Source organism: Sylvia atricapilla, chromosome 2, assembly GCF_009819655.1.
Source record: "Sylvia atricapilla isolate bSylAtr1 chromosome 2, bSylAtr1.pri, whole genome shotgun sequence".
Taxonomy (NCBI): domain Eukaryota; kingdom Metazoa; phylum Chordata; class Aves; order Passeriformes; family Sylviidae; genus Sylvia; species Sylvia atricapilla.
In genome coordinates, this window is record NC_089141.1 from 75,666,561 (window position 1) to 75,778,394 (window position 111,834).

Below are 111,834 nucleotides of genomic sequence, written 5' to 3' on the forward strand. Positions count from 1 at the left end.
ATGAAATACCTTTTGAGGTAGGTGTTCCTAAACCCACTTCCACAGATGAACAAAAGCATGAAGCACTTAGGGCATAGGAGAAAAAACGGGTCTGCCTCTTACAGCATTATGAGTCCACTGTATAGAAATGTACAATTTTTTTCCTCTGTAAGGAAAAGAATTTTAAACAACCAGAAATTTTGTTTCGGAAACATAGAGAAAGTAGAGTATATCCAGCATTTCACTGCCCAGATGAGCTGCTTTAGAAAAATCCTTTGATGAGTAATGGCAACATATGTGTTTCATGCTGTGCTACAGAAAAATGACAGTAAACCTTATGTCATGAGGAAAAGATGATTTCTACTGTCATGTGATGAAAGGTTTTGAAGACTTCCTAATACTAACTGTTCTGGTGAACAACAACCTGTAGGTACAGTAACATGGTACTAGAGCCAAATGTGAGGGACTCAAAACTGATGTCTTAACTAATAATTTAATTCCCTTTATACACAGGAATATGAAATAAGATCTACCAGTGTCTGCATCTCATATGCAGGATGCATAAAGCTATTTTTTTAAATAGAGCTTTCATTTTGCCCAAATGTCAGATATGAATCTAAAACAAAAAACCACAGCACACAGTGAGAAAAGTAACTACTTTTTTCCTTTTAATATAGATGTAGTACAGAATGTTTAATTACAGCAGGACAGTGCTTCCAGTTAAATAAAATTAAAACCCTTTATTTTCCCCAAATATAAAATTACTAAATTAACGTCTTAAAAGAATAAGAATATGGAAAAAGCTTTAAATTATACCACCATTTACCACAGTAACCATGATTACCAATTACATACTCCATTGCTTTGGCAAAAAAGGTTTTTCTTTTAATAACTGCATATAAACCTAACATAACAAAGACTGTATACATCTTTATATTGCACTTATTTATATACAGGGATAAATGAACTGTAAAGTCTGCATATACTTGGAATGAGCAAATTTTCAAAATAAACTGAAAGCGGAATGGTAAGAGCTGGTATGAATATTAAAAAATGCTTAGAAATGTAATACATTTATGTACAGACTGTACGGACTGTATTAACAAACAATATGTACATAACAATTTACTACTATTGATATTTTAGTATAACTCAGTGTTCATCAATACAGACCTTTGGTTGTATTTAGTTGTTTAGTAAGACCTAAGCTTGCATACCTCCAAAATGCAACAAGGTATAAAATAAAGCACAACAATTTGCCGAATGGTACAAAAACTACTATTGTCAGTTGCATTAAACCCCAAAAACTAGTGTCTCTGTCTAGCCCCAAAATAGTTCTTGTACTCGGAATCTCTATGTGCCATACACAAAAAGAACACCTGAATGTTACATATCTGCAAAATTACATCCCACAACACTTTTTTTTTTGTAATGTGCAATTCATTTTAATAATACTTTCTAACGAAAAACAGAAGCTAACTTCAACTTCATAATTTTCCAACACGCACTTCTGCAATGACATTGTGAACACTTTTAAATTTTACCAGCAAGATTAAAAAATATATATGTGCGCCTCCCTTACTCTAAAAGACTATCACCAGGAACTGCTATTTGCTAAGTGTGCTCAGACATTCGTATGAACTACGCAGTTTGCATGTGCCCAACATTTAGCTTCAAGGTCATCCTGAGTTTGCACACAATGAAACAAATCCACAAACTTGAAAAGAAACAAACATACTTTCCTTTACAAAACAATCATGCAACTGAAGAAGAACTGGGAATCCCATGAACTGTTGTGCTTGTCGGAGTTCCACTTATGGCGTTGAAAATGTGTAGTGAGTTAGGCATGACACTGGCCTTTTCTTCCACCGGAGTAATCTTAAAATGAAAGATTTACAAAAATGTTACAAAATGGCACAGGCATGTCTAAAACAGATAACCAATTTCTTGACGTGCTGCTTATTGACTCAGCCTCCCAGTACTTTTTCAACTGCACAAAACTTTCTGGAAATGGTTACTCTTTTTAGCCATCTTCTCATAAATTTAGGAGAAGTTACTTCTCCAATATCAGTTCTCCTAACTCAGGTATTATGCTGTCCTCTGCAGAGGATGCTTGGACAGTTTCTATCATTCCTCCTGTTAACTTTCAGGAGTTTCATAGCGACAAGAAACTCACTTTTTGTCTTTTTTCGCTTTTCATGTTTTGACTTAGAGGTATGATTTGAGCATTTTTTTTACAAAAACCTATCAAAGCACCAAAAAGATTTCATTCTTAACAGCTATAAACAAATTGGTGCTAAAATTAGAAATAACATAAAAAGGAGTTATATAAAGATTAGACAAAGTAGTAGAACAAAAGTAGAGAAAACTAATTACCATCCCATCTGATCATATTGGCAAGCAGCAGAGGAGAAAAAAAAAACTTGTTAAGATTCTTTTATGCATTTTTATAACAAATTTTTTGCAGTTGTTAAGACCTTGCAGTGTTACATTACAGCTAATAGTTTATTCAGTGACGCAAAGCTCTTTTTCCCAAAACAGCAATAGGCAAGTACATAAAGGAGACATTTTTAAAGATTTAAGTGAAGACCTTCATGTTTCTAAGCCTTCAGGGGAATTATCAGTCTAACTGGAAAAACAAAAATCAACCCTAAAGCAAAACAAAGCAAAACCACCACCAACATTGCACTTTTTAATTATGTAAAGCTAATTACATTTGTATAAGAACACAGTGGTAGGCTAATAGTACATTATTACTGCAGTCAGCGCTGTGCTTTCATATTCTGTTCACAGTATCTAATGGATATCAGTACTTTGTCTAAATGTAAACCAAAAGAAGAAAGGGCAATATGATTTACTCCTGATGTTTCATGACCTGCTTCTTCTTATCAGCAATCTTTGGACACTCATATACTTCAGCATTTTTTAACATCTACATCTTGCACTGAGTTCAAAGTACTTTTTCTTGTGTACAAATTTTCATTATATCCTTATACTTTTTTCTGCACCAGGAGAATGCTAATCTTGCATTTATCATTAAATTCTTCGACCAAAACACTTGCCTCTCCTCTCCAAAGGGGTATTCTCTATCGCTGTCTAATTCTCTCATGTACCTTGTTCATCTCAATCAACTTTTTATTCAGTTATCCTGCATTCCAAACCCTCCTCTGCTGATCAATAAATCACATTGAAATACAGTCAAACTGTCCTATTTCTGTTAGCTAAGCAAGCTCTTTTTCTGTTCCACAAATCTTTCAAAACTGTTTTCTTCTGCTACTGTGTTTTATTTTAAAAAATCCAACCACATAATTCTGGAAAAATGGTATCACTTCCTATAACCTTTGGTTCACAATGTTCTCTGTTGATGATACTTAAAAAGTTAGTTGTGTCATAAACTCTTCTCTGTAACAGGATATCAAAATAGGTGAAGGAAAATAAAGGTAAAGTGCTTCATCATAATTATCATCATACCACAGAGCTACTCAGAATACCATACCTGACAAACCACACTGGGAAATAGTGGAAAGCAAGGAAGCGTGAGAAGTGAACTTTAGACAAGTGGCACATTTTTAAATAGAAAAAAGTTGCCATAAAAGTTTTGGGTACCATCTAAGCAAAGGTGGAATAAAGGCAAAATTCTCTTAAGAATTAAAAACCTTTCTGTGGTTCTGGAAAAAGATTATAAAAGTAACAGTGGATGAAAAAAAAGGGGACTGAAGTGATGAATATGATGAATAAAAATGTCAAGAAGGCAGGGATCGAGCATTGAACTTCAGCTCTTCCTGTCCTCCTGGAAATAATATCTTTGCCTTTGAAGTCATGAGACATTTCTACCATGGAACCCAGATGCAAAGGTTGAGTGGTACATCTCACTCCACAAAAGTTCTGGGTTTACTTCTCTCCTATTTCTAGCTTGTCAGTATCGAACTTCTCTCAAGAAAATGTATTGGAATACCTTTTGAAAGGCATTAAGCTCTTTGTTGCAAAAGCAATTATTTATACCTCCAAAATCAAACAAGAAAGGGCTAAGCTTGCAGATCATATATATTAATTTCATTACATTTGTTTTATCTTTATTGTAATCTTCATTGCCTACTAAAAAACAGGCTGGTGCCAAGGAAATGCACAAGCAAAAAAAAATGAAGGTCTGCAGTTTCTTGATGGGCTTATACTCCAATAGAAAAAAAGAAATAATCCTTTCATGTAAAGCATTACATACATTTCCCTTATTCTTTTCACATTATAGTTACATTCTGAATGATAGTATATGTATAACAATTTCAGCACATACTTGTTCATGCATTATTTCAGAAAGCTCTTTTGCCATTTCTCTGTAGTTTGCCTTCATTTCTTCTTGATATTCCAACTGATCTTCCTTTATCAGTCGTTCATTTACACCCAGAGCATGCCCACACGCTTCAACAAATTGCCTGATTTAGAGAAAATAAGGAAGTTCTCAAATAGAAATCCAAAAGATTGATTTAAAATGTCAGCTTAAAGTATGTTTTTAATGAATCAGAACGCTTAAAAAGTTGAAAGTTTCAAGAATAATTTTTATGAGTCTTAGAAAAAAGGTCCATTTTTTTCTTCTCTCTCCCCCATCCCAAAGAAATCCCAAACCTTCCATGCCATACCTAAAAACTTCTTTTAGGAGCTTTACTTTATTGTCTGGATATCTTTTGGTGTTAGTGTCATCTAAGAAAGCTCTTGCATATGCTAATGGACCAGCATTAACCTAAAAAGAACAAGAATTAAAAACCAGTCAGAGATCTGACCATACTGTCTTAGCAATAACAGATGCTACAGGTGTCTATTGGATTTGATTTTCTTATGAGAATACAAAAAAGCTGGACTTAGAAAACAAGAAAACTGTTAGAGTTGGAGCATTAGAGCAAGAGAGGTTTCTCCAGTGCTATAAATGTGTCCTGGCACAAAGAAACCACTTCGACGATGTGGCAAAGTAACTGCAGATATTGCAAATGTGTCAGCTCTGTTTATGAAATTAGGGTGGGAAAATGAGCTAAACCTACTACTGTTTGGTCTGTGTATCTACTGAAAACATGCTTTTTTCCATGCTGAGAATTCTGCAAAACCTGCAGAAGTTTAATTGTGCTCTTATGGCAGCTACAGGAGAAGTGGTTTCAGTAACTTCTGACTCATCCTTATTATTCCTTCATATCACCAACAGGAGCCTCTCCCTTCTCACCCCAAATACCAGCTTGACAACTTACTGATTCTGGAACCTTGGTTAAGTTTTGTTCCCTTTTCTGCTGAATATGACAGCTGGTCATATCAGATAACTGTGTTAACAGTTCCTTTGTTTCCTATCAGTTTAAAATAACAGAGCAGCACTTTTGCCACTGCATTTTTTGAAGATCCTTTCCATATTGACTTCTATATGCTACACCTGCTTCAGGTACCCTATTTTGGTGAATCCGATGGCTTCTTTATACATTCCAGTTCCTGCCTGCCTTAGGCAAAAAGGCATGCACAATGAGATTTTCTGTGATTATCTCCTTCCTATATATATTATCACTCACTCTTTATCTCCATAGAGTTCTTGCAAAAATATGCTAGACCTACTGTGGGCAAACCTATAGCTGGGCAAAATACTCTAATTTATGTTCAAGTTCATCTATCATCTTCTAGCAGTTTCAGCTTTACATAAAAGTCTGGTGTGGCTTGGAATGCAATATATTCCAGAGATGGATCTGGAATCCATCCAGATTTAGTGTAACTGTCTCTGATCAGTTGTTTACATGAAATACTTTTATTGCTTTTCCTGTTAAGAAATAACTGTAGACAGTAAGCAGTGAGGACACTCTTGAATGTGCAGAATAGAAACCAATTATAAAATGATACTTCCGTAATTTTTCAAGGATAGAAGCAAATTAAACAGCTGCATGGCAAAGGTCTTACCTGAACACTGACACTTCCCTGCAGCTTCAGCTGCAATTTGATCATATCTACTTCAGCTGAAGAGCAAAGCTGCCTAAGCTCTGCAACTTTTTTACTCATTTCATCAATGGCTACTTCAATAGGGTTTAAATCAGTGTGGTGCTGGTACATCACTGGAATGCGCTTTTTCACATACGGGAAACAATGTATAGCTGTGGAGAGAAACAAGTTCAACATAATCAGGAAAAGGTTTTTTAATAAGGTGTGCTTTGAGAGACTCTCATGCTAAAATCTCATTTTGATGTAATTAGCTGCCCAATTTAATAACTTCTATAACTAGAAATACTACCAAATGGACAGGGAAACAAGACATTGAAATGTAAATATGCACAGCATTACATGCATTACAGCACAGAAAGATCACTGTCATTATTGCTACTAACATCAACCAAGAAATAAACCACTGGAACTTAATTTATATGAAAAGAATTGCTTAGAATTCACAAATCTCAAAGAGAAGAATCAAAAATAGTGAAGCTGTATTTTCTATTTCCTCACAAGTACTGGCTATGGACAGCTATAAAGTCTCTTACTATTATAAAGTCACTTCCTTATTATAAAGTCACTTACTTGTTTTTACAACTATAATAATACAGAAACTCAGACTTAACAGAGAGAAAACACAAAATAGTCTTTTTCTAAGAAAAAGAAAGCCAGACTCTAGATTCAGAATTCTGGAAACTTAAGGAAAAAGAGATAATAATTTTGAGGATTCCTCACTGAAGAAATCAATCTGAAAAACGTGGCTGTGGCCAAAAATATGAGAAGGATTTTAGCTGATAGCTACAAAGGATTTGGTTAAGTGAAATGAAAAAACCCACACAGAACAAAATGAGACCACTTGAACTAATGCTTCCAGTGAAAGCATTCCATTCCATCAGTACCTGTCAGAATAGTCCGTCGCTTACACTGTTCTTCCACCCCTCCTTGTCTTTTACCACCTTGAGTAAACGGCATCTCAAACATAAAGCGACGAATGTTGTGAGTCCTTTCAAAATCTGTTTTTCTTTCCTGCAGTTCCTTTTCTTCGAAGTATGGAACTACATGTGTAACTTGAATATATGCATATTTTGAATCTAAATCCTTAGGATTTACCTTAAAAATAGGACAAAAAAAAATTGAATAGCTACATTGTGAATAAAGTGGATCTAATAGTAGTTACACAACTTCCAGAAATTAAATTTGGTCTCTTGACCTCAATATTATTGAAAACCTGGGAGATTTTCATCCTTTCAGAGGTGTTTCCTGTATTCAGTTTTTTAAGAATTCAGAAGAAAGACAGCCAGATGCATTACAGCATGTTGTGGATTTTTTTTTGTTTGGTTTGTTTTGCTTGGGTTTTGGGGTTTTTTAACCACTTTGATCATGAAACCCAGTGCTTTCATCAAGTCCTCCTCTCCTTTTAAAGTTCCAGTATAGAAATGTCCACCATTGCTGCACTTTAAGGCAAAAAACTGCAGAAATTTTTGAATCAAGGATTCAAAAGAAACCTTATGAAGGAACAAAAAGAGCCATGAAATTATGCTAAGAGGAAATCACCATAAAGTCTAAGGAAATCACCATACATTTCTTCTAAGATACAATTATTATTTTGAGAGGTAACATTACAGAAATGAAGCTTTTTGGGCGTTCTAAAAGGCATATTTAGTAGGAGACAATATTCCTCTCATGCCTTTCTAACAGCACAGTTTTTAGATGAAGATGCTTGTGTGCCAAATGAGTAACAGACAGTGATCCCACAGTATTTCAAGTAAACTAGTGAAAGCAATATATTACAATTTTTAGAGAGAATGAAAACATACTTTGCCAGAATCCTGAATCATTTTGACATTTTCAGCTCCAAATTTGTCAGAGTAGAGTTTTTGGAGTCTTTGGGAAATTTCTGAAAGAGGTGTGAGTTTAGGCTCTTTATAAATATATTCCTTTCCATCTTCATCCTCAAAGAAACCCTGTAAGAAATGAAGTAATCAAAATCTTGGGGAATAAAACACATACGGCAATAGCTAAGATGGACATAATGTGTGTGTTTCAAAGGAAATAGAAACATTTAACATTAGTATTCAAGCAAACATAAATAGACAGAAATTAAAATCTAAGTAAAAAGGTTTCCTAAGAGAATAAAAAACAACAGAAAAATGTAATTCTGTACTACAACATGAGTGAAAGATAATGGAAACACAGAGTTTAAATTTTAAAAGTTTGTAGCAGGTCTATGGTGTGCCAAGCCTTTGAGATAAGTTTCCTTCACTTTTATTTAAAAGTGAACTTGCAGCACTGTTTCACTTGCCAAAACTGGTAGTCTTGCCCAACAGGACTATCTGATTCACAAGTGAATATTTTGGCAAAAGTTTACATAAAAATAATATTAAAAATTTCCTTAGGTAATAATAAAAAATTAATTCCATAAAATGAAACTTAATTATTCAAAGATTTTGATTTTATGATGTACTATTGGTATATACTTCTTTATTTTATTATACATACCACTGTTTTTAGAACTACAACTAAATGCACAATACATGGGAAGTGAAACAGTTTGTTGGTTTAAAACAACAAGCCATGTTGAGTTCATGTTTGAAACCAGAAAATAAATATTTTTATCATAAACGAAACAGACAAAATAGAAAAGCACAACATATCATGTATAAACACAGGCTAGATTGACAAAAATACCCACACCAAGCTAAGGTGAAATGCAGTATTTGATACTGCATTGCTTGCTTTGTAAGCAGTCACTGTAATTACCTCAACATCTGTTTCACTGTCTGTAAACTGGTATTGCTATAAAGTCATAAAAGACAACAGAATACATGTGAAGTTATACTGCTCAGAGGATTTTACAATTCTCCATGCTCAGCTGGACAATTAAGCAACTGGGCTATATGCATGTAGAGAGTGTATTACTCGATACTGCGTGATACCATAGGGATACAGAGGCATTCTAGACACGTACCAGAGGATGTGAAGCTGCCCAATACACAGCCAGAACTTTGGTTTGAAGCATGCAGTACTGATGCATAGAAAAGAGTGATCCATTCTCTAAATGGAGCTTGATGTTACTTTTTGACTTGCAATGGCTATTAATGCATACCAATCTAAGAAGCAGCCTTGCAAACCACACCGTAGCACTACAGACATTAAGTCAATACATCGCTAAAAACTGACATTACAGAAAACTTACCGCTGCCTTAAGGTAGTAAACAAAAGAAGAAAAAAGGAAAAAAGGCAAAAAATTTACTGAGGAAAATTATAAGAATTTTACTGGAATTGATAAATGTTTTAGAAGTAAATACTGATGGTGTTTCTTTATTTCACATGGAACACATTCCTTGGGCTTTTTATGTCACGGTATCAATACAGATGATGAAAGAGTAAACCTTCTAACATAAATTCAGATTTTTCTTACTGCATAGGGCAGACCAGTGAAAATAACACTCACTTGTCCAAAGAATGCTACCCTGAAATAAGTTCCCAGCAGCCTCTTGCCTGTATGCATAACTTCTGTAACTTTACTGTATGCTCGATGAAGGGTGTCATATAAGTGAGCAAGCCGCTAAAAGTAAAAGAAAACAGTAATGAGATAGAAGAACAAAGAACTTTCCTGTCTTAAAATAATAAATTATGTCCTTGTAGCGAGTAATGACTGAAAACATTCTTTTATTGAATGATAGTATTGTGTTTAGCACTTGTATCAGGATGGCAATAAGCAAGACTATTTTTAAATTATTTAAATATTTAATTAAAAAAATTAAAATTAAATATTTCAACATATTCAAATTATTATGTGATGTCCAATGTGTCATGCAGTTAGTCTTGAAAATTCAGGATTATTTTTCTTGCTCAAATTTACTTTTGATGAATTAAGTACCTCAAAATCTCTCCGTTTTTCATAAATGGGAATTATTAGTTTATATATATCAGCAATGAGTTCATAGCGTTCCGCCTTCCAGAGTCCATCAGCACATTGCTCCAACAATTCCATCAGCACATCCTAGATTTGGATACACATTTGAAAGTGTGAAACAACTCAGTACTCATCAAAAGCACAGCAAATAATCATACCAATGTTCTTCCCAGTGAAAAGGGAAATCTTGCTTCAAAACAGAATTATCTACACTTAGTAATTTAAGTTATTGTGGCAATCAAAAATTGCTAAAAGGAAACAAAATAAGATAGAATGGTCTGAGTGCACACACATACTCCTTGTATTTACAAACAGTATGTTTGTTTTAGATATTCTTGAAACTGCTTTGGACCTCCTATCATTCTTGCATCGCAGTGATGAAGCCAGAAGCTGGAAAAAACTCCTTCCATGCTTAGAAGCTACTCTATTCCACCTCCTTCTTCTCTTTGGTAGAGGACTAAGTGAGCTTAAGGATATCACTAAGAAAAACAATTTTTAATACTGTGAGCAAAGAGACTAAAAAATGGTACCCTTATCTGGGTGCTGCAACAGAACCTAAAACATTTCCTCCTTTCCCCCAGTCATTATGGGGCTGTACAGACTCCCCACTGTCTCCATTCTCAGTACCCAAGTGGTGACAAGTGACAGACCAGCATCACTGCTGGACCACAAGGGCTGTACACAGATACTGGTTCATGACACAACTCTTAATTCAGACACCAGAGGGCATCCAGATGTAGCAATGAAGAAAAAAAACTGTTTACAAAAGAAAAAGAACATAAAGAGCACAAGCTTCAAGTGGGAAAGCTGATAGGAAGGGGCAAAAGAGCACAACATTTCGGAGCAACATGTCTCAATGTTCATCCATTCCCATGGGATAAGTTATTTCCCATATATGCAATCTGTTTCCCTTGACACCTGCAAGAACAGCCTCCTGCTCTTTAATGGCACCCTTCCTGGGAAAGTCTGATTCTTCTACTAACCACTTTAGGAGCTGGACTTTTTCCAGTTTGTTGATACCTCTCTTGACTTTTGAGGGTCAGTGCTGGACACAAGGTTAGAGATGGGGTTCTACAAATGCCAGGATAAAGGGGAAAAAACTCACTTCCCTCTGCTTCTTGAGTAAATCTTCTCAAACATAACACAGCCTGCATTGGCTTTTGTTTCCACAGAGCCACACTGATTATTCCCATTCAATAGGCTGTCCACTAGGACTTCCTTCCAGATCTTTCTGCAGAGCTGCTGTTTAGCCTGAACTGAGATTTTTTTTTCTTTGTAAAGCCTTGAGAGGACACTGTGTTCCCTCAAGGCTCTTTCATTTACCCATGTGCAAGTCCGGATAATGCCTCTCACGGAATGTCACAGGCAAACAACTGTTCTGATGAAATGCACACAGCAGTCTCATTAAAAAGGAAAATTCCAAACTAAATTTTTTTTTTTTTTAAATCAGACAGAATTTTTTTAAAATGAGAAATAAATTGAGAATCCCCAAATTTAATTTTTTTAAATGAGAAACTATATAAAGTCTTAAGAAAAATTTCGCTTAATTAGGAACATTTTTTATAAACTGGAGAATATGAAAGATATTTTGTCCCCTTTGGAAACATGAAGGAATTCTCTCTGATTCTCCATACTTGTAAATCCTCCTTTGGAGATTTAACTCTAAAATAACTAATAAAAAGAGAAATCTCAAGTTTTTAAGGGAAGAAATTCAACATGGCTTGTTACCATGCATAGGAAGAACTCTCATCAAAGCATCATTTTGCTAAGTAGTTGCAAAATACAGCTTGAAAGATGTTTCTGCCTTTTGACTTCTGTACCAAATTGATCTCATTTTTTTTCTCAGACAATACAGCTCTGCTTACTTATGAACACACTGAGGAAGAAATCCATTTATGAATATGTTCCTGTTCCTGAAGGAACTGGACTACCTGTTCTGAAGCACTTCTAAAATGATTTTTAGTCTACTAAAGCCAAACACTTCTTCCCTACTGCTACTCTTGTTGTTATTATTATTATTATTACTTCTCACCTATTATTATTTTCCCCATATTTCAGATAACTTTCTGAAGTCATCTGAAAAATAGTAACTTTTTTCAATATTTCATCAGTTAGAGTACTACATGGTTAAGTTTAGAAAGGGTTGCATGCAGGGAAAAATGAAATTTGGCTTGGTTTGATCCTTCTGCAAGCTGTACAGGCTTATAATTTCACTCTTGGCTTACTTCCGTTCCACGGAAATACTGAGAGATGGAAATAAATTTGTGTAGGGTTCAATGACCCAGAAAAAGCAGTATATTCCTTTTGCAGGGAGTGACTAATGAGAAAAAGAATAAAGACATTCCAATTTAAAAAAAAAAAAAGCATAACAATTTAACTCTGACAAATGGTCTGGCAGGAAAATAGTCACAGAAATTTCCAACAAAACTTTCCATCAGCAGTAGTCACTAGAATCCCTGATCTTCAATAACTTAGAGCAACTTGCATTTTGCTTTGGGTAGCATGCTATATTTCATGCTGGATCAGAAGAATCAATGATTAAAAAAAAAAAAAAAAGGCACAAAAATTGAAAAAAAACTCAACCACAAAACAATTTGCACAGTCAAATAATATCGTCATACAGCTTTACCATACACTAATTAAAACACCAAAGAAAAATACTTTTGTTGTACAATTACACTTACAAACCAGGGGGTTTTCCAATATGACTGCTGCCAGTAACACAACTGCACCAGCACATACATAGTGCAGCTTTTCATAAGCAAGATTATTCATAATATTTTCATATAGGCTGCTTACTAGTAAAATTAACTGTAGAGCCAGCACAGATGCGTCAGCAAAGACACAAGGAGTCAAACTTCAGCCAGAAAAAACACATGGACACAAGTCTGGTCTCAGTAAAACTACTTTCACTGTTATGGCATATTTGCTTAGGGAAACTGTAAACAGCAAAAACCATTGAACACATTTTGATGATTTCTGGTGCAGTAATACTCTAAATCCAAGTCAGTTTCACGAAACAATAGATTTTGCTCACTCCAATAAGTAACTCACATTAGTGTTCATCCTGTCAAGTAGCATAAAACCCCATTTTGCTTTTATTCTGAAAGTGGTGTTGAGTTGATATGCTAGCACTGTAATACATGTATAGAGTAAATTCTCTAAATCTGGGACATCTTACAGATTTTTTTTATTTCAGCTTTAGAGTATGAATGGCAGATCAGAAAACAATTATTATATCCCTTATATCAGTAATATATCCCTTATAGATGTTATATCCCTTCTATCAGTAATTGTCCAGACTGAAACATAAAATTTGCAAAAACCCCCAGCCCTTCCAGTATGTAAATGTAAATTTTATGTTTACTTACTTCATTGAAGTGAACATCTTGCATTCCAACATCCTCCATCATTGAAGCCTCCTCATCTATATTCGGTGTGATTACTCTGAAAGCAGTACAACCTTGCCTAAACATCCCTGTCATTGAAAAAGAAATACAGACAAATTTAATTTTCTCCAGCAGGATAATATTGAGCCATTTTGTTATTCTGGATAAAGCAGAAGCCATGTTTAAATATACCTACCACCAAATAAATAAAGAAATAGATCAGCTTCCCATTGCATGATTAAAATACAAGACCTTACATTACTGTGAATATACAAATGGGTTTTAAAAAACCCCAAAAACGTTAATATCTGGACCCTTACCTACCAAACTAAGTACTGTCTGAATCTTCACACTTTGTCTTAAATTTGTGTCTAATCTACTCTACCCTAAGTCTAAGCTACTCAAGGTAACTTTTATAGGATTTAATTGAAATGCCATGAAGTCATGCTGGAACTGCATACAGGGGCAGGACCTGGCACATCATTCTTTCCACTCTGAACAATATGAATGACATTAACCATAAAAAATGGTCAAGGGATGGCAAACCAGATTATTCAAACACAGAAAACTAGGAAAAAAACTAATTAAATACCAATCTAACTTCCTTTACTGAAAAAAAACCCCACTTAAAATGGAGTATAGAATGTTCCAACATGTCTTTTACTCATACTGTTTAGCTCTTTTTTGATTACATCAGACTGCTGAATTAAGGAAACAGGATTTTCTGTATCAATTAAAACCTCAAGGGCCATCAGTAAATATTATGGAAGCATAAGGATTTGCACATATTTATTTTACAATTCATTCCTACAAAGATTCTTTCTGCTCAGTTAGGAGTTCTGACCACCAGAGGTTTTACTGAATGATTGCCTCAAATCCAAGGGGCCTTTCTGTTCCTGGAACTACCACAGGTAGAAGTCTGACCCTTGGTATTATTGAGAGGAAATAACTTTTATATGACAGTATACAAAAACAGCAGAACACCCAAAGGACTCACAAATTAATAGCGACTATCACTAGTTCCCAGGTATCATCAGGCTTCCAACTGGACACAGCACCTTATTTCAGATTTGGTCTCAGAGAAGGTTTTGAGACCACCAGGACAAAGAAAATAGCCTATACATGACAAAAGCATTTGGCAAGAAGCACAACAAGAACAGAGACAAGGCATCTTTCAGACTCATGATTTTGCTTTATTTTGAGCTGTCATGCAAAGGCAAAGATAAAAAGCTGCAAACATGAATTTGCCCACAAATCCAAAACACTGTCTCAATATCGAAATCAGTTTTAACACATTCCTGAAATTTTCTTCAAGAGAGCTCTTTTTGTTAATATAAGCCACATCTCCAATCCCTGACTGAGAACTCTTCTGATTCTATAGATGAAAGGTAGTGCTCTACCCAATCTCAAGGGTCATCAGAATCTACTATTACAAATAGCTGCTGGCACAGAAGATACCATGAAGTGAAACATCCTGAGCACTATTATTACTGACTGAACATCGGAAAATTTGTGCAGATTTATTTTGACTCCTCTGGCAATGCCAGGTTTCCCAAGAGGCAGTGAGAGACTGACTACTTGTAGAAGAAGAATATTCACGGATAACTTTGCTTTAGAAAGGATCTGATTTGAGCTATTAGCAGCTCTGGTATAAAATTAAAATTTTTACTTTCCAAAAATTTTACTTTGCCTTCATCTGAAATGCTGTCCCTTAGATATGCAAGTATACTCTTAAGTACATGAGTATGCTACCTGGTTAGGTCAGATTTTTTTCACTGGTGAACACTGAAATACCTACAACTTCTTCAAGGAAATGACTGATTTTCCCAAACTCTAATAAAAATTATATTTGAATACATTAAATAAGGTTTTGAAATCATACCTTTTCGTGTGAGATATTCTGCAACCAGTGCTGCTACATGGACATAGCACATTGCTGCCTAAAACAGAAACAGTAACCATCTTTTAAAATACAATGAAAATGGGACTATTAAAACCAAGGTAAAAGGCAAGCAACAGTACAAGACAATTTCTTCAGTTTTCCTTTTTGCTGCTTTGTAGGATATATTCTATGACTCGTGCAAGAATTCTCCACCTCATTTATATAAAACAGTAACAGTGCAAGTGCACTCACTCCTTAACCAGAGCACTGAGTGGCATGGACAGCAGTTCACAATCTAAGAGTGACCCTGGGTCACAAATCACAAGGCACAAACATCATGCTGTAATAAAAACAAGAGAATCTCATTTTTTGAAGGAAGGTATTTTAATGATTCTACTCAACATTTGGTAGCCCTACTGCTAACCTGTTTTGTCTGCTTTTTGGCTCCAGACCAAGAAATTTGCAGAAGAAACTGGTGACAAGCCATTTGAAAGCAGCAAGAGAGATCTGACCTATGAATGGAATTTGAAGTAATTTGGTTGTTACAGTTTGGAAAACAGAAAAAAAAAAGGGACAATAATTTTCAGATATCTGAGATTTTTTAATGGATTTGACACCAACCACTTTTCTCCACAGAAAGCACAAAAAAAAAGAAAAAGGATTTGAGAGTCATTTTATTAAAAAGGCTTAGGCTTCCAGCAAAGTGTTACTCTAACTGTAACTATCAGGTAAGAATCTGACAGAAATTCTAACTTATGTTTTTTATCAAGTTGAACTTGATGATTTGCAGACATCCTCATCTAGTTGCATAGTCAAAGATTCTAAGATTTTAATAAAAAAATTAACAACATAACTGAAAAGGATTAAAAGACCTTGTCTTCTCAGCTAGCTGAAGCTGTTCAGTTCAAAAGACAAGCTAGTAACAGAGTAATGTGTATGCCTTCTGTGCTGCCACCACATAGAAGAAGAGAATTCTAGTACTAAGAATTGAGCTAGGAACATGGCATCCTCCATATCTTGGAGATCTTTACTTGCTTACATGATGCTCTTTCTAACAGATGTTTATGAAATGCAAAGATTTTACACAAATCAATTTACTTGCAGATGAAAAAAACCTTCCAGAAAGAGACAAAATTAATCTGTATCCAGTTAAAATGTCAATGTCTCATTAAGACATGTAACAATCCCCACACCCAATTCTCCTTTTTCCTAGAACTGGATATTTTAAGAGCACAGTAAAATCAAAAAGCTTTCTTGTTTTTTCAAACAATGCAAGAAATTATTTGTCAGTTTTAAGAACAGTAGGAGTTGTTTTAGTAAGTAATCTGGAATAAAATCAAGCTAATTCTGAAAGGACAACTGGAGGGGAATTCAAGGAGTGGCTTCAAGTGTTTAAGCAAGTAATAAAAAAGATATTTTTAAGCAAAAGGCCTCTCTTCCATGGCTTGCACTGTGCATTCCATTCTTAGTAGTGTGCCAGCTATAGCAGTTAAACATGTTCCTTACATTAATAACCCAAAATTACTTACAGATGTACTTGGGTAGGACAAAAACTTATCAGCTATTGAAACCAATCCAGTAACAATTCAAAAATTATTAAAATTACTTATTATGTTACATGCTAACAACTACATATAGTACATTCTCTTTCTATAAAGATAAACTTAAACTTATTACAGAGCTAAAACTGATTTATTTGTTCTCTTACCTCTGAAAGATCTCCATTTTTAACATGAATCCTTGCCATGCTGTCTAACCACGTCTTCCTCAGCTCAGGTGTACTGGCATAAGACTTTGCCAAGCTGTACTGGAGGTCTACAAGCATTTCTGGATCATTCTCATGTTCCTTCATCTGAGCCGTAGCCATCAGCACTGTACGAATCCGTTTGGTTAAATCTTTAACATCAGAAGGGAATGTAGTGTGCTAAAACATGGAAAAGTCAGGTTAACCACTATGTTTTCCTAGTCCTTCCACAACAAAAGGATAAAACATAACTGGAAAAGATGCTATGGAAGAGTCTTCAAGCATCCTACAGTATGAAAACAAGAATAAAAACAGACCTTAATATTTCTGTCGTTATTGGCACAATTGTTGATGATGGAAAGGGACTGCTGAAATCTAGTTCCTCCAATTCCAACCACATCAGCAATTAACTGGCTTACTGAAATAATAACCTTGACAGGAACAGAAAACTTGTTAGTGCATATTTATTTCATTAAATACTCTTGAGATGTACCTATGAGGCAATTACAAAGGAAGTTTCATTCTTTTTAATTGAAAAATTATTCTCCTAAATAAAATAATATTTGGGGTTTTCCTCCAATTACTTGTACAATAACATAGGCAAGATAAAACAAGGTTGTGTAAATTCGAGACACATGACTGACTGCTAGGTGAATTAGGCAGAGGTCATTAAACCGTCAAACTACTGTTCCCAGCTTTGTCAGGACACATAATTTTCTAATGATTTGTTTTATTTTAGACTTTTATGTGCTTGTTGCTGCATTCTTTTCCTTCTTCAGATGTAACAGGGTACACCCATTTAACAAACAAAATAACATCTACAAAAAAGAACGTTTGCACTGACAAATAAAATTTATTTCCTACAAAACACAGGGTCATCCAACTGTATCTAAGTATTTCCTTGTACTGAATATATTTTTATGACCATCTCCTTACTCTTATTACCAGCCTTGCTTGAACTCCAAATAAATTCTTTTAGGTCTTTATCTGACAAGGCTTTGCACACTGGTATGCAACTGTGTATCTACGATATTAAAAAAAAAAAAAGAAAACACAAAGAAAATACACTTACTTGCAGATGTGTTCGAACAAAAGATTTCTTCCCTGTGTAGTCAAAATTGTTTCTCATCAAAAAGTACAGTAACTGTGAAGCTTCATTACGAATTGAACTCAGCTTGGAATTACAGTACTTCAGAATTTCATAGCACAGTGCAGAACACATATCAGCTCTACCTTCATAAAATGTAGAAGGAAACTGAGGAAAAAGAAGAAAACAAAGAATTTATTCATCAAAGCTAGAGTCAGATCTTGATAAAATAAGCATGTCAAGAAAAACACAAATATATTCATATCCTCAAATTGTGGAAAAACCAAGAGTTAAGAGTAGTTCATGACACAAAGCAATTTTTACAGCAAATCAAAGGACAAGCATTCCACACTGCTGAGATCAGATCAGTCCTTATTCACCAATTTTATTTTGGGATTTATATTTCGGGAAGTATATTGTTAACTAAAGAATCAGATAAGTACTTGAGGGTGAAATTCTTAAAACTTCTTACCTTGTAAATAAGTGCCCTTAAAGCACTGAACACATTTTTCAATGCTGTTTCAGACTGATTCTTTTGAAGGAAGCAGAGGTATACATCAAATACTTTCTTCATCAGTGGATTATGTCCGTGATCAGTCAGTAGCTGATTCTTTAAAATGATAGCAAGAACTTAGGAGTTTTGTACAGCATACATTTATACTACTCTAAGAACATACGCAGATCATCAAAAAGCAGGACATTTAAAAAATATAACCTCTATGGTATTACCAAGATGTTTAATAGCACATACACACCTGAATTAGGTATTTATAACACTTCATTAATTTTGCTTACAAAGGAAGTGTCCTCTGAATAGACTTATAGAATACAATTGTTTTTATCAGCTGTTAATTAAATCCATTACTATTAATAGCTTTTTGAGGGGCACACTCAAAATATTCACAGACTTTGCTTACAGTGGCTTTAGCAGCTCAGATGGGAATTTTCTCATGGCAGTATCTCCTACTACAACCTGATTCCACAAGGTCTTGCCCCTTCTGCAACTCACCTCGGTGCCCTCCACTCTTCCTTGTCATTACTGTACACAAGCCTCCAAAGGAGTGGAAGAGGGTGGGTTCAGACTGGACATCAGGAGCACACTTACTAGAGCGAGGGTGCTGAGACAATGGGACAATTGCCTGGGAAGTAGAGGATGCCCACTTCCTTGGAAGGTTTTTTCAAGGCCAAGTTGGATGGGACTTGGAGCAACCTGGCCTAGTGGAAGCTGTCTCTACCCATGAAGAAGGGTTGAACTAGATGATCTCTTGAAAGCCCCTTACTACCCAAAACATCATGTGACTCTGATTTTATGTATTTTAGTGCAGTTTATTGAATAGAAGCCCCTGATTCTCCTGCCTGTTTTGTTTGGATCTTTGAGACTATTCTGGCATACTCTTGCCTACTTTCTCAATATACAACACACAGATAACCTTGAAGGATTGCCATTCCAAGCGTGATGGGTTGATAACTAAAGGATTAGTGTTCATTTCTCTTTAAATCTTTATAGCTAGGTATCTTGATTTTCAATTCTGTCACTGGGTCTGTGGACAGAACTGACTCTAAACTCTATTAATTATGTTACCAGAAAAAGGAATATCATTGTAAACAAGCTCATGTTTTCATAACTACATTAAAGATAAGACACTAAGTTTGAATCTTCAAGCAAGAATCTGGATACATTGCCTAATTAGAGGAGAAACAAGCTAGAGTTATCATCTCTCCTTTTTATGGCTTCGATTTTAAAGACTGGAAAACCTCAGAAACACAGCCAAGTGGGGTAAGTAAGTGGGCATGCCATATAAAGATTCCCCAGGTGAGCTACAGCAACAGATACAACTAAAAGAAGTCTTATTTGTGGACAAATGGAAAAAAGCTACAGAAGAGGAACACACAAATCACTATTAAGGAATGCATTACTGTAACAAGCAACCAAGTTCAATATGAAAGTCTGAGAGTGTCCAATTATGGTTTTGCCATAGATCTTTCATCTCACATGGCCTTTAAAAGCCACTTTTACCACTAATAATAGGTAGACACCAAAGCTTCTAGAACAATTTTTAAGTTAGGCTGAGGAAGGAGCTTTTCCCACAGATTACTGCAGGTGTATGATGTGTAGCTGAAGCCAAAGCATTTTGCCGTGAGATATTATCAGTTTTACATGAAAATAATAAAAGACAAAGCCAGAGAAGCTAAAAACAGCAATGCTATTTAACTAGACTGTAAAAATACAATTAAAAAATAGTTTTCAAAAGTATTTCTTCTCAAATATATTTATAGGAAAAGTTAACACCAAATCATGAACAAACCTTAAAAGCCATGGTGAATAATGACAGAGTGTCCAGAATTGTAATGCAAACTTCGGTGGCAATATTTGCTTCAAGTAAAGACTGGTGAAGGACATCTGCATCTGAATGGCCATAGCCTATAGAAATTCCAAATGAAGTGTAAGTGCTGGATACACTCATTTAAATGTTTCTTATTTCCAAAAGACTTGCTGAACTAGGAAAAGATTAACAAGTAAAAAGCCTGACAGAAGTTAGTATTCAATACAGGAAAATAATTCATATGCATTTAAATAGTTTCAAATACAGCCAGATAATTATTCAAACATAATTTGCACAGGATCATAAAATACATTAAGTAAGAATTTCAACAATAGAAGCGTTAAACAGCAGTTAAAAACTATGTGATATTTCATATATATGTGCATGTATACACACACGTGTATATATATATAAAGCTACACAGTTACATATATATACACACACATATATTGATAAGTACTGCAGCAGGATGAAGTTACAGCTGAAAGTATGAAATTTTGGCAATTTAGTGATGTTGCTATGGTCTCACAGTTAGTCACAAGTCAACCAGAACAAAAATACAAAAAAGTTAAGAGTTGAAGGAATACCATCCTGTACTTATATGCAGTTTAATAGCATCACTAAATCAATGACAAGGATGACAAACTTGTTGAGATCATGTAAAGAACAGAAGAAATGCCATACTCTTATAATGGCACTTGTCCACTTCTTTCTGCACCTTCTTGCTTCCCTGTCTGAACTACACATGTATACCCATAACCACCAGTTTCTTTAGATTTATACGTTCTTTCTTGAAGCACAGAACTATACTGAAATTTCTCAGAGATGAAAGGTATTACTTATTTCAGTATTTCAGTTCTATTTCTAGCTTATGTGGTTAGAAAGGGAGAAAATATGTTTATAATTTACACTAATAGACAACTACCTTGCCAAAGAATCTTGATTTTAGAAACAAGTAAAGCAACTACTTCCACCAGACAGTTCCTCTCTTTTTCCACCAGACACTTCTTTTCTTTATGTATCCCACACAAAATATTTTCAAGATTATTCAAGCTCTGAATGCTACTTTGGATACATGATAGAAGCAGACTGACAGCTAAATGAAACTAGAAGTTAACAACAACAAGACCAAAGATATAAAAACCAATTTCACACTTGACGTGGTTTTTACAGCAACACATTTTCAATTTGTAAAACCTTGGTTAACACAATGTGTAATATCCTGACACTTATTAACTGTCCATTTAAAAAACCATCTATCATCAGTTTAGACAAAGTTATCTGAATAAGACACCTTCCTTCATAATTTCCTTCAGTTGGGAAAGAACGGAAAGTTTCTTTTTACATATAAGCATGCATTTTTTAAAATCTTTCAGCTCACTGTTTCCTAAAACATCAGTAAACTTTGCCAAGTTCTGAAGACATGAAATCTCTTTGCACAGGGACATGTTATCTGTTTCTCAAGGTTTTTTTTTAAACCAGTCTTTATCTGCAAAGTATTATACTGTATCGAATGTGTAGTCACATAGTGTAAAGGCTCTCTTTAGTGTACCAACAACCATGTAGAAATTATGATGATACAGCAGCAGACTGATTGCAAGGGAAAAAAAAGTAATTTCCACAGACATACTTGTCTGACATTTTAAAAGCAAGCAATTGCATTTCTTATATTTAAACAGATGTGATAATGCATTTGTGAATAGAGAGGTTTCATAGGATCTTTTTTTTTTTCACTTTTATAAAAGACAATGTGATAAGCCCTGTGCAATTAGGCTAAGTTTTGCTTTATATTACAGAAAAAGAGCTAAAAGATTTTAAGGGACAGTTAGATATGCTTTGAAAAATCAGAGAATGAACACAGTGAAAATACAGTTAACTCAAATAAATTTTTACTGCACACAGTTCTTTTCAGTACCAGTGTTGTATTTAACTGGATTAGTCAACCAGTTTCATTGTCTTTTTTGAAGCTGAAAATTGAAAAATGATGCTTTAGAATACTTTACATACAGTATATTGCAATTTAGAAGCAGAATGTTTAAAAAGATAGGCCACAAGCAGATTTAGTTTTCAATACAGCAGTCTATACAAGCTGACTTCAACCTGATTAAATCTTACCATTGTCTACAGAAATTCCAAGAATACTTGATATCTTTCTCACACTGAAAACAGAAAAATCACTTCATTATTGGACGCTTTTTCACTTCCAGACAAACTAAATCATGGGCTCACAATCTTTGTAGAAATTCTAAGAAACTCACTTCTTCTTAAGGGATGACAAAACATGGAGATATGGTCAGTATACATATATTTAATTTTAGACTAGTAATTTATAAGACCATATAGGAGAAAAAAATTGAAGCTTAAATAAAGCAAATATTAAAAAAAAAACAAGCAAATTTTGTAACTGTGTGCAGCACAAGTTTGAGGCATACGCAACTGAAAGCAAATATTAAAATCCAGTTTTAAGGTACACTGTAGTTAACCATGCTCCATGTTATGGCATCAGCCAGCACTGATTGTTCTATCACAAAGCAAAGAACAGACCATCGGCTGCTTCCAGCTATTCGCTTGTCCTGGAATAGTAAAAGTCACTGGGATGCACTGGTGTGGCTCTGGGACCTGTCTCTGGTGTTGTGGCACTGGTTGAGGATGACAGATGTTATCATGTCATGAGACTTACTGTGGTTAAAAGTGAGAGAGTTATCCAGGCTGCTCAGCTGCTGCAATCTGGCATGCATCATTCCTGTTCTGCTACGGGAAACAGGCAATGTCTGAGATTTTCGATCATGAACTATGGATCCTAACCCCTCCTGGTTCCTGCAAGATGGGTGAAATGGGATAGAAGCAAAAGTTAGACATGTCAAACTGCAGCAAGACAGGAAGTGCTGTTAGTTAAGCACAAGAAGTTTTATAGAAAGAATTATAATGCAACCTATTCACTGTTTTCTTTATAAAATAAAAATAGGTAGCTTAAAAAAAGGCATCACAGCAAACTCTTTCTTAAAACCTCAAAGCATGGAAGCAAAAGCACACAAGCAGCCACTCTTGAAGTGCTAAATTTACTTCAGAGCTTTTGGGGAAAAAAAATTTGAAAACATAAACATTCTGAAAATATTCAGAACCCAAAACTGAATCCTCTATTTTGATAGCAAAATTTTAGCAAAAAAGTTAGGACACAAAGCAGTAGAATTAGAAAGCACACATGCAACAGGAGAGCAGGAATTATCTGAGATAGTATCATATACTTCTTACCCAAGCAGGAAGGGAGAAGAGCCATAGACTTTGTTAAATTTGCAGCAATCAAATGAAGAAAACAGAAAAGTGATCTGTGTTAGCAATCAGTACAGGCTAACTTCCTATTGTGTACCACCACCAGAGCTGATGAAAAATGAAAACCAGTGCTTGAATTGCAGTATTCCCTGTTCTCTTTCTTTCTCTGTCCTTTGTGTATTTCAAGAGTACGTGCATTGACTGTGTGTAGTGACAATGTGAAAGACATGAAAGTTACATTTACTGGGAAAATTCACAACACCAGATGTTTTCAATAGCTCAACATTTTCAACATTAACATGCAGCACACAAACCAGGTGATCAGTAAACAAAAAGGAAGTGTGGTAGTGTCCTCTACAAACTAGTCAAACAAAGCAGTTGGAAGAATTTTTACAAAAAGCTTGAAAACTTTTTTTTTAGTCCTGTAAATGCAGAGTTTGATGTGCATTTGAACACAATGATTATAATCAAAACCTTAAGAAAGCCAGATTTATTTTTGAGATTTTTAGGTTATGTGAACCTTTTCGGGTTTTTTTCCAGAAAAATCTCCAAGGAGATAGTCAAGCTTGTAGAATAAGATTCACAAAATCTAAATTAAAACCAAAAAAAGCTAACATTATAGTTAGAATGCATTACCATCCAAAGTCAGCAACAACTTTCTCACTGAGTTCAAGAGGGCCAGTATTTTGACCACACCAGTTTAATTATAACTGTATTACCCTGTTAAACACAGCATAAGGCCTAAAGAAGTTGCTATCTTTTACTCCATTAAAAACCATTTGCATTAAAACAATTAATGCAAAGATATTAAAATAAATTAATACAAGTTTCTGACTCTACAGATTTTCTTCGGACTTCAAATTTAAAAACAGCAGCATTGGAATGTTCATTACTCACCTTCAAGTAAAAACACTATATATACAAAATTTCTAAAACATTTCAATTTATGTGGTTTTATGTCCAACTGAATAAACAAAACATCATAAAATTTCTTTCCCAAAGACATTATTTCAAGAAAAAAATACTGTAAAAGATAGCATTTAAGGAGTCGATTCAAAAGTCATGGTTAACAAACAGCTCACAGATCAGTCTTAAACAAACATCAGACTTCCAGACAGGATACAGATTTGTTAATATGGTAACCAGTTACTTACTTCAAAATCTTATGCATCATTTCACAGTAAGCCTTCTACTTGTGCAATTTATTTGTTACAGAGGTTCAAGGCACATCTTACACAGTGTAATTATTAGGGATCAAGACAGTGAAATTTAAATTCCACACAGTACCTGGCTATGTATCGTTTTCCCATGTACTGGAACTGATGTAAGCACACTCTGTGGAGAACACAAATGAGAGAAGCCACATTTAAAAAAACCTTATCTAGATTTATGTACACTGGAATTATTCAACAATTATTGTTAACTTTAAACTCCTAGATCATAAAAGTTCTTTATTCCTCCCAGCCTTAAAATTCCTCTCTAGACCCCAAGCCAAGAAAAGATAAGTGTCTCACAGTCACAGTTACCAAAAAAATGGACAAGAAGCCAAGGTAACCAACATGGAAGAGAGAAGCAAAGAGATAACAAGACATTGCCTATTTATACAAATTTTGTAAATTGTATGTAAGTGCTCAAAATAAGGGCAAAACATTTTGCTTCCCCCCTTGGCAACCTAAACTCACTTGGTTACAAATTGGCTTTTTTTGTTTTGTTGTGTTTTATTTAAGGTCTCCAGATTCTAGGATAACGACAGGGTTTCTGAAAGAACTATTTTCAAAAGGGAATATACTTTTGTAACAAGATGATAACAAAGACAAATAAACAACAAAAAATTTTCATTAAAAAAAAAATCTGTATTACTGGTAAGTGCACAGCACTAATGACTAATTAACTAGAAGTCATATCTTCAAATCAAGAGAAGTGGTGTGAATGAAGGCTGCAATACTGATTTTATGTTATTCTTTTCACTCTGTAAATATTTATTCCAGTAATACAGAAAACAATGCAAAACATCCCTTGTTCCTCCAGTAAGGTGTTCTAAAAGTTCTTCCTTAAAGTGTAAAAGCCAAAATGAAAGGCAGTTTTCGGCTCTGTCTTCCATATGCCAGCTGAGAATGAGAAGAAAGACTGCCTTACTGCCTCTTCAATCAGCTCTATTTTTTACTGAGACCTTGAGTAGCTTAGCTGTCTTCAACCTGCAAAGTCAGAATGGTGTTTGCCTTCCCCAAACTTGTCATTCTGAGCACAAAATAATCTCAATTACTCTTTCTGATATCTTCCTGTCTTTTAAATCCTAAGTTTTTCAGATTGAGCAGAAGCTGATGATAACAAATGGTGGAGTCATCCTTTATCTATTCCCTTAGAGAATAGCAGAGGACACATGAGGAATGCAAGGAGCAAGGTTCTGAAGTTATGCAATTCAATCAGTTTTGCTATGCAACCATATACTTGCTATTTAACAGCTGATGTTACAAGACACAACTTAATGCAGAGAGGTACAAAGACAGCTGGTTCCTCTTCCATGAGCACCGCAATACTCTGAGCACTACTCGTTCAAGAACTACCTGAGATCCCCCCTGCATAGCCTGATTCCAGAGACTATCATGGAATTGGACAGACATGCAGTTGTGGACATCCTTCTGAACAGATTAGGACAATATTGTTTAAAAAAAACACCAACCTCCCCCCTCCCCCAAAAAACCCCCAGTTATTCATGCTTACATCCACACTCATGTTGTTAACAGACCAGCAAAAGACATAGCTGCATGACAAGCACAACAAAAACTTACTCTGTAATCGTGAAAAAGTCCATGAGTTCAGATTTTGTAGCCTTGTTCCAGTATGTAAACAATGCATCTAGGAAAATCAATAACAATTTAAAAGATAACAATTACTATTTGACATTTTCCTTAAAGCTGATTATACAAATGCACATATCAATTCTCCAAGTGAGTTTTTGCAATATGATGTTAATTAATTAACCCATATTTTTCCCATCCAATTTCACATTTTACATAATAATAATGGCATAGCCTGTAGCGCCTACAGTGCTGTAACAATGTAAGACTTCAGAATATGTCAGACTGTTAGTCCTACAGCCTGCTTCTTTATAGATTAGTCACAACATTTTATTTTTAATTAAAGTTTATTATTTTTTTCTTTGATCACAGACAGGGACGATTCCAAGATGTGTGATCCTAGCAAACAAGTAAGATGTGCCACTCACGCCATATTTCTATACCTCTGTAACCTTCTCCAGGATAACATGACTCTCAAAAATTCAATGGATCATCTCACAAATATCTCAGGAGAATGAATAAGCCCTAACATCCTCATATTCCAGAAAAGGAAATGTATACAACAATCAAATCATTTGGTTCCTTGTAATACAGCAAGTTCTGCAGAACAGAGGAATGATCTAGCCCAAGGCTAACTTCTCCAGAACAATGAATTATTCTTCACCTCTATTTTCCAAACCAAACTGTACAATCACACACAAATATTCACTTTCTTAAAAGTCCTGTAGTTGGCCTCACACCTTGAATAAATAATGAGTACTTAAAGCTTACAAGCTTTCAGTCAGAGTTTGAGTGATCACACATTCGTAAAATGCAGAAATCATGGAACCCACAGCTAAAATATTCAGCTGATTTTGAAAACTTCTTGAAATAACAGGCACAAATCCAGCAAACTACTTTGAATTCATAAAAAGCAGGAGAAATTACCTACCATCTGACATGCTTCTTAAAATATGAAGGAAACACATGAGCAGACTTTTGATCTCTGCTTGGTCAAGTTTGTCATATCGAACAACAGAACTTCCTAAAGTGCTACTCTGTTGGTTCTGAAAAGCAAATAGATGTATATTGGCTGAAGAGTTCTTAAACTGACAAAAAAATAAATTGTTTTCAATTGCTTTAATAATTCCTGCAACAGAAAAAGGATCTCAGAATGAAGACAAAACTGTTTCATGTAGAGACAGGTCACTAAAACACACAATACACACACCAAATTAAGCCTCTTCGCTTTGCTTGTTTTGAATTCCTTCTAGGTATAATTCTTTTCCCCAAAGAGCAAAAGGAACAGTCACCTAAGAGTGATTATTAAACAAGTTAATTATACCTAGGTACTCACATGGTAGAAATCAAGCCTGCCCCTTCTGCTTAGATTGAATACTTGAAAACCAAATGCTATTATTAGGTAGTACATATTTGCTCTTTTGCCTTTCAAGAGACTTTATGTTGAACTGTAGACAGGACTGCCCCTACAAAATTCATTCCATTTAAAGATGTAAGAACCTCAAGAAAAACATACATGAAAGGCAATAATATGCATTCTGGAAGACTAACTTGTAACTAACTTGCTCTTGCCCTCCCCCAACATACAAACAAACCCAAACAAAAGCAAAACCCTCTCCCTGTTTCATTTTTTAATGTATTTCCTACACTTGTGGGAAGTTTATTAGCAACCCACAATACCATCATCTTTGCAAAAAGAAAAATGCTCTATAATTGGTCTTTCAAATCACATACCATCAAACAAAATAAAAAAATAAAAATTGTAAAAATATGTAAATTGAACTTTGGGCAAAGACTTGTAAAAGAATAATTTCCACACAGTCAAGTGGTACAAAATCCTCAATCTGAAGCTTTTATAGATGTACTGTATAAACTTTTGTTTAAATTATAATTATGCCCTTTATAGTGCCTAATTCTCACATTCCATATGTCACTTATGCAAATTGAAAATTAACTAGACATTTAATAAGTTTTCTTATTTATATCTTATTTATGTCTTACTTAATAAGTGAAGTCATCAGTCTGGTATAACTGATCTGTACAACTCCTACTATAAAAAACTCACAAATACAAAGGTAGACTCAAGGGAGAAAAGCACTTGGTTTTGCAAACAAAGCAATAAGTGACATTAGAACAACCCTTCCTGGAATACTCCTAACTGAAAGCAAGGAGACACACTAACCATGAAGGAATATTCCACAGCAATCATAGCCTTTGACTGCTAAGCCCTTTTTATGCATCCTGTTGCATTAAAGGATTCCTCTCTTAAAACAGTCTTTGTAAATCTGATACCAGTAAATGTGTATATCACATACTAGTCATGGAATGGATGCACAGTGAAACTGAATGTGAAACCATGATGAATACTAGAAGTTACTGCTATTTAGAAAGCAGTGGACACCTCTATAAGCCTGACAACTGCAGATTCTAAAGACCTCAAAAACTGTTTATCTTTGAAATATCTCTGGTGAAAAAGGAGGTGCTACTCTACAGCTTTTTGGATGCTATAACACAGCAGGCAATCAATGGGTGACAGAGCAGAAACGAAATTTGTGTTTCCTACACTTTCAGAAACTGCCCAGAGCACTAGATAATAGTCCCACTAAGACTGTTGAACATATACATGGATAAAATAGGACTACAGCTACTCAGAAGCTCAGTTTAAAACCATGTCAATAACCTATAAAGTATGCACATGTTGAAATAGAAACTGATATACTTCCAGTCTATTCTGATTCCACAGCATGTTACTGATTATTCTGAAAGAAAATTAGAACAAAAACATGGCTCTTCACTACAATGATACAAAGCAGTGAGCAAAAACTTGGAGATAACATGCACTGAACAACTGATCTACTAGAAAGAAAGTCCAGAAAGCAACAAATAAGCAAGTCTTATCTGGGGAAAATATTAACAACATGCAAAACATAAATCCTGTGTTACCTAAACTGGCAGACCAGAGCAGAATTTTCAAAGGATGTTACTCCTTTGAAAACCCTTTTACTCAGTGGAAACACTACACATTAGTAGTTAACAACATGACAACTAAGTAATAGATGACAGCATTGCCATTTAGCAACAGTGTATATCAAAATATTTATTACCTTTGTCATTACCAAAGAAGAACTTTCAGTTCTATCAAAGACCCCAAGACTCAAATTCTGCAGTTATTTAAACAGATTGGATTTTTTTATACTTAAACTAGATGACGTGCATGCACTCCAGGTTTGACATTTGAACATATTTCAACATGGTCAAATTGCATATATTGGGTTTGAGATTCGACTGTTGCAAAGAAGCGGCAAAACTACTGACCACACACTTCACTCAGAAGCTTAACTATACCAAGCACAAAAACCAGATACTTCTTGTAACTGAAGAGAGAAAGTAGTATGCAAAATTTTCTCTGGCAAAGCTGGGATTGTCAGAAGTGAAAAATCCATAGTAACACGGTTTTTCTTTGGAGGGTGAGAATTTTCTTCCTCTTCTCCGTTTGGGCGCAAAGCATGAGCAGAGTGCCTTCTGAGAAGCTTCTCTCTCTGCCACACGAAGGCATGTCAGGGTCAAGGGGAAAAAGTTAACATGTTGTGACTTGCACAACCAGAGCTAAGAAAATGAAACGTGATCAGTATTGACACAAACTCTAGAAAGACAGGACTGAATACCTCATAGCTACTGCAGCCAGAGCTCCTAATTTGTAACAGCTTTAAAGTGAACTGGTCTAGAAAAGTCAAACTAAGACAAGAGAAATTGCCCAGACAAACCACAACAACTGTCTTTTTAAACATTTTGAAAATGCTAAGTATATTGAGCAGAGAAAGGGATGGAGTGATGGTCTTCACAAAATCAAAGAAGCTGTTCTAACTAGAATTCAATCCTCTCAAGCAAAATTCAATATCAAGTGCCTTTCTCTAGCAAAGGAAACAACACTGGCTTGCTTTTGTCTCTCTACATTGAAAACCTGTTTGCATTTTTTTGCGAAACAGCTCAGTAAATGCAATGCAAAAGGAGGTCACAAGACAACTATTTCACAAAAGATTTATATAAAATACTGCTTTGAAGTTATTCTAGAAAGCCCATTCACAATAGAGATCAGAAAAGTGAACTTCTATGAAACTTAGGATGAAATTTTAGAAATACACTCCTAGGGTTTATCGTGGTTTGTTGGTTTTGTTTGTTTTTTTTTTTAATTTACCTTGTCAAGAGAATTGCTCTTGTCACTGTGTCTTTCTGGGAGACTGTTTCCTGAGTCTGTGCTTATAAGAGAGCCTCTTGAGTCAGCATTCCTCACACTGTTAATGTTTGGAGTTGATGTCGTATATGGGGAAGCTAAAAAAAAAATAAAACCACAACCACAAACAACATAAAAATCTCAAACAATACCTACAAGTCACTCCATAGTTCAGTCAGACTTGAAAATCACCATACATTTTTTAAGGCAAGTAATTAATTCCATTTTGTTATTTTTAATGAAGACAAACTTACTCTAGAATTTCAGCAGATTATATATGTTAGCACATATACAAAGACTTATGTACAACTATGTAGATGCATGCATAAAAAAAATCTGTAGCAGTACATACACACTTCCATGAAGAAGCATATCTATTTAATAACAAAAAAAAAATCCCTTTCCCATTTTTTATACCTTAACTATCACCTTAGACTTGACAGGGGAAAAAAAAGCAGCCCTGCTCCAGAAAATAGCTTTAGTTTCATAGAAGAGCAAACTCCAAAAGACAGATTTCATGCACAGAGTGAAAAAATAAAACAGTTCCTCTTTAATTATTTTATTTTACTTTTTTTTTTTAATTGCTTACCAATGCCAGAGATAACACCAAACAGATCTTTAGGAAGATTGTTATCCAATGTGTTTCCTGATTTTTGTGGTGTTACTAACTGACTTGCAGTCGGCAAAATCTGCGCATCATCCTTTGTGCTCTGTTTGGAAAAGAGAGGAAAATGTGATTATTTTCCTATATTATGGACTTAGTGAATTTGACACATCTTCTAGAGAAATACTTGTTAAGCATTTCTTCTTTAAATTTTAAATTCTATTAAATATGTTCAAAAGAATGGAGGTGTTCATGTATTTGCACAAACTTGGGATTCCCTAGAACTTAAGATACCTCAGGAAACATTGAAGAAATGAGTATTCAATTGAATTTTAAGCATTATAAAACAGATACTTCAAAAAGACTAACATTACTTTTATTTCAAACATCCAAATATTTATCTTGTTGGAAGAGTTTGGGAGATTTTTTTCTTAATATTAAATGGAACACAACAAGATAGGGATAAAAGTAAAATAGATGAATATTTAAATCTTAGATTAAATAACTGTGTACAACCATATCAATATACATCCTTCACAAATTACATTTTAATTAATTCTCTTGTAGCCCCCTTGCACTACAGCTCTTTCAAAATCAGTCTCTTTTAAGGTTAAGTTCTTCTCTAATTTCTAGAAAATGAACAATCTTTTTGTGGTCCATTTGTTTCAGTGTTGGACTGCATTGAAAAATTGCAGAATTCTGAGGCTTATGAAGTTCCTTCTTTGCCAGGAGTATGCAGTGATTCATATACATGTTACCAATAAATTATGATAAAAACAATTCAGAATACCAAACAGAAATTGTCACTCACATTGCTGGAAGGGTTAACAGGAAATGGAGACACATCTTTCACATTGATCCGCTGAACATTTTCTATAAGCAGACCAAAGAGTGGCAAATACATAGTGGCTATTCTTGCTTGATGGCCCTAAATAGAGTTTAACAGTTATTTTAAAATTATAGTTTTAATTTTTAATCACCAACTAGTTTTAACCTATTCACTCCTAAACCACACACACACAAAAAACCAACTTAAATATTTGCCAAGCCAGATCTCACATTCATAAATTCATCAATGGCAAAAGCAGTGATCATCACTCTATTTCATTCTAATTTACAGAAGATCAGCACACTTTATTTGCTGTCTCAATGCAATGCAGAAAACCTCCAAAATTAATTTAATTCCAGCTAAGACTAACCAAGTAAACTAATATTATGTTAGCTCAATGAATTAATGATACTCTTCATTACAATTTTTTTGGCTTCTCCACAGCACTGCTGATGTTAAAAACAGTCAGAAAATTAAAAATCACTCAAAATTTACCACCATGACTTGTAGTTTTCCTATATTCATTTCATAAATAATAGATGATGGAAGGACAGCTGCAATATATCAAGAGCTAATATTTAATGAAACTAAGAACTTAAAACACACTTGTAAAAATCTGATTACTTTAAGCACAGCAGTTAAGAGTACACCACGCTAAAATTCAAACCTACATACAACTATATTAAAAGGTGTTTTGTTATTTCATTTGGTAAAAAGATGGAATTTGCAGATTGATTTTGATACCATTTTCCCTACAGTCTGAACAGAAACAATTTTGCTGAAAATTTACAAGGGTTTACTTCTATGAAAGAAAAAACTTTCTGTATGTGTGCACACCTAATCTTTATTTTTTTGCACATCTAATCTTTATTATTTTGTACTAGCAGCATAGCAATAGACTTACCCTTGTAGCATATCTATCATCAAAAGAATGCTTTATCATCAAATTCTTGAGCACACTAATAGCAATCTGCCGCACATCTCTGAACTCTTGTAAGGCATTGCCCACCTCCCTTAGAAGCAGTCCAACCAAGAAGTGATTTTTACAGAATTCATCAGTTAATGAATAATCCAGCTGAAGGTCTGGAAGTAAAATACAAATTTCACATAGGAATGGTTTTATTTAAATCAATTTATCAATTAACTTAAGGCCGAAGTAAAACCCAGCACATCAGACACAGCAAAGTCAAACTGCTCCCTCTTCAAAGTAGTTTTCATGTAATGAAAGAATCCAGCTCATTTATGTATTGAATTTTTGACATCTTAAGGAAACTTCAGCTTGAACGGCTCTAATAAATTGAATTTATCAGAACGTATATATGTATACAATGTCAGCTGAGGTGTCCAAGAATTTCTCACGTTCACTGTCATTGCTCAACCAAAAACCAGATGCTAATCTCAAAGCACTTTCATTTTCCAAAGAACTCTCTCAGTAAGGGAATCCCTTAAGCCAGAAAGAAGGATATCTGAGACAGCACAGCCATCATACAGACATTTCACAGCATTCTTGTAACTCATTTAAGAGACAGCCTCATCACCTGAGATATCTTTTGCTCAACACAGCAAAACACAGCCAGAAACACTTCTGATAAAGGTCTTCTTTCCTGGCTGAACTCCTAGTTCCCAGGGAGCATTTTATACTCCTCTTTATTGTGCAATCAGAAACACTGTCTTCTCTGGTTTTGCTATTTTTTAAGGTTCCCTAAGCCAGCAACTCACAGTCTCCTTTCTATGACAATATTTATGAGACTATCCTTGTTATTTTCCAAGACACTCCCAAAGGCTGAAAAAGCCAAAGACAGAAAGAAGCAGCTGTTCAGCTTGTGGTCTCAAATCTTGCTTTATCTTGCTCTACCTTGATGCAAGGGGTAATTAGTGATACTCAACTTTTTAAACTAGCAGAGTGTACTGAATATTTCCGAAAAAAAAAAGCCTATTCTACAAAAATGTGTTAGGCAGGTTTACTTGTTCCTTGTGAAAGCACCTTCCTTGCCTCTTGTTTAGTGATATCTGCTGTAGTTCAGTGCCTGGAAGAAATTAATGTGTCTTCACAGCCACAGAAGCAATAGCTAACATATGACTTGTTTTGGCACAAGACTGGATGTACAAGGAACCCAGCTGGGCTACAGAGGATTTTCATGACTGAGCTCTACACCAAACAACAACAAAAAAAGGGATCATGAAGTGGAAGCGAGAACAAGCTACAAAAGAGGAATATAGAAGTATTCAGGGAGAGTGCCAGGAAAGCCAAAGCTCAGCTACAGCTGAAACTGGCAATGGACATGAACAACAAGAAGAAGAGCTTTTACCACTACACTAGCGTTAAACCCCTGAATATGAAAAACATGGGATATTTGCTAAATGGGGACTGTGACTTAGAAGACAGTGGGCTTGGGTAAGGCTGAAGTGCTCCATAACTTTGTTACTTTATCCTTTACTGGCATGATTCCAGGCCTTAACAGTCCAGAGACTATCCTCAAGTGGATAAGGATCAGGCCAGGGATCTTCTGAGAGACCTCCAAAGATGCAGAGAGATGCCACCAGATGAGATGCTAAGAGAGTTAACTGATACCACTGGAAGATTGCTCACTATCCCCCTTGTGAAGTCATTTTTCAGCAGGTGAAGGAGAAGAGCATGACTGGGAAAGGCCCAAACAAATTTACCCAGGATAAAGAATGTTTTAAGACTTGTCTGTCTTAAGGGGAGGATAGCAGATGTTGGCATGGTCATTGTATCCAAGCTGGGACACTTCAGTCTAGGTGAAGAGACACCCAAATCTGAAAAAAACTATGTGGATCACTGCGGTCAAAAGCTGAAGGTTGATGGTTTTACCCTACTTGGAGACAGGTGCAAGAGGAGTTTCCCAAGGACTATCCTACTTAATACTGCTTCATCAACAACCTGAAAGGGGAGATGGAGTACACCCTCATGAAGCCTGTGGACAGGTACAGTCCATTTGCTCAAAGGGCAGAGCTGCATTTCAGAAGAATGTAGATTCTACAGAAATGGCAATAAACTTCCATAAGGAATAATGCAAAATTCTGTACCTGGGATGGACAAACTTCCTGCAATGGCATCAGCTGTGGAAGGACTAGCACTTCTAGAGAAAGGAAGACCTAATATGGCCAAAGCAGAAAATTGGACTACAGACCTATTCAAGTCCCTTTAAACCTGAATGAATGTATGAAAAAAAGTTGACCATGTCTTTCTTTGGAAAGATTACTCTGCTACCTAAACACTTCCTTTAACTTTCAGTGGAAGGATTGAAACTTTAGACTTCCATTTAACAATTTCAAGCTTTCCATCATCTCACAGACCTGAGCTACACAGTGTACACATCTAACAATAAAAAAGCTGACATACAAGAAATATCCCATACACTACTTTGAAAGAATTTACCTTGGTATCTCTGAACTCTGCCTTTTCCAAATGGCATTGGTAGATTCAAAGGTATATAGTGCTCATGATTACAGACTACACGAAGAAATTCAAATTTGAATTCAAAAAGAGCCTGCAAAATAGAAAGCCTAAATTAAACAACTGATGCAGTGATTTGAATAACATATTAAAAACAAATTTCTAACACAAAAGGGTGATTCATTTCAGTCTTGTACTATGTTGGATATAGATCTGTCAAAATTCCACAAAATAAATCCAGAAGAACTCATACTTAACAACTGGTACTATTTACTATTCCCAGTGTCCAAAGTTTACAACCCTATTATATATTGATGTAAGAAAAGTTTGGACACACAGAAGAAATTCTTTGGGCATCTGATACACACTTTACCCACCCCAGTAAGTGTAGCTTAACATATTCAATATCAACTCTCCAACTTCAGTCTTCTTGCAGTCATGCTTAAAATTTTTGCTTAGTGGTGGACCCCCCCCCACCCCACTATTTCTGTGATTCACACACTCAAGGTTGGCAAAATTGCACCTGAAGATGGGAATCGGCGGGAAATAGGAAACAGTGGTTTGATGGAAAAAAAAAAAAGCTCAAGGCACAGAGCAGGGACTTCTAATGTAACAGAGAAAAGGTCTGAAGACTTAATGCAGGACTTTATCCCCATGCATCAAGAAGAGAAAACAGTTAAAAATAGCTTGTTTAAAAACATTGAGTACCTTTGGATCTCCTGGGGCAAAGCAGCTGATGTAGTTATTGATTTGCTTGAAAACAAAGCCTCTATCCATAAAAGTGAAACACCTCTGGGGAGAACAAGTAAAACCAAGACAGAATTGATTTACTACTGTCTCTGCATTCAGTAATTATATTTCTGTATTTAATTAGTTTATTTTCCAAAAACATTATTGACATTTTAGTTTGAATATAAAAAAAAAATAAAACAAGCAAACTAAATATACATGTACACGTTTGAATACCAATTTTTTTCCTTAAGAGTGCTGATCTTAAGTCACAAACAAAAAGCAGTTTGAAAAGAACTCTATCTTGACAGAAATGAAAATGTCATGCTACTGGAAGTTTTATCTACCATTTCAGTTCCCATCCTTTTTTCTCCCTTGTAGATATTATTGGCTGAAAAATGAAAGACACTGAAAGTCTTTCCACATAAAATGCATGCAAATTAAGAAGTATTGAAAACCTTTGCAGGATTTGAAGGCAACTCAAATGATATTTTTAAAGGAAAAAAAAAAAAAATTCAAAATATATTTTGAATAAAATATAAATTCATTTCTTAAATGACCAAACTTTTGAATGGATGTCATCTTGGTTACAGAAGATGCAAATTATACTTCAATGCATTTTAGCATGGACATAAAATTATATTTAAGAGTCTTGATGCATATTCAGCTTTATATGAGTTGGCTTTAAGATTCTGTAAAAATCCGTACAGAAGCAATATTATTGAAAAAATAATCACAGAGTCCAAATCTCTTGTGCACCTACTTTTATAAAGGCAGCCAGGCTATGGTTTGCATTTTTTGAGGCCTCTGGATTGTCTCTGTACTTCTGAGTGATGTGTGGCATTAGCATATTAACAACTGTTTCCACTGCATGATGAAAGGAGGCGGAAAATCTCTGGTTTCTCAACAGCTAGAAATTAATTCAGATGCAATATTAAATATGGTTTATAACATTAGGATATATCAGAAAATTTACTTTAGATAACATATAGATAACCTGACAAGGAAAGAGGAAACAATTTTCAAACTTTCTCATTTTTTAGACTCAAGGGGGAGAAGGATCATTTGTTTAAAAGAAAATACTATAATGTGCACTAGCATCTATGACTGAAATTCAAGCAAGGCAGTCTTTAATGACATAAATCTCACATATAAAAGCTTCTAAGTATAATGTAATAATATTTTTATATACTGCAATAACAACACAAGCTTAAGAGGGAATCTTTTAATTTTATCCATCATTCTCTCCAAAGTAGACACCAGCTGGTTCACATATGCTAAATACATTATCAGACAGTCTTTCCTGGAAAAAAAAAAAAAAAACAACCAACTTTTTTTTTTGCTGTTTTTGGTAATAACAGCTTTCACCATTGAGGAAATTGTCATCCATGCTTCTTTCTTTCTCCTACTCCTCAGCGACTTCAAAATCCCAGCTCTTCAGGCAACAGAATCTTACTCTCTGTGTTTTCAAGTTTCTACAATCAGAACGCCTTTCTCTTATTCTTCGGTAGTTTGCCAATTAGCTTAAAAGATTTCCATTTCATTCATAATTTCTTTCTTTCCACTTGCCATCTATACTATCTTCATCAATGAATTTGTTCACTCTGACAAATATTGGTCAGTAAGTGCTCTTCAGCTTTTTGGCACTGCAGAGTCTCTTCTATTTCTCTGCATCTTACAACCTCTACTAAAGATTCTGTCTTTTGTGTGAAGAGACTCAATGACATGTGGTGAGAGGCTGATGACATTGGCAAAAATTGTTTCAATTATACGGTTAGTAAGTCTTTTCTTTTTGAAAACTGAAGTCAAAGCATACATGTGGTCTAAGTATTTTTATTTAAATAGTTTTTTGAACTACATTAAATCCAACATTCCTAGACAGAATAAGTCATTGTTGAAGCCCCACATAAATCAATGGTTACATAATTTGCTTCCTTTGTGTTTGAATTGTGGTCCAAAATCTCCAGCTCTACTTTAAAAAAAATTAAGAAATAGACATTAAGGCTGAAAAAGATCCCTTTATAAATATAAACAGTACTCATGCATGAAATAACAAATAAGAAGTAAAGACTGTGTTGGTGAGTATGACAGTGTCCTACAAGGCCATTGTAGGTCAGTCTTTGTTGGACAGTAATTAAACATAGTTCTTGCTATAGAAATAATTTTGCTGCACATAGAAATGCATCTTTTTGTCAGTTATCATAAGCAGGAAATATCTGAGTGCATATTGCATTTATTACATTATCTAGCATGACAGAAAAAATCTAGCTAAATAATTTATATTTAAGAGGAATGTAAATCAGGAAGCAATGTTCAGGGGTGAGAATACTTGCAAACTGTATTAAGTTCTGCTCCTCTCTCTTTCACATTAAAGAGAAGGTGACAATGAGGTTAGTTGAACTGGGACTCAAGCTCTACTGATCATACCACACAGTTTTAAGTGTAGAACTATAAAGCTTTTTTTCCTGATCATTGTACAATTACTTTTTTTCTCATGTACTTCAGACTTCCAGCTTTATTCTAAATACACAGTGAAAATAGTGACAACAGTATCACAATAACCTGATACACTACTCAGCCAAGACCAAGTTGTATACGTGAAATTTATAAGACTTGTTTCAATCCAAAAGTAAATAAACTAAAAAGTTGTCACCAATGCAAAAAACACCACTTACAGGCTAAGCTTGTAGAAAAATGCATTTCTGAAGTTCTAGCATTCTCCTTCCAGTGTAGGAAAGAACACAAAATTAAATATTGAAACCTCTTACTACATATAGAAGACTGTAAATTTCACGACTCACTGTTTTCAGGGTCATTTAGTATCACAGCTACAGTACTGCTCAGGAAAAAAACCCACATTTTTTTGATAGTGCTTACATCAAAGTCCACAGCGTTATCTACGACTTCCAGTTTCTTTGTACCACAAGAATTACAAATTCCTAATAGAGAGTCTGATGATTTACACAGACTGCTCTACTATATGGATTTTAAGGGTTTCTACTCTTTTATATTGATGTTGAATCCAGCCTTGTAGTTCTTTCTAATATTTCAACTGATTTCTCCTGCTGCCTCTTTCTCTCCCTTTCTTTCTAATGTGACTGGAGAAAGAAGAGACCATATAGATCTTCCTGTGAATATTTTTTTGCAAAAGTTGACATACCTTCACTTTAGAATTTTCTATCAAATGTTGAGCCATTGACTTTATCAGAACTTCAAAGAAAAACCATGAATACTGTAGAGAAAAGGAAACATTCAGTAAGATTGCCACATGCATCAACAACTCTTTCAATACACTTAGTTCCTGTTCTTCAGTTATGACTAGATAAGAACACAGAGTTATAAATACAGATCTAAACACAGTTCAACACATACCTTAAGTAGCTTGTTACTTGTAAGAAAGTCAGCAGATGGCTTTAAAATTGTTGTCATTGACTTTGTCAACTCTTCATGTACTGTCTTATATTCAGAGGCAACATAGGGTTCTGCTTTATAGGCATACTTGGGGAGGAAAAACAGAATTAAATATGAAACTATGGCATAATACTAAATAGATGCAACTGAATTTAAATATATTCTTTCTTAGGGAAATTTAAAAAAAGAAAAGAATTAATTTACTTTTACCTACCTTTACATAAGATCTCAGGTAGCTATCCAAGCCTTCTTCATGACACTGAGCAACAATATGGATAATAACCCTAAACAGAAGTCAGAAAACAAGTAAACCTATAAAGAAAGCTGTGATTGCAACAGCAAAAACGCTACTCAGTTACAGATTTATGTGATAACCCAGTCATCATGTCATCATGTGAAGTCTGTGAACCACTTAAAATTCTTTACCTTGTCACATTGACTGCAACTTCCTCTTGAGTTGCTCTGGTGAGAACTCTGAACAGCTGGTTTAGAACAGTAGGCAGGAAAGCTATCATCACATGGCCTTCCATGGCATGAAGGCTCTAAAAGAGAGTAGCAATACTGTCACTCCTGTAAATCAACAGCATTTAAATCAAAAAATCTGGAACCATAAAATTAATTGCAAGTCTTTTTCCAAAAATACAAGCCACTTGCACCACTTAGTGTTTATTACCAAAAATATGGCATAGAAAGCAATATTGATGTTACTTTCCAATATAAATATTTAGTAAATGTTTTCTACAGTAAAGTAAATTAAGGATACAAGTTAGTTGTTGTTAACAGCATTTTAGAAGTACTTTTTGTACTTTTCCATTGAAATGCACTCTAGGTAATGATTCAGTGAAAAGTCTGTCCATGCACCTAACAGCCCACTGAGACTGACACTGGGATATTTTGGTATTTCATCTACCAACGTAGACGTTTAGCAAACAGAAGTTCCACAAAAACATGCAGATTTCTAACCTGTGCTAAGTGCAATACTAATTATACTAGTTACTGCTAAACAAAAAACTAGCGATGATGCTAAAACACAGGATGAACTAAAATCCCTAACTACTTAATGGAAATTGGAGATAGTGAATTATTAAAGACGATTTCTTCCTGATATGCCTTTGCATTCCATCACATGCAAAAGATCCTATGAACATAATCCATTAATCCCTAACAAAAAAGGCGAGGTATGAAATTCATCCTACGAAGTATTATGCCACAAAATTCCCTGGAATTCAAGTTAATTTGACAAAAAGAATGCATTTGATGAATATGCATGCAGACAACAAATGTCAAACATTTCCGTTTTGTTGTCTTGTCTCTGACTGTTTGCCTACACATCCACGCTGTTCAGGAGATAAAATGGTCTTTCTTCCTATGTGATCTCTGTCAGAAAAAATTGAAGTGGAAATCATGCACTCAATTGACCTGCTCCTGAAAGAAAACTGAAGAAATGACAAGGATGACCTTCTAAGCAAAATTTTAGAAAAACAGTTCAATTTGATTATTTTGACAAACTAAGCCATTAGTGTTTTGAAGTTACCACTCATAAGGCTGACCAATACTGTCTCATTAGCTCTTTGTGGTTTCCTCTTCCATTGCAATTGTAAATTTATTTAAGGCAGAAAGTATCTTTGTGGGGTTTTTTTCCACAGCACATTCCATTAATACGAGTCATAGTCATAGTACTAATTCTCATACTGAAAAATGACACCTTTAAAATGTCTGAAGCTGCAAGATTTTGCAAAAGCAAAAATTAATTACATAATCTGTTGTTCACTGCCATTTTATACCTTAAGATATTTTACAAGATCAGTTCCTAGTGCACGAGCTCCGGACTCTGTTTTCTGACAGTACTGAAAAAAATTATGCAAGTGCTGGTCCTGTGAAAGAATAAAAGAATAACAAATTAAACAATACCTAGCATTACTATTTATAATCCATTGAAAATATTTATATGTATAAATACATATCTTTGTCCATAAATTCAATTTTCAAAAATAATAGTTAAAGTGCACTATTCTGAAGACTTATTAAGGCTTATTTTTTAAATGAAATTTTGTGTGTTTTTTTAATACCCGTGATACAAAATGCCACCTATATTTGCTTCCTACTGACATGCAGAAAATAGCGTACTTAATTATCCCACCCAATAACAATATGTTTTCTATGAAAAGGTCTAACAGGACTCATTGCTTTGCAGACATGTCAGTAAACAGCTTTTAGACAACTGTGACCTCTCATCTAACTGGAAAATTCAGACTGGAATGGATGACAAGAGAAAAAAGGCTCATGTTTTAAATAGCTTCCATTTAAGATCTTCTGTTTTTCACATCTGATGTAAAAGAAAGAGACCATGAGTAAAGCCCAAGAGACAAAAAAGAGATGAGCATACTGAGTTTAAGAATCTTCCCATATATTGTATATGCATACTGTAAACATACATCATTCCTAAAAAGTTCTCCAATTAAATTTGTTTTATAACTCACCTGTGTATACACAGTTGACACTAGATGAGTGGATATTTTTAACAGTTGTTTGCCTCCATCTACCCATTTAATTTCAGGACCAGAATGCTGCACACACACGAGGGGGAAAAGTAAAATAATGTAGCAGTATATTAAAGTAAAACAGTTAACACTACCATTAACAACACTTCTTTTAGAAAGAAAAAAAACAGGTTGAAGAAATGCAGTGTGCAATGAATAAAGTCATAAAAAAAGCAAAATTATGCAGGCAATATTTCCAAAAGCATTTATGAAGCTTAAAATGTTTTTTACAAGTCCCACAGTATTCTCCTTGATAGCTAACAAAATTGATTCTCTGCGAGTCACAGATTTCGTTTTCCCAACACTGCTGCAAAGAAACTTCTGACTAGAGAGAAATATTTACTGGTTTTCTCAGAAAAAATAACTCAAGAATTTCCACAGATACTCACAAGGTTTAAAACTTAATATAAGTCACTGATAGTTAGCAGCCAGTCCTTCCTTCTCATTCCATTTCCAAAGAACTGAGAATGAGAATACTGACCCTGATAGCCAGTTAAGGATAGATTTTATTGCTAAAATGACACCTAGTCATATTGGTCTGAACCTTCTACCCATGGGCATGAGCAGAGACAAACAGCAGAGGCATAAAGAATACACCTACAACGTGAGAAGATGAAAGATGTGAAGGAGACGATGGTTGGAAAGCTTACAGCAGAGTTTAGAAAACACCAGGTGGTAGAACAGGAGGAGAGTAGCACCTCTTGCTGTTGATTTTAGGTCTCTTCCTCCAAAATTAGTCAATTTTGTCTCTGCATTTCAATCTCTTTGTCAAATTCCCTATCATATTTTTGTTTGGTATCCTCCTTGGTATGATTTTATTACTACAATTATGCAAGCTTTCTGCTTTGAAAAATACAACCATAAATTTTACTTGTGAAGTATAGAGATCACAAAAATCAAGATGGGAGAATAAGACTTGTTCAGGAATAAAGGACTTACTGAAAGGAGACAGCATGAAATGCTAAAAAAAATTTAGTAAAGGACTTCAGATTATTTGCATACCTTCATAAACTCAAAATAATTTTGTATGTTTAAAAATTACTGTAACTTCTAGTTAATTATTACTATAGAAAATGAAACTTAAGCATTTCTTAATTATATCAGCTAAATAACAACAGAAGTAAATATGTAATGACTTAACTTTCTGACTTTTACAAGAATTTGACTCAACCTGCCCTAATACATTTTTTTTGTCTCCCATGTCTCTTTGGGTTTGTTTGTTTCCTTGAAGTCAGACATCTGACTTTAGCTAAGCATTCCATTTCTACTCTAAAAGAAAATAAATTCTACTACAAAATTACTTCAATCTTATCAACAGACTGGGTAATTACAACCAAACCTCCTCTCCACAATGTTTGGGTTCTTTTTTAAGATTAGAGCCATTTTCTACAACATACCTTTCCAACACCCACTTCTTGATAACTAAGATAGCCTGATGGAAGATTTGCTGACACTGGGATTTGTTGCTCATTGGTGACCACTCTTCCATCTTTTATCAAAGGAAGCCAAGAATACCCAACTACAGAACATGAAAGGCAAGTAATTTTAAATATCATGAAACTTCACATACACCCTTACAACAAAAGTCTTACCAAATAATTCTGACGTGTAATTCATAAAACAGAAAATGTTACTGTAAAGGCCAAATAATTTGAACTCACACAACTACAAAGCATTGAAAGTACGAAGTAATTGTCACTGATTTTGAAAAACACTGTACATTTGATGGACACTCTAAACTAAAACTTGAAACATTTAAATGAGAAGAAATATTTTATTAAATCTTTCAGTCAGGACTATGTGATTAGAAAGCATTATATGGATCACAAAAATTATGGGTTAGCAGATACACACACTTCAAAAAACTTCCCTAGAAATTATTGAAAGCAAAGCATTAGTAAGTAAAGGTGTACAAACCTTGTGTTTCAACAACATCCTTCTTCTTTGTACTTCCTTTGCTTGAATTATCACAGCTGACATGGTAGAAGGTAAACAACAAATGGTGCTTTTCATGTAACTGAGTTGGCAATTCTATTTTAATCTGAAAGGCAAAGAAATGTCAGTAGAAGTTTCCAGCTAGAGCACTGACGTCTTACTGGTTCTACATTTAAAAAGCAATTCCGGGTTGTATGTTTTTTGAAGCTAGATCACAAATCAAACACACAAAACTGAAAAAAGTCCTTAGAAAGGGGATCTGATTTAACTGAGAACTTTGCAATCCTCTAATATTTTCTTGTATTTTGAAACTTATATAGTGCCAAAGCTGATAAAAGTTTCCTTAGAAAGGCATCTTACCTCATCATAAAACTCTGGATTCTGATGGTGATGTAAAACAGCAGCAAATGCACTTCTAGTAAACACTGGTCCACCAGGCCTACCATAGATACACTATGAACAGAGAAAAAGGAAAAAGAACAAAAAGACCCTGTGATCCTTTTTTTCTCCCAGCATAGAACATCTCACTCAGAATTTGAAATATTTTAACTTGTGCTTGACTTGGTTTCTTTACATGATGTTTAGTCTGCCTGCTGTGCAGTCGAGTTGACACACTGATTTCACTTCAGGATGTCTCTACATTTCTCTACTTCTGTCCTTCTTTTATGCAGTGTGATAGCTCATAAAATGGAGCTTGGCTCTGCAGCTGATATAAATCTTTATGTTTTAACTTACTGAGGAGTAAGTACAAGCTACCCTTGTTTGCAACAAGTTTGTTCCTGGAATTTTAGTAAAAAAATAATAAAGACATGAAATGCTCAGAGAACTCTTTAGAAATTTCTTTTATCAGAAAGAAGCAAGCCATCCAGAAGTTACTCTCAAGCCACCCATCCCAAACTAGATCAATTATCCCAGTACTAGCGTTACTTAGTTAACTGCTCACTATTTATTTCTATCAGCCACAAAAATTAAAAGACTGACCTTCAAAGGCAAAGAATCCTCTTCATCAGAATCCTTGAACTCAACGCACACTGCAATATTTCTAGCCTAAAGCAGCAGTTAAAAACATAAACCCAAGCAATTAATCATATGGATCATCACAGAAATAAATATGTAAACAATCTTAAGTAAATCTGAGCAAGAAGGTGGGACAGGTTTCCTCTACTTACCTTTGCAAAAGACTTTTGACTGTCATATTTTAAGTGCTTTGGATAAACATAAAGATGATTATTGTAGATGGTAAAAGGCTGAGTGCATTTTGGTATACAGGGAACAAACTCCTCTATTTCAAATGCTGTGAGTGTCTTCATACTGTTTTCAAACTGTTTCATGGGAATGTATGATGAGTTAACATAATCTGAAAATACATTATAAAAACAAATAAGGAACTGAAGAGGAAAAAGCCTGAATGTCCATCTAACAGTGTTTGCTAATACTTACTTGGAAAATCTGGTGACACATTGTCAATTGTAACATCCAGATTTCCTAAAATAACAGGAAGTTTGGCCATCTTTTCAGGTCTGTAGGAAGGAAAAAAAAAAAAACCAACACAACCACCTCAAAGTCAGGCTAAATGCAAATCAGATGCCAGAAAAAAAGATAATAGGAAACAGAGGCAAAAGTAATATCCTGAAATAGGAGTATGAGAGGAAAGGTGGTTTGAGGGTGCATGACAGATCTGGTCTTGCTTTTTGCCTAGATACACAGTTTTCTTTTCCTTTCAATTCTGAGGGACAAAAAAATTAAAAAAGACTTGACACACAATATGCCAAAGGTCACAGAAAAGCGTGACTTTTTCTTTATTTAAATCTAAATGAAACACTTTATCAAAGGCAAAGTTTTGCCATGTAGTAACTCACTATCATTCACATCAAAGAGGGAATCCATAAGTTTTAAATCTCAGTGGCCAGTGATAAGCATTCATGGTAGTAGGATAAACGTGAGGAAGAGAAATCAGCAAGTTTCTATCTTCTCCTTTTTCTAGACTAACAATTCACCCTGCAAAACCCACCAACTATAGATGTTACCATGTAACATTCCCATGTAGCTATTTCAGAAACATGAAGTGCAAGTATTTTCCATGCCAAAACCATGCAGAACATTTTATTAGTAAAGACAGTCAGCAGCAGGATTTTTTAAAATTATTGCACAGGAAGTGGATGCAAAGTTTTCCCAAAAAGGAATCCCATGCTGTGAAGCAAACTCCTGGTTGAAGGCAGGATTCTAATTCCAATAGATTTGCCTTAGACATCAGAACCCCTTTCTTAATGTAATTCCTGTGAAATACTGTACATGGTTCCACAAACAGGATGCTGAAATAACCAAAAGCATTTCCTTAACTCATAAAGTAGTGTGGCAGGCTAATTTACTGTTTGTTTCAATTCCAGTAACATCGTTTACGACAAGGAGTATCAATATACAGAGCAATTTCACTGCTACATCAAGTTCAATGAAACCTTCAGCCACTTGCTAAAAGTGAGCTAAAATATCTGTTATAACTTCATCTCCTTATCAGATTTGCTAAGCGAGAAGAAAGAAACTATAGCCTTTGTGCTTAGTGATAGTTCAAGTTAATAGCACTCGTACTATTAACTCCTTGCTCTATAATTTTACACCCTATTCAGTAAGGGGATGTATGACATCATGAACATGGTCATCTGTCAGTTACAGACTCATAAGCCTTGCACACAAACTGATGAAGTCTTTAAGAATACTTGGTAAAAAAAAGATAATCAATCTTCTATTATTTAAGTATCCTGAGGCACATGCATTCCCAAGGAAGGTGGACTGGAGACTTGCTTGAATCCCTTTCCCTGAGAGCCAGCATCCCCTGTCCAAGGTCAGGGAACAGATGATTTATGCTCATACTTGTTTTCCTTTGAGAAACAGAAGAGCATATTGTGCAAACATAACTCTTAGCACACTCTTAGAAACTTCAGGATATGATGCTGACTGCATGTTACATGTGGGATTATACTTCAGCCCCCAAACCCTGTAAAAGAAAGATCTGTAGCTTATTTGAAGGCCTTAATTATGTTTATATAGATTCTATATTTGATGTGAAAGATATGTACAGATACATACATCAAAATACTAGATGTTCCAGTTCAAGACTATAACAAAATATGGTGTGGCCTAGGGTTAGAAGTGAGGGGTTTTAGGTTGGTTTGTTTCTGTTTTTTCAAGTGAGAAAATCAGACTTACTTCCTGAAATCTGCTAACAATTTCAGCATGTCTTCATTTGAGAGTTTATTACTGTCTTGTCTGAAGAGAGCAGAAAATCTTGCATTTTTGTCCAGGGTTCCTGAGGCATCTTTAAACAATGTTCTGAAAGTAAAAATCTTGCTTTCAGCTGAGTTTATGAAAGTGTTAATATTAATTTCAGGAAAACTTTTTATAACAAATCAGAATATACTACACCATTCTTCATTAATATTCATTAAGCATTTAATAGTCTTGTCAATGTAGGTGAGTTTAATTCTATAAATACAATATGTAGGTGAGTTTAATTATATAAATAGCTCAGTCTAACAAATAAGGGTGAATCATTTCATCCTTAATAACATAAATAATATTGTCAACAGAAAACAGCTGGCAATATCAGCAGTTTGAAAAATAATGTAATGAATGTTTATAGCTTTTCTCCTACTACAGAGCTGAAGTGCAAGTTTGTTGGAAATCTTTGGTTAATTGAAAGCAAACAAAGAAATAATTCAAATAACCCATTAAGTTTTACAAGAAGGGAGATGCAAAAAACCATGTTAGAGAAAAGTTAGGAAAAAATACAGATTGACAAGATTTGTCCTCACCTAGCTGCCCAGGCAAAAGGCATTCTATATTGACCTAATCTCTGGCATGCCTGCTTAGCATTCTTCAGAACTTTCTGTGCAACCTACAACGGACATAAGAAATAGCCATATTTGAAAAGCTACATTCTTCTGAACCATTAGTACACAAGAAAAAAACTCACAGATTGACACTGATATGAATTTAAAAAATCTTCTTTAGAAGATTAAAGATTAATCCTAAGTATGTGAAGGGAAAGACAATTAATAATGCTTCTTAACTATTCATTCCAGGTTAAGCACAGATTGCTGATTTCACAGCATTTCGTGAGTGAAAACAGACCCATCTACACTTCTGATAAGAAATACTTAATTAAGCATGAGAAATATTATTGTAGACAGAAGTTAGATGGAAAGCTAAAGCAAAATCAAATTGTTTTTAAAAATAAAACTCCAAAGAAATCCCCAACATTTCCCCTCTCACTTGCTCCTCCCTTATATCCACCACTCACACTATGTAGCAGAGCACATTCCTGCAGAATAAGTGGTACAATACTCTGCAAGACTTGTACTACAAACACACACAGACTGTGGGGTAGAGTTGTGTGAAGATCACATGGACAACTCCATGTAGGGACATTGCAACATTGCTCTCATTAAAAGTTTAAGTTCTTGGTTTTGTTAACATTTAAATGAACAAAAATCTCCATTATCCAGAACCAACACATACAACATTCAGAGTTAGAAACCCACTGGTTGGAGATGTTCAACACTGAGCTGAACCACTTGGCCTTCTCTTTTCCAGAAATCAGTTTTTCTTATGTGTCCACACAGAGCAAAACTCTTTGCCAGAGGCAAAACCACCAACAGAGTAAAAAACCACCAATAAAGTAAAACTTCCTGAATATTATCCCTGATCTGTGCTGTTGATATTATAAAGAGCTGATTCTATTAGTGTGTTTGAGAGAAGTGTCCATTACCCTTTCCTGTAAAAAGGAGGAAATAGCACTCAGAAGCACAAAACCTTGGTAAATAATGATCATTAGATCACTGTATTTAACATTAATGAGGAGGAAAAGTGATTTTTTTTTCAGCTATACAATTTGCTGCTTCCATTTTCCCTTTTTCTTGTCCAGAGTAGTAGTTCTGCAGGGAACTGGAACTCTCCCTACACTAGACCCACATGGAGGCCTATACAGCTAGTACTGTTCTATTTTGTTTCAGATTAATACAGTGTAGTCCCTGAGAAAAAGAACAGAAGAAAAATTCAAACCAAGTGTTCATTTGTGTAAAATTTTAAGTGATTGAATTCCAGAGAGCATACGCTAATACAACCAAGAGCATTCCCATTGTCTACTCCCATCATACAGGGCAACCAGAAGTTCAGAACTCAGCATCAAATGTGGGAACACCTGAGCTTACTTAACCTCCCCACATGGCTCAGGCCCAAGAACACCAAAATCATCTACACTCACTTCAGGGTTATTTTAACTCAGTAATAGTCAACATCAAAAACAGACTCCTAAAATACAAAGCTGCTTGTTTTCCAACAATAGCTGGGGAAAAAAACCTCACACATTCCTGGAAAAACAAATCAGTAGGCTGATCTATATTAAGACCAAGTGAAAAATACATAGTTTTTTTACATGTAGCCAGCATCAAATTTGTAAAAAAGAACGCTGCTGCCCTGCAGCTACTGAATGTTAACTGTTTCTTCTTAGCTGAAACCAGGCAGAACCTCAACATCAGCTGACAACTCTTACAAAAACATTTTTCTCTTGTATGCTGGTCTGGCTATTTAAGCACAACTGTAAAACAAAACAAAACAAAACAAAAAAATGGAACCCTTGCTTCTCCACTGACAAACGAGAAGTAGCAACTAACAAAACTTTTTGTAGATACGTTTCAGAGAGCATCACAATATTATGCCATCCTAGATTCTTGGAAACTTAAGATATTCCAGTGGATTATTTCCAGAAGTCATTTGGGGTTCTATCAAATCTGCAAAGCATTTTATACATAAAACCAGAAGCTTAATGATCTAAACAGTTTTGGAGGAAAAATCCAGCAAGGGTGCAGATAAAGTCACAGTAAACTATTGCCACCAAAATGTGAGAGGAAGAAAATGTCAACTATGTTACACTAAGTAAGATGCATTAACTAAGAGAAACATACAGTTATGATCTCTATATATTTCACTATTCAACAATTTTCAACTCAACTTTCACACTAAAGTCCAATATTCTTTTGTCAAAACAGTTTACACTAAAGACATTCTAAAAATTATATTGTGACAATTATAAAAAATGAAATAAATGTTTCCAATTAAATGTTCCTTTATCTATAATGTACAAATAGTTACTGGAAATAACTACAACTTACTAAATCAAATTATGCAGTTACATGAATTTACTAAAACAACAAGGATTTTGGTTTATATTTATTAATTTGAAATCAATTGGCTTGCCCCAGCATTTTTTTCACGCCACAGAAGAAAATAACATACCTTTGATGAATCTGAACTTTTCATATATGGTTCAGCACAGTGTGTTATACTTCCCTGTAATACCTTTTCTATTCTAGCCACAAGGAAAATGTCAGTATGAGGACATGTGACTGAGAATATTCCCTAGAAATAAAACAAGAGTTAAATATAGAAGGAAAATGCGCATTTTACATCACATAATAGAAAGCCAGTGAAATCATGTAGGAAACTTGTATCCAAAATCTTGCTAGCTCTTCAGGCTCCTAGTTCTTACCTGCTTTGGATATTGCAAGACAGTTTCATGAATGTCCTGAATTCTGTGTAAGCTATCACCACTGCCATTCATCATTTGTTGAGATGCACTGGACAGCATTTGCCTTACGGAGGCATGGTTCAAATCAACATGGAAATCTGCTGAAATCTTCCTGTTGTTTTTAATATCAAATAGCGACAGTGTGACAAAGAAAGGTTCTACCTAGACATTAAAAACAAACAAACAAAAAAAATAACGAGTCACGTGTCAGTGCTGGCATCTAGATCACTGCAAAAATGTGTACGAAGAAAGGTAAGTAACATTTTCATGAACACAAATCGCCATCACCGTAGATATTACAGTCAACACACTGTAAAAGACAGTAAAAGAAAAATTTCTCTCTCCACCACCCACCAAAATTAGTAGCAGTAAAGTTACTCTTTGTAGGATTTAGGCCTTCATTTTGATTTAAAGAGTAAAAATTCCCATATTATAAATTTCTCAATCACAGCAAGGAATCCCTGCCATTAAAGCTAGTGCCAACCAAATATTAGGACATTCATTTCCAAATTAACAGGAAGTAATTAGATTCATTATTTACATTTGTTGTTGGTCCTTCTTCATTTTCTGCAACACAGCTTTGCAAATTAAAAGATAAATCATTGCACCTTACAAGAATTTTTTTTCCAAATTTCTCTTCAAATGGCTTCACTTCTGGTTCAATACTAGAAAAGTCAAGTCTCTTTAAAAAGAAAAAAGAAAAATTCAAGTAAGTTTGCTTTCATCTCAAAAGGATCAACATAAAATACCCCTGCTTCCTTGTAAGAAGTCTAACCTGTGCATCCGGATCCAAGGCAAAAAGTTTAACTCTGCTTTCAGTTTTCAGCTTGATTTCTGCTTCTCTGGTACTCTGTTTAAAATAAGAAAAAGAGTCTTGATATCACACTATTAAAGTGGGCTTTAATTTCACGCCTTTTTGTGTGATGTTCAAAGCTCCACACATTTTTGGTTCATGCATTCATTTCTCCCTTACTGGGCTTTGTACCTCCTTAGTTCACGTTGATCAAACATGACTAAGCGCAAAGTGAGAGCTTCTTCCAATGCTTTTTTCCAGCCTTAGAAGTATAAAACCTTACATCAGCAACATATTACCTTCCAAGCTCACGGGAAGTACACTTCAGTGTAGTTTATATAATTGTCTCCTTAAACAGTAACTTTCATAATCCTATTTTATTTAAATAAAAAAACATCGTATGACTGCAGGTTAAAGCTCAGAGCTATCCTGAGACCATAAGATTGCTCAGGAAACAACAGATCACCTAAATTAAGAAACACCATCATAGCTTGCTTTCTTTATTATTTTTCTTGGTTGCTTTTTCTTTTTTTTTAACTTTTCTTGAGCTCTCTTGCCAAAGAAGTGGTTTTCCTGTGGGTAACTGGAGAAAACACAAAAAACTTGCAAAAGATAAACCCCTCATATTTAAGTTACTTTGCAGAGTTCACTGTACACTGCCTGGGATTTGTGGATACCTATCTATTAACACTAAACTAAAAGTGAAGTGGAACAAAATAGAGAGTGAAAACTGATGGTATATATAGGTTACCTTTGTTTGAAAAACGCATTATTTAAAGAGAATTCTATGATTTTTAAAGTCACAGGACATGACAAATGAACAGATGCACGTACTAAAATTACCCATGCAGGAGAAATGCCATTCTTAAATTAGCAGCTGGCTAAACAAGGATACAGAATATCACATTACAGGCAGGTGTTTCTTTTTGGATCAGCCTGTATGGGTTAAAAGAAGTTACAAACCCAAAATGCTCATCACTGACCATCAGCAGGAAGTGATCTACTGTCTACATCTGCTTTGCTGGAGACTGAAGCAACTTCTACTATGTCTCAAGAGAAAGAAAAAACAAAGCAAAATAAAAGAACAATCTCTAAGAGCTTATAACCCTATTTTTAGGTGGGTAACAGGAATTTAAAAAAGAATTTGGCTTAAAGGATGTACTACAGAAGAGAAACTTCTGAGCTGCTATTTTGAACATAAATGCTCCAATGGTTTTCATTTGCTTTACTTTGTTAACTTTAACACAAAAAGAAGAAAAGAGGAGAGGTGCTGTGAAAGAGACGACCCAGACACTCAATACCAGCAGAGTACAGACAGAATTCGCTTGTTGAACAACTGGTATAATCGAAAAATACAAGAAATGTGAAAAAGTTTAAGGACGACAAGAAAGTTGTGTGCATATTTTGCAAAGGTAGTATTTAGAGGCAAGAATTGAGGAGGAAGATTACTTAGCCATAGAAGCTAGACAGAAACTGCTCCAGCTAAAGCATCTTGAATAGTTTTAGATTCTTCAGTTTTTTATGCATGAAAACCAGATGATTATATGCATTTTTGACTGACGGATCAGGGGCAGTTGTCAGAACTCAAGAACTGAAAATGCACATTACCATGAACCCTGTCTATAGCACAGCAGTGGCTCTGTGATTTTATTTCCTCATCTATAAAACTGAGACAATATTTTCCCACCTCAAGATATTCTGGGACAAATAACGGTAAAGGAGGTGCTTGAGAACACTGATCATGACAGTCACAGCTATTTCAGAGGTCTAATTTATTTTACACAATAAAAACAAACAACGCCAACCAACCACAAAAATAATCTACTATAAAACCCTTTCACTCACTCTTGGTAAGCACAGTACAGATAAATGGAAATGAAATAGGAAGGAAAGACAGATTGAGATAGATGAGTGCACATCTATGCACTGAAGTGCAAAATACCATCTTAGTTTATGTGATAAACTACCAGCTGTTGATAGAAAAATGAAGGCTTGGAGATGTGTGTACTCATAAGGGTTAAATCCTTCCTAGGAAGTCTGTTTTTTCCCCTACTGTCAGGTGCTCTACAATCACCCCTGAAGGAATTTCTCTCTCCTCATAAGGATATGAGGTCAGCTATTGTGAAATTCTCCTCCTATAACCAACAAAAATAATAGAGCAGCTATAAACTCTTCTAAAAGAAAGCCCAATGCCTTGCAAGGCTTCCACTGGGGAAAAAAGAACCAAATCCAAACAACAGCTGAAAAGACAAGGCAAGAAAGAATAAAAGACAAAAAAAAAAATCTCCAGACAAACATTGTTTATACAAAGCAATGAAGTTAAGACACAAAGAGTAATGCAAATGGGCAGAGTTTTCCCTGCAATTTTCCTCAGGAAAGAAAAAGTCCAGGAAAATACATTAGAGCAAATTATTTGGAAAGGCAGTGTTTAGTAAAGGTGAATTAGAGGGGGAAATTTAAAAAAATATTTTGAAGGAAACAAAAATGTAAAGAGGTTATAACAATGGAATAAAATAATAAAACATGCCAATGCTTAAAGAGCTGCACAAAAATAATAATTGTAAAAAATAACGAGCTTTAAGAGCTGCATGCCTCTGATCCAAAAGTTATGGAAACAGAAGTGGCAACTGTAGTACTAAAACTATATGCAGGTGCTGCAGCCCTGAAGTAAAGTTCCCTTTGGAAGGAATATGGACCATAAGCACTGTAATAACCAACTATAAACAAAGAAGAATCTTCCATACAATAAGAGTATCTAATTTTGTATTTATTTCTGAAATAAATTTTCATAGCCTCATGCAAATATGCTGTTTGATGCTTACAGCCCTTCCAAGGAAGCCTTGATTATATGCACCACAACCCCAATTCATTTCCATGTACAGCCATAGCTGGAGCTAGATTATCACATAACAGCTTTTTGAGTACATGTGCTAAATAGATTACAAAGCAGTAACAGAAAGAATTAGGTCAGCCAACCAATTTAGATACTAAAAGCTTGTTAATGTATTCTAACTGGATCCTTTCATATGTTAGCTACTGTAGTAGATAGAATTTTGTTTGCTTATTCTCAGTTCATTAGCTGCACTACCTTCAGGAGGAGTTACTAGGTCAGGCAGATCCTCAGGAAAGAAAGGGAGAACATTCCAGAGAATGGTGAAGCAGAAAAGTTTCAATACTCCAGGCTGTACCACACAGAAGAAAGGTAAGGAAGTCACAGGAAAGAGTTTGGATTTTGCAGCTTCAATAAAAATGGTCACCCGTTTCAGTTCTTGGCTGATTTAACAAAAATTTCTCCCTTACAAAATCAACTGCAACACACAACTCGCTGATTTAACTGAAACAAAGTCTGCAAACGGGCTGAGGAAGAGTTATTGTTATTTTCTATTTGGCTGCATTTTACTTCATGCTTGTTTCTATCACACTTCTCTAAGAATAAAAGTGACAAGCAAGAACCATGGCAACACAGGAGCATCCATGGACCTGCCAGTTCACTATAAACACAAACATCTTAAAATACATTCACTTCATCACTGCTGTTAAGTTGATCTGGATTTAAAAATAAAACTTGGCTTCAGTATAACTAGATTTCTATGGAAACACTGTAACATTTACCTGAATGCAATAAACCAATACAAAATATAATGAATTAGTAAAATAATAAAATGTGCTGCATTTAAACAGCATATTAAGATTTATATAGGAAACCTCAAGACAGTATCTTGTTTCCTTCCAAGAGCAGAACATAAAGAATCTTAATAACCACACCTATTCACAAAAGAGCTTCTAGGCTTTCCAAGTACCACAAACTGAAAGCTATAAGCCAATGCCTTACCTTTACTGAAAGTTCATGTGGCTAACTTATGTTTAGTACTTTATATCCCAAGTTGACATTTACAATATATATTACCTTGGCAATTTCAGGATAGTAGTTATCAAAACTACTTGATGAGCTTTCCAGTTTGCTTTGTTCATCATCTGAAATTATAAAACCTCATTTTAAAATAAATATAAAAATTCCAAAGTGCTCACAGAACTCCACAGCAAAAGCATTTCATCTTTTTAAATCTTCTACCCCCTCAAAAATGACAACTATTAACATAAATAGGTTGTGGACAACTGCATCACTTTGATGAAGTGATTTCTTGAAAGATCTAACTAGTTATAAAAATCATTAAAGTAGTAGTTATTTCTAATCTTACCAGAACACATCTTTAATTTTAATTTTGATATCTGCATGGGGCAAGCACATAATCAGTGTATCAACTTACATTACACTTTCCGCAATGCATTGCAACTTGATTTCAAAAACAAGTTCCCTCTGTTCATTAGGTTCCCAGCTCTACTCACCAACAGTTACTGGACTTACAAAGCAGCCATTCAGTTAGCTATAAACATCTTGCAGAGCTAAGGTCAACTAAGGAACACAGACTAAAATATCTTTCCCAGAGCTAGATGCTTCTCCTTTTCAGATTTGCTTTTGTTGCAAACATCACACTAAATTCTGACAGTCTTTGAAGAGTGTGATATCTCATTTTAAACTCTAATGCTCCCTTTTGGTACTTTGTACTATCTATAAAAAAAACAACTTTCTATAATATCCTCCAAGTTCTTCTGGATATGCATACAATTGGTTTCACACCAGTTTTCCCCCCCCATCCACTCTCAAGAAAAGTAAATGAGAGGACATCTAGACTATTCTTCTGTCACTGAAATACCAGTGACATACATTGCATTCCTTACAGATACCTGCCTTACCTATTCTTAAAGGGCTCCAACAGAGAGGATTCTACACCCAAGCAGTCTATTTCAATACTTGCAGGAAATATTTGTGGTCAAGGGAATTATATTTAAATTTAAGCCTCACGCTGTAATCACGATTTCTACCTACAGTGACCACAGAGCAGAGTATTTATTTTTCAGCAGCATTTTACACATTTCAAAACAAGTCCATCCTAAGTTACTTTTCTTCTTTAAACTGCCTCAGTTCTGATTTCACGTTGTGGGTCCTACTTTTCTAGATTTAAATCAGTCTCATAATTATTTTCTGGACTTGACTCAACTCGAATCAATACTGAACAGTACTGTTTTAAAGCCCAGATGGTCAAAATGCTTATCAGTTGAAGTTTACAGTAGAAAAGTCTGTAATTTTTATGACCAAGGAAAACAAAAAAATGTAGCCACATTAAAGCCTTTCTTTCCAAAATGCATGTAAGAAAACATGGTCACAGAGCATTAGCCTTGCTAGAAACCCTGCTTACCTTCGTGGGACTCGCCATTTCTTTTTTCTTGCATTGCAGCCTCAAAGTTAAGCTGAAGGATTTTGTTCAGAGTGTTTATCCACTCCTCCATTTCAAGTTCACTGTCTGCAGCTAAAAGGAAACTACTCTTGTCTTGCATCTTGAGCTCAAATGCGAAACGTCTGACTTTATTGTTCTATAAGAAAATAAAAGACCTGTGTAGCACTTCACATACTGTCTAACCACCATCAAAGGAAGTTATACATATTTCAGATATTCTACACAAAAATACAGTTTGATGTTTGAAAAATGTATCATCATGACACATTTTGCTCTCTGACATTTGACTTTTTGAAGTTATTTGTAGCACTGCAACAAGTGCAAGTAGGAAAGAGAACAGCCTGTCTTCTAGTTTCCAGTCATCATTCTGCTTGCAATCATTTCATGAAAACCCAAAAGAAGCAGTTTCCAAATATCAACTCTTTATGTACTCAGATCACCTAGAAATGAAGCTAATTAAGGTCTATGGAAAAAAAAAAAAGGAAACAAAAAGCACAAAACACATTATATTTGAGTGACAACTGTTTGCAGACTGGGATTTTACACTGGAAGTAAAATTACAACCCACATCAACCCCAAATGCCCTGATACTGTTAGTCATATAGACATACATAAAAAGCTGGTAATCAGTTCCTCCTTTTTATCTCAATCATTTCTGTCATCCTTCTCTGCACAATTTAAACCAGGGTTTCAAATGCTACTTAGTCTGACTCATGTTTCTGGGAATGAATTCAGAAATCTTAAATGAAAATTCTATACTATCATGAATTTAGTTCTACAAATTGATAATGCATTAGATAGACATTAAAACAAACAGTAAGACAGGCTTAATGGTTGGGGGATTTTTTTGTTTAAGTTTAATTACATGCCAAATTACATTTTAGTTTCATTGTATCTCAGATTCTTCAATTAACAGACTACTTGTTAACAAAACAAGTCAGCTTTCTACCAAAGTTGAGTTTCTGTCAAAGATACAAACCAAAGTGTGAACTTCAGACCTAAGTTAATCATAGCAGTTGAAATCAGTGCTGAAATTCATGCAAAAGCCTGAGAAAAGTAACCTGTTTCACAGTATAAAGCCTTGACACAGGCAGTAGATGTCACAGATCTCAGCTTTCCCAAAACACTGAATTAGAGCAACTATACCTATACATATGGCTGGATGTGTGAATGGATACATGGTATATATGATGCACTCCACATCTCTGATCAGAAAAGTCTCTATATAATTTAGCATTAAAATAAAAACCTCAACAAAACATAACCAGATCCAAAAACACCAAACAGAATTCCAAGAATTCCAGTCTCTATTTAAGTTTGGGGGGAAAAAAAGAAATACGCCAAAATCAAAATCCCCAACCAAACAAAACCCCCTACTGCACAAATTCAGCCTTCCTCTTGATACAAGGTCTGATGAAGAACCATATTCTGGTCTAACTTCACGTCTATACATGAAGTCAGTATTTTTCTCTCTGGCATCTACTGTCCTTGAAGAAACAAGTAAGCAAATGCACTGAATGAACACAAACCAGGAAAGTGTTATAGCAATGCAGTAGGAACTTATCTCCCCTCCCTGACTCTGAAATAACTAGTTTCATCTGAGAACAAAAGCTTGGAAGCATAACTACCTAAGAAAAACCCTCTCTATGAATTCCATGTTAGACAACTTAAAAAGCAATATGGCTGGGGACTTTACAAATCTTTTGCTTTATTTTCCTCCTCTGTTAAATGGAAGTGCAATTTCTACCGTGTAGATACCACTACCACCTTTTCCCATAGGAGTTCTTAAATGTTAATTCAACACCAATAATAAGTAACAGTAAAACAGTAAGGTCAGCCAGAAAGGATATAGGACATAATAAAAGATATTAAAATGACAAGTCTGGAAAAGGAGTGTTATGTACAATATTTGACAGTTTAAATCAGCATTTTCTTGCCCTCCACCAAAAATTCAAGTGAAGAAAACAGTTGTTTCCAAACCCTTTTATTCTAGCCACTGATGACAACTTGGCTTCTTGGAAGTGAGCATTAACTGGTTTTGATTCTGCACCTGATGCCAATTCATAACTAGTCTCAAATTTTAACATGCAGTTTTAAAGACCAGATGCCAAGACGAACACTGAGGGTACTGTACAATACAATTAGAGACACAGCCAACTATAAATTTTAAAGAATCCAAAGTACAGATGTACAGAATCCGAAGTAAAGATGACTGTATCAGCCCTACTTGCAGAAGAACAAAGGAACAGTAATAGATTGTTTGTTTTAAAAAGCAAGCTTCTGGCAGAGTCTGAGGAAACTTGAGGTTAATTGGATTGAACTGATAGAACAGAAAGTATGGAACAGCATGAAAGTGTGTATGAGGAAAAGAGATTTTCAGGTTTTAAATCCTAAAATGATAGAACAGTTAGGGGTTAGAAGGGGCCTCTGGTCGTTGTTTCATCCAACACTCCCTCCTCAAGCACAGCCAATTAGCACACGATCGTGGCCAGGAAGTTTTTTGAGTATCTCCAAGGATGGAGAATCCACAACCTCTCTTGTCTGCCTGTGCCAGTGCTCAGTCACTCTCACAGTGAAAAGGTGCCCCTTGATGTTCAGAGGGATCCTCCTGTGGTTCAGGTTGTGCCCGTTGCCTCCAGCCCTGTCACTGGGCATCACTGAGCAGAGCCTGGCTCTGTCCTCTTTGCACCCTCCGTGAGTACTTGTATATACTGATGAGATTACAGCCATATTTAGGAACCACTTTTATGTCTGTTGGCTTGTTTTAAAAACACAAATTAAATTCCTTCCCGTGGAGTTGGCCAGAGTTGTATCTCTAAGGCAAAGTAATGCCTGTAAAATTATATACAGAACTTGTAAAATTATAAAATTTATTACAGTTATAAGATTGTCATAGGAGTTACCTATTAAATGTGTATCAAAAAAACAATACTACAATATTTGGGGGAAAAATCCTGTTTTATCTCTTTGTGTAAATCTTCAAACAACTTTATGGTACAAAAATATTATTTAAGCAATATATTTTTATTAAACTTTGCCTCTTTCTGTACAAGTAAAAAAAAACCCCTAGGACCCATGGGGTTTTTCCAGGTACGCTGTGCCTAACAGAATAGTTACATGCTGTACTATAAATACACAGCAGAATCCAAAAAAAAGTAAAATAATCTTTTCTTTGGCACTTTCTACTGACAAACATTTTACCAAAGCCCTTAACTTTTCAAAATAAAGAAAAGCACAGAAAAGTAACATTATAAAGGTCAAACGAAAGCATCTGGAAGGGTGTTTGAATTCAATACAATTCTCGCAACAAAAATCCCACACAAGAAGCTATGAAAAACATTTTACAGCTCATGCAAGCACAAAAATCTAACTGAAATAAACTTCAATTTTATGCTGTCATTACTTTGCCAAGTTTGGGGTTCTTTGTGCATTTGCCTTAGAATTTGGTTTGCTAAATACTTTACATCAACTAGTAATTTATATTCTTTCAGAAAGATTTCAAAAATTCAGTCTCCTGCCCTTTGGACACTACTTTGGAAAGTGTTTATTTGTTCCTCTGCATAATAGGTACTTATCTACATTCAACAACAGTAATCAATATTTTAAATAAAATTTCACTTGCTAATAAATACAGAATTAATTAGCAAACAGACAGAATAATTATAATTACCTGGACCACTCCCATACAGGAATCTAGAAATATTGATCCTTTAGGTTCTTTTGATATTTTTTCATCTTTGTAGAAATTGAGATTATAGGATCCATCACCAAGCTGGATTAAGTGGAAGAATCTTCTTTTAAATGACTAGTGAAAAGAATGGAGGCAAGAAGAACAGTGACAACACTGGTATTAATTAGCTTATTATCATATACTCATAAGTGCCATTTACATAGTAGGTAATAGAAAAACCTTTTTATTTATAGATAACAGAATCAGTATCTGCAGAAGAGAAAACAGAAACTATTAATTAAAAAATTAGGTTATGATAGCTGCGCCATGACTGTACTATATCAATTGGCATTGGTTTCGACCTACTGAAAGGTATTTAAAACTGACCCTATCATATACATGAAGCAAATTTAAAAATTATAGTTTTATATAGAACATACTAATACAAACAAATAACACCCCCACCCCTTCCACATATTACACAGTCCCTTTTCCACTGAAATCACACCAGGGTACAGTTAGGAAAATTTAACTAGTCCCACATACTAGATTTTTTCATGGCTTTTTTTTTTCTGATTTACTTATAATAAAACAAAAGCAAGGTTATAGATATATGAAGTATATACAAGTTTCTCTCTTTCTTTTCATAGAATTTTTTTCAGAACTAAACCACATACCACAAACTGACCTCTGCAAGGCACAGGGATACTTAATATCAGTGTTCGATTTTTGGCAAGATATTATTAAACTTACTCTCATTGTCACACTGATTGCACTATTCATGTTGCCTTTGTACAGCCATCCTTGTTTTGTTATTCCACCCTTCTGAGACCCAAGAGATGCTGCATCCTGGAGATGAAGATAGGAATACAGGGAAAGGAAGAAAGGAAAAACGAAGAAAAAAGGTTAACTTTTGAGTCACAGACCATGTAGTACTTATCAATAATTTCAGAAGTCATTTTAGAAGTTGGAATAACTATGTTCATAACATAATGATAATAATGTACCACGAGTAACTGCTGAATTTCTATAGCTTTTCCATTACTTTATTTAAAGACTTGGGATGAGATTGACCTCATCTAACTTTTAATATGTAATCTGGTCACTTCTACAGGCTTTATCTACAGCCAACAGGATGATCCAGCCTATAGATAGCTAAATGTTTGTCAAGATAAATCCCAATGAAAGAGGCAAATGAGCAAACAGTCAAAACTTAAAACATTTACTTACATTTACCTTGTAACCTTCTCCACAGAGTGTAAGAATTTTTACCTATTTCTACTGCCAGAAAGAACAATGCAAAAACACACGCCTATCTAAAATTTCAGTGAAGATTCCTCAAACCAGTTTGCTTTACATATAGTACTTCAAAGGCCTTACTTTCTTAAGAATTTACAGAGAATTAATTCTTGAATTGGATCTGCCCTTTTACAGATCAGAATCCAAGTTCTGCAGAGAGAACAAGACTGAACTTGGCAGCGATGGCAAGTTCACAAACAGCAGATGCAATTCAAGCATCACACATCACACCCACTGCCTGTACACCACGTCCATCTGCCGTGGAGGGAACTGAATGGCTGCATCAAAAAACTTAGGATGTTAACAACTACCAAAAAGCAGCACTCTGCTATCAAAACAGAACAAAAAGACAGATTTATAATTGCCATAAAATAAATATTAATCACCAGTTCCGAGTAATCTTTTAGAGTACTATGAAGCTACCATTACCATGGTTTTCAGTTGATGTAGCTCATTTTGAAACAAAATTATTAATGAATTAGACATGTAGGAAGATTTTCATCCATCTAGAGGAGAGATACTCCTGGTAATTTTTTACTGAAACATTCAGAATTAGCTGAGCATCCAGCTGAAAACAAATTCACAAAACTACTTTGAGTACCTCAAGTACTTTTTCTCATTCCTTTTCTTGGCTGTTAAGAAAACATGCAACAAAAACTGATTACATAAGGAGGAGAGAGGCACTAGTTCAACAACTGAACATTAAACTAAATCTTGGAATAATATGAATCTGTTTCTGGAATTGAATCAAGGAACATTCTGTAAAAAGTTACTAGGTAATTTATTTGCAGCTTATTTAGTCTGTCTAGCTTGCATACTCATAAACATATGTACATGTGAACTTCAAAAAAACTGTGAACAGAAGGCAAAAGGTGCATCAACCTGACCTTTTAAAATTTATTGTCAATATTGTACTGTTGAAGTAAGCCCAGTAAGGGCTTACCGGTCATCAACAATCAGAGCATCTGATACAATGGTCCAAAAGCATAGAACAGAAATACTCAGTAAATTTTCATGTGTCCCAAAGAGTCTCACTGTCCAAGCAACACAGTCACCTTTTTTTCATGTTTTCAAGTAATTAGCCTCCACCACTGTTCTATTTCCTAGATAACTATTTTTCTTGTACAAGAACAAAGATACAGACACAACTTAAAACACTGGGTTTCCAAGTATGACTCTATATGACTCTTCACCTCCCCTGGTGTGAGTTACCCCAAGGAAAGGCTGGGTTTAAATCATCTTTACAAGTGTAAGACAATGAGCAGATAATGAGTTACTGCCAAAACTTGGCACAAAACAACCAACACTTTTCTGTAATTGCATGAACCATCCATAGGATCGCCTCACATGACTAAAATTCATTCATTACCTGAGTTTCAAGAAATTAAGTTTTAGCTCTATTAAGACTCCAGTTCCAGTCTCTGATGTGCACAATTTCCCAACTCTGTTGAGCTGCATGCTGTTTTCTAGCAATAAAACCGAGCATCATTTGGGCCTCTCTAGTTACACCATTTCTTTCTGTCAGGCAGAATTCCTGCCTACAGAGCCAAAAAGCTACTGAATCTTTCCAGCTGACCATCTGTTAATACAAAGGAACCCAGGATCCAGTTGTTAACACATGACTATTGCACTGAAAACATACTTCCTGTTTCCAGCTGGTAAGGTAATTTCCTCACTTTTATCATTACTGCTGCACACTGTGCTGAACTTTTTAAAGTGATCTTTCCCACAAACTTGGCTCCAAAGTTTACTTCAACAGCAACTGTTTCAACAAAAACAATCCCATATCTTGATCCCATACCGGATTGAAAATTTCCATTTGCAAACATCAACCTGATGGCCTGATAGCCCAAATTAGTTAGGGATAGATAATTTTCTTCTTTTCAATGATGCGGGAATAAACTAATCTTTATCTGATTTTCCTTCAATTTTTAATCAGTTGTAGCTTTTTGTTTTCTATCATTCTCTTAATAAATCAGCTTTCTTCAAACACAAACAAAAGCGAAACAAAAACACCAAACAACTTTCAATCTAAGGTTTGCATCTGTGCTTTTTGGCATAGAAAGATATTAATGTCTGAAAGAAACACCTCTCGCATTAAGTCTTCCCTTGATGAAAGAATTTATGGTCCCTCCACTCTATTGTCCCACTAACTTCCCTTTTCCTCCGAGCATGTCTTTTTCTTGTGTTTATTTTTCAAGTTCCTCAAAGAGCAGCAGACCTCTCCTCCAACGATTGTACTTCTGAAAGAAATACCCTGTTCCTGTAAGTAGAGAGGACAGGCAGTCCTCATTACTTACACTTCCTAGCAAAACACATACTCCCTGCTGATAGCTAAATTATAGTTTTTCAGTGTTTAACTAACTCTACCCATAATGTATTTCCTGGTAACAATTATAGTCAATTATATATTCATTTAATCTTTCAGTGTTTAACTCACTGTTTTCTAAAACACTTCTATTGTCAGAAGTATTATCACAGTAAATAATGCCAAGCCTTTTAAATGTCAGTACAATAGCAATCACAATTATTTCCATCCTACAAATAGGAAGTTTTGGATATAGATGCCTAAAGTTATTTGTCCAAATATCGCAGTGCAGATTAATAGCAGAGCTGGATAAATGTCAGCTTGGGACTCTTTGATTTGTAACCTATCTACTCAGATGAATTTCCCAAACAACTTCTTCATATTTAATCCTTTCATTTCATAGGCAGCAGTTCTCAGTATCAGGAATTTAGAAGGAAAATAACTGTCAAGAGGTAAAAACCACAAAATAGAAAAATTATTTTAATTCTTGTTTGAGATGTAAGAGTTCAAGTAATCATAAAAAAAGAAAACAGTTGCATTTAAAAATACGTTTTGAAACAAGGAGTGGTAAAAAATAAATAAATTACAAATATAATGGGGGCAGCTGCTGAAAAAACATCTTTGGCATTTGAAATATACTTGAAAATTGCTTGACACTATACATGTCTCTTTTCCCTATGTCAATGACACAAGAGAAAATATCTTGGAGTTGTCGTCAAGTTTTTAAGCTTTTGTTTCCATGACAGCTCTCCAAGCCTTACCCTATGCCCAAATTTGTGATTTAGCTCACACTGTATGCTACACTGCCATCCATGCTGAAGTGTGTGTGCTGTTGTTATGCTGGAACAGATTCACCTATGATTTTATTCAATTGCATTATTAAAATGCAGGAAACATTTCTCTCTGGAAACCTGTCTACACAGACACAGTATAAAACATTTATTTTATGACAGCTGAAGGATTATATGTCACCAAGTATTAAAACATCAATTTTATTATCTATCAAAACTTCTTCTAACTCACCTGACAGATCTCCAGAGAACAATGTTATTTGAAAGGAAACAGGTAAAATAACTAATTTGTTTCCCAATAAGGTGGTTTAATCTAATCTCTGTTTCCATGTATTACCTCAATACTTAAGCAAACTCAAAACATCTACACACCCAACATTCTTTAATGAAAATGAGAGAAAGTAAGGAATTGATATTATCTCACCTCATCTTTATCTGCTTCTTCATCCACTTCATATAAATGAACAGGAAGCTTGTCTGGCTTTGTCCCTTTACTACAAAAGAAAAAGCTTCTGAATAATTAGGAATTTTGTGATTAGTTACAGATTTTATTGATGCAAAAATTAAGATGTTCTTTTCCTGCTGAAGAGCAAAAAGCACAAGAATAATGAAGTAAAAGCATGTATTTTTCATTAATTCCATTTCTTAGAAAGCAATTTTCCTCATTTGTACATCTGGCCAACATGTCTCTTTTGTTCTGCTTGTCACTGTCCCAGTGTGTAACTGAAGAGAACAAATGCTTTGTCATTCACTGCACTCCTAATTTCTTATGAGTAAGAATTCGTACCTGCAACCACTGGCTCCTTGCGGGACAATGCATTTTTTTAAATTCCTATTTGACATCTGTTCAGGGCAAGTGAAAACCAGATACTGAGTTGTACAAAAAAAACCTGTGAGTAGATCAAAACTCTCCACAGGGCAAAGGAACTATTTCTTAGCTGATAAATGCAGGAGAGCAGCGAGGGAAGACCTAGATCTTCCAGAGCTGGGGTATTCAGTGTATCTAGCTACTCTCAGACATTCTTAGAATTAATATTCTAAACTCTATACTCTCCCAGAAAAAATTTTCTCTCAGAAAAAATTTTAAAAGTAGGAAAACATTTTTCTAGCAGATGGTTTAGAAAGTTTGTAACAGATGTCAGTTAGGCTTTTACTTTGAATCATCCTGTGAAAACCTGCTCTAACCATCTCAGTTACGTTCTATTTCCCAGGCTCCTAAAGGCAGTTCCAAAAGCTGCTTTTGAAGCGATGAAAACAGGATATTATCATTTTAGATTCATCTAAACATTAGCCTAGTTTTAGTTGTCATACTTAAATTCACATTGTCAATGATACAATGTCTGGTTTTGACTTTCCTGTTAATAAGGCAATGCCATTCCAGTACCTTCCCAGAAAATGGTTTTACAGGATATTATACGTTCATGTTCATCAATTCCATCCAACAAGTCTTTATCATCTCTACCGACCATTAACCATGGACATAGCATATTTCAGTTTACATATTACACATATTAATATACTTCTCTAATAAATAAGTCTATATTAAACACAAAGTTCCTTCACAATTTCAATTTATCATACCACTAAATAAGCTAAATAACGTACTTACTTTGGAAGTTGTCGAAACTCTCCTGAGTAATCTTCATATCTATAGTTAACAATATGCCAGTCTGAATTGTAGGTTTTGATGCACTGTTTAAATGAAAACCATGTATCAGTATGAACTGGAAGAGGATTAAAGGCATTCAATGGACACAGCACAAGAAAACATCTTAAGATATGTCTGTTTATGGACTATTATGGTTACATATCAATCTCTGCAAATTCTGTGCACTTCCTTTCTTTTGCAATAATCTAATGCAATCTAGCTTTTTGGAACAAGTTATATGTTTCAATGGAATGTTATCATCTGCTAGACATGCATTTAATAAAACCAGAAGATGGTGAATGCACTCAGCATCTGGATTAACCACCTTCAGTGATCCAAAAAGTTAAACCAGCATTTTGCTGCAGCTGAAAACATGGCCAAGCTTTGAGAAAACTCAGCTGAAGCCGAAAAAGTGACTGAGCCCTTAGACAGCTCAGCAAGAAAACAGACACCTCATTAAAATAGAATATGTAATTGTGCACATACTGATACATAAAGACAGAAACATATTTTCCTTGAATTTATACTTCCAGTGCAATTAAATTAATACTTAAATTTAAAGTGTATGCCTGCAGTGGTTGAAAAGCAATTATGTCATTAAGTTCTGATCTAGATCACAGGAAATACCATTTTACTCCACCCATATTGTTACAACATAAAAGTACTGATTTATCTTGGCTTTGAACAAAGTAACATAAAACTGACAAGATCTGTTGACAGAAACCATTCCATGCAAAATTTTATGTTACACAAGAAACCTACATATACACAAACACAGCATCCAATAAATCGTAAATATTTTCTTTGTATTTCAAAACATGAGTTTAATACTTGCCAAGCAATTGTTTTAGCAGAAACTCATTAAACTTCATGAATTACCTCTAATACTCTTCCCTCCTCTTGTCTATTCTCTTCAAATTTATCTCAGTAATGTTTAGGTTAGGTATTAAGGGTATGTATCAGTGTGGATAAATCACTTTGATATAGATTCAGCTATCTGGAGCTCCTTCAGTTTTATTGGAGTTACAACAGGCATTTACTTGTTTCAGATGTTAACATATCAGCTTAAAGCATGTCAGCAGAAAACCAGTAGACAATACAAAAAAAGAAAAGGAAAAACAATAGAATCTTTAATTCCTTAAAGGTTTCAAGATAACAATAAATGGAGAACAACCTCACAAAACCAAAGGAATGCCAACATAAGCAAGCAGTTCTGAGAAACTTTAGGGCTGAGGACATTTCTTCTACATACAGTATACAAGTTGAACAGTCATAATGAATTTTGGCCTCCACAAGTGTTATAGTTCTGGATACCTCTGTTCCAGCAATCTGTACAAGATTAGTATGAACAAAGTAAGAATGGCTGGTGTGAGACACTTTATCAGAAAAAACAAGTCACAATGATTCGTTCCAGATTTACTAGTGGATATTATGTATTGAAATCACCCACGTTCATCTGGAAAAGCCAAAGCATAATGAAGGTGGGGGAGAACCATCTGCAAAAGCCAATGACGCAAACAAAATAATTGAAAGCTATCCTGTAAAACTTTTTTCCCAGCCATCAATGGAAAAAATACTGGCTTTTCCTGGAAATTTTGTCTTCAAATAATTGACAAGTTAGTGGCAATAAATATTTAATTATTTTTCCAGGGTTTATTTTTCTGTTTGTTTTAAATGGTAAATGAAGGAGAAGAAAAACAAGTCCGGTATAATATTGTCATTGCACACAGTCACACGCAACTTCAGTATTACCTCAGTTACAAACAGGCTCTGAGCTTCTTTCTCTGCATTTTCAGGAACTGTTGAACGAATGTATCGACTCTGCCGCTGCAATAATGCTGTCTGATAAACAACAAAAGCAAAAAAGCAATTAATGAAACTTGCATTTAAAGGGAAGATGACACATTACAGCCACATTCAGTTAAACCACTACAATGAAGAAAAGCTCAGCAGAAAACATCCTATGAATATGATCTTTCGGAATTGTCAATTAGTGAGAGTTTGCTTTCATTCAAGCAACATGTTCCTTCTTTCACAATAAGGGCAAGATTGGAATCAGTGAGAAATAGATGTCATAGGACAGTTTTTTCCACTCTATTGTCAACACGGGGAAGAAAACACTGGGTAAAAATAATTGTACCATGACAGCATAACTCCAACATTTTGAAGACAGATATTAAGGTAGTGTTATTACCACACATAAAAACTGTTAATCAAGGAGGGTAAGAAAATCACACCAAAATAAAAGAGTAATTTAACCGCAGATCTTATGTGACAAAAAATGAGACTAGCACTGTTAAACTGCAGGTTTAGAGAGAAGGTGTGGATCACTGAAATACATATACACTTCAGCCCACCAAGTCAGAACTTATTCCTATCCTCTGCCAGAACTCAGAGAAGCACAGGAAGGGTTCCAGAGAGCAGGAAATCTCTCTATGACCATGAAATTCTGCTTCTCAGACCTGTGCTGAAGTAAGCCTTAGGATACTTTACATTTGTAAAGTGAAAAAAGATTAAAACTTAACAAAATCTTCTGGACCACAAATGAAAATAACCATGTAGCAATAAAACTTGTTTTTCCACTTCGTGGAAAAAAATCTCCTATCTTAGGTCATCAAAGGTGAGCAAGAGGGTTTACACAGGCAGGGCCTGGAAGGAGGTTGTGGTCCCTCACCTGTTAGTTACAGTTGACACATCCAGGAAGGATCAGATAAAAATGTGACAAGCAAAAGCTCCACATATTATGTTGAAAAACAACGGGCACATAAGTACATTACCTTAACTTATCTCTGTTGCAAGCCTGATCCATCAGGCGATTGATTATCTTGGTCATTACCAAAGCCTCACTCCATTAACTGGGGAGGGTATTTAAGTAAAAGTATTCAATTACAGTAAAGATTGAAAGGGAAAAAAGTAATCCCATAGTCATGGTCAATTCATTCATCTAGTCCAGAGCACTAAAACTGACAATGCTAAATCCTTCGGTGGGAGAGGTGGGAAGGTATTAAAAACAAGTACCACAAATCCCAAAATTTTCATGGAATCAATGAACCTTGCAAAATACAGTTAAAAAGCAAAAAAAAAAACAAACTGCAAGAAGATACACATTTACATGCTAATAGCTCTTAAAAATGATTTTTTTTTAATTCTAGAAATATCTTCAAACCATATTAAGTATTTGTTCTCAAAAGCTATGGAAATAATAAGTTCTATTAATAGTACTAAACTACCTAAAAACCAGAATTTCTAGATACCATTCCAATGTAATAGTCTGATATTTGATGAGAAAGTATTTATACTTTATATAATATAGAAATATTACATGCAGTATTTATATATATTCCATAAGCATAGTTATATTATGCTTTCCTAAAAAATATTATTTTAAGAAAAACAGAGACTAAGATGGTATCTTACCAGGCACTTTTCATGGGAAACCCATGAACTGATCAATTAAATTTTAACACTGTAGCATAATTTGGTAAAATTGAATTTGCTGAATGTGCTTTTAAAATGTCTGCTGTTGTTACCCTGCTACACTATGTTGGGTCTTTGGGCATGAATGGGATGAGACTACTGCTTGGTGTTCCTTGAAGCTTTATTGCAGCATCAGTCTCATAACAGGATTTTACAGAGCTAAAGGATGGCAACAGGTCACATCTGCCAGCAGCAGCCAAATACTTCTTTGTTACAGAGCATCTTAAAAGTTTTCCAGCCAACAAAACATTGTTAAAGCTTACAGATAATTGTTCTGACCAATGACAGAAAGCACACGTACACCTGCTTCAAACAATGCTTGCTTGTGTGCTTTCTATTAACAATAAACAATATTCCATTATTAAGCTTAAAACTTTCTACTATCTTGCTAAGCATATTTTTCTGCAGCTATAAGATCTATCCTAGCCAAATGTAAGGCTCAGATTATTGTTTTATGTCCTTGCTTGCTGTACTATTGTAGCTTTTCCTACTTTCAAACTTTGCAGTTACAGCTGATTCTAAATTCTTCAGCTCTTTCTGTTTCTGGGGCCTGTTTTTACAGATTTCTAAAAGCCTTATTACCTTTAATATTTCCCACACTACACAACTATCAATACAATAGTGAGGGCTTTTTTCCAGTTGTTCACACATAAAAAGATTTTTATCTTAGAACTGCATCAATATCAGTGACAAAACAGAAGAATCTGACATGTCAATTTTGTTCATATTAATAATTGTCTTAATGCATCTGTCTCCTCAGCACACCCATCAGCTGCAGTAGTGCATTGAAGAGCCAGAAAATGCAATGATTCAAGTACTGTGATTTAGAGCAAAGTCCTAAAAATAATCACTTAAGCAGCACCATGATATTTTAAAAGCAAGTATGCACATAAATACAAGTTATATTCCAAAAGAAAAATTAGGAAAGGAAGGATCATCTTTTCAACAAACTCTCTTCATAACTACATTGACTGAACTGTTTTGTAGAAATGAAACTTTTCACGTCTCTGGGGTTGAGTGATCATTTGACTCATGGCAGCATCAGGAACAAACAGTGTATGTCTCATGCTCTCCAAGAAAATTAAAAAAACCTTTCAATTACTCTGCTGTCAAAACTAAGGAAGGCCACTTTTAACAGGAGCCAGGACTCACACGCACTTAATGAGGCATACAGTTCACAGACTGTTTAAATGACACAACTTTCTGATTGAGTCCCAAGGATTTAGGATATGTTGAGGTCTCAGAATAGGCCACAGCAGCAAGAACATTCCACCAAGTCAACCAAGAAGTACTTGCTACCCAAAACCTGATGGAATACGGATGGTGAACCTGTCCACAAGGAGTGCAGACTGCAATAGATATTCTCTCTGTCACAGGGCTGGGTTTGCCAATGAGCCTGGTACCACAGAGCCTCATGCTCCAGATGCAGAGACAGAAATTCTTCTAAAAGACTCGGGGGAAAAGGGGCAAGCTGCATGTGAGCTCCTGCTCTAAAAACAATCATGTGCCAGAAGTGACTTAACCTTTGCATGGGAAGTGTCAGAACTGGTATTATAAAGTAATTTCCAAACAAAATCGATTTACAACAGCTGGCTAAAGACTTAAGGAAAAACACAAAATAGATTTTAAAGGGAAAAAGTATTAGAGAAATTACTTTAAACATTTCAAAATTAGTTATTTGACTAGTTTAATTTGTGCTCTTTAAAATGAGGGCTTTTTTTTGGTTTTTGGACATCTTGCTTCTCCTCTACTGAAGATGTGCCTTCTCATAGAATGACCTGGATTTAGTTTGACTTCTACAAAGTTGGCATAGTATCTATTTTCAGAAGTACTTAACTCACATTAAATAAAAGCTAAGAGGCTCTAAGTGAAAGTATGGTAAATCCATATGGCTCAAACCTCAAAATAACAAAGGTGAAATGATGTCTAAGCCAAGCACCAAACTGCCTTCAAAACAACACTGCAGTAACTTTGCAAAGACAAATTTAATATGGGTAGGAATGCACCCACATTTTATTTGCTACAAGCAAATTTAGCTTGCATTTGCATTACTTGACAGGACAAAGGGGAATGGATTCAAACTGAAAGAAATCAGGTTTAGATGAGATATTAGGAAAAAGTTCTCTAAAGTGGTGGTAAAGTACTGGAACAGGTTGTCCAGACAAGCTATGGATGCAAAAGTCCTGGAGATGTTCATGGCCAGGTTGGATGAGGCCCTGAGCAACCTGTTCTAGTGGAAGATGTTCCTGCCTGTGACACTCAAGATGATCCTTAAGGTCACTTCCAACCCACACCCTTGTATGGTTCTGTGTTTTCCTTTAAAATGTCCTTTAAATATTGAGGTAGTACTTAAAAGTTAGGTATTTTGAAATTTAAAAAAAAAAAAAAAAAGTTATTCAGATAAAGGGTGACACTGCCAAGTATACACTAGTACTGTTATGGGTTAAGGTTTCTTTAAATAATTTACCCACTGTGCACTTAATATCACCAGTTTTGCAGTCGTTGAGCATACAATTTTAATGTGACCATGAAGGTGACCTGTTTAACAACTAATGCTATTTAGTTATGAAGCCATTTCATTATCAAGCAAATTACTGAAATTCAGGTGAGAAATTTCCAACAAGCCATGAAGAGGTACAAACTTAGATACGAGAATATCCAATGGATATAGTCATTCACTGTTATAAAGGAGATGGCTCTTCCCAGCAAGAGGCTGGAAGAGGGATAGCCTTGAAAAACCGGCAGCATTGTGACTGAGAGTAGCAAGAACAGTAACAGAGATGTTCCAATGGGTAGCAGAAAAGTGGTTCTATCATCATAATTAACAAACACATTGTATAGGCACCATAATTGAAAAGAGCACAAAAATGGAGCTGAAAATGAACAGACTACAAAGCATGAAGAAAGCTTAGACACCCCACTTACTAAGAATGAAAGCAAATTCAGTGATGCCAACAGCAAAACATGTCTCCAAACACAACACGTCTGCCCATACAAATTTGTTGAGAACCAGGCAGGGAGTAACCTGATAAGTGAATTCAGTGCAGAAAACTCAGAGCTTGAGCTTGTGAAAAGCAGCTGAAACAGTCTTCAAGTGGTAAACTTAAAAAGATGCAATATATGAAGATGAATTTGGTGATTAAAAGCTCTTCTGATAAGTACAGAAAAGCAAATCTTGCTATTATTTAGATATAATAGCATGAAGGAAAAAAAAAAACTTGAAAGAAAAGAATTACAAGCCTATTCTTTTGGATTTGAAGCTCTGCACAAAGCAGAACAGAAATCATGTTCTTCTGAAAAGTAAATTAACTGCTACCAAACATATATAAAAAGAGAGAAAACACGTTTCATAACCTCAGCTAACCACGTTTGGGACAATGGCAAATGTGGTTAAGTGGAAATCTGGAAAGGTTTCTGTAACTAGATAGCTGGCTGGAGAACAATCCTTTAAACTTTATGAGTTTTCCAAGACTGCAGCATTTTCTGCTCCATCCTTGTTCAAATGTTTCTTTGGTAGTGATTGGAGCTTAGAGCTGCTTCTGACAGCATGTTTAGAGAACAGTCATACCTGAACAGAAAAAGAGTGTTCCCCCTTTGTATTGTTGGTTTTTTTCCCTTTCCCTCACTAGACAAATAATTTTCATCAGGAGGAAGAGGAGAGGAAGAGAGGGAAGTGATATGTGGTCCAAAAATTGCCAGTTTCTGTGCTTTTTTATCTCTGATATGGGCTAAAAATTAATATTGGTTCTCCTTTAATACTATCTTCTCATACCTAATAAATTAATTTTCAGTTATCTAACTGCATTACCTGAAAAAGAAAAAATCCAAATCAAGCACAAATATTTCTTTCCAATTTCTCTCTAAATCATTTAAACTTTAACAGAAATTCAATGTTGGTATCATCAATGGTACTTCTTTGAAAACATGCAGCTTCTTCTGTAATCTTCCAAAAATTCAAGAAGTGATATCTACTGCAAGCTAAGTATTTTCTGTGCCATTTTAAGTGGTAGTCTTAGGGCCATGCTGAACAAAATAGCTTACTCTTAATGTCATAAATTAACATTGATGAGCTTCCTTTCCAGGCAAGGGTTTTTTAGACTGTAATCAATTTAACCTAAGTGTGAGGAAGAACTTTGTAAAGATAAAAATTGAATGCTCTAAAAGGAAATAGCTTGAACAGGTTTCTAGACAATGGTAGGCGTTTCCACCTAGAAACAGTTCCAGTGTGCTTACAGGTAGTTCTAAATGCTCTAGCTCAGTATTTCATATTTTTCTTGAGGGGGATGAGTCCAGTATCAAATGTTCAAGCCATGGCTTACTCAAGAGCTGCTCACACACAGAGTGACAGCCACAACTTAAGAAAGAGGAATTTAAAAATACATGCAAAGCTGAATGGCAAATACAGAAAATATGCTTTAATTTCTTTTTAATTATTCAAATGTTATGGGCAACTGTATAATGACTAATGATTTCAAACCTGTAAGTATGGCTATGGAAAACTGAACAGGGTTAAAAGGTTTAACTTTCACATAAAAATAATAAGCACTTCAGAGTTTTCTGTTCTCTGACTTGGGAATATTTTCTTAATACGTTGAATGACAGATTTAAATACTTTCTGTTGTTGAAAACAAGCTAAATAGATCAAAGTAGTACAGAAGAGTCATGTGTTCAACAAAAATATTTGGAGTTAGTTTGCGCCAGCAAGTCTTCCAAGGAAATAAAAGTTTGATAATACAGTTTGATAGTACAAACCAGTCTTCATGTAAATCACTTATAAAATGAAAGTCTGCCAAAACTGGGGAAACCTAGAAAATTTATTCTGCTATTATACTGATGAGGGATAAAGAAAAAGAAAAACTGACTATGTTCCAAAACTGTGACTATTTGAAGGAAATCTGATGTAACACATACTTCAATGCCTGCCTTGATGAAAATCTGACAACAGAATCCAAATAAAGGATGACAAAAGACATTATGATTTATGACAAAATTCAGTCATTCCTTTTGAAGGTTGAGACTGAGAACTATGGACTAGCTTCATTCATACAGCCTGAGGAGAAGAATTGCAGAAGGTCACTAGAAATAGCAGTTAGACACTTCAGCCATACTCCCAGACTGCTCAGACAAAACACCTGAGGATATTCTTAGCTATGCTCCTTCTCCATTGGTAATTCAGAGCTGCTCACTGGAATGACCCTGGTAAGTGAACTAGTCAATCAGATAAAAGCACACTTAGCAGAAGTAACCTGGATTCCTCTTCATCTGTGGTCCTGAAGAGACACACTACAGAAGGGGACTTTGGTAGTGTACCCTACTCATGTTTTTCAGTCCCAAAGCCAACACCTGGTGTCAGGTATCATCCTGAGTGATTCCGTATTCAAAAACTTCTATCAGCACAACATCCTTTTCAAGAAGTTTTACTTCCATCCTATAAACTTCCATGCGTGGCTGTGAACACATGAAGGCCAAACTCCTCTCTAAATAACTGCAGCTACCCAAAGCCCAAATTTTTTAGCTCAGAGTGGGAAGGCTATATGTAGAGTTATTCACGTCAGAATCAACGAAAAAGAAGCCCCCAGACTGTGTTAAAAAGAGAGTCCAGCTGCATTCAGGTAAACACTCTAACAAGCCAGAGAAAATTCATTACAAATTCAACACATAATTTATAGGACTTTAGATGTCCTTCTGTTGATATAAACTCATCATCAACTTTCACCACAGTAAACAAACCTAGATTTAACCACTTGGCTGAATAAAATTGTTTTACAGACTGTTCAGATGTCTGCATACTTTTCAAATAGACATTTTGATTGCAGGTATGGGCATGTGGACAAGAGACTTTTCTCACTATTTACTCCAGCTCCAAGCTCTAAGATGCTTGATAGATATCCTAACCAGATCTACAAGAAAAAAATTTTTAAAGGTGTACTTAAATAAACTATTTATTTGAATAAACACGGTCATTTAAAAAATATAACAAGATTATGACAAAGCTTGGTTAACTCTGGCTTAATCGAATCAGAAACTCTGTTATGTAAGGAGTATTTTGCTAGAACACAGTTTTGGCTGGGATGATGCAGCTAAGAGTAGCAGACTGCATTTGAACAGGTTCATGTCCTTCACTCTTAAGAATGAGAAGGAAAAAAATAGTTCAAGAATCAAAGAAAGCAGATGCTTTTTTTAAACAGACAGAAAATTTCCAAGTTCCTACATTGGAAAGGGAGGGGGAATATCTACAAACAACTGCTCATCTACTTCAAAAGGCAGTAAAATCGCTGAAGTAGATATTATAATCTGGACAGATGAGGAAATTGTGCTGTTTCTTCTGTACCAAAAAGAATAAATCAAGTAGGGCAATGGGACTCATGGCAAGGACTTTGTGGGGATTTTTGAAACTAAAGAGAGTTAAGAAACAAAGAAATAGGAAGTTATCACCTCATGGCTACTACTACTAAAAATCTGTGGTAAAAAAACCCAAAACCAACCCCGAACAAACTAAAAATCCCCACAACAAAAACAAGGTGGATTGAATTACCTGGAAGTCATCATAAGGGAATAGTAGCATCTCACGTAGAGGATCATTCAATATCTGTGTTTTTCTTTGAACAATGACATTTTCATAGTCTATTGGTTCTATAAGCTTTGGCTTTGCCTATAGGAAAAAAGAAAAAATCAAAATAAATTCCAGTACATTGAGGGCAAATTACAGTTGTTGACTTATTTTAGAAGGTACTCTTTAAAAGATTGGCAGTATTATATTGCATCTACATCAAAAACATACAGTATTCAAAATGCAGACTTTGCCATATTACACCATATGGGGAAGTGCAAGTGACAATTAGAGACAAGCATGCTGATTGCCTCAGAACTATTTCACAAAATCCAGTAAGCCAGAGCTTATTAGCATAATCATATATGTATTTTCACTGCAAAAAATTATTAAAAAAATTACTAGTCTCTTATGTTGATGGTTGCCTTTGCTTGATACAGCCCAGAAAGCTCTGATCTGGGTTTAACAGGAATGAAAACAACCTTAGCTCAAAGATTGAGCTGTGTTTTAATTCAGCAGTAACCTGCAGCAGGGGCAGGCTAATTGACATTCCTCCTTCTTTATATCTTTTTTCAAAATTCCCAGAGGCCATCTACTTCCCTCTTAATTGCACAAGCAGCTTTCCTCAGTAACTGTGCATTGATTCCACATTAAACCCCTTTCTGCAGATGAGGCATTACAGCTGCCCCTGCACAATCAGACAGAGAAAAACCTGCACCCTGCCAGACATTCTGTTAAGTGGTCAGATGGCAAAGCAGGTTTAGACAGAGCTCTGAACAAGGCAGCTCTGCATTGGAGACTGCAAACTAATGCACAGATGGGGTTACAATCTAGCCTGAACTTTCTGCAACTAAAATTCAGCATCACAGTACCAGACATAAAATTACATTTTATGTAAGCCAAGCAGCAATTACAAGAGACTTTACAAATTATACTTCCTCAAGATCAGTGGTACTGATTTTCAGCTAAGATATATTAAACATAATTGTAGCAGCAAAACTAGTTTCTGTCATCATTATAGGTATAATAACAAGACAAGCTTTTTACATTGTTTCATATAACTCAGGACAATAACCCTCCAGATTCTAATTGTCCTACACAGGAAAAATATCTCTATCAGTAACTCCTATTAATCACCAGTATATTAATAATATTCCTGAGAAATCCTACAGGTGTTTTCTTTATCCAAAAGTGAATCAAATAAACTTGTTTTTCAAGGAATTAGGAAAGCTTTGGTCAGAGAAAGTTACCAACGTTTTCAGACTTAGTTCACAAGCTACTCAAAAGCTACTTGAGATTCTCTCACATGTACCACACAGTAGATTTATTGGCAAGAAGAATGTGGGAACATAACTAAGCATAACAGCTGAAGAGGCAAAAAAAGCGAAGTCTGGAAAAATCTACCAAAAATTATGAACAAAATGTAGCTTTAGTAAGAAAAATAGCTACTTTTACAATCACACAAGAAGGATTTACTAGAAGTTCATCAGCTATATAACAACATACTCAGCACAGACCAGCACTTCAAAGAGCCATGATTATTATGTCATGTTTCTCCTCAGAAAAGAAAGAGAAGGGCTGTTCAGTTCACTCCATGTTGTACTCTGACACATTTTGAGAGCTTATCACCTGAACCTCAGCTACTGCCTCAAAGGCAAGAACTAATGTCAGTGTCCATCAAAAAAGGCTCAAGTTTATGTTCATGCACCCATCTGTAGCTGAAATGGTAGGACAATTTAGCTCAGAAAAGCGTAAGGCAAACACAATCCTAGAAATTATTACATTTTCTCTAATGTACTAATTACACAAAATATTTTGGTTGCAAGTTTGCATTTGAGTGTTTAGACTGCTGCAGTGAATCCCAAGCTAATGAAATTATGTGTTCTACACTTCCTTCACACCTTGTCCAGCCAACTACTTGAAACATTTCCTACATACTGACACTGCAAAATTACCCCTTCACAAAATTTCAGGTTGAGTAGCCCCATTCTAACAGATTGTCATAACCAGTTCTGATTCCAAATAAATTACAGAAACTTCACCTCTTCCAACTTTTCACTAAGGCATTTGCTCATTACAAATTTTCTTCCTTAAGCACAGAGATAATAGAATACAAAGAGCATTTCAAACACTACTGGTCTATAAATGAAGTACAAGGTAACACATCAGTCAGAAAACAAAACACCTGCTGCTCACCTTTCTCTCCCTTTCAGTGTAACAGGTCTCCCTCTACCTATCCAGACAAGCAGCATGCCCTCCTGCCAGCCACTGAGCTTGAGCTCCTATGCAATACACTCTTTCTTTAGTTAAAGCAAGGTTTAGAGATTACTAGAGTAACGTGGCCCAGTCACTCTGTTTGGTCAAGTTTGCTTTTCCTATGTGACCGTTCCCTCTCAAGAGTTTGTAATGAGAAATTACACACAGCATGCTGCAGTGACAGGTTGGTTGGAGAGTGATGGAGGATGACTGACCTTTGGAGAAACAAAAATAAATACTGCAAATTTAACTGTGCCTAAAAAATGATGAGCAGAGAAGAACACACCATTTGATTTGTGTATACAATCAGTCTCTGCAGTTAGCTTAAAAGGTTTGGCTTCACAATTGGCTCAAAATAATTAAAAGCAGGGCTGACACTAGAAGGACCCTTGCCCTCTCTTGTGGCATGTTTCTGAGCCTTCTCACACTAAGACCAGCAACTGAGCCAGAGCTTTTGTGACAGATTAGGAGGTGATCTGGCTTTAGAGAGTTCCTTCCACCCAGGGACTTCCAGTGAGATTGTGCCTGAAATGCTGATCAGATGGCTGTGAGATCACTTGGGGTAATTTGAGGAGCTTTTCAAAGGAAAGAATAAGCCTGTGCATGGTCAATATTGTCAGAAAGCTGATATACCAGGACATCTACTATCTGAACTAGCAAGTGGATAGATCACAGCCCCAGTTGCACAGCCTGGCAGAAAGGGAAAGCTGTCATCTCAAATGGATAATGGATTTTTATATGGTGCTGCACATGATCAGCACTCTCATCCACTTCTCCCTGGTGCTGAAGAACCATGTCCACCCCCTGATAACTCTCTGCAGAAGGTGATAGGTGAAGACTGGAAGAAAGTTAGTTCTGGCTTTTCTCATTTTACCAGCAAAATCAGAGGAAAAGGATTACTTTTAAAGACAACGCAACTAAAATTATTTCATGGGCATGCAAACACACACACACACACACACACACTTGTCTAACACAGCTAATTAAAAACCCAAAAATGCAGTTTTAAAAATCATCCAATTAATTGCAAATGCCTCTCTTAGCCCTGTAGTCACAAAACTCGCTTATCACAACTATAAAATTCATGAAAAAGAATCTTAAAAGAATATAAGCTTTGCTTACATTTTGTTTGCATGCTGTAAACACAAGATTACAAAAAAAAAAAAAAAATCCTCCCTCATGAGAAGCTTTTAAAGACTCTAAAGCTCACTGCAGCTGAAGTCTTAAATACAGACCTCTCCTATTTAATCAGTAAGGTACTTGATTTGCAGAAGTATCATTTATGTAAAAATTAATGAAGAATTTGCTTCCTCAGGTTTCTCCTAAATGCTACTCATTTCTTTCTTAAGTCATTTGTCAGATTTAAAAGGAAGAGGATGTTTTATCAGTTTAGTCCAGATATGAAAAAAGAAAACAATAAACAACACACTGACACTGGCATTTAGCCAGACAAAAAACAGTGCAAGGAAGCAGATTCTCTCTCAGGCTCTTCTACATTAAAAAAAAAAGAAAAAAAACAAAAAACAAAAAACAAAAAAACCTGGTCTATTATTTCATGTAATGTAAAAGAAAATACACTGGGTAGTTACAGGATTGTTAAATACAATTTAGGGACCAGCTGACACAGATAAAACTCAGCCCAGTCAAAAATGCAAAGTCAAGTTTATAGGCACTAAAATCAGTCTTTCCAATAAGGATTAATTCTTCCTATTAATCTACAGCCAACAAAACTTTTATTTCTGTAATCTAGGAAAATGCTAAAAACATATGGGTTCATGGTTGGTCTCAAGCCAGCCAATGCTATATTTGCTAAAGATAAAAAAGCAAATATTTTGTTGTACCACTTTGAGTTTTGCATGAGTATGATAAGCATGGAAAGTTAGCAGAAATAAGAAATATTTCAGAACAGCAGTCATGACACCCACACAAGCAAGCATTTTAATCTGTTAGAATACAGTTTATATATTTGGACAAACAGTGTCAAAATTCATCAATAAAAATTTTAAGCTAAGAGTTCAGTGATTGCCTACATTACATATAATAGAAAAAAATCCACATTACAGGTTTTCTTGCATGCTTAAATTGAGACAATTGTTATTGTCCAATTCTCTTCTCAGAAAACAAAAGATGGTAAGGCTAATCACACTGAATACTGTTAGCCTCCTGCTACAAAACATTATTTACCCTATAAAAACATGTTTGGCTTATACACCTGCAAATTAACAAGTTCCCATAAGGAGCAAAATGGAGCTACAGGCACCATTAGGAAGCAGCATATAAATAGATGAATAGGTGTTATGTATTTCTTAATAGTGGCCTCAGGAAAGCCACTGTGGACATACAATAAGGTTATTTAATTCTAAATATGGGTAACAGCTCCGTGTATCTTACTATCCCACAATAAAGATAAAATAAATTGTCCAGGTTGAGGTTTTAAAAATTAATTCAAGAAATTATTTGTATCCTAGAGCTTACTTTTAACTATTACATTTTATACTGCCAGCAAGTTTCCAAACAGAAAGATGACCTCCAAAAGATCCAACTTCCCAGAAACATCATCTGTTTTGATAAGCAGTTATCACTTGTGACTATCAAAATGCAGCTGGACAGCAGGCATACTCATGCAGTAACTTCTACAACAGCTAGCACAACAGCAGCTCATCCCAAGGAGGGTTTTGAGGCACCACCTGGAAAATTTAAATGCTTTTTCCACGGGCTCTTCTTGCTCGTTAACCTCAACAGCAAAGTTATGACACAGTGTAATTCAAATCACAGGATCACGAGAGAGCACACATACTGACATACTGGCAACTGAGGGCAGCAGACTACTCTTTTTGTGAACCCACCCACCTAATCAGGAAAAGTTAACTCAGGCACAGCACTCCACCAAATAACATTGCTTTCAATAACATATGGGATGCTTACAGTTATAAATACCTAGATCCCTCAATGCTTCAACAGACACTCAGTGATTTAATTTAATTAAAAAATTAAATTAATACGACATAAATTAATACAACAAAAAACTTGTTGCTTCCTGACAGCTGATTCTCTCTCATCTTTATAAAAAATACTTAAATTGAGTGCTAGGCAAATCACATCATATTTGCACTAAAGGAATAATACATCCGCATTTGAAAGAATGTTTTAGACAACAGTCAATGAGAAGTACTACCAGAGTAAACCAGAAGCCTGCTGTTCCATATGCTTTAGAGGATTGCTCTCTAATGTAATTCCCAGGTTGTTAACCCAAGAAACAAGAAATTCTGCTGTTTAGAATTTCTTAGGGCAACTAGCAATGTTTTCAGTCTTAGTTATTACCTGACTGCACCCTGCACCAATGACAGGGTACCTACCTTCCCTGTGCCAGTAAAAATGTAGTACAACATCACAGCCCAATGAAATAAAAATGGACCCAAATGTCAGTGTCAAATTAAATATATCACCTTACTTTTTGCTTTGTGTCTGGCACTTGCTGCAGGTTACTTGCACCACTTCATCTAGCTTTCCTTAATAACTAGACAAAGGGGATCTATAATTATGCTGTATATACACTTGTATATGTATACACATAAACAGATTAATACCAAAATAGAACTGAAATGACAGTGATGACATTTTTAATGTGGCCTATGCAAAACCCAAATGTTCTTCCCTTTAAATATTGACCTTTGTGTTGAATGCATGTACTTCATCCAAAAATGAAAACCTGAGAGCAAATACTGGAGATATATTATTCCATGAACATTAAATTAAGTGATATTTGAAAAATTATAAGGAGGAACTTAATAAATGGTGATAAGTAAACACAGTATTGTTTTATACTTTTTTTCTTCTTAAACAAGTACATGTGCCTTGCTGATTAGCTGCAGTACTCCAAGTATCTGCAGAAACACTAATATCCTCTCTGAGTATTCATGAGGGAATAAAAACAATTCTAAATAAAGTTAAACATTCCAAAGACAGGAAAGCACACACAAGATTAGCTCATATTGTACTGATGAAAATCTGGACCAGAAATCAGAACACACCCATCCAAAAAGCCCCACACTTTACTAACAGCTCTCTGAATAGAACAAAACTAAAAAAAAAGTGACAAGGAAAAGAAAGTTTGTCTTACTAGCACACATATAAGATTTCAGTTATATACAGTAACAATTCCCAAAAAGTTACAGATGAGTATTACTAAATACAGATGGCCAAAATGTTTTAGTTCAATTCTTATATGCATAGTTTGAAGCTCAGATAAGAGGGAGAGCGGACACTATAATTTGAGGATCACCCCACTAACTTCAACTACAGGCAGACAAATAAAGAGAAGATCATCAGCAGCAGCAATTAAGCATGAAATAACACCAAATAAAGTCGAAATTTTAGTAAGAACTATCAAAGCACTTCTACTTTCTACTGATATGTAACTAGCAGTTTACCAATCCTCCTCTGAAGAGAGTTGGTGAATTCACTACACCTCACTTATTATGTTCTCTTGCTGTACTATTAAAGTTCCAACAGAACTAAATGTCTAGCAGTGTTTCAAACAAAACAGTTCTTATTTGATTATTTCCCCCACATACAGAAAATTACCCTTTTCCTTCATTGGAAGCTATTTTAAAACTTTAAATTCCTAAATAATGTGCATTGAAAGAATTTAAAAGTAAGTCCTTTAACAGATAGATAGATAGACACTTTAATAGAAGTAGGCATTAATTATTTAGATAGTTCTTTGATCATTTAAGTAAAATTTAACTGCTAAATACACACTTCATGAAGTTCAAAGATACCTTAATTGGAAGATATGCTGGACAATTAAAAAACAGAGGTGCTAGCAAGAGTCTTAAAGCCTATGTAGTTTTCATGCTAAGCTCAAAGAGCTGTATAAATATGATAGAAGAGACTGAAAAACAGCTAGTCTGAAAGCCAAATTCCAAAGTCACACTTCAAAGAGAACCAAAGGTCTGGTAAACTAGAACAGCAAAAATGAATGTAAAAGGCAGACAACATACAGAGAATCAAACCTAAATCTTAAATGCAAATTATTCACAAGTAAGCATGCTGGAACTTCTGATCGGTATCAGATTAAGAAGCTTTCCATTGACAGAGAGAACTGGAATTATTAAAGGGAAGAGACAGCTTGTTTAAAGAATTCTTACCAGCACAACCACAGGATTCTCTGCTTGCACTTCACAAGGACCTGCATCCTTGCCCTTCTGTGGAGATTCTATAGTAAGCTCTTTCTTAGGATTTCTGTTTGTTCTTGCCTGCATTCTTTCATTGAAAATACAGACAGCAGCAAAACTGTATGCTTTTTGGCATCAAAGTAATCGACATGCCAGTGATCCAGTGAAAACAAAAGCTTTTTTCCCTGGCACGAGCAGCACAAAGAACAAACTAGCCTAACTTCTCAGCTGCAGTTTGCTAAATCTGTTATGGTGGGAATGCATGACACACAAAGGCCAGCCCCTAAGCACGCTGTACTCCTCTGGGGAAGGAAAAAAAAAAAAAAAAAGGTGGATCCATTTTAACGCCTTAAGGTTATGAGCCAAACACAAAAGAGAATGTGCATGTCTAAAATCACTGTGTAAAACAGGGTGAGTCTTCTACAGCAGGTATAAAATCAAGGCTTCAGTAATTCAAAAATAGTGTTAGTGTGAGAATTAGTCACTAATTGTCAACCGTGTCATTTTAAAAGTATAAAACTCTAAGTATTGTGGGTTTAACCTTTTTTTGCATTAATGTCACTTACTCGGGTGCTGTCAACAATCCATCACTAACCAAGGAAATTCTCCATGATCAATGCCCTGAAAAGATACACTGCTCTTTTCTGGGGGTAGAGTAGGCATGACCTTTTTTATCTTAGTGCTAAACCCGTATCAAAAGCTTTGCTTAATACCAAATTGCCTTCATAGTAAAAATCTTACATACTCTACAAAGTTGCTAACTCAAAATAAAATTCAAAAAACTTAACTCTTCAACTACCAGTATCCCTCTGTCTCTTTCCTCTCTTCAGCCAGTTAGCTCACTCCTGTACAGCACATTATTTGTGCTCATTCGTCACTCCTCAAAACCCTTCAACACTGTAGGTGTCCATGACTGATCAGCATCCAAAAACACAGAGAAGACAATGAAGAACAAAATCTTTACACATCTTGGGAGAAGACACTTGGGAGAACCTTGAGCAGCCATGAAGACCAGCCAGCCATCACTTGCTGCCTTTGGCCGGTACAAAACCCTGCAGGGTGTCATCCTTGTCTTGTGAACAGCTTGCACAAGTGTCTCTTGGCCTCAAGATATCCAGGCTACAACAGTGCTCAGTGGTTGCTCTCTTCATTCCCATCCTTAATTACAACATAAACTCAAGTCATGCCTCAACTTTGCTTTTTTAACCCAACCTGCTCTCTTACCATACCACTACTTACAGACGCTGTTCAGCACACACATAGTGGCAAAATAAGAAGCGGCAATTTTATTGGAATCATTTCTGTGCAATTACACAGCAATTTTGTATGCAACCTAGATGACATTTTTGGAAATTTTTAAGGTTTGACTACTCCAACTTCCCCATGCAGTAGTTTTAGCTAAATTCCTCCTGGGGGGAAAAAATGAACTGTGATGAGCAGTTTTCTTCAGGTTTTGGGAGGAATATTTTGGTTTTCCTTTTGTTTCTTTTCAGCCTTAATGAGCTGCAACCTCCAAGTTCACAAACCTCAGTAGCTGTATTTACCAAGCAAAAATACATCTGAGAGAAAATTCAACTCCCCAGAGAAACACATCCTTATTTTAGACTCGCTGTCTACTAAGGAACCAAACAGCTGTGGAAACTAAGCCACCACCTTCATTCAACTCTCCATCCTCTTGGGACAGTTAGTTATCTCACTTCTATAGAACTCACATCCTAAACTTAACTTGGCATAAACTTTTATCTATTCTCTAATAGAAGAGAAAATCACCTTGAACTGCAGAAAGCAGATGAAGTTGTGGAGAAGCACAAATATCCTCCTTTATTGCTGTTATTTTTAAGAAAGTACAATTTGAGGCACAGGTTCCTTATTCTTCAGACCTGACATAAGACATTGATATCTTTTTCTCTTCCCCTTCTCTCCACTCTCACACTTGCATAACATACTTCTATTTCAGCCTGCACTCCTGAAACTGAGTCTGAATGAGAGTTTTCCCATCCCATCCACAATGCAAGTACGTTTCTAAGGAGTGGACTGAGAGAAATAGTAACATTTTAGTCCGAACAATAATGATTTATTACATTTCTGACTTTTCCTCTAAGAAATACAAGTTCAATCCATGTACTTTTTTAAGCTGCCTCTCTCATACTGAGAAACCAAACTCCAGAAAACAGTACTTTATGAAGCTTCATTAAGAGTTAAGAAGGAAACCAGCAGTTCAGTCAAATTTACAAAACAGATCTTCCTGTGTAAAGCAAGGTAGACAATAGTTCTAGAACACTTAGTTACACTTTTTATTTTGCACCAGCCCCCTTTGTTTTCAGAGAACGGAAGCACAGAACAGCTTAGACTAAATTACACCATTACTTGAGGATGCAGCTGCCAAACAGGAATTTGTTTCATTGAGATGGTCTGCAATCATACTTAACTGCAACCAGAAGTACACAACCTTATTATGCAAGAGGCATTTGTGAACACTCACACTAATAAAAACTTTAAAATTATATACATTGTAAATAGTATTTATTTTGGTTAATTTAACAAAGGATTCTTTTTCTAAATGGCAATATTATTTTACCCTGGTCAGGCACTTCTCCTGAATGCATCTAAATTGCTTTAATTCAGTATAAATGTGATTTTTTTTCCCCTGTCATTCTTCCTATTCTTCTCAAATGGGACAAGGGACAAAAAGAAAGCCAACAGGCTATCATTTTTATAACATTAGTTTAAAGATACAGAAGCTATTTTTGCTTACAAATGACTAATGTGATTTCTAGCTTGCACTTCACTCACAGATATACCATTAGAAGAGGTTCTTTCATTTAACAAAAACAGAAGTGTGAGGCAACACCTCTGGATTGTATCCTGCATTAAATAGACCTTAACTGTCAGACTGATGAGTACTTTCAACATTTATTTTCTGCTGAGGACTTAGTAATTACCTCAAGAATTTAATTAATTTGAAAATACTTAGAGGGGGAAAAACAAACAAACAAAAAACCACAGCAAAAATATCAAAGCAAACCAAACAAAATCCCAAGAGATGTTTTTTATCCAGGCATCACACAGTCAAAATACTTAAGCTATTTTAATAAAGTATTGAAACGATTTATCAATAACACCTTAAAATTTAAAAAGTGAAAGATGAAAACCGGAACTTTAAGACATGATGAAACTTTCATCATCTTGTTACATAGCTTTAAACTCCTTACCTGAAAAAAAATAAAGTAACAAAAAAGTACTCAATTTGTTGCAGCACTCAGTTAGCGACCTCAATAAAAATCAACAGAAAATCCAGGAAAACAATGCACACACAAAAATGTCCCTGCACAAAAGCTGACTGCATTTCTAACATGACTCCCAAAACTGTGTGAAATTACCAGCTAGAGACCTATCTGCAAAATAATTCACATGATTATATAAACAATGCAATTCATCTTTTTACAAGCGTAGTGGCTTGAAGGACTTCAGGTGCTACTTTTATCAACAGTAGCTTTCACAGCACTTCCAACAGCCAAACATTTGGCTCCCGCCTTGCCTCACACACTCCTAAGGAACAGCCTAAGTAATGACGAAATTACATAGGTACAAAGTTCTCAGTATTTCTGGCAGACTCCAGTGATTCATCCAGCCAATTTCTGCCCAAAAGACAAGCTCCTCACATACACTAACTTACTCTTTCAAATTGCTTTTCACTTCAAGAACTCGTTTATCTAATCATAATATCGCACAATAAAAAGTGAGTTATGATAAGGGAACAGGCACTACATGAGAATTTCCTCTGAACTTCAGTGGAAGAAAAGATGACTACCCAGCCTCCCTGTAGCAAGAACTTAAAATCTGAATAGTTTGGTTTGATGGCCCTTCTTTTGCTTGAAGTCCTACTTAAAGTCTGTATCAAGATCACTAAACCTACTAGCTATAATTACAGCCATCAAATTTGCCTCTGTAAGCTGTTCTAGGGAAAGAACTGTTCTCAACCTATAGCAGCTGGGGGCGTGGAGCAAGAGAAGGAATAATATTACTGTAGGTTTGCATGTCCTGTATATGGGAAAAGAGAAGGATTTGGTATTATTTGCTAAAACCCTACACATGTTCTTTGCTCTGTAGCTACACTCTACTTTGTGGCTCTAAATTCCTTGGCAACTCACAACATATCTTAAAAAATAATTCAAAAATGAGAAAGATGGATAACTGGAGGGTGTTTGATGCTTTCTTTTGCTAGGGCTTTGGGGGTTAGGTTTTTCTGGTCGATTGGCGTTTCGTTTGGGCTGGATTTTTAGGACAGTAGCTCACCTGAAAATATGGACCCACTTTAGCAGGGTGACAAGGACCATTAAAAGCCAGTACTTCTTGCTCTCATCTGTATCAGTACAAGATATTCCAGCACTGCCTTCCCACACCTGGCAGCCTGCCTTGCAGCTGTATTCAAGGCTAACATTTCACAAGTCGCTGGAAGATTCAGTGTTGCAGCTATACATATCTTAATGCTGCCAAGTTTCACAAGTGACCAGGAGATAAGCCCTTCCCTGGAAGAACATATTCACAAGTTCAAGAAAAAGGCTGATAGCAGATGGAATGCAGCATGCAATTCACCTGGCAATTCCCTGCCATGCCACACTCAGATGAAAGAGAAAAAATCATACAAGACTCAGAGAAGACTCCTTCTATGGCAAACACTGCAAATGTGTAATGTGCAGTCCCACCAATAAGGAGAACATTCTCAATTGGAAACAGGGACGAGAAAAGAAAACGCATAAGACACAGATAAGACCGTGCTACACATTATGCAACTTTTCATGTTCACTTTTTGGCAAAGCAAGAAATAAGCCTATTTTGTAACAGGGAGAACAACCACCCCTCTTTGTAAAGGTATCTCTAAATCAGTATGAATGATACAATCTTAAATTTTGCATTGCGGGTAAAATTACTCTCAAAACACTATTATTAGGGGGAGAGTTAAGTAGCCTGGATAGAACAGAGATGCTGAGGTACTACACAGAAGAGATCTCAATCATGTGTAGGTTGCATTAATGAACAACGGTAATACCAATGCACAGGTCTGTACTACCACTCAAGAAGCCAGAATAAAAAAATCCTTTCTTTTAGTAGCAGTGTAAGTTTAAAGGATTCTTCCAGTGAGTGTCTCTATTGGATCTGTAGTGATTGTGCACAAGGCACTTTTTAAAAGCTTTATTTCACAGAATAGGAATTTGGCTAAAGATGTCAACACAAACATGACATATCTCATTATACAGTAGCTTCGTTTGGACACTCTTACACTGTGGCAAATAAAAACCAAAACAAGTGTAAAATCACAGTAGAGCTAAACAAAATACAGATTAACGTTTGCTCACGTTACACATCTGCATATCATTATCTATGAAGTATCAACTTGAGATGCAATTAATTTCATGCCATCTTAGTAGGAAACTGTTTTCAGGCAAAACTGGCCCTTAAAGTCCCACAGAAAAAAATAAAAAGAAAACAAAAGAGTAGGGTTTAATATAGGAGACTTCAAGATTAAAAGTGCATTTGTGAATTAACTATGGTTCTCACATATGTCCTTACAGACAGGACATACACCAGCAGACTGACTGTGAGAACAGTACTGGACTAAAGATGGCTTTTTTCCTAACTGGACAGGACCTCATGACTATCAGAAACTAACAGGACAGAACAGACACACTCAAAGTGGATCAACCCCCCAAGTCTGAAGATCTCTCACATGGAAGTAGTTCTGTGCAAAGCAAGCTTGGGGGGAACGGGAGGCATTCCCACTGTGTAGCACCGATCTTACACAACTTTTTCCAAGAACAATTTGCTCCTAGAGGAGGATGTTAATTCACCTTTCTCCTTGGGCTGAAGTAAGAGTACACTTTTGTTTGCCCCTCAGCTGAAATACAGAAGTGTCTTGGACTTCACACTCGAGAGTTTTAAGAACATTGCATGTTAGCTGGTGGCTCCCAGCTTTGCTCTTCAGCACAAGACCCACCTGTTGAGTGGGTCCAGAAGAAGGCCACAGTGCTGAAGCACCTCTCTAACACGCTTAGAGAGCTCAGATTGTTCAGCCTGGAACAGAGAAGGCTCTGGGGAGACCTCAGAGCAGCCTTCCAGTACCTAAATAAGGCCAATGATAGAGCCAGAGAGGGACCTTTTACAAGAGCCTGCAGGAACAGGACAGGGAGAAATGTGTTTTAAACAGGAGGGCTTGTTTAAATGAGATGTTAGCAAGAAATTCACTAGTGAGAGGGTGGCAAGGCACTGGCACAGGTTGCCCAGACAAGTTTGGATGTTCCATGCCTGGAGATGCTCAAGGCCAGGTCAGATGGGGCTCTGAACGACCTGCTAGTGGAAGGTGTCCCTTCCAAATCAAATAAGTCCATGATTCTATGATTTACTTTAATTGCATTTAATTTCCTGACAGAATAGGTATCTACATCTATAGACGAGTCAAATGAGCACTTCAGGCTGTTCCTAAAGCAAGTGGATAGGAGTATAAATTGAGAAAGAGGAGCAGAGATGTGAGGTCCTTTCCATATGCTCATTAAGTCTAGAGTCTAGTCTTAAAAGCCCCACCTGCACAGCTTCTCCAACACAGAAGACTTCTTATTCCTTAAATCCATATAAAACTTTACAGGGGGTTTCAGGAGGATTTTTGTGGGGTTTTTAGGGTGGTTTGGGGGTTTTTTTGGGGGGTTGGGTTTTTTTTGTTTGTTTGATGGGGTTGTGTTGTTCTTTGGGGGTTTTTTAGCTCCACACCTTTTGACTTCTTTCATCACAAGATATCCTTCTGCTACATTCAAAGCGAACATGTTTTCCACCTGGATGCAAACTGGTGCCATATTTTTGGGTTGGATATCTTTCTGTGCTAGTCCAACATATATTGTCATGGATGAACAATTGTTTATGCATGTAGACTTGACCAACTACCCTGATTTTATCCCCAGGCCTAAAGATATTTTTCCTGAAGATAAAATGCTTAATCTTATTTTCTGCATGCCAGTGTACTGAGTGCCTGCCAACCTGTTTCTGATAGTTCTCTCACGCATCTTTCAAAGATGTGTATTTGATGTAGGTACCATATGCTTGGTGAATAAGTGCTGCAATTTCTCCTGCTAAGAGGGCAGAGGGATGGACATTTGAGCATTCTTCCCAAAGAAATCTAATGAAAGGTCACAACAAAAGAAATCTACAGAAACCATTAGGAGATTTAGCCAAAACTACAAGTCAGCACATCAGATGCCAGGTTTTTATTCAGCCAGAGCAGTAAGGAGATGAAAGGAGATAAAAGAAGTGCTCTAATTCAAGCGACCCATGAAAAAAAAACCATGCCACAGTTAGATGCTGTACTCATACATATCTGTTTCTTTCTCATTAAGAGGCCTAATGAAGCCTAATGCTCCTGTTGCTGATGAATAAAAGCCAGTCATAATGCAGTTACAAGTTGCAACAAGTTATGGGAGCGCAACAACAGACTAACCCATACAAATTGTCTGCACACAGTCTCAAAATTGCTGCATAAGCTGTTTGAGCATATTAAAATAAAACAGCTTCCACTTACTCAGCACAATTACTTCCTTAGAACTCTCTCCTTTTTTATATTTCTTCTTTATTTCTACCTCATATAAACAAGTTGATATTAATTTGCAAATTCAGACAGCAAGAACACACCTTAACACAAGCTGTTGAGTAAATGACGGCTTTAAGGTTTATTTAAAACATAACACATATTAAATTAAGGAGAATATTTTTAAAAATTATACATCTATAGTTTATATTGAAATCAAAATATCTGCAAATTGAATGTCTTCTGTGGAGTTATTTCCAGAATGATGTAGCTCACTGCTGTCATTAGCCAGTCTTCCCACATGCCCAGACTTTGGTGTATGTTAAAGATGTCACAGTTTATTAATAAACCAAATGACTCATGAGCGGCACAGGAAAAGCAGTCACCAAAAATCTCAAGAACACCTAACGATGACGCTGCTGTCAAGTCAACTGGTGATACAGACTAAGACACTGCAGCTACTAAAATGTAGCAGGTTCTGTTTCCAGCCAACACCTAAATCTACCATATTAAAAGCTGTACACATATCATTCCAAAATGCCCCATATTTCTCCTCAGAAATTGTGCAAGCGCAATTCAAGTAACAGATATTTTCCACATCAGGCATAACAAATTTAAGGACTAGTAAAAATTATTAGGCCCCATCTTGCACAGGCTGCAGCTATCAAATACCTTAAGTACATTTACCAAACTGCAAGGTTCCACAGCTTAATGAGAAAAATGGCAGCACTGAATGGGCCATTAGAAGCAAACTGAGCAGAAAGCATTTCAAGCATGGAAAAAAAAAGGAATTGTTTTCTGCAGTTTTCAGACAAATATATTTAAAAAAAAGTTAATGTCCTTCACTTCAGTCTGTCTCACTTCAGAATTTTCTAGCTCTTCTGGGTGCTGGTAGCCCACTCACCCCAGCTTCTTCCATCACTGAATACTTCAAAGGGCTTGTTAGCAAGCCTCAAACTTTTTAAATTTTGCTAGTTTTATTATCACTACATCATTCACCCTTGCTCATTTTCCACCTTTGTCAACCACCCAAAACAGCTGTTCAGGACCTAACTTGTACATTAACATTTGACTCTGAGATAATGTTTGCTTATACAGTGATAACAATTTGAAAAGGAATTTTAATATAAAAATAAGTAACATGCAATATCATTCTGAAAATCATTTTTTAGATTACAGTAAAATCAAGACAAATTAAGTAAAGTAGATAAGCATCCAAGCTAGTATTCTGAAACTGTATCTTACAACTTACTACAAAATTACGCACATTAAAATGTTTTCTCAACACTTGTCAAAAATAAATATGCCCAAGATGGGCATTTGTGGAGAAACAATTTCATTAATTTTGATGTAATTTCTAACAGCATCTCAAACTAAATGGATAATCTTTTATTAAAATAAAGATCCTCATCCATGTAGACCTATAGACTCTATGAGATCCTGTGTTCTAAGCAATACAAAGTGATAGGTTAGAAATGTTCCTGAAGCTAAGATATAGCATTTTCATTGCAAGTTTGAATGACATGAGATGGACAGAAATAAACTGTACTCCTGAGAAGACATTCTCACATGGGCTTTATCTTTCCTTCAAGCAATCAAAAGAGCAGGGCTCTTAAGATAAAACTGTATTAACCTCCTGACATCTGGGCTAAACGGTAAATAAGAAAAACATATGCTAAATCAACTGTCTCTGCCTCCTTCCTTTCTTCTCAGAGGAGGTGATTTTTCCTTCAAGGGAAGCTACTTCTTGAGAGTTTCCTATTCCCTGGAAATTTTCAGGTTTTCAACACTGATTTTACAATAGGATCAGTGTGCCGTTAAATGAAAGGACTCTGTGAAATTCACTGGTGTTTTGACAATAGCTCTGTATCAGGAGATATTTGATCCCAAGTGGCTACATAGATGTGATAGGAGGTACAGCCAAATAGGTTAAGCTAAGACATTGCAGCTCAGGTATGTGTTACAGCACAGACCAAGAGGTGAAACCACACACCCACTTGCATTGGTTGCAACAATCACCAGAATAAAACACAACATAAGCAAGCGACACTGCTTTTGGTGTCACTCTTTTGGTCTTGGGCATACAGGTTCTCTTCAGAGATGAGATTCCTGGAGCTTTCACCTCAATGCACAGCTTCTCAGTGAGGAGCAATATGATTTCTCCCCCTGAAAGCCACCACTTTGGAAGAGAAAGAGCTAGACAAAGCTAGCTTTCATAGCAAAGAGTACAGACATCATGTAATTTAAGAGAAATAGAAGTCTTAGATCTTCTGTGAGTTCCATAAAATCACTTGTCACTGTTGCCAGGATTGCAGGATCTTTCCCTGTCTTCCCATTCTTCAGAGAATCCCACTTCCCAATCTTCAGGGCTAAGTCTGTAGCAACTGCTCTCCAGCCTCAGACAACACCTAAGAAAGTAATAGCCAGTGCCAGCTCTGATTATCAAGAGCATGACCTTTAAACACAATCCTGGTTTTTTCTTGTAAAACCCTGACTTTTATTCTTATGGACTACACTGGTCCAGTACAATGAACAGGACGCCATTCTCACCCCTCAATTTCGCACACTCCTCCCTACTAACCTTCAGGTGTTTTTCCCAGGAAAATATCTTATCTTAATCCACTACTTCCAGTTAAACCAAACTAACAAAGCCAGACAGGAAAATTCACCCCAAAAAAATAATCATTATTTAAAAGTATCCAGACATTTTGGAGTTGGAAAAAATCCAACCCTCTAAGAGGCGGATGTGGAATTTCAGTTGTAAATGGCAGATTGATTAAGCATGTTTCATGCTTAACCTTGCCAGTTAATACCAATTCTGTAGGACTAAATTAAAGAAAAATTATTGCTGGAACAGTACCATGTGAAACAAGTAAGAAATATACACAAAAAAACCTTCACTGCATACTCTAAGTTACAGTAAGTCATATTACATTAAAAAAAGAGAAGTATTTCTTCATTTGCTTGCCTAACTATATGTAGAGTTCCAGGCCAGTAACAGTGTCAGGTCTTAAATTCAATGGGTCACCAAAGTTATTGAAAGTATTCATTACACAGAATTTAACAAATTTCTAGCAATATTCTCTATGAGGCTAACTTAAAAATGGCTAACAGTATAAAAAGGCTTCTAACACCCAGAGGAAGCCATTTTATTTGTAATATCAAACCATATTAAGCAAATGCAATTCTATCATGGAAGAGTAATATACATACTATAAGGTATTTTAAGCATCTGAAGACAGTTCAGATCATTCTGTGTTCTCTCCTAGAAGCTTGTGTGTATATCCATGTAGAGAAATATACATATACACACGTGTACATAGACAGATTCACACATGTGCAACCACACGCCTCTTTTTTTCCCTTAAATTTCAGTTCAGCAAAAAAAAAAAAAGGACCTGAACAGCAGAAAGGCAACAAAAGCTTTATGAAATTTCTAGAGACTTTCCATAGCTGCAATTACACAGCATGGGTATGCCAGCAAGATAACAAGCTCAAAATCTGTCCAGCTATTTCAGTGTACCACGCCCCTCTTATCCCAACTGCCGAGCCAGTGACAAAGCAATTAGCAAGTAAACTCAAATTGTTTTAAATTAATATTCAAATCCTTAACTAGCCCAATTGTGAAGCAAGATATGCACATTAGTTAGCTTTTGCAATTCCACCCCCTCAAGCCTAAATGTAACACACCTGACGCACAAACACGTCAGTAACCTGGGGGTACAAAGACCACAGTCTCACTTTAAGGCCTGGTTTCTTTACATCAGGAAACACCAAAAAAGCATTTGAGGGCAAAGCAGGTTCAGGAAACAGTTAGTGCTCCCTTTAACCATTTTTTTTTTTCTTCTAGAATGCTCCTGTATCCCTTTCAATAAGTTAAACAGAAATAGAATAGTTAAACGGTTTCACAGAAAAAAAGATACACTCAAATCCATAAGAAAAAAATAAACCTTAAATGCTGGGTTACTGTTTCCTCAACAATGCCTTCCTTAGTTTTTTCAAATAACATAATCATCAGTTGTTCTTCAGTCTAAGTGCCAAATACATTCCAAGAGTATGTTTAGAAAGATCTAACAGCAGACAGTCTTCTATAACAATTAGAGTGGAAAAACTTCAGAGCTATCAATACAAATCTAAATGATATAAGGAATACGAATCTTAAGCTTTAACATTACAGCTGCATGCACACATACATAACATGCCACAGACATGCACTAACATCCTACAATATCAGGACAAGATACATATCCATGCCCGTACATAGCAGATGTTAAATAAACATGCTATTCTGGTTTAAGTCTAGCTTTCAATTAGCAGATAAAATTATTAATGAAACAAGTTTTTATTTACCAGGAATGAATGAATCAATATTTCTGAATCTTCATCTGGCAAGCTGAATGCTGTGTATTCAAGGGCATTGTTTTCCCCTTGCTGTTTGCATATATAACCACAGTTTCTCTCAAAAACTGTACGAATGCCTTTAAACAGAATCACACTTGTCGTGCAACCCATTCCCAATCTGTTGAATTTTGCATTTCTAGCAGCCCTGATTGCATTTGCAGAATGTCTTCTTCCGTTGCTCGACTCGAGTGATTTTCCTGTGCTTTGCAGAAATATTTCTTTGTACAATCCTCATTATGTCCCACATTTAGTACGTTCCTCGACTAGAAACCATCAGCTACTGAAATGTAATCCTATTTGCTTAAGCCAAATACTGCCAAAAAATCCAGCCGCTGAAGACAAAAAATCAGAGGGCGATGAAAAGCAAAGGATACCTCGGCTATAGAAGATAGGAGGCTTTCAGCATGTGCTGTACTCCACCACAGAGATGAAAAGATATTCCAAGGGGTTATGGAAAGAGCTCCTATATTCAGAGATCCTTAGAACATAATCAAAGATGAAAGGAAACTGCAAAGATACTGCTGCAGTTTCTGCTGCCAGCCACAAAGAATCCTCATCTGCTGCAAGAAAGCAGTCTCCCAGAATGCTTAGCACAGAGTTCGTACTGGCAAACACTTCTTTACTTGACCTATATGTGCTTTTTAATGTCTGAAACAAAAAGCTTCAGTATAAAAACCTGAAAATATGAGGGGAAAATTCTTAAATCGCTGCTGCTAGGCAAAGAAAACAGCACGCTATGTACACTTCTTTCAATCAAATCTGTATGTCAGAGCGTGCTATTATCTGTTCAGGCAAACCACAAGGGAGCTGAGGACTGTCTTCACTTTTCCCTTTCCTTCTTGCATGCAAAGTTATCTGTCAGCTCCCACCTGCCAAAAGCTGGATTTATTAGTCCTTAATTGCAAATAATCAATAGTCTGAAAGGAGAAAGAAAGAAAGAAAGAAAAAAAAAAAAAAGAAAAAAAAAGAGACTATCTAGTTCAGATCAACATCCACCTGTAAAACAAAAATATAGAATGAAATTTAAAATCCATCCATTTCTTAGTTTTATAGTGACTCACACATGTACTGACTGAATTTATCACTACAGGACACTAGTTCACATACTGCACCAGCATCTGTTGTACAAGTACATCAATATCCTTAACTGACACTGAGAAGAAATGTTAAACTTTTAAAGCTACTCTTAAAGGCAAGCAATTTGCAAAAAAAACCCTGTCCCAATCCACATCACAAGAGTGCTGTATCACCATGTCAGAGAGCACTGGTGAGTTTTATATTTCTGCTGAACTGAAAGCAGTGAGATGTATTTACCTATTTATTTACCAAATTGTAACACTGGATGAAAAATGCGATCTTACAAAATCACAACTGTTGCAGTGGAGTTAAAACAAGCTAAATTAAAAGCATAGAGGGAGCGAATAAACAGATTCTAGATGTCAGCTACAGATTTGTCCCCATCCAAGTTTTCTTTTCAAGGAAATATTTGCAAGCTATAATGATACTTCATAAGAAGTATTTCAGACTTAATAGCATTTTTCCTTAACTGCCTAGCTAATACATGTCAATATGCTTCTCATTACATTTCTAACCTAGATAAAACAATAACATGCAGACACATCCATTAAAAAACCTAAATCCCAACAATATTTGACAGTGGTCCAAGTAGCTCTATCAGTCCCATATTCACAAAGGCAGAAGTTACACCATTTCTCGTATTGGGAGAAATACCAATTGTTTTAGGGCAGTTCTGCTAATAATGAATAGCTTTATCATGAGGGAAAACAAAGAAGGTCAGGGTGAAGAATTCGGCTTTATGAGTAGAATAAATTCTACTATGAAGGACAGAGACACTTCATACATAACCATGAACCTTGCACAGCAACATCTCCCTACCTATCCTACCCTCTTTGAAAAGAAGAAGTAGGTCAGTGAGGGAAATGCAGTGCTCCATTCACTAAGGCTGGATAAAGACATCCCTGCAAACATGCAAGGGAAAACAGTCATGGGAATTACCACAGAAGGCACTCCCCAAAAACACATTCAAGTTAACTGTTTCTAGTGCAGAAGCCCACTTCATTCCCATCTGAGATGTAGGATTACACAGACCTGACAAAGTACAGGATCCAAACATGGCATCAAAAGTTAAGAGATGATTAAAAGGAAGCACTATTTAGAGGGTTTTCCATGCAATTTAAAAGACTTCCTAATAGCAAATGCCTCTAGCAAAAAAAAAAAAAAAAAAAAAAAAAAAAGTAACTTACACCTTAAGAGAGTGTGAGAAAAACAGGTCAGCTAACAAGAAGTTATCACACACTAGACAGTTCTTCTAAATGTCTAGAAAATTACCTTACTTGTAAAATACTAGGTAGGTCACAGAGAAACAGGAAGACAAAAAAATTTCATTTGAAAAGACAAACACCATGGTCTAACTCAGGTTGGAAATGACCCTGGGAGGTGTTCTAATTCAAAACCAATTAAGAGAAAATTTAATTCCAATGGTATTTTGAATAAATTTAACATCATGTTTCCAAAGTATTTTAGAAACTGCAACTGAAACTGACATGGATCAACACCATGGTAACACCACCATGAAAATCACCTTCATCACAGTCTACAACTTCCTCATGAGGGGAAGAGGAGGGACAGACACCGATCTCTTCTCTGTGGTGACCAGTGACAGGACTGAGGGAACAGCCTGAAGTTGGGTTTAGGTTGGATATCGGGAAAAGGTTCTTCACCCAGAGGCTGGCTGGGCACTGGAACAGCTCCCCACGGCAGGGGTCACAGCGCCAGCCTGAGAGAGTCCAAGAAGCTTTTGGAAAATGCTCTCAGGCACTTGGTGTGACTCTTGGGAATGGTCCAGTGTAAGACCAGGAGTCAGACTTGATGATCCTTGTGGGTCCCATTCAACTCAGCTTATTCTCTGATCCTGTGATTCCAAGTAGAGTTTGAAAGGGAAATAATTATAGGAACATGAGGGATGGGAAGAAATCACAGGGAGCAGGAGAAATCTGAATAGTATACAATGCAAAGAAGTCTGCCAACAAGTGGACTTTTTATTAATTTGGTGCAAAGTGGAAGTTTCCAGCTTTGTTAAGGAGATTCCTTCAATTGTAATGAGCAACGAACAAGCAGTGACCATCCAGGCAGCAATATTATTCACTTCAGTAACACATCTCAAAGTGAAATGGTGTCATGGTTTAGTAAAGGTATTCCCTATTTAATGCTCCCACTGAAACACTCCAAACCATGTGCCCCTCATTCACTGCCCCCTGCTCTTCCACGATGTGGGTAGCTGGAGAAGAGAACTGGAAGCATGGGACGTAAAGATCACAGGCTGAGATAGGAACAATTTACTGGTGTTGTACATGCATATTATAAAGTTGGCTTTTTGCAAGATGTGTGCAATATCATTAATAACTTTGGGGTAAGGATATAAGTTTTTATATCTGCTGTTAGTAAAGAAAATTAGGCATAGTGGTAGTACTGATATAGTATGCTTAAACTGTCTGTTTGGCTGGGATAACATCCAGTGAACATGTAAAGAAGACTCTGCTACTGATACACCAGCTATCAGCATCTTCCATCTGAAGAAAGCACGGACCAAGGCCCAACCTGGAGGTGATAATGAAGACACAGCCAAGAAACACGCAGCTCTAAAAAGGCGGACCCAAGGAGGGGCCATGCAAAACAGTCCCTGGAATATGGAAACTAGTTTATGGAAAAATATGAATATTCAACACAGTGATAGAATACAAAGGGTATTTAAAGAAAGTCTCTGAACTAGCAGGGTGTGGACTTGGCTGAATGCCAAGTTATCCAGCCTGCTGTACTTTGCTTTTTTATCTCCTAATTGTCTTATCTTTCATTAAACCTATTTCTTAAAAATTACATAAAAAGTGAATCTCGTTTTTCACACTGGAAACAGCAATTAAATAAGAAAACACAGTAACAGCAGCAATACCAATAACAGTGTACAAGAAAGAGGTGAGTGATTCACAGAATTGCTCACCACATGGCCCTGGTAATACCAGAACCATCATCACACGACCTCCACAGCAACAGTCTCTTTCCGCTGTCCCCAGAAAATGACACAAGGTGATAAAGAATAACCTCTGGGAACTAGCCATGCCCCCTCCCAGTCACTGCAAATATTAACCCTGTCCTGGCCAGAACCAGGACAAAGGGGAGGCCAGAAAAATTCTTACAAAGGTCTGACAGCACTTTGCCCATTGAAGAGAGCTAAAAGACAGCCCAAGGTAGGTAAAGTCTTAATCCAATGGTAAAAATACCAAAGCAGAACAAAACAATATATGAAGAAGCCCAGACTGTACACAGGAGCAGCAAACTACCCTTTGCAAACTGCCTTTAGCTCAGCCTGGGTTATGGAAAGATCTTTTTCCATAAGGCAGAGAGTGGAGGGGAGGAATGTAAGGCTACAGGGAGGAGACAACACTAATGCCTGTCTGCTCTTGGTTTATGAAAACAGGCCTGCAGCAGAAAGCATGGAGACTTACAAGCTATTTGTTAGTATACACTGCAAATATTACACCCCTAAGCCAAACCACTCCTTTATATGGGGAACAACAAGCTCCTCCCTGCTACATACTACATTCAAACTGTACTGATTGCACCATGAGGACAAAAAAAGTAATTAGCTGTGTTAGCTCCAGATTGTTCAGAATCATGTATTTTGGAGACATGTTCTTTTGGAAAAGTATTAAGAAGTTCTACCTTCCTTCCATAAAGTAAAATTGCTTTAAGGGCCTAACCACTCCTCTGATTACAGAAATGAGTAATAATCACTTTGCACTTGGGAACTGAAAGATTTCAAATCTACATGTTAAGCAATCTTTTGAAAACCAAGTGAGTTCCAAGAGAGCATAATGACACAGGTACAAACTAAATGTGTGATAGCAGTTAGCCAGTTCTAAACAATATTTACAAGTTTCCATTTGACAATGTTTAACATGTGTGAAGGTAGGGAATCAGCCTAGGTTGATATAAAATCTTCAGCTTATCCTATAAAATTTTCACTATCAAAATGAGAACTTAGAGACTCCTAGACAGAAACTGAACAGTTAAGAGGATAGAGGTCAAACTAGGGAAACCTTCCAATTGAATGGGTTACTACAAAACATTCTTCTGTCTTGAGAAAAGCCACTACTAAAAGAAAACACTTCATAAAGATACAGCCTCATATCTGCAAGAGAACATACTTCAGGGAGGATTCAAGCACCTAAGTACTAGCATAAGAGCCACAAAAATATTCTTAATCTTGTGAAACACTAGAACCAGGTACTTGTATTTTTACCTACAAAGTTGTCCATGATATTTAAAACGCCCAAACTAATGCCATCTTGACATGACTGTCTGGTTCCTTAGAGATCTTAACACATTCTGACAGAATTCTGCTTTTCACAAAACACGACAGTATTTGTAGGTGGAGCACTACCTCTCATCTGGCAGCTGCCTGTATATTGGCTCAGAACGCTACAGATGGGGCCCTAAAGCCTCCTCAGTCCAGAGGTGAAAACCAACATCACAAAATCAACAAAAATGTTTAGGCATTTTTGGTGTGCCTAAACAATCCAGTGACAGTATTTCAAAGGCAATATACTCCCTTCTGCCTGAAAAAGCTGTGCTGCAGAAAAGACCTGAAGATCTAATCGTCCTGCAAGAGTAAAAAGAAGTGTATATAAAACACTTCATACTTAATAGGAGTGTTCATAGATGACCAGAAAGTTCAGGTGCTGGTTCCTTTTGCAAAAACTGTTTATGCAATGATTGCTGCATGCAGATTTCATGGAAGAGTTTAACCAGGTAATTCTCTTCAAGAAGTGATGTTTCTTCAGAAAGAAGAAACTATGCTGTAAGTTTCTTTGGGGCCACAACAATGAGTTTTATTTTGTCTTAAAATTCTTAAGCACTTGATTTGTTAAGACTAGTGCAGAGGATGTGTTTGAATACAAATTATCCTTACTAATACTCATATCTGCTCTATTAAATGGTAAGGAGAATACGGAAAACTACAACCTGGTCAGATTCACTCGAATCTCCAGGAAAATTATAATGCAAACCCTCTTGGAAGCAATTTCTTAACATATAAAGAGTAAGAGATGTCTATCAGTTCCAAGTAGACCACATGGACTTACCAAGGACAAATTATGCCTGACCAGCCTGTTTGTCTTCCATGATGTGACAGCTAGTTCTGTGGACTAGGAGATAGCACTGGACACTGATTACTGTCAGTAAAAGAATGCTTCTGATAGCCTCCCATAACATCCTTGTACCCCAATTAGCTAGATGTGGTCTGGATGAGTGGATAAGGATGGATGAGTGGATGACATCCAGCTGAACAGCAAGTTGAACATGCTGAGCAGGCTTCTGGGTATAAAAAAGATATTGAAAGATTGGACTGAGTCTAATGGAAGGCCACCATGGTGTTCTATGTATGAGAAAAATCTAAGCGATCTTACACAGTTCAGCCTTAAGTGGAGGCTAAAAGGAAATTTTATTGCTGTTGCAATGCCTAATGGGAAGCTAGAGTGAAGAGCCAGACTTCACTCTTCTCTTGATACAGTCACAGAACAGGAGAAAACACACACAGAATACTCCATTTGCATAAAAGGATTTATTTACTTTTTTTAACCGTGAAGACTGACAGCTGCTGGGGTTAAAGTATTTCTGTCTTGGTGGATATTAAAACCAGATTGTCATAGTCTCTGAGCAACCTGCTCTAACCAGATCTTTTTGAGCAGGGGATTGCACTAAGTGACTTCCAGAGATCTGCATTTCCATGAATGTGTGATGGTACACTGGATAGCCACAGACTAACCACTGAAATGGAGAAAGACAAAAGCTCCAAGAGATTTTGTCCTTCAGAAGAAAGCCAGTATAGTTATTCCAGGAGGTAGTCTTGAGAACAGCATGGTTAAACTCCCAGTAATTTTGATTGAGTATCTGTGCACTCTTCACCCTAAGAAGAGATTTTCATCCAACAGAAACAAAAAGCTAGCAATTACATTAGAAATACTGAGTATAGCACCAGGCTGAAGATCAGAGGCATTTTATCATTCATACAAGACTCAAATATGAAAGATTACATCAAAAGTAAAAGGAAATGCTTAGAAAATTGGAGCAATTTAGTCTGTCCTACCTGAACCTATTTTTTGTGTATTATGCCTTTTAAATATTCAGAGAAGTGAAGAGACATAAATGAAGCAATCTAAGAAATGTATTTCAAATCTTACATGCATGTATGACAGGTATTACATAGGTGCTGATGGAGAGATGCATACAGATTTGTAGCCCTGCTAGTTGCAAAATGCTAAGTATCTTTACTAATAGTTTTAGGTTTCATATTTGAGAGATGCAGAAAGCTCAGTCTTCTGACAGGTCCATTTTTACATGAGTAACAATACACTTTGATCCACAGATGAGCAATAGGATCTGCCAGTTCTGTGCCTTAAGTTCAAACTTAACTCAAATTTACCTTGAGGACAGACATACTAAGAACAGCCCAAAGAACTTTGGGAAGCTATCCAAGCCAATAAAAACTGAATAAATGAGTATTTATTGCTAAGCATGAGACACAAAACACCTACCCCTTTTAACACTGCAAGTCATAACACATGATTGCTGATATTGAAATATGCTCACTGGACTCCATCTAGTGGTCACGTAACTTTCAGCTTTCTGAAGTTGAAGTGATTACTCTGTGATTTTAAGTAACTGATACAATAATCATAACAGGAAATCATCATTACCATTAGATAGATACAAACCAAGACAGTAATTATAGGATATTATTTTAGAAACACTGAGGAAACCATGATGGAATAAATAATGGTCAACAATACAGAAGACTAGGAAAAACATTAAAATCCAGTTTTTTAGCAAGCTTAGTGTATTCAGGTAAGAGCAGAAGAAACTTCAGACTCAGACATCCTTTTTTTACTTTTAATTTGCCTAAGGTCATTCAGATTCAGGTCTTTCTCCTTTCCTTTGTTCCAAGCTCTGCCAGGAACAAGTTCCAACTTCCCCTACAGGAGATGATTAGCTGCCAAAATATTATGCTGGATGTATTGTCCCTTGAAAGTTACCAGCGAGACTGTATACAGCAGGATATTTTGATTTTTCTTCCTATTAGGAACCTCATATTTAATGTGAGGAAAAACTTACTGGACCATGTAGTATGCTCTGGCTGGGAAGAAATGAAAATGACAACCGTATTAAGCCATATACAACACCAGGCAAATAACCCCAATGAGGTAACAAGCCTGGCAAGCAAGAATCCCAGGACAATTTCCAAAGGAAACTAGAATAGCATCCTTCAAATAATTATGATGTGTGTCATCTATTCATTAACCTGAATGCTCTTTTTAAACTCACTGACGTTTGAGGACCAACACAGATTCAAAATCCCTTTTGGACTAGCAAACAGTGAGAGTGTGGCCTCCTTGAACATCCCTGAAAGACAAACATACTACTACGATTTTCACATAAACCACCCACCAAATCAGACAACACGACACTGGACACATAAGTGCCAGTGCAAGTGGGTGCAAATATGCCTGGCAGAAAGATGTCTGAAATAGCACTTGACAACACCACTGTACTGAGAAAAATGAGACATGGGCAAGGTGAGATCACTTTCTATCTTATTTTCACAAAGCTTCAGTTCTGTACCATTCTGCTGCCTGGCTGTAGTCTCTTACCAACATGGCTACATGGCTAACAAGCCCAGAACAGTATCGAGCGGAGGGTAAGCAGGTTCTCTGTCAGAATCAGCACCCTGGTGAAGAACAGGACTTCTTCTGAAACCAAGGGATATAAAGACCATTATGCAACAATAAAGAACAGCGTGTGAAATAGTATTGTCAATGTGATCAAATTGGAAAATGGTTGATGACTCTTCCATCACCTTAGAACTCAACCTCCTTTTTCGTATGTACACACACACACAGCACTTCCATTTGACTTCTGACTTCTTAACAAACCTGTTAAAATGAGAACAAGAACTACCTTACTGACATTTACCTCTCCATGGAAAAAAATGAGCTCTTTCTGTAGAGCATCTACCTTCTCATTCATGTTTCAGCACTCCTTTCAGCCTATGAAGGGCAGTTGTGTGCTGGGTAACCTGTAAAGCAGCAAGATCATCTATCTCCATGCCAAAACTAAAGCATCCAAAGGCAGTGAAGGCTCCAGATCTGAAGGATGAAACCGAATTTTATGTCCATAAACTCAGCAACATTGAATTCCAGGCTCCTGAAATTAACTACTTTACAATTTGGGTGTTATAACAAGTGAAATGTATTACATCCTGCACTGATGTAACCTGATCTTTAAATGTTTTCTCTACTTCAAATTATGCAATCATTATCTATTCTGGTTTAAATTCTCCCACTCTGTTGGGAGAATAATTTTATAGTAGTCAAAATATAAGCTCCTGTCTTATCTCTGAATTCAACAGCAACTCCTCCCCACCTACAGAGTACCTGGAAGTACTGAAACCAGTTTCATCTATGCCTCAGATTTCCAAACCCAGATCAGTATCTGTCAACATGCCATTTCTTTTTAATAGCTACACCCGAGTATCAAAAAGCGCCCAGAAGTACACAAAGCAGCAGCTAAGGATTATTTATTTACACTGATGGATCGATATTACAGGCTTCTCTGGACTCTAGCAGCTATGGATCAGCATTACGCCTTCTCAGCTTTGTTGTGACTACATTTATGTGTTCACCTTTTTTTGGGGGGGCGGGTGGTTTGGCATTGTTTCTCTTGTTCTCTTTGGGTTTGAGGAAAAGTTGTGTTTTAAAGCATATTTAGGTACCTTAGCTGATTTTATGTGAGGTCACTTGATATTTCCACTGCATGAACAAGTATGTTTCCTAGCATAAGAAACTTTAGAAGGGACTATTTGATTTTGAATTCTAAGGACTGTAACACTATTCATTCTTCCCTGAAAACTTTAAACTAATGTAGAAGAGTAAGATACCATTTTGAAAAGTGACTACTTTTGTAGATTTGGTGTCCTACACTTTTTATTTTCCAGTATTCTTTCCTAGAATTGTTACAAGAAGAAATGTTCCATGACTACTATAAATACAGTTAGGAGAAAAAACAGCCAGCCTAAATCATGTTTCCTTGATTTGCTCAGAATTATAAGAGTTGACACTCTTTCTGAACTATCGTTACTGAGAATGTTGCACAAAATAAGGTCTACTTCGCATTTAGCCTTTCCACACAAATACTGTGAATCTGATTTTTTAGGCAACCTGCAGAATCAGCTGGCTTTTTTCTTCCTCCTCCCAATCTTCAGACTGAAAAATTATCCAGAACTTTTATGGTTGTTTGTTTGGTTGTGTTGGTTTTGCTGTTGTTGGGGTTTTTTGGTTTTGTTGGTTTTGGTGGGGGTTTTTTGGTTGTGTGTGTGTGGGGTTTTGTTGTTGTTGTTTGTGTTTTTTGTTGTTGTTGTTTTGTTGGGGTTTGTTGTTGTTGTTGTTTTTTTACACAGTAGTAGGGGTTGAACTACAAATTGTGTTCTAAAGCTACCTGGCATTCTTTTCATCAGCTACCAAGCTGGAAAAAAAAAAATTCTAGCTGGTTCTCTAGTGGAATGGGCCTATCTATTCAGAGAGGGCCCCAACCCAAAACTTGGCTGGACCCAGAGGTTTAAAACTAGAATTCCAGAAAAAGCCTCCATTAACATTGACACCAGCAAGTACTCCAGTCTGAGACAGCCTGCAATCTGCTTGAGTCGAGAGAGCACAGCAATGGGCCATAAAGATGATTAAGGAACTGGAGCACCCCTCCCATGAGGACAATCAGAGAGCTGGGACTGTTCAGGCTGGAGAAGGCTCAGGGGAATCCCATCAATGTATATAAATACCTGCAGGGAGGGTGCAAAGAGGACAGAGCCAGGCTCTGCTCAGTGATGCCCAGTGACAGGGCTGGAGGCAACGGGCACAACCTGAACCACAGGAGGATCCCTCTGAACATCAGGAACACCTTTTCACTGTGAGGGTGACTGAGCACTGACACAGGCTGCCCAGAGAGGCTGAGGAGTCTCCATCCATGGAGATATTCAAAAGCTTCCTGGACACAGCCTTGGCAACTGGCTCTAGGTGACGTTGCTTGAGGCAGAGGGTTGAATCAAATTACTGCCAAAGGTCTCTATGAGGCTCAGGCAGCCTGGGACTGTGCAACAGAACCATGGCAGTCCTTCACATCCCATCCCTTGGAGACATCTTTCCTGCTGCCTTTTTTTATTATTATTCTGGATATTCATCACTCGGCCCAAGGTAACACTGCGCAGAGCCCTAATCACAGAATGGAACGGTTAGTTTCACCAGCCTGAGGTACCAAATACAGACTTTTTAACAAGGGATTTTGGTTTCTTCTTCCTCATTTTTCCCCTCACTAGAACTGCCAGGAATCTCTGGACACAGCAGGAGAATGCAGAAGACAGAGCCCAGATTCCCCATTCCTCCTCTTATATCTGATTCATTGGGCAGATGAGGAGTTGACAAACTGTTCTAACAGATGCAGCAATCCATCCTTACACAAACAAAGATCCCATCCCTCACTCTTTGCAGTCAGATTAAGACTTTCTAATTTCTTAATGTATATGCAGCAAAGCTGCTATTTCTCCCAACTAGTCACAATGGGAGTGTAAGTAGAAGATAATACCAGCAACAGATGTTGGATTTCTCTGACCAAATCTTTGTGGTCCATGAGACTTTTCCTCATAAAACCCCATTCAGAGCTTCTGAGCAACTTTCTCAAGACCTTCAGACAACTCAGCACTTTTTCCCCAAAGCAGAGTCCATCCAACCAAAAAAATTCTTGCCCTTGCTGAATACAAGAAATCTAGTCCATAATGTTAAAAGGATTAGTTTTTAATGTGTGTTAATTTATTGCATTTTTAGTGCCAGAAGAAATCTCTGTTTTGAGATACTACATGCTCACTTCCATTCTCACAAAAAGAAGTTTACTTACAGTAAAATAAAATTGAAAAAAAAAAAAACCTAAAACCCCATAGCCTTCTCAAAATGCAATATCTACCACTACCTCATAGATTTTTAAATTTAAGAGGCCAAAGACATCAGTGCCTCTGGACTAAGACAGAATGTAAGCCACCTTCCACAAATCAATCCATCTATCTTTTAAATTAAGGTCTTCAATAAGCTACATGGCCAGAATTATTGGAGTATCTTGTCTTTAGAAGTAAGTTATTTCAAAAATACTTCAATGAGAAAAGCATTGTGTAATTCATGGACTACTTGTGCAACTTTTCTGCCTTAAATAATTAATGCTTTTCATGGACACATATCTGAGGGACAAGGGAAAATGGATTTGTCTTTACTCTCGTAAAAATGATGGAGTACTCAAGTCCAATGAAGTACTTGAGATTGTTCAATTTCAAAATCAAAAATAAACACTAGCTAAGGAAGGAAGTTTTACATATACATTATTTTAAGATCTATTATTTTTTATAGTCATGATGCATTAATAAGTCCTTCAGCCACCATCAGAAACTTCAGGTCTAATGTCCAGCTTCCTGGACACCAGCGACACATGGAAGGTGTTATTACACCTTTTATCTCCATAAAGAAGCGGTGGCATCAAAACACCTTTAACAATTACAAAAAATCTTAAATAAAAGCAATATAGACTATACATTTCTCAGGAGGCCACAATCAAGCTTCCTGCTGTTTTGAAAATGGAACTCCCCTTATTTGCTTCAAGAACTTACAAATAACCTCTCATTATTTTTAGAGCGGACCCACATGAATTTGGCAGAATCTCCAAGTTACCTCAAAATTACAAATATCTGGTGAAATTGTTCCCAAAGTTCCGAAAGTTCCCAAATTGTTGATCTTGCATATACATTCATATCTCTGATTTAATCTCAGGCCCACACCATTCACCGATAGCTCAGTGACCACACAGGCTTAAAAGTTACTTGAGCATTCACACCTATGTTTAGAAAAAACACTAAGGGTCTAGTTTTCAAGATGAGTGGTTACAAACATTTTTGAAGCGTTTGCATTGAAGCATAATGTAGCATAATCAATGACTTTAAGTGACATATATATTTTTAAGTTTACTGCACAAGACCTTAAATAATAATCACAGAGTTGTGAAAGCTCCAAGTTCAAATGTAGGTGGAATGAGTTCTACTTCCATTGAGATGGAAACATCCTGATTGAGGATTAAAGGGCAAGAGTGGGAGGAAGAGAGGAAAGATAAGGTATGCTGTGGTATCCCGTGTTGCATAAGATGGAAAACCCAAACCTGCATCATGTATATCTGACATTTGCTGTATTAGAAACAATCACTTACAGAACACTTATTCTTCTACCTTAAACATAATTATCCTTGTCTAGCAGGAAAGAAACATCTCCAGAAAATAATAAAGAAAGAAATTGCAGCTTACAGGAATATTCTAATGTTGTTGAATGTTTAGACATCTGCCTGTTTCACACAGAAACTCAACTGTCCTGTATTTTGTCTCTCAAATTGCCTTCCTGAGCAAGAATTTTAAAATTCAAATAAGTTTAATGGTATTTCCTAATAAAAATACTAATAGAAAAACTAATAGAAAAACTTCAGTACTGTAGGCTAGCCTCCAAATCTCTACAACCACAGAAATGTCTATCATACCCAATGAGTCTCCTTTGCAGTATCAGACTTTCCAGAAATAAGTTTTCTAACTACTATCTTGTATCCAATGAAAAGGCTTATATACTGCACTTTGAAAAAAAAAAAGAAATTACCACCTTTTTTAAAAAGATCTTATTCTCTGAGAATTTTTATTTCATTTACAAAAGGTAAGCAGTGCATACCATAAACTAAAATAACTTCTTAGGGTAAAGTACCAGGCTTTTTCTCCCAAGTAAAGAAAGTTCAGCAGTTCAGAGTGACTGAATTAGAATCACCACTTTTAGCACGTTCCTACCAGATGAAATATGTTATGGTGATGTTCATTGCCAGCAACAATTTTCCCTTTAAAATCCTGAGTGTCAGTTCTCATCTCCCTGCTTTCACTCATCCATTCATAACAATTTGCTGCTTCCAAATTCCCTATGCATACAATTTCACATTCAATGTGCAGAAAGCTCAAGCTTTATCCATGTTTCCTGCTTTTCTGTAAAAAGCTCAGAAAGGCCCATCAGCTCTAAAAGGTCCCAGTCCTCCCCCATCCCTTTGGCATTACATATCACTTTTCATTTCCTACTTCCCTAAAGAAAGCAATTGACTCTGTTTTCTAGATACACCACAACTGAAATCAGGCAGTTAATGAGGATCCAAATACTCTGTTGACCACATACAGGCTGCTTTGGAGAGAAGCACACAAACCCTCTGTGCACACGGCACATAAAATTATATAAGAATCAGAAAGGAAAGTGCCAACGCAAAAGAAATACTAAATAAACCTCCTCAGGTTTTTGGAGAAACACTCTATTAAAAACTTGGCAATAGTACAGCATAGAGTGCACCTCTCCATCTTTTCTTATGGAGTTGAGATTCACAGGAAGCAGAGATCAGGATTGGAAGGAAAAAGTTGACAAAAGTTTTTTTATAAAGAAAGAAAGAATACCAGTGAATTTGAGATCAAAGACTCAATAGGAGATCCAAGCATTGCCTTTCTGATACACTGATTTTCTACTATGTCTGAAAAGGTGAATTTCTGGAAGAGTTTTAGAACTCAAGAGCTCCATCAGGTATCTGAACTTAAGTATGAAGCCCAAGACTGTCTTGAGATACAGTTCTAGGCTTTAAATAATCAAAATCCATATCCAAATCAAAAAGAAGAACTGCATAGCGCAATTTGGGAATCTCTCAGATTTCATCGTATTTTCCCATATTGCAAGTTTCTTCCATACAAAATTAATTTTGACATGGGGAAAATAACTTCTGCTGCATTATTTGGCATATTTAAACATTTTCATTATCTGCATATTTGACAAAGGCACTTTACTGACAGCTAAGCAAAAGCAAATCAAATTTCATGTGCCAAACATTATCTTAACTGCTTATTATCCTTAAACATCACCTCTAATATAGGTATATTATTATAAATAACCCTAATGTAGAGTAATTTTGTCACTGAGATGAACTACCATTAACATATTATTGAACAAGACACTGATCTGTATGCAACATGCTTTGAGTAACTCATCACCACTTAAAGACATCACTTTCAATTATGCATAATACTAAAACTGCATTGAAAACTGCTCTTGGCAAGATTGCTGGTTTAAGAGACACACTTGTCATCCCCATAATCTTTCCTCTGAGACATAAATGTATTTGGGTGGCCAGAGGCATCAAATTAAGTCACATGACAAGTCTGAAGTCAAAACAACATCAACAAGGCACAAGAGGATATTCAGCAAGGATGCTACTGTCAAGCTGAAAATTATAAAAACTGAATCCAAATAATCAAGAAATACATTATGTGCCTCACAACACAGTGAAAAGCTGATTGCCAAATAACAAGATTTCAGCCAACCAAACTGTACTTGTTGGTTCAGCAAACTACATCTAACAGAGAGAATGTATGAGATGTCAAATGCAGACAAGAGAGCTCGGTTCATTCTGTGATGAAAACTAGCTTGGCAAACTGCATCTGCTCCATGTTTTTTTACTACACAGTCAAGTTATTTAGTCTGTCAGCTGGCAGAAAGTCTTTGACTTTTAGATCCAAAGAAGAGCAATCTGAAAATTAAATATATACCGCATTATCCTACTGATAGGCTGTTTTCAGTTCTCTTTCATTAATAAAATCTCAACGACAATAATAAAATGGGGAAAAAAAAGCACATTTCAGTAATGAGATCTAATAAACCTCATTTAAAGATGGGCAAAGCTTTTCTTTTCCCTTTTTAATCTAGCCATACATTGTTGATTGTAAAAATGGATGGAACTGTTAAACAGTAGCCACAATAGCAATTTATAGAAT

General features: G+C 35.8%; 1 protein-coding gene across 6 annotated transcripts; it reads right to left on the bottom strand.

The window, feature by feature from the left end:
• Positions 1-625: 625 nt before the first annotated feature.
• Positions 626-84,156, bottom strand: DOCK9 (dedicator of cytokinesis 9). 6 transcript variants are annotated; one of them, XM_066313478.1, is made up of 56 exons: positions 83,855-84,137; positions 76,434-76,550; positions 68,174-68,263; positions 66,383-66,465; positions 65,198-65,267; positions 61,129-61,224; positions 60,376-60,510; positions 56,667-56,841; positions 55,316-55,383; positions 51,391-51,465; positions 51,157-51,297; positions 50,577-50,777; positions 50,324-50,446; positions 47,842-47,924; positions 47,237-47,359; positions 45,473-45,552; positions 45,202-45,389; positions 45,014-45,079; positions 44,393-44,485; positions 44,015-44,138; positions 43,495-43,616; positions 42,038-42,124; positions 41,342-41,431; positions 39,984-40,099; positions 39,772-39,841; positions 39,519-39,644; positions 39,307-39,378; positions 36,910-37,056; positions 36,126-36,209; positions 35,400-35,511; positions 32,904-33,082; positions 31,982-32,098; positions 31,156-31,276; positions 30,531-30,664; positions 30,001-30,039; positions 29,701-29,874; positions 27,267-27,381; positions 26,327-26,393; positions 24,825-24,872; positions 22,948-23,084; positions 20,250-20,365; positions 18,416-18,553; positions 17,929-18,111; positions 17,174-17,287; positions 16,821-17,036; positions 15,113-15,170; positions 13,213-13,319; positions 9,806-9,928; positions 9,371-9,490; positions 8,683-8,718; positions 7,740-7,886; positions 6,822-7,032; positions 5,899-6,089; positions 4,614-4,714; positions 4,271-4,409; positions 626-1,857 (listed from the first exon to the last, which is right to left on the bottom strand). In XM_066313478.1, exons 1-56 carry the CDS (start codon positions 83,966-83,968, stop codon positions 1,735-1,737), a joined length of 6,525 nt encoding a protein of 2,174 aa, XP_066169575.1. In that variant the 5' UTR covers positions 83,969-84,137; the 3' UTR covers positions 626-1,734. The 6 variants fall into 6 exon arrangements, with proteins under 6 accessions (XP_066169575.1, XP_066169571.1, XP_066169569.1 ...); XM_066313474.1 differs by lacking the exons at positions 22,948-23,084; positions 29,701-29,874; positions 30,001-30,039 and adding an exon at positions 22,383-22,426 and having other exon boundaries at positions 83,855-84,136; XM_066313472.1 differs by lacking the exons at positions 29,701-29,874; positions 30,001-30,039 and having other exon boundaries at positions 83,855-84,136.
• Positions 84,157-111,834: the final 27,678 nt, after the last annotated feature.

Excerpts from the sequence above, each read along its gene's own strand:
- DOCK9 (XM_066313478.1), bottom strand. The coding sequence starts at position 83,968 with ATGCAGGCAAGAACAAACAGAAATCCTAAGAAAGAGCTTACTATAGAA. Across the intron at positions 30,040-30,530 it reads AGAGCAATTCTCTTGACAAG|CTGTTACAAATTAGGAGCTC; the intron begins GTAAATTAAAAA and ends TTCACTTTAAAG. Across the intron at positions 15,171-16,820 it reads AAAATGGAGATCTTTCAGAG|GCAGCAATGTGCTATGTCCA; the intron begins GTAAGAGAACAA and ends TTTCTGTTTTAG.